Genomic DNA, 106,551 nt, shown 5'->3' on the forward strand with positions numbered 1-106,551 from the left:
ATTGTTGTGATGCATGCGCAAAACAGGTTGGCGAAAAATGTGGTGGCTTATGGAAGTACAAGGATAGATGTGAGCAAGGTCTTATTTGTAAAGGACTCGCTCCCAAATGAAATGCGGAAAATGCATCGCATTAACAATCTCGACGCCTGGATGTTAGGTTTTTATACGTCATTTGTTTACACGTTAGTTATGTGATGGATATATTTATTTACAACTTGTTCTTTATTGTATTATTTTTTGGGGAGAAAATTGAATTAAAGATAATAGTTCTTATAAACATTGATGCACAGATATATATGAGTAAATAACTCAGATATCTGATAGATATTAGATCAAAAAATCTAGGTATTGTTAGGTGAAGACGTGGATAGTAAGTAACAAATTTCGAGTAATTGAAAAAAAATCTTTAATTAAATCTACCGATATTTTGTACAATTCGTATATATATCTCTTAGATCACACAATACAAGAACAAAAAACATAAATAACATTCAAAGGTCGCTCTATAAACTTTGTTGCATTAACAATCTCTACACTAACAAACAAGATGTTTTGACACACGAAAAATATATTAATTAATTTGCGCAAATAAAAATTCTTTTTTATATTATGTTTATTTTAAATTGATTTAATTTTAAGATTATCAGGGAAGTCATAATATCGACTCCACAAAAAAATCCATGCACTAATGAAATATAAAAGAAAAATAACAAAAAAGGCGCGAATTAAATAGTAAGCTAGGCGGATTCATTTTCTTAATGGAAACAGTGCAGGCAGATACAAAGCTAAATTGCGAATTATGACGACATGAAGAAGTCAATGCACACAATATTCCATATATATATATCATAAGGTTAAAAACAATATTGAATAATAATTTTTTTAACTAAAAAACGTCCGGTAGGAATTGAAGCGGATTCATAAAACCCGAAACTGACTTAAAATACTTCTCATAACAGCATGGCTTGATCACAACAAATACCTCTCTCGCATTGCAAAGGCCTGCCTTTACATAATTTGTGAGGATAACCAACGCTTCTTCGAATTTATAAGTCATACATGGAAATTTTTGCCTTTGATGGATTTGAATGGAGTCATTATTCACAAGCTAATTTCCCGTCAAAACTGCTCAAAGCTATCGCGAATGCTTGTAATGCACATAGTGGGTAGTTAAAGTCCATTGTAAAGATGTCATCTGCTACACGCCCAAATTGCATGACAATATAGTCCTCTAAAAAAAGGTACGTAAATGTTTTATGTGACATGGAAAGTGGTTCATGATATTCATGATAAGTCAGAGTGAGGTGTCATCATACTATCATCATTTTGCAATCAATCTTTTCGAGCAACACTAATAGGCTTCAAAAATGATAGGTAAAATCTTTTTTACGTATGCAGAATCTCATCTTAGGTGGGTAGTAGAAGGTGAGTTGTAATTTTACCGCATTCACTGCATTCAGGTAAGGACAAAAAGGCTTTGAAACTTGGTACAGTAACTAAGCAGAATAGAAGTGATTTGACATCAAAAATTAATGCTGACCTTTTCCCAAAAAAAAGGGTTTTTCATCTTTTCAATTTACTTTGCCTAATTTGACTTTAATATGTCAAGGATAAGCACATTTATAAAAAAGACATGTAAATTCTATGTGTAAAAAAAAAAAAAAAAAAAAAAAAATCAAAAATGTTTCAAGCAACTCCGACAAAATGTAACACTTCTGTTGTTTTAGAAAAACAAAAATATTTCACATCTTCTATTACGCAAAAATTTTAGAGCTATAACATTTCCAGCCTAAATAAAGTTATTGAAAGTAAACTGATAGGAGTGGTAAAATTACCAGCGGTCACTACCCACAAATATAGGGTCAATGAACTCCAACCATGCTCGATAACTGCACAAGATAATTATCAATAATTGTAAAAATAACATGACAACTTCACTCACTTCGGACTGCGCAAATAAGGTTTTTTTACATCTGTAGTAAAATTTCAATTCCGTGAGTTTCACTTCGAAGTTATCATGCACACAGTTTAAGCAAAGTGTAACTCTTTGTGTAACTGCTGCCGTAGATTGCATTTACACTTTAAGAAAACACGTGCAAAACGTCAACAATCTACTTACGATCGTTTTCATGAACGACTTGAAAGTTCTTTACTGATGCTTGCGTAACTCTTCCGTGAAAATTCAACACATAAGATTGCGTATCTAACAACAAAAATTTACATCAAAGCAACTTCAGTAACACCGATAACATATAAGAGAACACCAGCGAAGAGTAACTCACCATCATTCCACACAGGTGTTTTATTATGTAAGGTTATTAGGTTATCCATTTGTTTTGTTCTTAATCGTTCTAGTAAATTATCGTTACCCTAAAAGCATAAGTTTATACGTTTTTGAGCATACCGAAACAAAACATTGTTAACCGTCTAGATTTTGCAAGAGGGCAATACGGGTTTTTAGACATTCTGATTGGCTTAGCGCTCTTGACGACGGGCAATACCGTTGCATATCATAAAAATGTTAGCTTAAAACGTAAACAAGCAGGAAAGTTTTAAAGAAGCATTGGAAATGATTAAATATCTTACTCCTGCAATACATCTATCGATAAAAACATTTTCATAGAAAGAAACAGAACAATGTCAAGTTTAACAATTAAAATAACCAGATTCAACAACATTCTGCCTGGATACTTCTTCAACATGGCGAGTTAACTAGCTACATTGCCCATAAAAAACGATGATTATCTCATATCCAGTGCTGGGTATGAGATCATCCAATAAGTCTCCTCTTATTCTCAGACTCGTTCCTTCAGCTTTTTGGTTATTTAGTCAATGTAAATCTCGTTAAAGTCCATGTTATTCTTGGCTATCTAGTTAAAAAATTTACTTCAATATTCGCTGTAATTAAATTTTAGTTGCACATTCAACTTTTCACATTCTTCTGTAAGTGTCAAACTTCGTAATGCTTTGTTTACAAGGATTCATTCTATAGGGACTTTCGAATTCTGCATTTGTTTTTAGACGGGACTGTTTCGTATTTTGACCTCGAGTGTTAACGAAAGTAGTGCTAGTGGATTATATTTTTATAAGAACATTAAACCACAATTCTTATGTTTTATTTTTTTTCTAACTAAGACGGTTAGAAAACACAAAAAAATAACCGATTACCCCAGGGTGTATCGCAAAATATCGACCGAGGTCTAAGTGCCGACTGAGCTTGCGAGGTCGGTGCAATGACTGAGTATTAATATTGCACACTCTCTCAAAAAATTTTAGCCGGAATTTTTTTTCGCAGATTTGCGTTGTTTTCGAAAGTTCACGAGATTAAACTCCGCAAAATGTCAATTGTTTTGTTTTTGCAAACCGCGAGAATAAATTTTGCTATTTCTTCAGTTTTAATTGATTTGATCGTGCCGATAGTAACTAAAAAGTACGTAAAGTAATAGAAAAAATTATTTAAAATTTTAAGGAGAAATTGTAACTTGAAAAAGTTATACAAAAAAGATACTTTTTTCCTTTTCAGCGAAACTTAATTTTGTGATCAACAACAAATATTAACTCTCATAAAATCCACTGGAAAACCGCGAAAATGCAAAAAAAAAACTTCCCGGAAAAATTTCTGACAACGAAATAATAATATCTTCCCCAATAATCAAATTTCTCCACACATTACCCCTTAAAAAGACAAAATCCACGAACTTTCAGGAAAGTTTTAACATTTTCTGGACTGAATTTAGTGAACTTTGGTATCATGCCCTCAAATAAAAGTTTTTTAGACCAATTAGAAAGGCCGTATATCTAATGACCAGAGTCAAAAATAGGAATTAATTCTAAGACTTTCCAGAACCTGTATTATTTTGCTATGCTACGACAGTCGATGACGTGAGCACAAAAACACTTACACTTTGAGGTTGTACAGATACTCTTTGGTGGTCTAATCCCATGCCAGGTATTACAACAGTCATTTTACGTGGACCTTTAAATCCCAACACATTCGTATCCTGAAAATAATAGATTTTAATCAGAAACATTACGTCATAAGTTGGTATTAAAATGAAAGTGGATTTTTTCGATCATCGGGTAGTAAAAGAAAAGTTATGACTCACATAAATAATAGCGCAGAGTTCTTCCCTCAAATTTGAACCATCTGTAAGAACTCCACCCTTTTTAGGATTCTGACCACCGTCGAAACATGTAAATTTGGTACCAACCAGGTTGGATCTAAAACCAAAGTTTTTTATAACTTTATGATATTTTAAAAAGTGCGTAGCATCTCAGAAATTAAATTGCTTTCACACCTTAATTTACCAACAAAATTTTCTCCGGCTCTTGATAAATCAATAGGGTCGGTTGCGATTAAATAATTCGAAGTTTTACTCTTCTTTCTTTTTCGACCAGCAAGTAAAAATATCTAAAAACACTCATCAATTTAGCACCACCTGTACGTAGCAATTTCTTCAGTAGTTATTACAAAGGGAAAACAATTTGCAAAGTTTACCTTTTTACCATCATCTTTCTCAAGATGAAGGAAATACGTAGGAAACATTTGACGATCGACTCCTTTTTTATCACGCGTAATTCGACATTTCATTGTCGTGCCTTGTGGTGCAGGCCTGAAATAGTCGTACAAAAACACACAATATAAAGGCAACTACGTTTTTATAGTTGCTATCAATCGCAACAGCATAAAAAACTTACACCAACACAAATTTATTCAAGTCATCGATTTCAAAGTCCACCCCATTTACAAAAGTGTCTGCTGGACCCTAAAGACAATAAACAAAAATCTAAATAGATGATGATGTGACAGAACAGCCAGCTATAATAGTGATGCTTGTTTAAATAACCAACGATAGTGGTATGCTAAGATCTGATCTTCTGAAGATTCTGAGTTTTGACCAAATCTCCTTTGTTGCAAGGATTTTTATTAAAACAGTATTATACAGATAAAATCAATGTCATAAGTAAATATAAAGCAGTAGAAGAACGCTAGGTAGAAGAAAATGGTGAATGACCACTATGACTACTTAGCTAAAATTTCACACATTGAAGTTGCAAAAGGTATATCTTCCAGAGTATGGGTAGTTGTGGTTAACATTGGTTTAAAAAGTAGTCCCCCACCCCACTTCTTTGAGTAGCCTGGTGACTTTATAGTGAAGTTTATATATCATTACACGGTTGAATGACTAAAATGAAAAGATATAATTACATTGTCAACAGTTGAGTGTCTCATAATATCCACTGGTGGGCCTTGGTTTACAGGGGAAGACATGGAGCGTCTTTCAGCACGGGTATTGGGTTCAACAACAGGTAAAGAAGAAGATTCTATATCATTATCATCATCGTCTTCGTCAGTAGATTCTTTTCTATTTTTGGAGACTCGGTTACTTTTCACACCCCCATCGACAACCTATAATAACAAGATTAATTCGTTTTTTAAGAACGCTTAGTTGACAAAAGCTAAAGTTAAGTTTAAACCTTTATAATACTTCAAAGGTTTTATTTTGCAGATACAAACTTCTACAGGTGTCAAATTTTTGACAAATGAATGCAAATTTTTCATTATTGTGTATAACATTTTGTGTTATAAATTTTCTTATAGCATAATCAGGTAAGTATTACATTGATCGGTACAATCATTCTGAAGAAAAATATCTATTAATTAAAAATATTTGTCAACATTTTCCGTTATTTGCGAAAATTAATACTTGCGAAACGTTTTACAATCATCCAAAAAAACAATACTTGCAAAATGTTACTTTTTCGACTGCACACATTAGTTATTTGTGAATTTGATCAAAAATATCAAAAAAAAATTGGAATTAACCACATTCGATAAGTATGTAGTTCGTCTATAGACAGACATCTCAGCTCACTTATTTCCAATCATCACACAAGTTTTATTTCTTTTCATTTACTTACAAATGTTTGATAAAGAAAGAAATTTAGAGGTGTAAAATATAAAACTTAAGTGCTGAAATAGAAGACAAATTAATAATTCACATAACATAAAAAAGTACCTCTGTTGGTATTCCATCTTCATCATGGTCTTCCACCAATATTGAATTTTTAGCAGATGGTACTGAATCAGATATATATGCTGTATTAACAACACCTGATCCTATCGACTCTGTACAATAGAAAATAAAAAAGCAATGAAAGTGTGTTTCATAAAACGAAAATTTTTATTGTGTTTTATTAACATTTAACAACCTATGATGTTGGTATTTAATAGCGAAGAGATATTAAATGTACAAAACAGTTAAAAATTGATGTTACAAAAAAGAAACTTAAACAACTTAAACAATGCCATCACTATCTTTTACAATTGGTTAGTACGCACAAATACAGAAGATTTCTACCTGTGTTCCGCGATCCTGGTTTTCCAGCTGATTTTGGTCTTGCACCAGCCCGCATTGGATTAGCTTGCATCATTCCTACAAAAAAATATATATATATTGAAAAGTTCTTGCTTGCACAAGCATTTTAAAGTCTTACAATGAATTTTAATACCAATAATACCATGATCTTAATAGACACCCTTCTTAGAAAACATTATAAAGGAAACTAAACAAAATAATTCAAAAAAAAACCAGCACAATCATAATTCCTATATTTTTTGCTTTTTGTTAAAACTGGAATACAAATCCATTGCTTTTGACAATATCAACAACATGCATATTAGCCATTGAAAAAATTAAATCCATCATAAGTAGGTTTTATTGTCATCAGTGACCTACACAGTACAAATTATGGTATACGATTTGAAGTACTAATTTCCTGAATACGGATGAGGATGTGTTAGCACTTGTTGTGACAGCTGCACCAATAAAGAGCAAAAGAAAAAGTGGGAAATGCACAAAGTAGTGGCTAACTTCTTTTAACTAAAACTAAAGGTCTTCATAATCATTAAATCCAGACTTCTTGCTTTCCGATCCCAAATACCCTTTTTGTTCATATCAAAGCTGATGTACTTAGAAAATGTAAAAAGTAGTTTTTCTTGTCTTCTCACTTGCTGCAATTAATTTCTGAGTGCTAATGGGTTATAAGTTTGCACGAATTGTCATAAAATCGAACATATTTAAATGTTTTTTGCCACCTGCGACTTGTCATAGCTGGTACTTTTGTATGATTTCCATGTTTACACGAAACGATTTGCAAAGACCAGAGGCAGACCGAGAAAGACTTGTCAGGAGGTTATAAGGACAGACTTGATACAGATGAAGTTGAGTTTAGATCTCACACAGTCTAGATCAGATTGGAAGAGGGTCATTAATATACCCCGTCCAACCCATGCTGGCATGGAAAACGGACGTTAAGCCAAGAATGCTGATGATGATGATGATTTGTGCCATACTTCAAATTGTATACAACAAATTGACCGTACATCTGGTTCTTTACAACAATTTTTGCTGTTTAGTTTGAAAAAAAAAAGGAAAAGAAACAAATACCCATTTGTATGATATTTTTAGATGTGAGTAAGAGAAAAAGTGTGATGTTTTAAAATAGCTTCTATTAAAATTACATGAAAGTTGTAATATTGTTGTTTAATATTTTCTGTAAGTTTATAAAATTGCCTAAAAAATGATATGAAAATTATTGGAAATGAAATAAAATTGAAGACATTAAAAGACACCAAAAAAAATGACCCTTCTTTACTAATGCATCTCCATTTACAAAACTTTTAGTTTTTCATGATTGATGTTCACTGTTTTGTAATCACCACACATTGATTTAAAAATGATCTGAAAATTATAGTGTAATTATTTTCCGTTTTGAAGATATTTTCCATTAACTTTTTTTATCGAAATTACAAACCATAATTCACTAAAAATACGTCACAACTCAAGATCTGTTCACACTTATGAATTAAATTTAAAATCGTGTTTAGATATAATATGTCTTTAAAAGCTGCTCACCCACCACCTTGTAGCTTTCATAGTTATGAAGATGTAAAGGCTAGCAGTAATAACACAAAAGATGAACATTGTGAAAAAGAGCTTTTTAAAAATATAATCACTTACATATAGTCTAATGGTCGCTACGGGTGTTTTTAACATATTTTGTACAACGCGCGTGTCTGCTCATATTTGCACTTAAAACATATTTACAAGAAGAGAGATGGGCAAAGTAAAATCTTCACTTGGCTGGAGAGTTAAAACACTTTCTTCTAATTTTCTTTCTCTTTTTTGAAGGAGCAGAACCTTTATGACGATAAGTAAACATTTTTTAATATTTTATATAGGTTGATGTTGTTAGTGTTGTAAAAAAAAACTTTATCCCGAAAAAGCATAAAAAATGAAAGTCAAAGTTTTAATTGATCGGATAAAAACAAACAATCATTAAAAGAAAAGTAAAACAAGAAATCCAATGGTATTGTTTTTTACAACGTTGATTGTGATTACCTTATTGTTACAAAATATGCTCATATCATAGCTTATTTCCAAAAGGAGAAACATAAACATTTACACCTATATTTGATCTTTTTAGCACCTTCTTCAGCTGAAAGACAAATGACGAGGATTGTGTTTTTGGAAAAAAGTTGCATTTCTATCCTATTTTATAAAAAAATAATTTTACCATTAAAAAGTTCACTTTTTTATAAAAGAAGTTAAAAAAAAATTTGCAAAAAAACTAATTTTTTTCCTTACTCACACCTTAATAATAAACAAGAAAAAAATGTTTTTAAACAAGTTTTAAAGTTTGGTTTCCGTTAAAGTCATAATCATCATTCAACTTGTTACGAAACTGTTGTAGCATAAAAACATTTGTTGCGCAGCATCTCTTGGGGTGCTTTGTTGTACAACATGTGTTTCAATAAAATTGAGCAGTGACCCTCAACACCTTTTATGCTGGAAACTGACCTTAAATGAATAATGAACAGTGAATTTATACCTGAACCCAATCGTTTTTGTTTTTGCTTCTCTGCCATTCTTTGTCTCTGAGATGTAAAGATAATAAAAGTAAAATATATGTTAATAAATATAATATATTCATATTATTTCAGATCAGTTTTACCTCCTTTTCCAACTTCTGTTGACGTAAATTTGATGGGCTAATAGCACGAGAGTCATCATCATCCATGATACTGAAATCAAATATGAAATGAAATCTTAATGTTGTGAATGAAATCCCCAGCTGTTTTGAAATTCAGCGATTGGTTGGAATAAAAAATAAAATCAGTTATTTCTACCTTTAAAAACAGCCCCACCCTTGGAGTATTTTATTGAATTTTATTGATTTTTTTTTTTTTTTTTTTTTGGGAGAACTATATAGTTATTGTGAAGTCCTATATTTGCATTAAATTTGCTAAAAAGAATTTGATAGCATTTTTTCTAACAATTTATTTTACTTGTCAAGGACCTTTTTAACATACTTCCACAGACTTCTGAAGGAGATAATTCTAATTTTAGATACGTTCCTGCTATTTATATACATATATATGGTGTGATTTATATCACGTTTACTGACATTTCAGAATAATTTCACTTTTAGAAAAAATTCTTTATAAAGGAAAAAACAAAATAGAATTAAATAAAATTAAGTAGCAAAAGAATATCTGAACTTTTCTTTGTATAAACAAGACATGAAAAATTTAAAAATTTAGATATATTAAGGATATGTTTTATCACTGATATACTTACAACACTTACAACATGCAGAAAGTTTAGTGGAGAGATATAAATCGAATTATTAAAATGGGCATTGTTTCCCATCTTTATTTATTATAGTGATGTTCTTTGTTTTTAAAGTTTATTATAATGAATTTATGAATGCGAGACAAAACCATTCTTGCATAGTGCACTTCACCCTTTGCATGTAACGTTATTACAAAACATACCTTCCTGGAACAGCACCAGCATATCTATAAAAAGATAAATATCAACACATTAAACAAAGCTAAAAAATGATAAATGCCAAAAAATATGTATATATATATCTATATATATTTGAGTCGATAATCCAGTGGAAAAATCCACTTTAGCGAAAGGAAAATAACTGATTTTAAATATTTTAGACGTGAGGAATGAGCTATCAATGTATATACAAAAAAATGTTCTACAACTTCATTAGCCATTGCTTCTATTGCTTAGAGCTTGACTGGCCATTATCTGGATTTTTACTTACATTTTCTCACTTAGCCAAAATAATACATCTCAACACTTTTGAAAAAAACATCCTGTAAAATATTGCTATAAGTTTTTTGTCACTTCTGCCAGGCGGGTTCATGTGCAATAATTATTTTTTAACATACTATGTAATTTTCTCTCGTTCGCCAGCATTCGTTCGCAGTAGTTGGAATAAGTTTAACTACCATATTTAATCAGAATAAATAGATTTTTTGTATTCATCTTATTAAAACGACTACAAGACGAATGGCTGTGAACCCACCATGAGATAAAACTAGCTAGCTAGAATTATAATAAGATAACCAGGGAAATACATAAACAAAAATAAGATTATCTGACCCGGATTCGTCTTCATGGTGATACATCTTAAATGTTAGTATTTATAAATCTAAGTCTAAAGGGAAATTGTGTGATGTACACATTATGCAAGTACTTCATCTGAACACTTAAATTATACAATAACGCAAAATGTGTAGCTAGCTATAGCTAGCTTGCTTTGTTTTATGCGAACAAACCGTCTTGTATAACAATCTTCTCCACAATCTTGTTTTCACATTATGCTCAAATAATTGGTCACACATTCTAGACAAAAATTTATTTTGTTTGCCTCGATCAATCATGTGGCCTGGTTAGTATGGGGTAGAAATCATAAAAATTATAGCACTTCATACTAAGAGATATCCAAATATTATTCCTAAATGATTTGGTACATTTTAGACTTTTGTAAAACTTGGAAAAGAAATACATTACTAACTATAGCGAGATTTTAGACAGCTGGGAGATCTTGAGGTTACCTAGCGACGGGTCGTAAACATCGCCGTCTGAATAATACAGACAAAATTGATAACTGCATGGCCACACTGTTTTTGTGTGAATAATCAATCGGTTCTGATTTCTCTCCTCCCTCCTCCGCTTACTTTATTTTCGTCTACTGCAATTTTATGGCTTTTTGGATAAAAAATTTAAAAAAAACATCCATACTTTCATGGTTGCCATTCCTTTATTAAACAGTATTAAAAAAGCTTTGTCAATTATACCAGCTGTGCTAACCTCGTTCCCAGGACTTTTGACTCGCGTCAGGATTCATACAGAGAAAACTGGTCCTAGTATCGATGTAAAGCAGTCAGCTATTTAATAAAGCTGTTAAAACTCCCTTATCATAATAAATTTTCGAAAACTTCTTAGGCCCTTAAAATGAAAAACCTTTCCAGAGGAATGTGGTAGTTCAAGTTCATTTATTATATGTAACAAGACCCTGAATAAGAGAAAACCCACTCTCGTCCCCATAGCTCTTTGAGATGAAATACGTTAAATAACTTCTATTTAACTGTCAGAAACTTGAACGGAATGTTAAAATTTGTTGTAGAACTAAAATAATTGAATTTTAGTCAAACAGTGTTTTTTTACAAGTTTTATAAGCTTTCGATTACGTCACAGGGAATGTGGTGTAGTAGTGTGTATTCTTTTCGTCAAAGAGAGCATAGTCATAAGAATCAGAAATAGTCTGGAGACTCATCGCAAGTCTGATTTGAACCCGTGTCCCTTGCCGCATTAGTACCCAGACTACTTTTGAGGGCATTAAATTTGAAACAACGTGGGAACTTTCTTCAACTAAGACTTCATTCACAAGTAAATTCGTTTGTTTTGGTGAAAATGCCTGGGGCAAATTGCTCGATTTATGGGTGTAATGTTTCCAGAAAGACCACAAATATCATCCATGTGATAACCAAAATGCGTGTTGTAGACCAGAAGTTAAAAGTGCAGATTGAGAAGAGAACATTACACATATGTGAACGTCATTTTGCAGAAGATTGCTTACTTCATCGTAAGTACAAATGCTTTTTCCCCACAACATAATTTTGCAACGTATACAAAACAATTTAGAATTATTATTTAAACACAAATATGCATATTCTACATATTCTATGTTCAACTTTTAGATGATACAAAGTGAACGTGGGAGCCTGGCTCAACCTCAACATTGAACTTGCCACAGAAAAGTGTAGCTTCTTCAACAAGGTAAAAATACATTAACAATCTTTAGATAGACAACTCATTGTGTCAAGTGTGAGACCTATTTTGTTTATTTCATATTGTGCATTTTTTTCATAAGAATTATAGCTAGCTACTTCCTTACTATTTTAACACTGGTCCAAGAGCTTCAGCAGATAGCATTATTGAGAAAAGAAATCAAATTGAACCCCAAGAAAAAGCTTACAAGCCACAGTACACTTTATTTCAGAATTTTGTTTCACGGATCAAATCTTTAAAGCTACCTGATTTTTGGAAAATTGAGAAGAGTAACAGTATCTATGCACTTATTGTGAAACAAAATGATGATTTTATGATACCAAATATTGAAATACATGTTGTTGAAGATCTATCTTTCACTGTCAGAATATTAACATGGTGTTTACACAGAGAGCATGAAATAACAACAAATCAATGAATAATATAACATTGTCCCAGCTTATACACTTGTTATCAGATTTTAACATATGTCCAGGAGTTATGACTATGAAGAGAGTTACAAGTTCGTTTATATATACAAGTTCGTATCGTTTAAAAGTAAATAGAAAATATATACATACATCAGCTTGTAAAATAAAGGTCTTAAACCATACGAAAAAAACTAAAAGACTGACTGGAGCTTGGAGAAGCAATTTTGCCTTATCACCAAGCCCCACCATAAGTTTCGTTAGAGTAGAAAGTTATTTTTCCTTGTTGTTTAAAAGAAAGTAACTTCGTTTTCAAATTTCGCAATAAAATTTTTCACGCACTGCTTAAAAACACAACACCTTTTTAAATCTCTGTCTATAAAGTTATTCCATAGACGTGGTCCTCTTTTAGATATAGCAAAACTAGTTCGCTGCGTAACAATTTTTGGCTGCCTTAGATTTTTTTTACGAAAAGTAGTCGGAAAATTGTGATTTACTAGTCGTTAGCCCGTGGAAATATCCACGGGTTCGCCCGTCCTTTTTATACCGCATTGCGTGCGTCTCGCTACCTGCGCAGCTAAGCTACCATTTTGCGTGACAGACAGACGGACGGACGGACTTTGATCGAGCAATTTTGTAGCTCGTTTCAAATTGTCTAAAGTTTGTTGGTAACGAGTCGTCTCCAGTTTTAAAAATTGGAGACGACTCCGACGATTGGAGACTATTTTTAGTTGCTCGGGAAAAATACCTTCTTTTAGAGATATCGAAAAAATGTGTTTTAGTGGTTCAAATAGTTGATCTTGACTGTTCTTAACTACATTTAAACTGATATCATCATATCCTGGACTTTTGTTAGTTTTAAGAGAGAGGAAAGCATCAGTTATTTCTTTATCAGCCAATGTTTCTTGCTTCATGTTTGAAAATTGCAATTGTTTTGTCATTTATATTTCTTTTATATATTATTTGCGAGTCTGATTTACGATTTACTTGCCGAGATCGCATGATAAAAAAAATTGGAAAATGGTCCGATATATCAGTCTTTATGTTACCTGCACTTGTTTTATTATCTAGATTTAAATTACATAACACGTGGTCAATTAAAGTGGCACTTCTTCTTGTTACTCTAGTTGGCTTGTTAACCAGAGGAAAAAGCCTTTTTCAAAAATAAAATGTATAAATTTTATAACTTTTGCATTTGTTTCATGATCTAAAAAGTTTAGGTTCAAGTCACCTACAATATAGGTTGGTTTATTATTCAAAACAGCAGGTCTGAGTAAATCTTTCAAGTAGTTAAGAAATGGTTTATAACAACCGCCAGCTGGTTTCCTGTATACAGCATTAATAATAATGTTTTTGGTGGCTTTATTGATTATTTCTATAGAAAGTGATTCAAAATGCTCATTATTAATGCGCAACTCAAGACGCACTTTGAACATTAAGGAATTGTGAAAAAAATCACTAACTCCTCCTCCCCAACACTTTTATCTCTAATTTATGTTTTGAGGAGTAATTTGGCAAACTGTAAAGGGAATTTGCCCAATTATCTTCACGACACCATGTCTCTGTTAAACATATTATTTTAAATTCATGTTCTAGATTTTGCAGAAAGTTTTTAAATTTTTCAAAGTTCTTTTTTATACTCCTTATATTTAAATGTAAAATAGAGAAACAAGTTTCATGATGTAGATTTAGTTTTTGCTTCATATACGGTGAAGTACTTTGTATCTGATAAAAAAGTTTTGTTTAGATTTACGGCAGGGTCTGTTGAATTATCTAAGAAGATACTTTGCGAATTAAAAGTTTCAAAAACTAATTTTTCAAATTTTTTAAAGTGAACTTTAATCCATTTCTCCTTTCTGATAAGCCTTGCTGCCGCAGAGAAATCTTCATAAATATAGATACCAGTATTTTTGAGCTTCTTTGCATTCATCAATATTGCTTCCTTGTCTTTCCAGTTTGAAAATTTAGCCACTATAGTTCTGGGACCTTCTTTCTCCGTCATTGGTCGTACTTTGTGCATTCTTTCGATTACTATGTGCTGAAACAAGCAAAAATTTATTCCTGACATTTTGACTTCTTCCAAGACGTACTATATAAGTGCGCCAAGGTCGATTCCATTTGGGAAAAGTCTACAACAAGTTATTAAGGGGCCAAAACCAGTCATCTCTTGGTCCATAAATATGTGCAAAACAGGATGCTGATCATTTATCGAGTAAAGCTATTGGTATTGAACTTAAACAGCTTGGTGCTACGAGAAAACGAATGGTTGAAACGATAATATAAATCATATTGTTTCAGGTTAGACACGGATGCAAGAAACAACAGCTCCTAACCAAGTCGACTTGATTATCAACCAGATGTCTACGTCTAACTAAATCCTGTCGTGTATCATTTGCTAAAATGTTACAGCCATGCAATTACAATGAATCACTAATGACTAAAAGATGTTTATGTGTAACGAAAATCTCCCATCAATAGCGCCAATTAAGTGAGAAAGATTCCATATCTGTTGGAAACTTTGAGATTTCTTTAGCCAATCTTTATTTGTATTTGGAGGGCATAATTAAGACTGCTTCAGTTAAAATTCAGATTAGAAGGAAAGAGTAAATCGTTTATCCAAAAATAACTCCATGATAATAACAGACTAGTTCATACTACTACACTCATAGCAATATTCTTTGGTAACAGTGTATCTGCCATGTTGTCAAAAGTTTTAACAAAGCAAGATTTTCAGAAATTGAGAGACAAGATTGAACAATATCTTTTATTGGAGTGTCCAGCCTCACTTTTCTAAAACTCCAACCGCGTCCACAGGACTTGCTTTTTATATTTGAACAGCTTGAGCAAGGCCCTGGTCCTGGCTGGTGACATGACGACAAAGTCCCAACGTATACTGGATATTTTTAAACTAATTATTTATCGCGCCCTTCCAACGCACACGCTAAAAATATACAGGCAGGCAGTCAAGAACATGATTAATTATTAAAAAACGGTTTTATCTCGGCGAGTTACAATTTTAGTAGTACCACATGCAGAAACGTGATTTTTTTTAGTAACCATATCGGGGGTTTGTTTTCGTTAAAAACGGAACACACCGGCTCGAAATACGTATTGGATTAGATATCACTACGCTCTGCTTTTGAAAGTGATAACATCTAGCGAACAGCTCTCACTACGCTAGTTTTTGTCCGTCTGTTGATGAGAAAAGCAAGATGTGTAAAAAAAAAAAAGAAAACAAGTCAAAAAGAAACGTCTAGTCTACGATATTGGGTGAAACGTGAAATCTGGGTGACATCATTAAATGACGAAACGTTCTCGCGAATAAAGCTTCTTGCAGAGATTCGATCCATTTCTAAAGTTCGCAAACACAGGTATTGCATAGCCTTCTTATCAGATTTACGCATTGCAAACTCATTGTTCAGTGGTTACTTGATCGAACCGTAACTTTAGAATGTCGCAATTATTGCTGTCAACATCGCTAATTTTCATGAACACTTTCTTCCCGTTATTATTTTCAGTTTTTATATTCAAAGGAGTAATGCAAAACCACAATAAAGTGTTACTTTCATTGTTCATTGTTTCATTGTCATTGTTCCGTATTTAACGCAGAAATCTAATTAAGTAAATTTGACTGAGCAATCAATAGAATATTAAGGCGGCGTCGGCCTTTTATTGCCTAGTAGATTAATGTTCCTGGCCCATTTAACTTCTAGACTTTCTTTAACATTTGTAATATAACAAGGGAGAGTAATAATCAGCAGAAATATGACAATTGCATAAATTTCTCATTTTTCTTTCAGAAAATGACGTTTAGGATTCCTAAAAAAAGAAAATAGAAAGTTAAAAAATAAGGCATATATGACTTTTAATTTGCTGCTTTTATTAACCATCAAAACTCAGCTTATAGGCCACCTTTCGAAATGATACTGTTTTCCTGAATACATAGTGACAAAAACATAATAAAAAATAACTTCCAAAAACTTATATTTTGGGTGTGGCAACTCTGTCTTGTAATAACATGTTCCTACGGGAAATTAAATACGACCTTTACGTGTAAAAAAAAAAAATGTATAAAAAATGTATAAAAACTATTTAAAAAACATTTTCAACCATCCTGACGCTAGTGATATGCTATGATGATAGATATTATTATATTATTTTTAACTTTTATTTCATGAGGGAAAACTGTGGGGATAAGCGTGTAAATAATGAACCTGGAAAACCTTTTTAAAATATTTTTTTAAAGAAAACCATTCTACACCAATAAAATTAAAATGTGGCAGATGATAATTTTTGCATACCTTATTCAGCCAACGTAATATCATCACTTTCAAAAATTTGAAAAAAGTGGCAAGAGTAATACCATTGCCCTGTCAGCCGGTGGAAACTACCAACCCCCAGTGTTAACGAAGGCCAGCAAACACTGCATCCAGTCTTCAGCAACATCAGTTGCAATTCAATGAATTAATTCACTGAAGTACAACAACTGGGAGGGATGATTCCATCTACGTTGACCCCTCTGTACGCCGAGGACGTAGGGTTGGATTTTACAGAGGATTTAAACAGGTTTAATGAAAACCACTTACAGGAACTTCAATTTCACCAGAGTTGATTTTATCTATTAAATCGTGAGGTCCTTCACCATCAACAGTACAACCAACTGATTGTGCAGTACCAAGAATTTCTTTTACAGTTCCTTCCAATTTCCTTGCAATTGATCTTGGGCGCATTTCTCTAGCAATGTCATAAATGGTGTCTAATGTAACATTACCATTATGTTGAACATGTTTGACCTTCTTTCTATCACGTGGGGGTTCTTTCAATGCTTTAATGATTAATGAAGCAGCACTTGGAACAACACTGATTTTAGCTTGCCTATTCTGGATTGTCAATTGTACAGTTATTTTTAATCCTTTCCAATCTCCAGTTGCTTTAGCAATATCATCACCAACCTTTTTGGGAGACTACGGAAAAAATTACAATTTTTAAGAGTCTAGCGAAAATATGCAGAAACACTAAATAAATTTCTTAGGCAGAACAAATAACTATATGCAAGACTTTAAAAAAAGCCTGACACATTTCAATAACAGAGGATTTTTAACTACAGGATCAAAACGTTAATTCAATTAACAGTTTTACCCAATATATTTTATCATTGGAATGTAATTCATTGTACTTTCAAATCAATTTTTCCTGCTCTCTGTGAAAGCTTTCGTAAATTACTGAAATTACGAAAAAGTGCAAAAAATAGTCCGCTTTCAACAGATCTGTAATTATTAACAACCACATTTTTTGTAATTTAATTTACATATATTGTTCGTCCCAAAAGCAGCTTGAAAGTTCAATTAATGACTCCCTTTCAGAGTTGTGAACATAGGTAGAACTTGCACTAGGTTTGTTCATGATGTAATAACAGCAGGTCCTGTGGCGTACAGGGGCAAAATTTTATGATTTTTACTTATTACTGAATAATCTTATATAATTTTATGACATGGTCTGATACTCCTAAATTTTGATTTCCCAAGTTAAATTTTGTACTAGTACAAATAGTCTATTTTAATCTTGGATAATACCAGAATTAAATTTCTAAAAGAATAATTATAGAACAAACTATAAAAATTCATGCTAACTCTTGCAAAACATATCTTTAATTTTAAGAAAAATAAAATCAGGCCTCGCAGTCAGCAAAATAATACAGGACAGAAAATGGTTTAAGAAATGGACAATACAGGACAAAAATTTACAAAAATACAGAATTTAGTGTGAATACAAAGGACATTTTTGACAATTCGAGAAATGCGAAAATTTCCTAAAATTTATGTGACAAACCCATCTACAAGTTTTTTACTAGGTTAAAAGAACCAATATCAACAGTTGTAAAGTTAAATGTGAAAATATTACATCTTTAGTTTTTTTCTAAAACTTCTAGTTCTTTGGGCAGTTGAGCTTTTCTCTTCAGAAATACAGGACGTGTGGGAGGCCAGTAAAATAGTCTGGTTGACCATTTATTACAGTATGCAATTCCTATAAATTTTACTTATCTTAAAAATACTCAACATGGTATACAACCTTATTAATTAGCTTAAATCGACAACTTACCAACCCAAGGGGACCAATCTTCGGAGCAAGTGAAGATGTCGCTCCAACTTCTCCACCAACAACACGAAGGTAAACTAAAAATGTAATTAACATATAGCTAAAAATTTTTCGTCACACCATAGCAGCAACCAAATGAAAAGTAGCCATAAAGCCTGTGACTTTACCTTTGCCAGCATTGCACAGATGACAGGGCTGTTAACTAATATATTTATCTTTTGTTAATGGAAGTCCAGACAATATTTTTTTTGGTGGCAATAAGCCTCAGAAAACCAGATCGGACTAAATGAAGGTTAAGGGACAGGTGAAATGATAAATAACCCTTTTTTGCTTGCAGAAATTTCTGTGATACTACTTTTAGGCAAGAAATTTTTTGAGCCATTTTAATTTCTTCTATTTTTTGTAGCAAACTTTTTATTATAATAATTATTCTATGAATTTAAAAAATACGTCATTAAAACTTGCTATTGCTTAAAACCTCGTCATCTTTGTCATCACTACATGAGCAATAGCCATATTTCTGGAGTTGTCACTTGTGATGTACAGTACAGGATCTCTTTCCCCGATCGTGTGAGTGTCCCCCGATTGAGTAAACCACATGATCAAGTGAGTCGGCACTGGCAGCAATTTTTGACGACCACACGATTGAGTGGGTCATAATGGCGGTAAATTTTTAACTAGCTAAATATATAAACAAACTGAAGGTGCTTCGGAGAGAATTGGTTCTTGCCTAGCACCTAGCCAGCTTAAGTTCTAGAGACAGCTAGCTAGCTATGCTAAAGATATCAATATTTCTCTACTATACTTTATGTATATCAATTCTAGATTATCTATATGTTTGAGTCTGTAAATTACATACATGCCGGAAAAATAGCTATTTTTGTTTCTCAATGCCATCAGCTCAACTTTCATGTAAGCCGTTCCGTAGCGCCTTTAAAAATAGTTTTTTGGTCCACTTTAATTTCACGGTTAGCTAAAAAAGTTATGCAATTTCCCAGCGAATTTGACATCAAATACACCTTTACAACAATTCAATTGTACATGCTTTCCTACGGCTCTCCATTGTTTTACAATATCGGAAAAAGGATGTAAAAATCGTGTTTTTATGAGAGTTTGGAGACGAAAGCGTGTTTTCTCCACGTTAATAATAATAAGATACAACTTATGTGTACTTTCATTAAAAACAAAACGTGGCAAGAAAAGTTATCACGAAAAATGGATGGAGTGTTAGTTTTCCCGAATTATCGTAAAGGTGTATTAGCTTCATGAAAATCCCCCTCTCAGGGTCTGCCAGGGTAAAATCAGAAATTAGATAAAAGCCCTTAAAAATCACTGTAATGCACTGGCAAAACAAGTAATCTTGTATTTGTCTGGGATGATTTGTCCACCCTCGTGTGGACACAGTATTTGGTTGTGCATAAATTTTCCTTGATAAAATCTACTTACAATCACCTTAAGATAATCATTTTTGCAATGAGCTCTCAATTGAAAAGAATCAAAAAACTCACCTATCGTAATAGCAGTGGGATCAAACTTTGGGCCCATTTTTGTTGCAGCTTTCGTCTATTCAACTTTATAAAAGGGAAAAAATAAACAACTATTTGCATGAAATGAATTAAAGCATTATTATGACAATATATAATTGATTTTATAAAAAAGAAAATATTGATGCTAATGATTTTAACAGATTCTGCAGCACGTACCTACTCGCACTATGATAACAACGTAAAAAGGAAGAGCGCTGGCACAAGACCCGTACACATTGCCCCGAAAAGTATGCGGGGCAATTTTTACACCATAAAATTTTGCAGTCGCTCAACCCTCGATCCGAATCCGCTTTTGCAGAACACTTTTCCGCCCGTCAACCTTCTTCTTGTGGCGAAAATTTCCCTGTATTTTCTGTTTAACTTATGCTGATAACTTTATTGTCAGAATAGTTGGTAACTTTTTAATACGTTGTCTAAGTAAAGTGAATTTGTAATTTTGTGTCAAAAATTCTAATTTATTTTCGCTAATTCGGCGCAAGCAATAGATAGATATTTTTTCGTAAACAAAGGTATAATATACAGTAGTAAAGTATTACAATGTAATAGGACTACCTAATTAAACACCTTTGTAAACCAGGAAACTTACAGAAGACAAATAACCAGTCTTATCATTGAGAACCTGTTATCATGTTCTTGCGGCGAAGACGCTTTAATATATAAATATGCATGAAAAGAGAATTAAAATAACCTACGTAAAAAATGCTAAATATCATATAACAAATGCCTGCAGAAGATATAAAAGTAAAAAACTTCATTGTTCAATCTGTGTAATATAAATGCTTTTACTTTGTTTTGAAAACATTTAAAGGATCGCTCATTGTCAAGTACAAATCTATCAATTTTGTGTATGCTATTCCAGATAATATAGATCACGATATGAAGTTGAAAACTGACTGGCCTTAGTTTATCTATATGGTGGATAGTACTGACCAGATGATCGATATATATCGATTCAAGTTTAGATTTATTAGTGCTGCCCCATACTATATTTGCGTAATTTATATGACTATGTACGAATGAAAGATGTGAATTTATTAGACAATGTTTATTTAGGAGGTGTCGAGCTTTAGAACGCCAATAGTTTCAATGTATTTCCGCCAGGTAATATTCTTATCTATTATAACTCCCAGGAACTTCGTTTCTGTTTCACGTGAGATTGTGAAATCTCCGATTTTAATTCCGGTAATATTGTTGGTAGTCTGTTTCTTTTATGCGCTCCTTATAATAATGTATATTTTGTCTTTTTAACATTTGCCTTAACCCTATTCCAACTGGGCTTTTAAGAGCTCTCAATCGCTGGGGGAGGGGGGAACCATTTGGCCCTCCTATGTATCTTTTAATTGAGAAAAGCCAATGACTTCAAGTTTGGTAGGGAGATTTGATAAAGTAGATAAATAAAGATAAAGTATTTGATAAATAAAATCTATTTCATCCTAAAAAATCATGATGACGTCATTATTTTTAAGACGTCATCAAAAAACCCCTCGTTAGACTTTTGGACGTAATCAAATGACGAAATTCATTTCATTAGTTACTACTTTATTTTTTATATTTTTGTCATTCATTGTTTAAACGATTCATTTTTTCGGTTATTATGACGTCATCGTCACCGTTCAGAAGGACGGATTTTCCCTTTACAGGAAATCAACATAAGTTGATAAAAAGATAGTTTTTACTGTTATATCAAATCTCTGTAAAATTTGCAATAGATTAGTAAAAATGTACCCAAAATGAGTAAATGTCATATTTGTATATGTTTTTTCTATTCTATATTTAAAAACAATAATGAAAGTATTGAAACAAAGTTACTTCAGCCAAATTAGAATTATTTTTTTTTGGATTTTGACACCTTCAATAAATTGAATAGATGCTGAAGGTGAGCAGATTTTTTTCCAAAAAAAAATTGCAGCAAAATATTGCTAAATAAATTTCAGGAAAAGTCAGAAGTTTCAGGGCCATATCACAATCCTATAAAAAGTAATGCGAAAAACTGGTAGGGGTGGGGGAACATTTGCCCCCCCCCCCCCCCAGTTGGAATAGGGTTAAACCAGTCTTTTAGTTTTATAAGTTCGTTGTTTACAGTTCTGTAGAGTGTTTTGAGATCTTCATGAGAATAGCAATTGTAGCATTTTTTGGTAGAATGGTAGAATCTTTGATCCAGTATATTACATTCTTACGTATCAGCGAAACTCAAAGCTTTAATTTTTACTTTCCACATATTTTACCCAATATTTATTTGTATAAAGACTTTCAACGGTATGCAAACTGCGTGGGTTCGCATTTTGAAGTAGTACAACCATTTGAGAAAACTAAGATAACCCTTCATTAGTAGATTCAACATTGCGTTGTTCCCGTTGCCAGATGAGTGAGTAATGCATCAAACGTTAACGTGGTTTTATACAACCTGGTCCAATACGATCGTTTGGAACATGGTTAAGCTAAATTGTCACCCAACTAAGGCTTCTCTTGTGTAATAATGATAAAAAAGTCGGAAGGAAAGCCGAGGTTGCTGAAACTTGGGTTTCCCTAGGCTGGATGAAAATACAACGTTGTGTTCTAATATCTTCACTAGCACAAACCACACACTTTGTTTTTCAGACAAGAAAAAATAAAAATACAGTTAACCATTTTCTCGAAACACGAATGAAATGATGGTTTCTTAACAAAATATCCATGTGGCGGAACCTTCATAGCAGACAACGTTCTAAAGTGTACGTCATTTCAAGGTCCTGATAATTCCCTTTAGAACTGATCTCTTTGAAGCGGACACGCCTTGCAATGGGCTTGTAAAACAATGTTTGTAAACAGGTTATTTACACTGATATAGATAAAAACTTTTTAGTACCATAAAATGAAAACTCGCAAAGAATATTTTGTTTTATTTGTTAGTGTTTTATGAGTATCTTGTTTTTCCAAAACCAGCCCCTTGACCTACTTTACGGTCGATTTTAGTATATATTATCTCACAAGAGTGAAATTTTGAAGTTAAATTAGCCAATTTGACAAGAACCTCTTATTATAAAGCGGACACCTTTCTTTGCTGTACACCCTTTTGAGGTTCCAATGTTGTCTGCTATAAATAGGTTTCACTGCAGGCGAAAATTATTGTCGACAAAAGCAAGAATTCCTTGTTAACGAAAATTTTGTTTGTTAACAGGTATAGTAGGTTCTACTACTACAAATTAAATATATCATCAATTTTTTCTCTTTCACCTATCTCCAAAAACGAAAAATCCGGAGTTCCATCTATCGCATTATCTATGTCTGAATGATCTTTCTTCTCGTCAAAAACTCCTGCACTGTTGGATGGTTCAGAAATGTATTTTTTCTTTTGTTTATTATGTGAAATACTGACAGTTCCTATTTCTTCTTCTTTTAGCTCATCTTCAGAAGAACTAACTTCAAGTTCATCAAATGTTTGTAACTTTGGCACCACCCTCTCCTTCTTCACTGAAAATAATTCTTGCTTAATCATAGCCCAGGTAAGTGTATTTGCTTTAGGCTGATTCACCCAACTTGGTTGACGAAATTTTGGCTTTTCTAATCTTTCCCTTACTTTATCAATAAACTCCGCTATGATTTGAAGAAGTAATGTTCCTTGCGGACATTGAACTTCAATCCAAGCGAAGGCTTGATCGTCGGCCAAAAAAATTTCCAAATTAATAGATTTCGTCTCTTGAATTTCAGCAAATCTCCGAATCTTTCGCCATGGTATCGACACTTGAATTGAGCCTAAATTAACAATATTATTATTAATATTCTGGTACTTTTATTTTATTTTATTTTATTTCATTGTGCATGCTTAACTTATTACGAGTATATAGGAAACAAATCCAATTCGCATTACTTAAAAATAAACTTACTTGACACAAGAGATAGCCTTTTCAAACTACACACTACATTAACTTTACTTCCCTTCTGAAGAACATTTTTAAGCAGTTTTACTTTTTTTAAGACGGTGACATTTTGAATTGCGAATGAGTCATATCCTTCAATTGTTCTTGCTATGTCAACATACTGTTTGTAGCAAGGAAAATCTTGACCTAAATGAATCTCTAATCTTTCCCGATCTTCAGAACTTAACTTTATTTTTCCATTTTCAACGTCAAACATGAATTGGAAAGCTAGAAGTCTGTATGCTTCTGCATCGGTTTTTATTGATTTAATCTCGTTCGTAAGATCAAAACACCATTTTTGAATTGATATTGCTGCTTTGCAAGGAAGCCGAATGATTTCATCGGATTCGTATTTCTTAGTCGGATAAGTTATACCGCGAAACAAAGCAAAAAACGGTCGGCTTGTAATATTTAAACCTATTGTATCGCATCCTATTTCAAATAAGCTACCACATAATATTTCTCCACATTTCACTTCGACGCGAACAATAGGCTTCGAGTCACGTGGTAGCGTCCATAAACATATATGCCGTTTCCCAAACAGCTCAGATTTTTCGGTACCACTACCTTCCGACATCCTACCTTAACATTTTTTTCTTTAATTCTAGTTTTCAGTAATTTCTGTACATCTTTTTTATTTATGATTACATACAAACACTTGCTGAATAATTCTTTGAGGAGTTTTGAATAATTTATCTTATCCTACAATAAATTTATTTCAAAGTGCTTGATTGTTTAAAATAGATTATTTGTCCTTCAAAAGCTTACTAACAATTTTTTAGTCTTGAACGCTATCATAATTCAAGTTTAATGAGGATCAGCTTCTTGTGATGAAAAATCACCCGAAATAACTGTCTTACACACAATAAGTAAATTTCCGTTGCGGTAATATTCATTGGTAGAACAAAGTATAACTTCAATAAAAAACGGCTAACATAAAAATTTTTGTACAACAAAGCGACTCAGAACCAAATGTCGTAGAGATAAAAATGAAAACCTATTTCTAAAAAGCTTGACAAGTGGAGTGGTTTGAAAACTCTGACAAGTGTTGTAATGATTTTAAGTTGAGCTGCCAGCAATTCTGCGAGGTGATAGACTATGTAATCACCTCGGCTTTTGATATAATGTAGCTATTTTGAATTTTAAGAAATTTACCAATTTGCTCCATATTGGCTACCTTTTGGGAGAAGATATTATGACAGACCTTATTTCTGCGATTTTAGACCCTATCCAAACAAGGAGGTTTCGCACCCTGTTAATGCTAAAAGTAAAAAGTTGATTAATCGCAAAAAATCTTTAAAATTCTGAAAGACGACGACCTTTAAAATAATACACTTTACATTTGCTTTGTTATTATGCTGTGAATGTTTGTGGTTTTTTCCTCTATAACTTTTGATAAGCTTTCCCAAATGAAATCCAGCTTGGCAAAGTTATATGATAAAAGAAAAATAATGACAGCAATATTTTTTGTGACATCATTAGAAGCCTGAAATTATTCCTGCTGATTATCACAAGCATAATAACGTCTTTTCTATACCTTTAGGTCTAATCAGGTTGAAGGGGAGGGGGCAAACATGTTAATACCCCGGTAACTTCTAAATTACTGCCTTATTTAGAAAAAAACTTGGATATAACACCCATCACAAACTAACAGAAATGGCAGCCTCATTTTCATGTTTGATCACGCTGTTAACTACTGACTACAGCAAAATGCAAAAATTGTGACTGTGGCAATGCGCCCTATTTAGGAAGGCATTGAATGTCAAAATTATGTTAAATTACTTCTATAAACAGTGAATAATCACATTTTCGGACTTGTGGCCTTGTTTCCAAGCTTCTTGTAATTATAATGTAATTAATGTAATCTTGTAATTATTAATATCCATTAAATACAACTGTTTTGCATCAAAATTGAGTAAAAAATAAATTTATCTTTCCAAATAAGTATGCCTACACTCTCAAACATCGAAATATGCGCCTTACAGCTGTAATAATACCAAAAAGTAAAGATAAGGCAAAAATAAATAAAAACTAATTATGGTATTTTAGTGCTTGTGCATAAAAGGGCGTAATAAGGGCGCAAACTAAAAGTAATAACATATAAACATCATTTAGTGGTAAAATAACTAGAATCATGCCTATTGTAATCAAGAGAAAGGAAATTTTAGTTATTTTCATCGCCTTACGTGAAGGACGTAATTGGCCACCTGTTTGCAATCTTTATTTTTTTATTAGTCAACGTCATATAACTAAAATTCAGATACGGCAAGTGTAAAGCATGGTCTGCGAGGCAATTAAAGAAGTTACAGACGGAAAACCCCAGGGTGAAGCATTTTGCGCCCTCCAACCTCATCCCCCATGACTTGTTAAACTTTTTTTATTTGGGACGGCCTAACAAGACCCTGACCCTGGTTGGTTCCCGTGGCAACAAAATACCCAGGTATAGTCGGTATTTTAAAATTATTTTTTGTCGTGCCCTTCCAACGCACCCGTTAAATATATACAGAGGCAGTCGAGAACAATAAGCTTATTCATCACACATTTTTTAACCTCGACCCTCGGGCTTAAATATTTTTTCTTGAATATTTTTATCTCTGTTTGCTAACCGTTCCAATTCATGCATGGCATGGCTCAGAAATGCTAAATTAAATTAAGACACAACTACTTACAAAGGAGCTTGCTCTGAAATGTGACGTATTTTGTAGATCCACAAACCAAAAATTTAAAAAGAAAATCTTTAAACGCGTTTCCTTCCCCGCTTAACCCTATTCGGTCCGGGGTTTTTCGAACATACTATGACCGGGGGGAGGGGGCGGATTCTGCCCCCCCCCCCCTCAATAACTTTTTATAGAATTGTTCAAATTGCATCAAACTTGGCACACTTATAGTACGTCATAAAAGGAACAAAATGGCGGCCATAAATTTTTGATTATTGATTTTCTCCATTATAAGGATTTCATAGAGATTTTAGGGGTAGTTTCGAGTAATGGCCAATATCAAAGCCTCTGAAAGGTATGGGACCTAGAAATTTAGCATGCTGGTGTCTAATAGATAAATGTTGAAACTCAGTAAGTATCATAGCCATATAAGAAAGCAATCAGGAGTTATTAAAAAAAAACCGTCAGGGGGGGGGGCAGAATCCTCCCCCCCCCCCGGATTGAATAGGGTTAAGATAGAAAACTACGCAAAATGGACATTTCAAGAACAAAGCACCCATAATGTACAATATCCTCTGTCTTGGCCGGTCTTCTAGTGTTTAAGTGCGGAACCAATTTTTAAATCAGAGCTTTATTCCCGTCGCACAAACTCCGAATTTACTATTAATCCGTTTTGATCCACGCGCTCGTCACAAACACTCTCAGCTAATTGTTTTGGCGTTGAGCATCAAAATTTAATATTTTCCCAAAAAATTGCCTAACAAGGGGTAACGAATGTCTTGCTTAATTCTATCGTCTTGTCGCATGCCATGATATTCTCGTAAAGTAACTTAATAAAAGACTGCTTGGAGTTATAGTTTTTAACTAAATGCCCCTTAAAAAAGGAATTACAGTCGGGAATATTGTTTTCTTCAAAAAATATCTTAATTTTTAGCAAGTTAGGAAGTCCCAATATTTCATAAGAAAATGCGACATTTACAATAATTATGCGGAAACTCATTTTCGTGAATTTAACGAAAACTCGCGAAAATTAATACCATTAGGGTAATTTAACATTAATTCTCATTTTCTTTTCTTGCTGCGTAAGAGATACTTACGAAAAATATATTTCACGCACTTAAAACAGGGAGAAAAATGAGTGTAAAAATGTGGTTAAAAGACACTAGAAAAAGTGTTTAAAATAATGTTACGAACAACTTGAATTAACAGTTGATCCCGTTTCTAGATAATCTAGCACTAAGTTAATTCCCTTAATTTTTCATAATTTTTCAGACGCTCGCAACTCTGTCTTTGTTGAAGTTCGCGAAAATGAATTCCTGCAAAATTTAAATTTACAATGTAGCCAGTTTTCGCAGGATGAGATTATTGGTTTTCATAAAATAGACAAAATTTAACTTCTTCAAAAAAGAAATTGCTGCATAAGATTACTGTACGGAGATATTTCGCTCACTGAAGGCCCCTTCAACCTTAGCTTAAGATAAAGGTCCTGCTTTCTGTTTTCAAGTAGTTTTTACGTTTTATGAGATTTTGTTGCAAACGCACATGTAGACACCAAATAGTGTGTAATTAAGGTTTTGACAGGCCTGGGACAGGTCGTACCACCTTTTTGAAACATATCTAACTGTTAATATTAAACGTATACAGGTAAAAAACAGCTAGAGTTAAACAAAGTAAAATAAGAAACCAAATACAATATGGAGATACGAAGAACATTTCGTTTTTCATCAATCGTTTCTATGACAGTGTTAGTAGGTTTACTGGGTAGTTGATTTTTCAGAATGAGAAATTCGTGAATGCGTTTTGTGAAAATAAACTTTTGCAAATTTTATGCATAAAACCATGCATAAAAAAAGTAAGAAAAAATTTACCTAGACTACCCACCTTGCTACTTTTGGTCAAATTTACAGGAGAATTTAACAAAAGAACTTAAAATTATACCTTCAAGTAAAATCTCCAAGGCAAACATTTCATTTTGTTAATTTGAGTCTTTGGAGTATATTAGAAGGAAAATTATTAGTTTCGTTTTACTAACAAGTAATTATCTACCTTCTAAACATCTACCTTCACAATTAAAATATATCCTCAAAAGTTTGGCAGATAAAAAATTACGGCCAGAATGTTATCTTGTGTGTTAGCATGAAAGGCGTGGCTAAATTTTTTAACAATAATTGGATTTCACTATTGCCTAACAGTTACATTGCCCTTTATCAAAACATTTTTTTATAAAATTTAATCACCCAAACCTATAACTAAGGGCATAACTTTTTGCGATCAGAAAACATTGCGGAACAAATTTGCAGAACTAATTTTTGCGAATTAGTCTTCATAGGAGAAATTTGCAAAACTAATTTTTACAAAATGCAACAAAATTCTTTAGTTTGTTTTGCTGAATTCTCAAGTGTGTTTTGCCGAATTAAATTTGGCGATTTTGGTCCAAAATCGACTTTTTTTTGCAACATTTTGTGATTGCAAAGTTTCATGCCCTTAAGGAAAGTCCCACATAATAGGAGTTGCTTGGCCGTTCTATACGCAGACTGGGTCACAAAAATGCTGTAGCTAATCCTGTCCATAATACGTGAACGTTTAAATTACGCGATTTCTCCAAAACTTGTGTACTTTACAAAATAGGCAGCTGGAGATCGATTGGATAGCTCACCAATGAGAAAATTTGTGCGCATTGTGGGCATGACATTTTAATCGAATGTTATCTTGAATCACTTGTTAAATAGAAAACAAATCTATATAAAACCACACAGGCTGGAAAATATTTTAGGAAAAAAATCTTATTTCTATGTGTGCTCTTCTCCACAAATGCTCTTTGTTAATCCGCTTCACCAAGTTTTTGTAATGCTGTGTTTGCTTTTTTTTGAGCAATTAAAAAGGTATATACATGGTGATGTGTAAAGCAACAAGTAGCTATATATATCTAAGACAAGTCAGCAAGTAATGCAGCCATTTGAATCATAAAATAGGCTTTAGAAATAATTCCAGTGAGTTTCACCTTGGAATGAACACATTGAGATATAAATAAAACTAACACACCTCTTGAAGAGTTTAAATCTTGCTTTCTAAACACCTACATATTTGTAAAGTTGTTTTAAGGGATGGCTTATAGTCAAAACCACAAAGTTATGTAGTAAAGCGAGTTTTCAATTAATCGCCAAAAACTGTTTAGATAGCCACATATTTTAGTACAGTAGTAGCAGTACTAGCTGCATTAGCTAGGTAAATGCTTTTAAAATTACCATTGAACATTTTTCTGCAGAAAGATGCACCTTGGCGACGCTTTCAGCTAACCATATAAGAAATTGAAACAAATAAAAAAATGTTAAAATTAAATGCCCTTCATACTACAGAAGATACTTTTTAAAACAAAACATCTCCAATTGGCTGGGCAGGCAGCCATAATAACCTATACAAGAATCTGCAAAATTATATCAGCTATTATTCATTCTATGCATGTGCTAATTATATATAAAGCTAATGTAATGTGATATCAACACTATAATACCAACGATTCCGGTTCACTGTGCGTTTCATTGCCCAAAATTTCCCGCTGTTGTTCAAGAAATCGTTCTTGTAATTTTGATTCTTCCTCTTGTTTTTTAATCGTTTCTTGCGCTTCTTTTTGCATTTTATCAAGTTTTTCGAGAGTTACTGACTTTAACGGTAAAATCTTTGGTTTACAAAGGACAGGCATTGGCGTTTGTTCAGTATATACTAGTCCTGTTTTTGGCAAAACTTCTCGAATAAAATCTTGACTACCACTTTCGTTAACAGCCATTTTGAATAACAACAAGAATGCTACGACATTTACTTATTTATTTCTTCGTTTCCCGACCCGCGACCCTCCAGCAAGACCGTAAGAGGTCATTTTAGACAATTTTGTATTCGGGCGCCATTGCAACAAAATAAATTGGTATTAAAAGAATTTAAATTATTTTAGTTAGAAGTAGATAGAAGTTATTTAAAGATACTTTGCTTTACAAGCAACAAAATAATAATATTTTAAATAACTTTTATATAAATTGTGCACATTTAAAATTTAGTCGGTCAAAAGCGATTATTTTTTGATCAAGTGCCTACATTATACACTGTATAAAAATTTTACAAATCTTTTTCCAATTTTTTTATTTTTATTTTTTTATTTTATTACTTCTTGCCAAAAATTTAATGAGCCTCACAATACATTCTTTTTTGTGTAAATTAATAAAGAGACTGGCTCGAGATACTGATAGCTGTATCAAATTGCTTTATTTGCTTATCCTATTTGTCGAATAATAACAAGAGAGAGATTTGCTTTAGAAAATTACCGCACAAAAACAATTGATTTGGTGTGCGTACGCGGAAGATGTACTCTACGAGAAGTAAGTTTTAGAAAGTTTATAACACAACGTTGTACGAATGTTCGTGCTTTTTTTCTGTTTTTTCATTTCTTTATATTTATATTCATCTTTGGAGCAATTGAATAACATAAATAAAAACAATGTCATGAGTGCTGCACTTCCACTCATTAAATTTAGCCGCTCCAGCGAAAGGAAACAGTGACGCCATTATACATTATAACTTAGCATTGCTTCGCCGCCGTTCATGAAAAACAAAAATATGGAATTGGGCCCTTCATCAAATTATTCCGAGGAAGAAGTGTCCGCTTTTTAAATTATTTTTATTTTCATGCGAGAAAATGTCATATAATAAAAATTATGTGTTGTTCTCGTCCGTTATTATTTGTCGACGCCGTCTGCGGTGTTTCGACGTACCCTTAGCACAGTATATCTCCGTTTCGCACTTTCAATTCTCTTCAAGCTTGCTAGTACTAAGGTTATTTTGTGTATATTTCTTAATTCACAAAACTATTTGAATAGGCTGTTCATCACTTGACAATTCTTGCCGTCTGAAAAAATCTCAGCGTGGCGGAATTTTATAACTTCAAAATTTTTAAGAGAGAGCATCTGTTACCTTTCTTGCACTGAACAAATTCAGGCCAACTTATGTTGGGTAGATAATTTTTTGATGTAAACAAAAATGATAATAGCGGTTCTCTCAGGAAAACACACTTCAATGACACTTTTTGAGTTTGTTTGGTTTGCTACGAAAATGAAACTTTGATTTTCGTAGCAAACCTATGGAAGCAGCCAACAAAATAAATCTTGCTTCGTTGACATCTAAAGTAACATACAACTTATAAGTAGAACTGAAACTTGTCGACGCATAAAAGTGTGAGTATGCACACAGCGGACACAAAAACAAGGGTGAATGTACTAGTTTAACTCTTTTACTCTGCTGCAGATTTCCGTCTGACAAAAAATCAAATTTTTTTACCTGATTCCAGATTAGATTGGGGACAACTATTAAAGCGGCGAAGGTTTTCTTGTTTACTGACAAAAACTAGCTTATTTACACAAAAGTAATGGTGCAAAAAAAATTAACGCGAATTTCATTAAATTCCCCTTATTAGAGTGTAAAATAAACCAAGACGGTAAAGAAGTTGCTAGTTAATTTAAAACCTACTTACTAAAGTTTATCTTTTTCTAGCAAATGCAACACAAAGCTCACACACGTTCTCCTTGTTTGATTGACGCAGGCAAAAAGAAAATTGTCGTTCATTTAGACAAGCAAATACCTTGCTTATCTCGATTTTGCAAATGCCTGAGATCTTGACATTCAAGTATTTTTACATATATATGGATATAATAAATTTTTAGAACAGTAACTTAAGAAACTGGATTTAAAAAATTTGTAGATGATTTGATAGACGTCGTCAGCATTGTAAGCAGCACTGTTGACGACATAGCAGACGTCGTCAGTATCAATGTTGACGATATAGTAGACATTGTCGGCATTATGTTGACAATATAGCAGACATCGCAACCTCGTTCCCAGCCCCTGTTGTATCTTATTTTACATCGAGGCAGAAATCGCCGTCTCGATGTCAGAAAAGATACAATATGCCCTGGGGACGAGGTTGTAGACATTGTAAACAGTAACTGTTAACAATCTGACAAAGGCTGTAGGCAGCAATGTTTACTATAGCACGAATCGTGCGAAATACCCGTTTCAAATATTGTAACTTGCTGTTACCGCGGAATCAAGATGGTAGGTGTTGATATTTTTAGTACTTGCTAAACTGCCGTGTTAAAATGTTTACAATATCAACCTGAACAACGGTTTCAAGAAAAATTAAAACAAATAAGAACTGTTTTTTTCCAATTTTCACAAAGTGATAACTGTTTTGTGTACAAGGCTTAGAATGTAGTTAAAAATAAACGATAAACAACGATGGAAACATAACAAAGTCGTTGTTGACTGACTGTACGCTTTTTTAAAGGAAAAAAGCCATTCACCCATATTGCCAACAAAGAGACTTTATCATGTTAACATTTGTTTTTTAGATGAAAATTTCGTATCACATTCAATGTAGCTAAATTTTAAATAATTAGTTTATGAAAAGAGACTATTGTACTACAAAACAATTTTTTCGCTTGCAAATTTTCGTAAGGAATAATAGCCAAACGCTGACTTGAACAAACATTAGGCTTGAACCTATGAAACCATTAAAATTGTGGTGAGAGTATGGGTGATAAAATAATAAAAAGCAACTCAGATTTCAGAAACCGATACAAAATCACAAAAATTCATGTTTATCTTCAAGAAAAATTACATATTTAGTAAAGAAATATTCTCCCTCCCCCAGAATTATTAAAATGTTTAGAGCGTTATCCCCTCTTTTTCTCACGAAGATTCTGTCGGGTTATTCAGCATTTGCCCGCGAAAATTTTTTAACATTTCTGTCTGATGCAAATTCAGTTCTCCGCTCTTCTATTTGTAGTAGATAACACGGCAGTGACCTTTATCCTGTACAGCGGTTTTTTGCATTTCGCGCACTGAAATTGATCATATTCGCTCCACGTAAAATTACTATGAAGAGAAAAAAGTGCTACACTTTGATAAAGATGTCCTTTTTAATTTCTAACAAGAAGCCCTGGGGGCTCTAAGAATTTCCGCTCGCTACCAAAATATTTGATGACAACCTGCTAATTTTGTGTCATGCCAAATCATGCCAAACATTCGAAGAGGTTTGGTGCATAAAGCTCTGAAGATAAAGCACACAAGTGACATTATATCTTACAACAAACGCAAACAAAACGAAACGTGTCATTATAAACTCACATTTTAAAAGAATTTGCTAACAAAAAATACAGCCTATCATTTATGGTTGAAAGTCTTTCGATTGAAACGTTAATGGTCTTAAACGGCATTTAGTTGTCAAAAAATCAAAATTTTGATGTGACCATCATTTTCAGCATACTTTTTTATTAACTGTGCCAATTTTTGTCGAAAATAAAGTAGTTTTAATTTTTGGACAACTTTTGGCCTGAAAAGACATTTAGGTGACAAAAAATCACATTTTTCTATAATCATCATTTTCAGCATGCTTTATTTGTTAACTGTGCCAAATTTGGTCGAAAATGAAGTGGTTTTAATTTTTGGACCAATTTTGGCCTATAATGGCATTTAGGTGACAAAACTCCAAATTTTGATGTCACCATTATGTTCAGCATACTTTTTTTGTTAACTGTGCCAAATTTTGTTAAAAATAAAGTAGTTTTATTTTTGGACCAATTTTGGCCTTAAATGACATTTAGTTAACAAGGAATCAAAATTTTGATGTCACCATCATGTTCAGCATACGTTAACTGTGTCACATTTTGTTGAAAATAAAGTAGTTTTAATTTTTGGACCAATTTTGGCCTAAAATGACATTTAGGTGACAAAAAACAAAATTATGATGTCACCATTATGTTCAGCATACTTTTTTTGTTAACTGTGCCAAATTTTGTCAAAAACAAATACCAATTTTGGCCTGAAACGTCATTTAGAGGACTTCTCAGTACTTCGGGAGCTTGGGTACGAAGTTTAAATCTGTAACGTTGTAATTAACCATTTGGGACAGGGTTAGTTAGTTAGTCAGTTATCTATCCTCCTCTCAGAGGAACGTGAAATCCCAGGGTCGATTTTTTCTCAAAAAATGCTCCGAAAGAAAAAAACGACGGTTTTAAAGAATTTCCTACGCCTTCGGGCGCGGAAATTCAACAAGAAATACTTTTAAGATCGTTTACTTTAAATTTTTTTGAACATAACCATCAAAAGAAATATGCAAAAACACAGTTCGCACAGGCAGTCTGATACAGCCCCTTTACCCTCGGAAATAAAAAACCTTCGTTTAAGAGCAACAAAAATACTCCTTAAGGTAAAAATGTTTTTTAATTTTAGTTAAAAATGTAGCAGATTTTACAGCGATAAAACCTTCAGATTTTAACGACTATTTTACATTAAAGATTTTGGAATAAAAACAACAAAAATTCTGATTCATACATTTTACTCGCGCCTCTGATTATTGCACATAAAAAATTACCTTAAAGGGGAATTAAGCCTCAAACTTAAATAGCATTATTTCAGTTAACATTATGTTTGTTTCCCAAATTCTGGTCAAAATTTTGAAAAATAAATATTATTTGGATTGATTTTAATATAAAAGTTACCCCTTCTATGAGCGAACGGTAAGCGCCATTTAAATTTTCTGAGGCCACGGCTGATTCTGGAGACTGTTATATCGTGACGTATATTACGCTGAAGAAGCATAAGCTTGCGCTGAGCGAAAGCAGCCAGATATGGAAAATTCAAGCTCCTGCTCTGACTCTCCTATTTCAGAAGTAGAATATTCAAGTGACTCTAGCGAAACGTCAGTAACAGGATGTTACATGAATGAGCCTGAATACTCCAAAGCAGAACTTGAAAAAGTGACTTATAAATCTAGTGATAGCGAAGAAGAAGACGAATTGAATACAAGCAGACTTGAAAATTTGCATTGGTGTACTTGTACATGTTGCGTTATTTATAATTGCTTCACTCTTGTGGAATGCAAGTGTTGCCAAGAATTTTTCAATTTATTGAACGACAAGTTGAATGATAACAAGTGCATCACGATGCACAAGGATTTTGAAATTTTATGTTTGAACCGCACAGTGTTAGAGACAGCCAGCATACGACATCGACGATATCAGAAAAAAATATAACGAACTCTCCACATATACTAATAAGTAAGTCTTTCTTCAAAAAATATGTTTCTCGTAAATATTTTCACAGACCATATTTCTCATTGTCACACACAAATAAAACGTTCTTCTTATCTTCTCACTTTTCGCTTTATAATCTTCAGGTCCATGCGCTATAAAAATACACACCATCGCAGATTATTTAATTAAATTAAAAATAATGTCATTCCTTGAATATCTAATAAAAAAGGAGGAGAGCCCATGTGCCTCAAATAACAATTTGTTTCAAAGAAGTTTTGATGAATAAATAATTTCTTTCGAATATTTTATCCTGGTTTACACTATAACATAAACTTTGATTCCGTTGTAGGGAAATGAGGTACACCAGTTACCGACAGTACACGGCCTGGGTACATTATTATGAAAGGCTTGGAAAAGGATGTCGCGTGGTGATTCCAGCTTGTGTTGTGCGGAAAATAAGGGAAGAATTTCCTGATTCAGATGGAAAATATACTGGATTCAAAGAATTTGTTGACATATAACGGGACTTAACATTTTTAAACAAACAATAACAACAACAAAAAAGCGGAATAAAGTACAACGGACCAGAGTTATTTTTTGAATAGTTTTGCATAATTCCGTTTCTCTAAAATTTTCGAAGTGTCAGGTCTGGCCGTGTGAGCAATGTTACGTGGTCGACTAAGCTTGTTTACAACTTCTTTACCAGAGATCTTTATCTTTACCCCACTCTCCTTTCTTTCAATTATGTCATTCATTATCGCATCAACAAAACTGAAAGACTTGGGTTCTTCCACAGGTTTCGCGACCCACTCTTTATTCAATTTGCTTGAGACAAACTTCCACTTTTTTTCACCGACCTTCTGACTCCCTTTACGCGCGCATTTTACAACAGCCTGCTTTCGACCAACGTTATTGTTATGGTCCAAGATAGCCAACTTCACTCGGGCGTTCATCACATTCAACTCGAAATGTTGCCGTTTTGGTGCGTACGCTGTTATCAGTGAGTGAAAAACTTCCACGCCCCCTGTGTGGTATGGTTCGCAAAGAAGTTCCATATCCTTCAAGTTTTTTTTATCAAGGACGATTTCTTCCAATGCATTATACGCTGGCGAATGTTTCTCAATCCACTTCTTCTTTCGTGCCTCAGCACTAGAATAGGCTTCGTGTCGGCACCTGGGATACTTGGGATATTGCTTCGCGAAATTATGTTTATTCGTAACATGTTGAACTATCGACTTCCACATTTGCACCAGCAGCTCTGGGTCACCTTGGCAGTTTTCAGCACACCAGAAAAGATGATTTCCTATTGGTTTGATCCAATCCTGTAATATTCGCCTATCTTTTCGTTTTACTAATGGTCTAAGTTTGGCTTTGATGTTCTTAGCAAAATGCCATGGATCATACCGATGCATGATATCTAACCTGTTTTCACGTATCCATTTAGCGATTTGCCTGTTTCGGTCCGTGGCAACTCGTCCTACAGGATAGTTATCGGAACTTAACTGCTCAAGGCAATTTTTGAAGCCTTGTAACTCCAAGGGCGCCGAACCTTTACCGGTTGTTGTTTGGATTGTGGTTGTCGCAACAATTTTGTTAGACGCTGACGATTGTAAACTATATGTGCAATACTTGGCAGATTTACCAGGTGAGTCAAATCTGCCATCGCCAAGACGTGCTTCATTCTCTCCCCGACTATCCTCTCTTGCACTGGCAATATTTTTCACGAAATGGTCGTTTACAGTTGGGATTATCAGTGATCGCTGAACATCATAGTATGTTCGTTGATTGACAAAATTTAAACCAGAAAAATTCGCAACTTTCTTCACCCTTTCATATGTGTTTCCTAAAATGGTAATATATGATTTTAGGTGATCCAGACTGCAGCGTGCTGAATGAGCAGCGAAAATAACAAAAAGTCAACATGTCCGAGAGTTGAGGTTGCTTTCAACCCGTTTGAAAACATGGCATAGCCTGCTGTAAATTTGCATATCATAATGCAGCATGCAAAAGAAGATTTTTTTTACCTGAACAAAATATTGCAGAGGATGGCAACAAATTAAATGCCGGCATTTTTCCAAGCATGGGTTGACTTTTCCAGTCAAAAACCACATGCTCATTGATGCAATACCCTTTGTATAGTACACACGTTCCCTGCTCACGCTTTTCGATACTGGTTGCGGTTCCATCACATGAACGACAGGGCAGTAAGTTAAATATTTCATCTAGCATGCTTTCGAAAACAACAAATTTCTTTTCTTTTAAAATGCTTCGTTCGGTTTCATGAGCATCACTAATATTGATTGACTCTTCTGCACTTTCAGCGATGTAATCAGAGTCTTTTTCATCGTCAGTTGGTAAGGATTGTAATGACGAGTTTATAGGAGAGAGTGAGACGTCCTCACAAACGTGCTTTCTTTTAGAAGGAGTGGAGCAAACAGTTTTTTCTTTGGAATATGCGTGATCGTTTACCACGGCAACGTAATTAGCAGAAATGGAATAATACTCGGGAGCTTGCGCTTCAAAGTCACATGATTCTAACCGATCCGTTTGACAGCTTCTGTTTAAGTCGCTTAGTGATATTTCACATTGAACTCCAACGTTCTTGTGGGTTGGTTCAATAATCTTGAAAGATAAAATAACTAAGTTTTACCGAAAAAAAAGTTGCAACAAATCAAAATCGGTTACAGCGTGACTTACATCCTTCACATTTATGATCATCATGGTTTCTTCTTCAACCAAAGTTGGATTTGTTTGAACATTCACAGTTTCGTTTTGAGAAACTTCGTTTTCCGTTAGCAGATGGCCGATAAGCTGTAAAACACAAAATTAAATACAACTCAGTGTAAACAGGACCTAAACAATATCATTTGAAAACACTCCAGAGGTAGTCTAGATAAAAAATAGAAAGAAAACTGATGTAATTATATGTTAGAAAAAAGTGACCAACTTCAGAACGTGCTAATTCTTCACTTCGTCTAACAGATAATTTTCGTTGCTGTAAATGTTTTGTGCCGTCCATGTTTATTTCATCGTATGTTTTGTGCGAAAATTTTGTTGGCACTGCCCCCGGTACTAACTCTTTCTTTTTTCTTTTCGTAAAATATTCCGGCAATGTTATTTCTTTTTTTAAACAATCTGGGTGAAAATGATCTTCGCATAACACAGCGTCTTTACCAAATTTCAAGGTATTGATGTTCACATCGGCACGACCCATGTTGTTTATCCATCTCAAACAACGCAACTTTTCTTCGTTACTGTTCGATCGAGGAATCATAAAAAAAGACTTCTTCACCTCTCCTTTCCCAGTACTATTTCTACAGCCATAAGCTTTACCAAATAGGCATCGTTTTTGGAAGAAAGATAACATCAACAAATACGCTGTTACGTTTGTTCACATTGTGTAAACAACTCTTTAAAAAAGATGAAGAGATCAAAAAATTGAAATGAGCGTAAAATACGTCATAGATCTCCATCGCAGATTTTTTATGATTTAAATATGGCGATTACTGTTGTCAACTTTTATGCTAGAAAAGGGATGTAAATTCAAAGAATTTCAATTTTTTATATACCATCAAAATAAGTAGGGTTTGTAAAAGATATTTCCGAAGAAAAAAAATTTGGGTTTAATTCCCCTTTAAAAATTCGCCCGGATTCAATTTTACGCGGCTAAGATTTTCACAAATTTAGATTGCACGAATTTCAAGATACAGCAATCGAGTAACAGCGGGATTCATTATCCCAAGCCGGGTGAAAGTACTACCTTAGTTTTCTGCTAATTTTTGCTAATTTATAACAAACTTTTGGTTAGTATGTTCGGTTTTCATAATTGTGGATGAAAAATATCCTGCTGTGTGACCTCACTAGTATCTTATTTGGTCTTTGAATTACTTCATTGGCTTAGTCAAGCACTGCAGTGAAGTTTTTAAAGTTCAGTAGATTATTTAATGTCACTGAAATTTTTAATTCTTTATTTTCTAATTACTTTGTGACATTTGTTGTTTTGAATAATTATTTATGAGATGTGTTATTTAGAAAGGGGAATAAGGGCACCATAAAGAACTTATTACGACAAATAAAAACATATTAAATTCTTGTTACTTCAAAATAACCAAGAAATTGATAAAAACTTAATGAAAGTAACATAGAAGTACACATTGAACACAATGATTATATAAATATTATGTGTTGGAAAACTTCATGATTATGTTACATCAAAAATAGAAATGATTATAGAAGAAAATCGAGTAATATAAAAATAGTATTGCATGGTCGTAACACAAACTATTACCTCTTCGAATATCATAGATGTTGGATAATGATAAATTCAGCCTCGTTTGCAAGGTTCTTCAAAAACTTCTATGTTTTAACAACGAGGTTTCATTACCGGTATTAAAAACACGAAAACGTTTTTAAAAAACTATGATGTTGGTCCTTATGATGACCTTTCATAGCCCCATCGTTATTTGCCTTTTTTTTCATAAGTCACGAGTATGGAGACCATGACGTCATGAAAGGTTAAGATAATAAACATGCAGACGATCACAAAAATGATAAATGCAGCTAGTTTACTGCTACAGTTAAAAAAATGACCGGACAGCTAAACCTATTTAGGAATTTCCGCCCAAAGGCGATATTATTAAATTTGACTCGAAAACAAGGTTAATAAATTTTGAAAAAAAAATTGTCGTCGAAAGAGTGACGTGGATTCTCTTTAGAGTGACAAAAAATTCTTTGTAGACTTCGTCGGAGTGAATTTCTTACGCATTTTCCGCCTATTTTTGTATCACCAGTTTAATGATCATCGACCACATAAAACGATAAGATAATTCAGGTAGCCTAATTTCATTCAAGATGTCACATGTCCTTTTTTATCACCATCAAATGATCTTAATTAAACCAAAAGCGGAAAAGTATATCTTATGAATGAAAGACGTGTTTTTGCAACATTGCAAGCAATAAAGTTTATGTAAAAATTCAGTAAACAACTTTACTTTGACACATGTCAATTTTGTGTCAGTTTAGGTTCAGTAACATGTAATGTTTTTTATTTATTTTTAAACTTTAATGACAGTTTAACAGAGTGATGATGATGCTGTGTCCAGTTTTTACTATGCCATAGAGATTGTATGGCTCGGTTGATGTTCCGTGTTGTCACATAGTATTGGCAATTTTTTGGAGAAAAATCCACACTGTGGTAAATCATACAAACGTTAGTGCATTTCCCCCTGGGTCTTGTTTATTCTCGTAAAGCAATAAACAGCTGGTTAAAAGCTCAAAAATTAAAAATAAAAAAAGTTAAAAATTATGTCGCGGACAGAAATGGAAAAAGAAGTACGGAAACAAGATCAGTAGTTCAGTGCAAAAAATGTAAAATTTAAGAAACAATATCGAACAACTTCAAGCTCTCTTCTTTAAAAAATAAGAATTTTTTTATCACCGCAACAGAGAACTGATGCTGTAGTAAGCGAAAGCAGCTTGTGTTCAGATTTTTTAAAAAATTATCTGTTTTCGTATCACGTGGTTTTGTCTCAGAGAATTACGCGAAACGGTAAGAAATTAGGTAATGCTTGAAGAGAATGGAAAAATGCTGAAAAACAAGAGTTGAATTGTAGGTGGTCACAATTTGAACACATATAGCTGGCAACCTCGTTCACAGGTATTTCGTATTTGTTGAAATCGGGAAGTGAATGACACTGAGAACTGAAAAATTTGCTATTGGGTTGTCCACCCGTCACCCTTATCTTTACCTACCACGGTATATTTTTGACCAAACGTCACTAATTCTTCAGCGCAGTTTATATTTTTGGCAACATCCTTGCACTGATAAGATGTTCGTGAAATATATGATGCATACCATTTTAAAATTAACACGCTTGAAAATAAAGTTCAAAAAAGGTTACACGAATTCTGTATCCCATACAATTTTATTTTATTTTTGGCTTTCAAATTTGATAAACATGTGACAAATTTAACTAAAAATAACAACAAAATAGTACAATAAAAGGATGAATTGGATAACACGGGAGGAGTAGAATTTTAAAGATCAAAGAAGAAACACAGTTGGATATCAATTTGAATGAATATTTGATATTTTTGACTTCAAATTCATTTTAATAATTCATCCGCTGAATCGTCGTACCTTAATGTACCGAAGTATCACGTGAGTTAAATACTGTATACTTTCGACTAAACAAGTTTACAATTTTTGTTGTGTTTTTTAACAAGTATTATAAAATATCGTTCACGTTGAGTTCCAATAAAACCACCTGTTTTGAGGTTTTCTCATTTCTCAAACGATTGAAAAAAAGGCTAAAATGAGAAATTATATTGGTTATGTTCAAACTTTTTTTTCAATTTGCGGGTTTTCTTCAGGGTGACCATTAATAAAATGAGAACAAAAGTAAGGATATTAAGGAGAATTAAGGAGACAAATTGACATTTTTTAAGGATATTTTGCTGCGAACGAGAATAAAAAATAAAATAAAAATAAGTATAATTAAGGAGAAAACCAATTTTAGTTCTCTATCTTCAATGTTACATACTATGTTCTATGATAAGAAAATTATACATATTATACAATTATACATATAAATTATGCCCTGAAAGAGAGAAAATATAGGATTTCAGGTACAGAGAAATATGTCTTATTTCACTGGTGATAAACAATCCATGAACACATTTCCAAAAAGGTTACAATCAGAAATAATAAGAAATAAGGAGAAATTAAGGAGAATAGCTAAAATTTCAATTTTTTTAAGTATATTAAGTACATTTAAGGAGATTTTTTTTACTAAGGTTATTTAAGGAATTTAAGGAGTAGTGGTCACCCTGTTCTTGTTCCCAGCACTTTGATTTGGAGGCTTGTCTCAAAAAGGTCTAACGCGATAGTCAAAACACAAAGTCTATACGCTTCTCTAAAATTTTTTGTGTTTAAAAGAAAAAATAGTTATTTTTGGTTGCTAATGAATCTCCATAATTGGGTTTACGGGCTAACAAGCAAGAAAAAAAATACGCCCACAAGCTAGTGTTAACTTGAAAGAGCTAACTAGAGAATTACATCCTGGATGGTTGTTATTTTCTGGCAACAGATTTAGGTTGTTCTGAGCCTGGTTGTTTTGAAACTAATAATTTGAGCCTGAATTTGTTCTTATTTTTTCGCAAAATTTGAAGCTCGTGTTCTTATAAAATTCTTCTTATCAAAAAATGTGACACGGCGCCATCGTGTGCAGCTTCACGATATAGTAGACAGCACGATCTTCAAAGCTGGATGTATAAATCACACTATCTTTGTTATTACATTTTAATCTATTGATAACCATTAATAGCAAAACAAATCGCACTTTTAAGGCTAGCAGTTTTCCTTACGCAAGCTTGACGATGTGACGTAATTCTTTTCAAACTGTTTTCTAAGCAAAAAAAGGAGTAGAAATTTTTGCAACTTTAAAACTGCGATAATGACGTCAATAGCTTGCATGCAGGTGGAATTTACAAGACGAGGTTAGGTGCAGGTGAAATAAAAAAATGTAAAATTTAAAGTATATAACAAACCATGAAATATATTGAATAAATTTCTAAGTAACATTAATAATGTATTGTATAAAAAACAAAAAATTAAAAATTTACAAGCAGGAAATTCTATGATGTTCGGTCGGATAATAATGCTTTTTTCCCCAAATTTAAAATCGACTCGGCTATCACTGCAGCAGTTCGGCGCTAAAAAACAAAAATATAAAATTTCAGTACTGTGGACAATAACTATACGATGATTTTTCACGGCTTCTCTAACTACACTTCACACAAACATTGAACACTGCAAAACTAAGATTCGATTTTTTTCGTCTCCTTACACGTCAAGGAACTTTGTGAAATAGAAACCCGATTTTTGAATTCTGATTTTAGGGTACATACCACCTGCACCGTTCTTATTTAAAACAACAAACAAGAATTCAGAACGAGTTAAAAGCGATTTAAAGATAAAATGGAATTGTAACAAAGAACTGGGCAATAATATAAAAAGAGAAAAAAGAAGCTCTGGACACGAAGTTCGTCTGAACTTACGGAGCTATTCTACGACGGGACAATATGGCTCGGCCTGAATTAACTTGATAGAAGTAAAGACCTCGTAAAGCCATCGTTTACTAGAATTTATCATCATTAATAATTAATATTATTATGTATACATTTTGCATTCAATTTTAAATTTCAAACAATGTTTAACTTAAAAAATTTATATTTGTGGCAATAACACTTCGCCACTCTGGTCAACGGAGGGAAACAGCAATCAAATACTTTTCTACAAAAGGTAATTTGTAATAATTAGTCTTTGATATAAAGCTTTTAGGAATACCATATTTGTAGCTAATTTGCTTCATTTAAATTATAAATAGCAACCACTGATTATATAGATTTGAACTTTTTTATTACTTTTCCGCACCGCCCAAAATAAAACAGGCTTTGTTTTGAAATTTATATACAAAATAGATAAAATACCAGATGCAATTAGTAATACGTTATCTGGAGGACATTTTAAAAGTGTGGCTATTATTAGACATGACGCAATGTAAACATACTTGGTAGCCTCCAGATGTAACCATGGTTATTGGTATGTCTCTCCTCCGAAGAGCTTCGAACACTATTTCATCGCGCTTGATAATACCCTATAAGGAAGAAAACTTCTTAAGCAAATATGAACTTAAAGACAAACCAACCACACTGGTGAAGAGTATAAAATATTGAACAATACGCAGACAAAAATGTCAACAAATCTCTTTTTTTTCGTACATGAAAAAATAATGAAATATTTTACGTCATTCTAAACTATATATTCCTCATAAAATTTGTCGGTGGCAACTCTCTTCCCACGTAAAGTTTTAGGAATAAGCTGCGAGTTAATTAAACAAGACTTATATCCTGAGATTTCAACTTAACTACTCTTTCAATGACACAACGGCGCTAACATTCTTAGTAATTACCCTGTTTTTTTCCACGTGATTTTCACCATGTGACTGATGTACAATATAATAAAGCCCGCCAAAACTTTTGCCTGCTATTTTGTTCTTAAAAAAATAGAACTCGAATTAAACATCTATATTTCTTTTAATTAACATAACGTATTAAATTTGCTTTTGGGTCTGTTTGTTTACGATACAATATTTAGTGACGTCAAAAATAAATTAAAACAAGAATAAAAATAATTTCAGTTTGAAAAAAATCATAAGCGGAAAAATTAAGTCTTGCAGGTTCAATAACAAACTATTCTTGGTATGAAATCTGCTAATTAAAAAGACAATGAAGATTATTCCAGAAATGAGCACGTGATCATGAGTAATTTGTAAGCCGCATAACAATAATTTCTTAATAGCAAGTTGATTAAAGAATATTTGCATTTAGATGTGGTGGAAAAACAATCCAATCGAAAACTAGTGAAATCATAATGAGCCGCAGAAATGGTAGTTATCACATGAACACGACACTCGATCGAGTTGGATTTTTAAGTGATATATCAGAGGGGGAAATGGACAGCGGTCTCGACAGTGGGGGAGAGGAAAATTTTAAAAGGTAGCAATATTTTTATTAATTTTAGTTGCTGATTGATTATCACATTTATTTATTTATTTATTTATTGTTATGCATAGAATAAAGTTTTGATTAAACAGTTTGTAAGAAATAATCGTATCATTTTTTATTCAAGAAAATTAAAAATTTGGTAACCATAGAAACAAAAAAAGTTAATTTGTCGATTTTTAATAAAAAAAACAAGTGTATAAATTGCATCCAGTGATCTTTGTTATTGCACAAAACATCGCTAGTAAAACCGTTATCGGAATAACACTAGTGAGACTCGGCACGAGTTTTTACGCATGGTTAAATAAAATATTTATAGCAATTATAGCCAATCCTATTCATGGTTCATAACGAGGCCACAGTTTTACATTAAGTAGAGAATGTATGTCGTTGTATAAATACAACATTTACGAAGTGAACGTAAGTTTTGGAAGTTGCAAAAAAGATAGAGATGTGTAGATTTAGGTAAGCGTTTGAGAAATTTATTTGTCAAGTTTATTTACTAAAAATAACTTAAGGCTGAAATTTTATTTGAAAGTACTTTTTCATAGAATAAACAAAATTTTTCAAAAATTTTTTTTCTTATTTTAGCGACAGAGTATCGGCACGCATACCAAAGAGTTTAATACACGACGGAAATATGAGAGCTTTTTGTGAACTCGACGGAAACATCGAAACTCTGGAAGCAGAAATAATCAATGGATGCGATCGCTTGATGAAAGCTGTGGAACGACGTCGAGATGCATTACTTCGAAGTGTACAACAGATTAGAGAAGAGAAATTAAAATCTCTTCAAAGAAGCGATGATTTAATCTCAAGCAAAGATAACCATCTTCTCAACTGCATTAAAAACGGCTCTCATTTGGGAAGTTGTTTACGCTTTGTTACAGATGATTCAATTTTTAGTTTGATTGACGAGTATGGAACGATCGACGAAGGCCGTGCATCAGCTGAAAAATGTGAAGCTACAGGTGTTGGACTCAAATATGGAATTGCAGACGAACCCACTCAATTTGAATTAAAAACATTTGACAGGAGTGGAGAATTAAGTTGGGTTGAGCAAGACAAAGTTGATGTTTTTATCACAAAAGATAATCAAGTCTTCCCCTGTGTTGTTCAAAACAAATGCACCGGTGTTTATGACATACTGTACGAACTTCAACAACCCGGTAGATATGAAATAAATGTACAGGTGAATGGCCACCACATAAACCAATCGCCCTACAAATGCAATATTTTCGAGAAATGCGACTTAAAGTTTTTTGACACTGAAGACAAACCAGAGTGGACATTTCAAAGTGGAGATAAATCTGCACTGGTAGAAAAAACAGAAATTCGAAGAACTTCAAAACTTTATTCAAATATTACTCCACCAGCCAAAGCATGGAAAGTGCGTGTGACCACAGCATGTACAAAAATTAAACTTAAGTTCGGTTACTCGAACGTGTCGACTTATATTCCTGACTTTTACGACGAGTACTTTTGCAAGTTCAATCTGAGTGAGTTGATCTCAAACGAGCAACAAACGCCGCATCATCACACGTACATGTCGCAGCGTCGACACCGACACAGCAGAAACGAAAGGAAACAATCCACTTTTCTTCGCAGTTCCCTGACCTTCCTTATCTTTCTGGACAGCGAATCAAAAATTATTCACGCCGCAGTGGAAGGGACTCAACATGAGAAAAAATCAAGTTTCAAAGATGATGGACAACCACTGGTACCATTTATTGGTATCAAACACTTTTGTAAAAATGCTTCTTGCCCAAGACCCATGCTAGTTTTCGCTTAAATCACTGACAGTTACTGCGCAAGTCGGTAGGAGTAAAATATTACTAGTAAAAGTGAATGACATATAGACGTTAAAACCAATAATAACAGATAATAATCCCGCGTACCATCACCACTGTAAAGGGGATGTGTGATAAGGAACACACGAGTTGAACTTTAAACCAAGAAATCCAGCCAAGTTTGAATATGGAAGATATATAAATATATAAAATAACGAATATATACAAATATATAAAATATGTATACTAGAAATTGTAAATGCTAAAAAATGCATATGTAAATTAATTTTTTAATTTATTAAGTTTGGCTTAAGTTTTTTTTGTTGTCTTTTGTATGTCATATGTAAATACAACATTGTGTATAATAAAAATAGCAGCAAACATTTCGTATCTTTTTACCACAAAAAACACATTAGGTTAAAGATCAATGCATCATTAGTCCTTTTCTTTTTTAATTCAATTGTTATGCCATTTTTTGTTATCTCGCATGATGAATTTTTTTTTTTTGGCATTTTTTTCAATATTTTTGATTTTGTATTTCATTATTTTTGGATTTTAAATAAGCAGGTGAAGATCATGATACGGCAGATGCAAAGAATGTTTTTCTTTAAAGTAAAAATAATTTTATGATAACAACAAAATAACCAACTCTATTATCACATAAAAGCAGATGCTAAGTACTTTCACAACCGCTCACCACCGCTGTGTAATAAAAACAAAACGTTAGTTTTTCCGATAATCAAATTTTGACACGTCTAACACACGCTCAATAAAATATTCCATGTATGGAAATTGTCTTCTTACAACGCCGGTCATTATGCACATGGAGGAATATCCTGTGGGAATTGCATGTAAACATTTAAAATTAGTTTCTTTCATTTTTCTGATAAACTTCACACATTAAAATTTCTTGTATCTTAAAAACAAAATAATTTGTTGACAATTACAAAAAAACGTCCGCTAGATGGCATTTCATTTTATTGAATAATTAATTTTCGAATATTTACGCCTGCTAGTTGAACTATAACATGATTTTAACATGATTTATAAGAATATCAGGCTGGGATTTTAGGTTGAAACAACAGATCTATTCTTTAGAACAATAGAAAAATAAAAATATTGACCAGCACTGGTTATTATTTTAAAATTCTTGTTAAAAAATTGTGTACAAGAGTTTTGGAATTTTTATGTTTTACATTTTGCATTTAATGCAATGTATCACGAAATGAGAATTTTACATTTGCGTTGAGCACATGTTTATGTAATTCAACGTTAATCAGTTTTGTGTAGCATCTTAATGACTCCACAAAATTAATCTTTTACATCTTCGTGCACAGACTCTACACGGTCGTTACAGTCCACAAAATCTCACTTTTAGTTATTGTGCGTTCTCATAAGAAATGACAACGTGAAGTGATTACCACAAAGGTATTTCAAAATAATCATCTCAATGAGGCTGAAAATCACAAGTGATTACATGTGGTTTTCTTATCAAACACAATAAGTTGATATTTACCTCGCCTGTCACACTGAGAGCACCGAGTGGATCACCTTCCAATATGTCGGTACCTTGAAGTAGAAAAGAAAGTTTTTAACCTACAATCTTAAGGTACAGCTTATTACATGGAGGCGTTAAAAGCTTTGAAAAAATTAAAAATGCTTTTTAGTAACAAATTATTTTCAGTGAGACTATAAAACATCCGAAAGAAAAAGAAAAAATTCGTGAGAGGCTGTAAAAATCTTAAATCTCAGAATAGTAATTAGAATTAAAAAGTTTAATGTATAACATGGTTGTGTCGTGCGTATCCTGATTTCGTGTCAAAGATTTTTTTACACCCACCTACCATACAGTACCCCTTCCCACACACGACCGGCCATCACGAAAATTCATGTTACCACAATTTGTCATCACGTGAAAAACATGCCAAGTTCTCAGTAACTGTTACCTGGGCGTTTTCCAAAGGGCGGAGTTTATTGGAGGAGTGCTAAATAAGGGCTCCGCTTACAAAAAATAACTTTTCCGCAGTAACATTTTTGTTGTTGCGAATTTTGTCTTTAGGCCTTCATTTAAAAGGGCGTTTATTTAGTAGGCGTTTACTTACGTGGGCGTTTATTTAAGAGGGCGTTTATTTTACCATCGGTGCGTACTAATAAGTGCAAAGGAAGCAACAAAACAATATTTTTTTTCAGTATATTTAAAACATTTATTGTAAAGGATTAAAACTGACGTCAGTAGCTTACAACTCTTTCGTAACAGCAGAATATAACCACCATGGGGGATTGTATTTCTCAATATATTCACTAAAAATTCTCTTATACTTTTAATAATTCAAGTAATTAATGTTTTGCAATTCAAAACATCAGGCGGAATGGCTTTAGAAAATAGAGTTTGTTGTTAACTTTTAGAAAGTGGGTTTAAAGAAGAATTCAGTTCCCGAAATGAGATTCCAGTGAAACTCGATGTGCGTTAGAAAAATGTTTTTGAAATCAATTTCTATGCACAACGCATTTTTCTCAGACAAAGCTCACAACGGTAATTGATGCAACGTGCAGGAAAGCAGTCCTTTTTAAACCAATCAATTATTCTGTGGGACATCAAATCACATCTGCCAGAACATATCATTGTTTATCAACAAAAATTTTCAACAAATAAAAAATAAAAAGAATGACCTTAACTTCCGGGGTTTTAGAAGCAAAAAAATCGAAATCCACAAGTACAATTGAAAGGCATGACAGCACGTTTCCGAATTACATGTTCTTTGAAATTTTAGAATTTTGATTTTTTTAAGATCTTAATTAACTTAATTATCTTAATTATTAAATCGTTGTGTATAAATTTTCAACTTCGACATTTTGAAATGCTGTTTCGGTGGTATTATTGTTTCGGTCGAAGTCTTCAGTCATTTTGTTTGAAAAAGGTAAAAAATAGCAGCAGTACATGAAAGACAACTAATTCAGAAAAGGTGTATTAATAACATATTAAAAATGTTTTAGCTTCTAAAAAAAAATTTTTTCAAACATTTTTAAAATACAGTTATAAATTTAGAAACATTTATTTCAAATTTGCAAATATTATCGCTTTCGGTGAAGTCTATAAATGAAGGGAAACAAGAGGTTTGCATATCGTGCTGTGGGAAATTTGTTTACAAAGAAACATAGCAGACAACAGTTTCACAGCTGTCAATATGACAAAATCTGTTACCCATATTCATTTTTTTCGTAGCAAATGGCAGGAAAAATGTTGTTCATATTTTTTATTAGAATGAACAACTAGATTTTTATTTTTAAAGCACTAAAAACATACTCTACTAGAACAATTTACTTGCAACTGACAGAAACATAATGTAAGAGCAAGAGATCTGGGGACCGCGGAACGAACCCCACTCACTGCTTGGCAGTGTGTTAGTGATGAACAAAGTAGTTCTTCTTCAATATAATGTAAGAATATTCCATCGTAATAAATTCTTGATTAGCCTGTAGAGGTTCTCCTTCAAACTTATGTGTGCTCTCGTTAGTTTTAAAACCTTCTAAACTTTTTAAAAGTAACTACAATCAGGCTTTAGTAATCGATGGGGATAATGTTGTCACGCCTTTTTTTTTCTAAAGTCTCTTGCCAAATTTCTAGAATGTCGAGGAAATTTGAAAAAGATATTACAAAAAAAAATATTAAATAACTCGTTTTACAAATTTGATAACTGAAATGATTACTTTTCACGACAATTGAAGGACATCTATAATTTTTTTTTTTTTTTTCAAGACTAAAATGACATTCCAAGGCATTTTCTGCACAACGCGTGGAAGAGTACACATCTTTTTTTACAACTGGGTTCATAAATAACCTCTCATGTGTATAATAGTCGCAAAATTAAGTACACAGTAATCTTTTAAGAGTCAAGTTTGTGAGAACCTTCAACATATTCATCCTGATTTTTTTGGACATGTTATCTTCGGACGATTTTTAACCTAATTTTCGGATGAATTCTGGACGTTTAGATCACAAAAATTTTCAAACAAGAAAAAATCGAACTAGATAATATAATTTTATGGCATATATAGTTTCTTTCTTCTTTTAAAATTTTACAATTACTAAAACAGTTATTTTAGGTATCACGCGTGAAGGTTATAGAAACCGAAGAGGAACATGGTAACCGAAAAATAAAAATACAAATTAAAGGACGTCCCAGGACTTTTTAGATCATCGGACAAAATTTTGTAAGATCAGAACAACCTTAGGATGAGTTAACCAAGCTAAAATTGCAGAAAATTCTAGGAATGAAGAGAAGGAATTTTATGATGGTTCCTACTAATTTTCGCGAGTTTTTAAAACATCTATATCGCGCGCGTAGCTACTAATTTTAGTTTCTCGTTGACATTGGTATACTGTGTTAATTTTCCATCAATAACAAGGCAAAAATTCAAAGTTTCAGACAAACTATAGATACGTTTGAAAGAATTTTGCGCCATCAGTTTTGTTTTGTGCAAAACAGTTAATTGTACAAAAAATGACGCACAAACAAACGCTTTTTTGCATGAATAAACGAAAATATGTTCGATTTATTTTTATGCCGTGACAACACAGAAGCTTGAGAAACCTGAAGAAAGAATAATACAAAATAAATCTTTATCTCCATAAATAAATTCTCTCCCGACATTCTTAGGTCTTTGTCCCAAACGATGTGAAAATGGTTAAGTATTGTCGCCTTTTAAAAGACATATTACAAACTCAGAAACATATTGTAATAAAAATTTCAAGTTTTCAAAAAATGTTGAAACTTTTTTTTTGCTTTTTTAAATTATCCATGTTAAATTTAACACAAAGGCAGTCTTTGAATTTTATTTTATGTTTTTCTAAAGCGATAAAAAAATCTTTTACACAATATCGCCGTAAAAAAATCTTCTACACAATATTGCCATAACAAAGCTACTTGTTTTTAGACACGCTAAGAAAATCATGTATGTATGCATGTATACGGACAATGGTTTATATACACATAAAGCCATGCCCTACCTGCATTGTACAACACAAAATCTGGTTGAAATTCATCGAGGGCGTCATTCATATTCCTAAGAGACCAAACAAATACTAAGTTTAAAATCTGAGTTGTTGTTTTTAAAAGGAGCCTAAAGAATTTTTCTTCGCTGCCTAAATCCTTGCCAAAAAAGGTTTAATTTTAAATCCCGTATAATATAGCTCAACATTTTTATTCAAACTACGATCTGAAATTTCACCCTACTACGGCACGTCTTATGTTTCACAATAGAAGGTCAAAACATAATTCATCACAATAAAAATGGTAGCAAACCTTGTAACTAAATCTAAATAATCCTTATCATCTGTAAAACTTCTTAATTCTACTTTTTTGTTTATCGCATCTAAATAAATAAAAGAATGGAAAAAAAACAAAGAAAAATAAATGAACGAATGAATGAATGGTCAAATGGATTAATTGAAGAATAAATGGATTGAATCACAGACAAAAACAAAACGACGAAAAATGTTATTCCATATGATGCTTTTCATGCATACCTTTTGCAAATGTATCCATGGGATATATATTACAGTTATACACGTCCATAATATATACATTATCATCTGTCATAAAATCGCGCTCGTGTCCATTTCCCTAAAATGATACCAATTAAACACCCTAAAAATAGTCTCATACAAGAAAGCGGCATACGTCCTGGTAATTTCACCATACTATAAAAACATTATATTTTACCTGGTGAGCATCCAGGTCGATAATCATCACTTTCTTTATTGATTTATTATTTTCAAGCAGAAGCTGAGAAATATATAAAGGCTTTAAATAAATTTTAAGCAATGCATACAATACTTATAATTCTGCAACTCTGCATTTAGTAATCATTTTTTCATCATCCAATAGTGTGGATGTGAACTCTTTTACCATAATTATACATTTAAAAAATAGTTTCAAAATTTAAAAATTAATTGGGACTGCAATTTATCTGTGATAGTTGTATTTACAAATCCACGTAATCATAACGACACTATAAAAGTCTTCTTTCTAATGACACACTTTCAAAGTTAAAAAAATAAGGGAATGATGGTGTGTCAGAAATACTTTTTACCTTGATAGCTAAGGTGATGTCAGCATATGCACAGAAGCCACCACCATTGTCACTCGAGCAATGATGGAATCCCCCTCCAATGTTTATCGACCAGCCTCTTTCTATTGCTACTTTGGCAGCCTGTGAAAACAAATGCAGCAAAATTTGCATTGCAATTAGCTTTCAACCATAATGCGTCTTTATCAGTTTTAAAGAAGGATGAAACGATCAAAGAAAATGCACTGAATGGTTTCTTTTTGAAAGTATTTGCTTAAAGAAAACGTTTTTTTGTTCTCGTTTTTTTTTAAGATCTGAAAGGATCCAATTTTCCAAGATACTAAATATATCATTCGAGGAAATTAAGGAGGCACAAAATTAAAGCAAATTTGCGTTAATTTAAGTGTACCATATACTGGACGTTACTTTAACCTGTAATTACAGTTTAAAAATAGTTTTCTAGCTGTTACAATAAAAGCTTATGCACAGGCATACTTCTTTCCCACTTTATCATCCTATAAACGGTCTTGATATAGCTAATTTGATTAAGGCAGGCTATTGAGTTATTTTTATATGTTGTTACAGGCATTCGTGTAATTTCTTTTGTGTTAAATTGTGATCAATAATTTTGTGCCTTGTTATTTCCTAAAATAAGGTACAACTTTGTTTCTCCACACCTTCGATTTGATATACTAACACACTCAACACACCTACCAAAACTGTGCCACCAGTTTGATATCTCAATCGCTTTAAAAGCACTCTTTGCACTATAAAGTTTGGAACCAATGAAACAGGTGGTATCTCAGTTATCATGGCAACATTGAAGCTGTACTAAACATAAACATAGATTGTAGGAAGTTTTAACTACTAATTTTTCGGTAATACTAATAAAAGTAAAGTAAATATTTAAAATAACAGGGTTCCTACAAGAAGAAAATTAAGGGTTTAATAGGGGCAGGGTCCATAATTTTTAAGAAAATAATCTTTTACGAAATAGTATTTGTAAATGACTTGATAATGGCCGTATCTGGCTGAAACGTTGTCAATATATTTAATTAATGAAACTGGTGATATTTTCTTTTACACTCGATTATATCTGCACACACCAACATCTACAACATTAATTATTCCTTCTGAAATATCCTCATTCTTATGTAATAATTTGATTTGGCATCTAATTGGGAAAGAGGTTTATTTGAATTCAGCCAAATTTATAGTTTTGTAATATATTTTTACAAAAAATCCTATCCTTATGTAAATTATGTTTCATGTAGCGAAAAAAATCCACATACCTTCAAACTATTGATGTATCTTTTTGTATGCACAAATAGTAAATCTTCCTCTGCTGCCTCTTCTGGTTTGATGATATGCTTACGTTGCATAAAACCTTTGTCTATAAAAAACATGTAAACTGAAATATACTAAACTTTATCTTTCCCGGATAGTTTATTCATGCAAATCACAAGCTATACTATCTAAATATCAAAATTAGCAAATATTACAGAAATACGCATATCGAATCAGACGACAGAGTATTTAAAGATGCATCACGTTAACAGCTATAGTGGTTTTTCTTCATATCGAAATTGCAATGGACATACCGATTAAGATTGTCACAATTTTTCCCCATTTTCCAGAATCAAATGGATGAAGTTTTTCCAAACCACAAAATGATATGTTGTAAATATCATCATATATGATTGGCTTTTGATCTATTTTTACCTCAGTATACAGCTTGCTTTTATACTTTTCAGTGCTAGAAATAATAAAGGATGTGTAAAAATGAAAAAATGTACATTTGTATCTCTTGAAACTTTTGAAGTCTGAACCTACATCAACCATATTGAAATTCTGATTAAATGTACTGGCTTTAAAAGAGACCTAACAATGAGTCAGTAAGTTGTTAATTTTAGCTGTGTAAAGGTTATTAACAGCCCTAGCTTCTGATTTTCAAGCTTAAAAAAGAAATCCTACAGGTGATGTTGTATCAAATTATAGAAAGTAATTTAAAATTATTTTTTTAATTCCAATTTAAATTTGGGTAATCTTTTATTAGACATAACTATATTGTTATGAACAAAAACAAACCTAGTACATGCACCAGCAATATAGTGTAAGGATTTTCTATTAACTTCTTTTGTCATTATGTGATGTATATAAATTAAGAAACGATAAACAATTTGCCTCTATGGTTTAAGCCGTTCTTCTTAACAACGGTTTTTGTTTAAGATTCAGGAAAACTGTTATCTAGACTTTCTAAACATAGCAGTAGAAAGAAATTCAATGCTGTAGATTATTTATGCTTTAACACTGTTCAAGTTGATACACTAATTTGCCTATATATTAACTTAATGTTATGGTGTTTTCTTTGCTTCAGGGATATAGTTGTTGATAGAGATAAGAACATAAAGAAATTGATAAGAATAATAGTGGTTGGATCAGTTTATTTCTAAATTATTGCCTAAAAAAGTTGATTGATGTTGCCTGTGTAGCTTTTCATTGCTAACATCCTCAACGCTATTTTTGTTACTGGTTTAAACAAAATCAACTAGGTTAAGACCATCATTAACTGGATAGATTTTCATGCCGTTATGAAAAATTACCTGGTATAGTGTGAACAGAATTGTTACATTTCGACATGTTCACGGGTGTTCACATTACACTTCTTGGACTGAATCATCCCTTGCAGCACAATTTTAATTCAGAAAATCTATATAAATAACAACGGGGAAGTGTATTTTCTGTATTGTGGGCATATTTTGCTTATTGTTCTTTTACAAAGTGCCTTTTTATCATATGAAATCATATGAAGCATTGATTGTAAAGAGAAAACTGGTTTATGTGAAGAAATAATACGAAGATGGCTCCTAAGAAGGCCCAAGAAAAAGAAAAAAAGAAAAACAAATTTGCATGGACAGACAACGAGTTGCAACTTTTGTTGCAATCAGCCTTAGACTTTAAATCCAGGGGTGATTTTTAGAGTGAAAATTGGGAGTCGAGAAGATCCAAGAATGAGAATATATTGGAAGTAATGCAGGAGCAATATCCAGAAGACAATGAGAAGTCTCCAAATAAGGAAACAGTTAATAAAGATCGTGTCGCTGCGAAATTGAAACCGGTTTGTGCGAATTTTAAAAAGGCAGCAGATCTTGGCAAAAAAACTGGTTGTGGAAGAATTATTTTTAAAAAGAAAGTACTTCAGTATAGAAATCATACCGTATAATAATAAAACATTGCGTCATGATAACTATCCGGTATAAAACCATGCTGCAAAACAGACTCGATAATGTAAACTATTCGATATTGCTTTTATAACGACATGAAAGCTATCTGGTATAATGTGAACATGGTCAAATTTTGCATCTTGTTAATGGTATAACATGCTGCTAGTAACAAAAATGTTACTGGCAACAAAATAAGACTTTTCAAGTCACCACTCTCAGCAACAAATCAAAGTCAATGTCTTTGCATGCAGTTAAACGAAATTAATTTAATCATTCCAAATATTTTCCTTGCTGTGATAGATTGCACATACGTGGAGAACACAATAATATTTTAGGAATCATAACAAAATAATATCTGCTACTACTACCACCTGAAAAATTGTTCTGTGGTGCTGGGGCTTAAAATATTTATGTTCTTTTCTGATTAAAAAAGAACACATCTTATTAAAACATTTTTTTGTCATCCGCCAACATTTCCTCCTTTTACAGCAATATATTTTAAATTTACCTTGTACAAGAAGAAACGCTCTTCATTGACATATTTTCATTTCTTTTTTTGATAAAAAACGTCTAAAAGAAAAATATATAAATTTTTAAAGAACGAAATCAAATAAAAAAATTATCATGTTTGAAAACAGACAGACATTAAAATTTTAATTTAGACAAAGTTAAATCTTTGGACAAATTGCTTTATTCTGTATTTACGTTCATCCTGGAACAGATATCAAATCTTTTAATTCATAGTGTTTTATATGTGTGCAAAAATAAAAAGAAATGCACAAAAAAGAACATTTAGTGCATTCGTTCTGATTCGTGGCGCCGTAGATTAGTGGATGTAGCTCTCGTACTCTGTGTGGGAGACCGAAGTTCGATTCCTCTTGAAGGTGATTCAACATGGGCGAATGAATGTTACCATAGCCCCGGGTTAACCCAAGCCATGTGAGAGAAAATGGGGAGATGGCACATTGTGTGGTCCGTTAGATGTTGCCGGGAATAGTCTAGTAGAGCGCGGGCCCTAATTGGGTCTGCGTAGCTCAAAAAGACCATTAAATACTCCAGGACACTCCATCTAAGCCTTGGTCCCCGCCAAAAATAATAGACAGGGTATATCCCTCGATATTTGTGAGGCTAGCCATAGGCACATCTACAGTACAGTCCAGATGTAAGCGTACGCGTACGCTCAAGTTTCACACCTTTTTCTCAAAGGCGGTAGTTGTTTGTCTTTTATTCTTATTAATTATCTTGGAGTCTTGTAAGTCATTAACTTGCGCGTAATAAAAAAAAGATTCTTGAAGAAAAAATAGCTCACAAACTGCACGTAACTATTGTTAAATAGTGTTAACATATTTATTCCCAATAGCATAATTGCAAATTTTATCAACTCTATCAATGTGACACGAAGAGCCATTGTTTAATTAGTTTTATTAAATAAAAGTTTTGCGTGGAAACTAAATAAACTAGCGAGAAGGCATTGTTGGTTGTGCGGGTTAAATAAAGCTTTTAGGCGATAGAAATAATATTTTAACAAAGATGAAAACTTTAATTTTGATAGAAAAGCATTTTCAGATCGCATTTTAAAAGTTTAAAAACGAAAAACGGCGATAAAAATGTTTTTAATCCGTGGCCTAAAAGGGCATTCAATTTTCATTTCAAAATAAAAACAAATTTCAATTTTTTTATCAATTTTTCTTTTTTAATTCAATACAAAAAGAAAATTTCAACTCAATTTTCGTTTTCAAATCAAAAAACAAAAAAGGAACTTCATATTTTGGCAAAAAAGTGCGCTCTCCTTCGCAAACGTTTTTCTTCTACGAACCCAAGGATTACTTTCGGTCATTTGGTGCTAAAAATCACACAATGAAATATCAATTTCCAAATTTTTGATTTCTTATAGAATTTCAAATGTGAAAATTAAATCAATTCCGTTTAAATCAAAAATTGATTTTCAAGTTCAATTTTTAATTTTTGATTTGAATCAAAAATCAAAAATTGAAGTTAAAATTCAGTTTTTGATTTAAACGAAATTTGATTTAATTTTCAAATTTAAAATTCTCTTAAAAATCAGAAATTTAGAAATTGATAATACATTTTAGGATTTTTAGCACCAAATGACACAAAGTAATCCTTGGGTTCGTAGAAGAACAATGTCTGCGAAGGAGAGCGCACTTTTTGCCAAATATGAAGTTCTTTTTTTGTTTTTTGATTTGGAAACAAAAAACGAAAATTGAGTTGAAATTTTCTTTTTGTATTGAATTAAAAAAGAAAAATTGATAAAAAAATTGAAATTTGTTTTCATTTTAAAATGAAAATTGAATGTCCCTTTAGGTCATGGATTGTTTTTTTAGATCGCATTTTAAAAGTTTAAAAACGAAGAGTGGCGATAGAAATGATTTTTTAGAAAGTTTAAGAATGAAGAACGGCGATAGGAAAGCTTCGTTAGATAGTGTTTTAAGTATTTAAAATGTTATCGACTCTAACCAATGTGACACGGCGAGCCATTGTTTGACAGTTTTATTAAATTAAAGATTTGCACGAAAACTAAATAGACAGCGAGAAGCATTGTTTGTTGGAAGCATTGTTTAAATCTTTTAAGAGATAGAAATAATTATGTTATAAAATTCAAATAATGTTAAAACATTGATTTGTACTAACTCTTGTTCCAAGACTTATTTTTTAGAAAAAACACTTGTTTTTTAACTTTGTATATTTTTATTCACACCAAAACAAAATGTTTCCACAACGAGCGTGTTCACCTTTTATGTGTGTTGAAAGTTATATTTTAGACTCTTTCTACGGTATTAAAATCTACATAAAATGTTCTCACAATGAGTGTTTTGTTCTTTCCAGAACGTCAAAAGTTAGATTTTTAGATTTTTTCATTCCTCGGTGTTAAAATTTAATTTGTTTTCAAAATCTTATCCCGAACGTAGGGTTTTTCCGTTTGGGTTATTAAAAGTTGCTTTTTATAAAAAGAACTTTTAAAAGTTTCGCATGTTGAGAAATATGTTTCGACGATAAAGAAATATTATTAAAAGTTATAAAAGTAGCATTAGTTTTTTTAAAAATATTTAGATCATTGGATTTGTTGTTTTTTAAAGGAGCTTGTGTTTTTTGAATATATCGAGATTAAAATCGCGTTACTATAATTAGTTTCGTTGTTAAAAAAAAAAATTCAATGGCCTTTGCGTTAAATATTTTCTTGCGCAGAGTATTGTTTATATCAATGTTTCTTGCTATGCTTTTGTTTTTAACACGAAGCAATTATTTTCGTGAATTTGAAAGGAACTCGCTATCCTATTGTTTTTTTGAATGAAAACAATTATTTTTGCAAGTTGAGCGTACACGTACGCTTACATCTGGACTGTACTGTATCTATCTATCTCTGATCTATAGAACATGCCATTGTCATCAAGATAGATATTGCATAAATATTAAGCACAATTTTCGGAGAACAAAAAATAAATATTATTTTTTTTGCAATTTTAAGAAATTTAAGAATAAGAAATAAGTAAAAACTAAGCCATGTATAAATCTAAAGTATTAAAAGTCAGCATTATAATAGTATGGACATTAAACAGGGTTCGAAATAGCAGTTCGCAACTCGCAATTTGTAAATCGAAATGCTACTTTTGTGAATCACTTTGCTAAGAAAATGATAAAATTGCGAGAATATTTTTAAGCGGCAATAGAAATGCTTTTTTAGATTGCAATTTAAAAGTTTAAGAACGCAGAACAGCAATAGAAAAAATGGTAATTGATCTATAAGGTGTTCCCAGGCCACATCTAGATAATGGTTTACTTCGTTGAGTGCCAAAATTTTTGCGAACTGACTTTACTTTTCTAATTCGAACCCTGTTAAATTTGAAAATAGGGTGCAGGTCAGCAGATAAACTTAAAAATGCAATAACAATTTCGTTTTTAATTGCAGTTTTTGCACACTGTTTTTCATTATTTTTCAGGATTCTTTAATAGGATTGCATTTTAAACAGGGGTTCTACAAATGCTTGCCCTCAGACTTTTTTAAAAAAGTGCCCTAGCCCCTTCCAAAATGCATTTTTTGTGTGTGATGTGGCATGAAAGTATACAAATTCTTTAAAAGTACACTGTATTAAAAACAGTTCTTTAACACCTTCACTATCACTACTAGAAAGAAAAAGTTTATCACAATTTTTTTAGCTTTTAAATTATCTGTGCTCAATTCTTGAATTGTTTTTGTATATACTATCTCCTAGTTAGCTATAGCAAACTATAAGTTGAATAAATCTTAGCTAGGTGCCTATAATTTATGTTATGAAGAGAAGATAATAACAATAGATTTTATCCATTGCAAGTTAAGCTAGAATTAGCTATATTTTCCTTCACATTTTTATATTGTATCTTATATTGTATGGTTTTTCAACTTATAGGTGGATATGTAAGGTTTAAATTCTTCAAGAACTTTTTGATCCAAACGAGATATATTTGGAAAAAAAATCGTGAGAACTAATTTTCCCAAAGTTGACAAAAACAGGCAAATAATTAGCTACACAGATTTTGTGTTTTCCAGCAATTCACGTTTGTGGTACCATCTTGTTTGTTTTGAAGTTTGATTTGAACTAATTAAAAGTTTTGATGTAGACCATGACCCCTTGCCCCATCCCAGTGTCATGAAACCAACTTTTTGCGCTCAGCCTCAACCGGTTTTCCACGATGCAGATTATTCCATGCAAAAGCGGGTCAGCTTTGCTTTAGATTTTGTCCGGATATTTTCGAGATCCACACGCGATACAAGTAGGGAACACTGTGCTACTGGAAATGTGGTGTTGTAAACACGTATTTCATACAGTTTATATAGGAGGGTTAATGCCAATACTAACAAAAATTTCAGTCATGCTCTCACTGCTTGATTTTTTTGTGCTTACTTCAACTTGATATGTTTACGGGAAGTGAAGGTATAACCTTAACGCGGCGAATTTTTAAGGTGATGTATTTGTTTGTTAAGATAATGTATTTGTTTTCATTAAAAGAAATGATATTTGTACGAAAGAATTCATTATAGATCTCTTATACTTTAAGATGATAACAAAACAAAATAATAGTGCGCAGGTGTGCAGGGGATTTGAAAGTCGAGAATATTTTAGTGTTCAAAAGAAATTGATAAAAAGGACGGAGTCTAATGAAATATTTTTTATTAGATTAAAATCTAAAAACATGTATTTCACTTTTGTTAAGATCTTAAAATCGCATGTAAAGTAAGAAAGACGATCAAGAGAACATGACAAACAGTTGTATTTCAGATATTTGGAATCGGGAGAGTCGACTGCCCACAGTTGCAATAGTTGTCGCCTTTAATACTGTTTCTTGTGTCATTGGAGTGTGTGGAAATGCAATGATAGTTTTTCCACTGATGGCAAGCAAACGCCGCATAATATTTGTATCGATGTGCTTGTCCAATATAGTTGTTTCTTTGATAGAAATTCCTTTAATTATGAAGATACTGACTACAAGAAGTGCGTGTAACGTAAAAGTATTAGCGCAAATGTTTTTACTTTTTGACATTTTAAAAACGATGCTGGAGACTCTATTGTGTGGTTTGCGAGAATGCATAAAAATGAAGAATAAACAACTCTACAATAGATTCACTTCAAGTCATGCTCCTTATGTTATTATACTGCTAAGTTGGATGGTTCCAATTATACTCTCCTTAGCATTGTTTCACATGCAGTCGACAAAGTTTTACTTTATTTTTGCATCTGTGTACCTTCTTTATGTTGCACTAATGATAGCTGTTACATTAAAGGCCTTCAAATTATTCAAAATTCAAGCATCAAAACAAGACAAAACTTTAAACAGCGCTAGAAACAGTTATTATCGCTCAAGCAAAACATTTAAAATTACTGCAATAAACAGTACACTGATTGGACTGTACCTTTTAACAGCTCTTTTGTGGTCAAACTTGCAAAGGAACATAAACGGAGCGCTGGGGGAACTATATATTTGGACATTAACATTGTTGAACTTTCATGTGACTATATTACCTTTATTGTCAAATCCTCAATTTATTAAAACTTTTTACTTAGAGCATGTTTTACACCCAAATGTCGTCCACCCACAAAACGTTAGAAAGAATCTCGAGTTCGATCACCATGCAGTTGACACAACACTATTCAGGAATGTTAGTCACCAAAGGGAAGCGCGGATTAAACGTTGGAACAACAATCCCGATATCAAGACAGAAGTAGTTGATTCTCGATATTCAGTATAAAAAATCTTAATGTATTTTCCAATTATTATTTCCTTCTTTAAATAAGTTTAACTTAGTATGTCCAAAATCTTTAGGCTCGTGTAAAGGTCGAAGATCTTCGCAATTCATATATATCAAACTGCCACACTAAATGCATGATACTTGGATAGATTGTAAAAGAACAAGCAGTATGCGATGAAAATTGCAATATCTAATCCTGTAAATGCAAACAGCTGCTTTTTTATGCCGCATTGGTCAGGATGGGAAAAGACATTATTATGAACTAAGAACTGCCCATTACTTCTTGTCAGACAAAATAAAAATAATTATGGTATTGTACAACCCAAGCCAGGTCCTACAGCACGTTTCTCCGTTTCTCCAAATACTTTCTCACACTTCCAAATACAAACAACCTGTGTGTTTGTATTTGGAGAGGGAGGGGGGAGGGGGGCTCCCATCCCGAGGGTTTTTTTTTAATTTTTTTTGTTAATTATTATTGCGTTTTCTAGAAATGCAGATTTCTGAAAATGTGTATTTTACAGATGACCGACTTTTTAAAAACATTCTACCTATTTCTTGTGAAATAGTGACTTTGAGCCAATTACACAAAGTATTGGTACTATTCTTTTCACGAAATCTTTGTCGAACTTAGTTAAGACATAAATTTTTAGGACGTACAAATGTGATAAAAATGCCTCCATACTTGTGTAGTTGCACATTTGTAAGGTTGATGTTCACTATCAAAATACGCCTGGGATCTAAAAATATTCTATTTTGTTAAATTGTGGAATTATCCGAAAGACAAAAAAATCCTGGCGGTGAGGTTGATCGTGGGAGTGTTGAAACTCATATCTGCGGAACGCCTAAATGGTTTGGCAAAAGTTGTACTTAGTAATTTTTTGTGCCAACAATTATTAAAAAGACACATGATGCATTTCTGTTTGTTGTTATTCACACAGCTCAGGCTACAATTTTTGTAAACAAATACCAATGTAGTGTGTGTTTTTTACCGCTATATCTAAGGGGTCGCCCGTCCTTTATATATCGTATTCCGTGTTTCCGTAACAAAAAGACAGACAGACGAACAGACAGACGAAATACGGCTATTATTAAACAGATAGTCGCTAACCCGTGGATTTTTTCCCGGGGTCGGCCGTGTTTGATTTACACGCTATTTCGTGTGACCTTCGCACGTCGCTATTCTCACGGACAGACAGACAAAATACGGCTATTATTGAAGAGACTAGCCGTTAACCCGTGAAAAAATCCACGGGGTCGCCCGTCCTTTATATATCGCATTTCGTGTTTCTGTAACAGGACGCGGTTTTCGCGGACAGACAGACAAAATGCGGCTATTATTAAAGAGACTAGTCGTTAGCCCGTGGAAAAATTCAGGGGTTCGCCCGTCCTTTAAATTTACCCGTGGCAATAAAGTGGATAAAAATATATCGCATTTGATATTTGTGTTTCCGTAGCACGATTTTCTAACTCAGTGGGGGGGGGGGGGGGAGGGGGCGCAGAGACAGACAAAATACGGTTATTATTAAAGAGACTGGTCGTTAACCCGTGGAAAAATCCACGGGGTCGCCCGTCCTTTAAATTTACCCGTCGCAACAAAGTAGACAAAAATATATCGCATTTGGTATTGGTGCGCATCTTAAAAAAATTCGTGTTTCCGTTACGCTTACGGGACGCAACTTTCGCGGACACACAGACAGAATACAGATTTTATTAAAGAGATAGAAGCAAATGTCATGTTCTTTTGAAAAAATCATACAGATTGCAATAAAGAAACAGAGATGTTGCTTTTTGTGTGCGTAGCTGACTTCAACCATCAAAACAAAGAGTATAGCTAGACAACGATGTATTCACCTTGACCCATTGCTGGTTAGAGCAGCATTTTTATCAAAGCGTACACTCATGAAACACATTGTGGTGGGTATTTCCATCATTCTTGTGCGGTCATAAGACGTGTAATCAGACGTTTGCTGTAGACTCAACAAATTAAATAGCGTTCGTAACGGTACTTAAAATTCCAATAAAACTACACCTTTAGCACATTGAAAACCAACGATATGCAAGGTAGAAATTATTCAGTCACGTGGCTTAAAGGATGATGACACATATCATGCTAAACTCACGAGACATCTTCTCATTACCATGGAGCTTTTTGTTTCTCACTCGTGTTACCGACAAACTTAAGCGTCAGTAAGAGATAAAAAGCCTTAGGAATGAAGTTGACGTATCATATTAAAAAACGAGGAAGTTAGAACCGAAAAGAAATCAGTTTAATAATGAATAGAAAGTTTGAATAATATTTTTCTCTTATTCTACCATATTGTATAACGGTGAAATCATATGCTAACAACATTAGCGCGGTATTAGTTATGTGGTCTAAGAATCAAACTTTATTTTATTTTTAATCTTTCAGCTATTCTGTTTGAGGTGACAAGGATTTTGACCAGTGAGAAATTATGGTTGACGAAACGAAGGTCTTCATATGCATAACATTCAAAAGCATGCCAGGGCTGGTAAGCCTATAAAATTATATAGCTTAGTTGAAATATAATTTAAGCCTGACTTTTCATTTTGGCATGCAAAAAGTAGCCTTTTAATAAAGTTTGGAAGATGTTGTAGAGGGTGTTAGATAATTTAATTCTGTTGATTGTTATTCAGGGACAATCAGAGAGAGAGAGAGGGGCTCAGAATTATCATGTCAAGAAAATTACCAAGAAAGGACACCTAACACGTGATTATAATAAGCAAGGCAGAAAAGTCACTACTCCTGTGACGTGATTTTAGATGACGCCAATTAATATTGCGTGGATTATTGGAACCTTTTTGTAATACATTGTATAAATAATTGCCATTTTTGACAGATTACTCCATAAAGAAAAAGGACTTATGAGCTCATTAATAAGAAGATCTTACTTTTAGAATCAAGCTTATTAACACTAACAATTATCCATTCATTTTAATCATATGACGAGGGGTGCAGTTATGACTAACTGTACAAATATTTTAACTACAAAATGTGACTTTTATAATTCTCAAATTGTGTCGGACATAAGCAAAATTAACCCCATATATCACGGGCAGTCAGTAGTTAGTAGACGGCGGATTAGCAAAACATTTAAATTTCTATCATAATGAAGCAGTAGACTCGTCAAAAATTCATTTATTTTTATGACAATTCGGATTAAGTTTAATTAGCCGACAAAGGAAAAAGGTACAACTGACTAGTAGATTGTTACACGAAGCATCAATTAAAACCTACCTTTCGCAACTCAAACACAGAAATATAAATAATGCTTAAGGAACAATAAAACTCAATTTGGGTGTTCGATATTACATTTACACGTATGATGATACCGAACCATGTTTGAAATAACCATGTGACAGACAAGCAATAACAACCAAATCAAATAAATGCCTTAAGAAAATGCACTGCATAACTTTGCGCAGATTTTGCGGATTTTAATAAGAATATGAAGGTTTGAATTAAGCAATCCGCGTAAATATGTTCTTGCAAAAAATTGGAAAAACAAAACAAAAATATTCTGGAATTTGTGGGATGTGGCATTGAGAAGAAAGCACGTACCATTTAATTTTTATCGTAAGAAAAACAAAAAAGCGCAATAAGCTTTTTGGATGCAGAAAGTAACGTTCTAACAAGAAAAAGAGGATGTTCTTTCATTCCCTTTTTTGTTTCCCTTACACGGAAAATTTGTCATTCGACATCCACAAAATTACAACTGTTAGATGAGTAAATGTGTTTGAAGATTTTAAATTTATTTCAAGTACCTTAATTTTCAAGGTAGCTATTTCTTTCATCGTTGGGATAAATTATGTAGGGCCAAAGTATTATTTACTTGAATTTCGAGACATAGACAGATAAATTACTTCTAAATTTGACTCGTTCCCATGTTTATTCTTGTTGTTTGCAATTTAAATGTACTTCCCAATCCTTTACATTGCCCTATCTAATGCAATTTTTTGGAGGATATCTGTTAGTAATCTTCTTGTTAAACAAAATGCTATTTTCTTCCGCTCTTGTCATATTTGTTTTCAAAAAGGTTTTTAAGTTAGGACGTAACAAATTTAACGAGCCGTTTAATCAATCTTACAAAATTATCGATATTGACCTTATTAAAGATATAAAATATGTAATTGCAACGAGGATGTGCGCTTATAACATCAGCGCCAACATCATCCGTGCATTTCCGTTGAGATAAAACCACTATACAGGAATGATAGAGAAACGAGGCACTTAGATATGTGGCACAACCTCATTATGTCTGAGGATAATTAGCGTATTTCCTCTTTTAAATGTCGCGGTGTTTGTATACATTTGACATTTAGGGGCGGCATTCTTTGATCAAGCTGTATTTACTTTGAAAATAAAAAGAAAAGCAAATTAAAAACGAGTCAATTAAAAACAATTTTTTCTACATCAAACAAATCATTTTTAAAAATTAAAGTAAATTTGTAAACGATTCATTAACCTCTAAAACGCTGATTTTTTTAATCTTGCTGAGCCAATATCTTGCAATGTATTTGCAAATATTAGATATCATTGGAAATAATCGACGCTAAAATAGCCATAGCTGTCCAAATAGAAATCGCATTTCTAAAACGTCTTACCTTAGAAATTAGCTTTAACACAAAAGCAAAGTTTGTTTGAGTCTACGGCAAGTAAGAAACCTCATTCAACAAATCACGGCCTTTTCTTTAAAGTTCTTTAATTTATCCTGCATTTAAAGGTGTCTTATTACAGAGGGGCACTCATCGAAACTTAGAAGTTGCGTTGCAAACGAAATATCGTGAAATTTTTGTACTTTTAAAAAGGTGTAATTTTTACGTTTATTTAAGTTTTGCTTCATTCACCACTTCACCAGCAGCTTGTTTTTTCTCACACTAGAAATAATGTGTTACCTTATGCATACACGAAAGGAGAGAGGGTAATAGCGAAGGTTTTGGAAGCGTTTAGACGCGAAATGGAGATTGTCTGGGTATTTTTACCCGCAGTTTTTTTGAAAAAATCCTAGCTGGGCGTAAGAAGCGTCCAAATTACGGCAATAAATTATTGATGTGACCTTTGATAAATACTGATTACTCAAATGGTTGGTTTTACAAGTTCCACATGTGTACATGTGTTCAACACTTTGTTATTTTGATTTCACTAACCACAAACTCAAGAAAAACGTTCTTTTTACCGCAGACAATTTCATTGAGGTGTTGCGTTCATCTTGTTGATAGGTGTGTATCGTTAGCTACGAGACATATGTAGACGGTATCTATTTACAATAACTAGCCCAAACTAGATTCCACGTGCGAAATAAATTAGTCGCCATGAGAAGATTTTTTATCCCATAATAACTAATTGGCTTCTATTAACGACACGGTCTATAGCGAAGATACACATATACTTCTTTGTCAAAACTTAAGAAATGATTATGTTTAATACATACGCTTGTCCATATTGATCAATCAAATGAATAAGTGTGCTTCACCAATTTTACCAAAAGAAGAAATCCAATGCCGTCTAGAAAGCCCCCCTTCCTCCTTCAACAATATTTCCAAAGCAATATTTTTTGGAGTGAAAACATAAGTAATAAGAATAACGTTGCTTTCCGACAATGTAGATGTCCAGAGGTTTGCCCCCTAAATTTGAGTCCCCCCCCCCTTCCTTAAAAAAATGTTTTTACGGTACTAAAATCTGAAAATTCTTCTAAAAAAATACTTAAACTACTATGAGGGACAAGCAGAAGAAAAAAAAGCATGGTTACAATATTTATACATAAGCCGACTTTAAATAATGTTATGTGTTTACAAGATTTTCACTAACCAAAATAAAATATAATTTACAATAATATAATATTTAAATGTTACATAAATGAAACCATAGTTTAAATTGTCGACTGGAACTTTTGAATATTATCTGCACATTTTAAGCGACACATAATTTTCACTTTTAAACACATATACTGCTCTTCTGTAAATTTGATCACCGACAAACATACGTCGTAATTTCCGTGGCAAATACTCCGACATGTAAATCCTACAATCGGCGCTGCTTTTTTCGGTTCTGAGTGTTTGATTGATGGTCTGGCCGCCGCAAAGGCGCACAGTATTACCACAAGGAGCATCATGTAATGACCTGAAAAGAAAGTCATAACATTATAATTAAGTTCAGGTCAGACACATTCATAAACACGAGGACAGCTGTTGATTCAGGAAAACATTTATAAATTTCTAAAAAAGGGGTCAGATATTATCTTAAGACCGTCCAATAACGTTGGCTCTCATAATCAACTGCATGAATATGCGTTGTGTATTTTATTGCAAAGTTATGCAATCAAAAACTTTAATCCCCAAATATAACAGACCACAAGGTTTTTTTAGATCTTTATAGGAAAAAAAAGGACATCGATATTTTAGTAAAATTTCCAAATTTGCGCTCACTAATTGTTTTCATATTGAGGTCAACTAAATGATATAGGCTAATGAAATTAGACGCCTATTTTATGAAGATAAATTAAATAATCTTATTTGATAACGTTACGAACCGCTGTTTTAATTTTCGTAATTAATTTAAAACCTCAACCAACTAAAAAAAAGTCTGTTTAATTTTCCTGTTGTGTATTTTTTTCAACTCATGTCACAAAAAATGTTTTTTTTATCTAATCGTTCAATCATTCTGGGAATCCTTGTCAGCTATCCCTGACAGGCTATCCGAAAAGGATTTGGTCGGTAACATTTTAAAAATCATGTTGAGTCTGACAACAGCACCAAATGCTTTTTTTTTAATCAGATATAAGCATTACGTGAATTTCATAGAGCGAGTTGCGCTTCAACTTAGAGGCACTGTATTAGAATGTTTTTTATAGAACGTCAAAACACGTGAAATAAAATTTCTGACTTCTGACTTATTTTTTGTGAAGATTTTTTTGTTAAAAAAAATTGTAAATTTAAAATTTATGAAGACGAAAATTGCTTAAAATTAAAACATTTGGCATCTCCATGGTTAGTGATTCTTAATTTAGTCCTGCTTTCGCACCCTTTGGAAACTCACAAATTTTCATTTCTCACACATGTCTTTCTTCGCATATTATTACCATAATTATGAACAAATAAAAAAGCTGCCAAAATTTTCTACTGTTGTTGAAAAGAAATGCCGAAGTGTTATAACACAGTATTTACAAACAAATATAATTCTTGCTATGTTTTAAATTTGGCAGATAGCCAAACGTGTTACATATGAAGTAATTGTATAAACATTTTTTTCTCCTGATTTAAGTTGTGTTTGATTATGTTTAAAAAATGTTTGTTTGTTTAGGTTTGATAAGAAAAAGATGATTCGTGGTGGTATTTTTTTGACCTCTCTGTTGTAGAAACACCGAACCGCGAATAAATGCTAATCTTTCCGACCGTCAATTTAATAGCTAAAACGTAGCGTCAAGCAAACCATGCAACTTTACAGTGCTAGCAACAACTAATGCAGCAAAAAGAAGGCAAAAATAATAATAAGCAGAAAAATAATGTGTAAAACAAGCAAATAATCATTTTCCAAAACTGCTCGTAAGCAAGAAACTCCAATTCATTATTTCAAAAATCGTTATATAGTCAACACCTAAAGGTCGGATTCTAAGGCTAATATTTTAGTCGATAAAATCCTTCTAGAAAAAAATTAAGCTAGAAAATAATTCAAATGATAAATTCCACAAAAAACGCGTTTTTTTTCACAAGTTGCTAAGAACAAAAACATACGTCTAAAACAAATGCAACAAACGAATCAAAGATACTATAAATGCACGTGCCTACTGTTGTCTATTTTCTTCGCGCTCTTTAAATGAAATTAACAAATTGATTTTTTAACGTTACCGCATACTTTTTAACAAAAATGACAATGATTTTTTCGGTTCAATTTCTTTCTTTCTTTTTCATTCTCTTCAGCTAAAAGTTTCAATTATTTTGTTTTACTATTATTTTATTTATTTTACTTTCCTATTCCTTGGAGAACAAAAATAAACCCTAAATGTTCATCACTCATCATATGATGATGGTTTTTAATAGACGTAAAATTTTGATAAGAATTTACTTTTTCTCAAACTCCATTCCTTACGAGCTTTAAAAAAATATTTCATAACGCATTGCAATATTTGCCCCTTTTAGTTATGTTCTCCAAACCATTCTTACCTTCATCTTTTTTACATTGCTATTATGTAGTAAAAAATTTTATTCTGCATTTTACCGAACTAATAATGTAGTCGCGTGAAAAAATACCTGCTAACTATCTGAATTGGATTTGATTTTAAAATAGTGTAAAAAGAGTGTTAAAACACGCAAAATACAGCAACAACAAAAATTTGTAAATAAGTATAAAATGTACTAATTAATTAAGAAATATTTAAAAAGTAACCTGCTCTTTTCTCCATTGCAGTAGCCACGCAATTTTAGTGGGACTGTGCTGTCCTGAATAAGTGATTGTATTCAATCATCAATGAAGGGAACATTGATTATATAATGTCACAAGACCCACTCTACCAATTACCATTGTTCCGTTTATTGCTTAATAGTTTTGTGCAAGGTCCAACTCGGTAAAACTTAATGAGGTGATTACAATTTGAAGCTTATTAAACTTTGAAGCATTTGTGGTAAATATATAATTTCGCAAAGAAAATCATACCGCGGATAGGTTCGTGAAGTCAGAGCCATAGTTAATAACCCAAATGTTCTATTTTTAGAAGTTGCATAATGCCATTCTCTCACGCGTTTGTTAATAGATTTGTTTTAAAAATATTTTTAATAGACTTTGTTTATTTTCAACCGTGTCAAAAAACAAACAAACACAGCAATAGTGTAAGGCATATTGACTGTTTGAATCTGTTTTACTTTTTTGTATTTCATGTCTCCTAAAAGTATTCCGAACTTGCTGTTCTTTTCACAGGGGTTCCTTTGAGTGCTAAATGATGATTGATATCAAGTTCCATGCAAGTGGAATGATACGACACTGATGTAAACTGACATTGGATATTGCATCAATAAAAATGCGTTGCGCGAGCACAGTAGTAGAAACTCTATGAAGTGTATAATAAGAAGAAAGAGTAAAACATAATTAGAAATGATGCTTGTAATTTGGAAATACTCTAAAAATTCATAAAAAAATCAAATTTTAATGTTTATAAAACTTAAATTGCATACAAGTAAATACAATTTTAGGAATTTGCAGAAGTACGCATTTTTTTATTTAAGACTGGATGTGCTTAGATTCGTGAAGAATTAGGCTAAACTTGGTCCTATTGGACTTTATACTGCAAAAAAATATTTCTTACCTATTTCAAAATTTTTAAAGTTACTAATTAAAAAACTGTACATGTTTTGAAAATAATTAATGCCTTTTTTACCAATAAAATATTTTGTTCCACTTTTTTTTCACTTTAATCTTGCATTTTGTTTTCTAGGCATTTATTTTATGCTGTTAGCAATTTCAAATTCAAAACATTTATGAATCCTATGTATATTTAAATCATTGAAAAGCATCTGAGATGCTTTTTTTAAAGTTGAAATCGATCCTAACCGACCGCTCTAGTTTGAGCGAAGATCCAAATTAAAAAAGTCGTGGATATATATTGCTTGATAGGAATATAGTTTAAAAAAGTATAGTTTATAAAATATAAGATATTAAGTAACAAGTAACAACAAAAATATAAACTATAATGTCTAAAAAATCCTGAAGAAACATTAAAGGGAAACAATAACAATAACAACAACAACAACAACAGAAAAAACAACAACAAAAACATAAACAGCAGAAGATGGTGGCAGTAAAATTATCAAAAACACTTTAATATCATAAAAATAACAACAACAACAACAAAAATAGTAACAATAAGAAACAAAAACAACTACAGAAGGCGCTGCATGAACAAAAATATTATTAAAAACAGAAAAACGCCAGTAACAATAACGAAATTTCTACAATACAACAAAAACAGCAACAAAAAACACAGTGAAACTAGTAATAATAAAGAACAACAACAACAAAATAACAACACAAAGCAACAACAAAGCAACAACGACAACAAAACAACAACAAAGCAAGACATGAAGAACTCCTAGGTTTAAGTAATAACATTACATTTATAATTTTTGTCACATTGTAAATAATGTCGCAAATAGACCAGGAAACACATTTTCACTAACTAAAAAACTACTATGAGATTCTAGGTGTTAATGTGAACAATTTTTACTTGTTTTTAAACTACATAGTAAGTAGAAGATTTTCTGATACACCTTTTTCTTTATTTTTATCAAAGTTTGCAAGGTTATACATAGCAACTATATTGCTACCAAAGCTTTACTTCTCGAGTTAAGATTTAACTTAAAGAGCGATGAACATTGAAATTCGAGAAAGGAACTTTCAAATTTTGAAAATATTTTGCTAGCTTCACATTTGAGCGAAAAAAATTTATTTTATAGCGAATGGAAATAAAACTTACTGGTATACATTGCTTGTATCTGCAACTAAAATCACAAAGTCACCAATTACTACGATCTCTGTGCCAACCCTTGAACTTAGTTATATATCTTTTTGTTTGCTCATGCAGCTGAGAATATTTATAGCATTAACATGAAACTGAGGCTAGACCGCTTGTTAATTAACCATGTGAGAAAATTCTTGAGCTGTAGGTAGCAAGCAAATAACCGTGTAAAATGTTCACTGAAATTGGAAACCAATTCACATTCGTATGTTGCAAAAGTTTGTTTGCTGATGAAAATAGTAGTTGGAAATATAAGTCTACTTGAAAGAAACGGCGGGAATGTAACCATGACAACACGGTAATAGAAATGGTTACGAGGCATTTAAAAGATAATATAGTTGTTTTTCTTGGCAGAATTTACGGTTGACAGGAGTGTTTTTTATGTAATATTGCTTCCTACAGATTTTGGGACACAATGGTGGTACAAAAAGGGTTGTTAGTTTTGTTCATATTAAAGTAGCCATGTTACAAAATGAAAAACGTTGGTGACGTTGTTGCGTGCCTACCATCTTGATTTGACCTCATATTTTGAAGCAAATAAATTCTTGTGTCAACAAATTTGGTAGCATTTTAGCTTTTGGATTAATTACGTTTACTGTACGTAAGATTTGATGATAACAAGACAATGCATGCAATATCTGATTGTTTTCGGTTTGTTAAGCAAAACAAATTTCCTCAACCAAACTTTCCGCAAGAAAACCATAAGATGGATGTTTTTGGTTGAGAAGTCATATGCCAGCGTGTCACAAAGTGTGGAAGTTGTGAGAAATTCAAAATAAACCATTGTTTAAGTTGATATAAACATAAAAAGTATTCTTATATATATATGAAATGCTGTGCATCTTTTGACTAAGAAAGCTAGTAGATCACATATTTTTATTTACGAATCAGGGAACAAAACTTCATTTTTTCATATGTTCAACCTTAAATTGTTTTCATTTTATTTTTATATTTCGAGTATTTTTATTGATTTTTTAGTAAGTTACACATTTTGACGACCAATGTTCTTATTGAAAAATTAGGTGTATAGGCGCAAGTCAACTTTTTAAGTATACAACGTGTGTTAATAGACGAATGGCAGACAAAAATATAAAGAGAATTGTGCTTCATTGCCTGATAAAAGTTTTTTGAAAACTACGAGGGTTAATTTGCAGCTCCAAATTCCCCTTGTAAATAAAAAAAGTGCCCTTAACGCGCTTGATCGTTATGCCGCATATCTGTTCGAGTTCAAAGAAGAGTTTAAGTTGACCTGTAAAATGTAACAGATGCACGAAATACATTTGTCGGTTTTTATTTTTTTATCACAGACCGTCCTCTCCATAAACTGTTGTCACCAAAAATCTACCCCCACTTCATCATATAGAATCAGAGGATTTTGGCGCAGTAACATGACGCAGCAGATATTCTCACTTACTCACACTTTTAAACTGGCCACGTGTCTAAAATATGTTAAAGACCCGGGTATTGATTAATCGAATCTAATTAATAAACATAGTAATATAATTATGTAGGAAATTATTAAGGAAATACCTGCTCAACAAAAGAGTTGGGTTGTAAAGTGATTTCAATAGAAATTTGTCATTAGAACTACATTGAATGCTGATGGCAACATTTTACTAAATATGGTGTTGTGATAACCCACTCTACATGTACACCTCAGTAAGCAGAAATAAAATTGTTGTTCAAGGACTTTACTAGAAGAAAGACTGTACTTCAGAATTTTTCCATCGACTTTCTTACTGTTCTTATGCCTACATACAATAAATGTTAAAATCATTAAAAATATCTCATGCATGTCTGTTTAAAAATTTTGCTAGTCGCAAAAAAGTGGAGTTTTTGCACCCTAATATTGACCAATTGATGTCATTTGTCAAAAACAAAAGGCCCTCATGAATATTCTACAGGGGTTTTATATGAGCTAAAAAAAATTTAACAGGAAAGCATGAAGTTGAGCAGCTAACGAATCTGAATTGGAAATATCTTTAATTCTTAATAATTCTTAACTGCAATCGACACAGTTGCAATCCAGAAAACATAAATTATCAATCAAGACTTAATGTAATTTCGTAGAAATGACATTTGTTTCAATTCAACGATACACTAATTAACGTACATTTTTTACTTTAAAAGCATTTAATCTTTCCTTGACTTCAAGGTAAGCTGTTAACATTTCTGGTTCAGGTAATTGAATTCCATTAAAATTGTATTTCTGAGATATTGTTTTAACATTTCGGCTCTATTATTTAAGCCACTGTGCGATAAAAACTTGTCTTCCCAAAATGTGTTTTGTGTGTTTAAAGCTTCACGGAAAATGTGCGCTAAATATAGCATCATATAAAAAAATGCACAAAAGTACTAAAATTGTCTCCTTTGGGGATATTGTATGCCATACTAAGCAATCCTATTCTTTTGTCAAACATTAAGTGTAGATAAAATTATCTTTGTTATAGTGTGCAAAAATAGGATCTGCGCAAAATTGTATTTACAAAGAAGCGGGAAAATCAGATCCGCAAAATTTACATGTATGTGCAACATGTACCCGTGGCATTTTCAAAATCTCACAACTGTTTTAATTAATGGATGAAATTCCTTTGAAATTTTGTGACTTTTCCTAACTTTTATTGGATGGAAATAAAAAAATTATTTTCCAAAAATTGTACTGTCAATGTCACTTTGTCCTTTATTGACAGGTGGTCATATCAACTTTTGCTGTAGTGCTAAAAATAATTGTTTTCTAAACTAACCAGTTGTATAAATATGTGATTATGCATGTGATAGTGACAAAAAGTCATCATACAATGTTGACTTCCGTACTATGTAATTCACAGATCGAAATATCGGCAATTTACAGACCAGAATATTTGTATTGTTCTAATTTTTCATTACTATTGCCATAAGATAACGTCATAGGTCATTTTGTCACATTTCAATCCAATTTTTCTTGATTGAGTAATTACTGACATAAATGCGCATAGATAAAGCAAGTTTTATTAAATGACAGTTGCTGACACCGAGGTACTCAAACATCGATTATCCAAAAAAAAGATTTTTTTTTCCAATAGGGTTAAAACGAATTCTACGCATTATTCAAAGGTAAAAGGCAATCATACAAATCTTAAAAAGCATGGCTATTATTATAGTGACTAGTCGTTAGCCCTTCAAGAATCCATAATTCATCCGTCCTATTTATTTCGGTCCTTCAAATATCACCTGTTGTGCATATCGCAAACATCGCTATCCGGTGTATCCTTAGCAAAGAGTATCACCTGTTGTGCATATTCCAGACATCGTTATCCGGTGCATCCTTAGCACAGAGTATCACCTGCTGTGCATATCGCAGACATCCCTATCCGGTGCATCCTTTGCACAGAGTATCACCTGTTGTGTATATCGCAAACATCGCTATCCGGTCCATCCTTAGCACAGAGTATCACCTGTTGTGCATATCGCAGACATTGCTTGTACAAAGTAGCCGGCAATTCGGCTACCATTTTAAACAGAATATGGCTTTTATTCAGGAGAACCAGGTGAACCCGGCGTCGCAGAACCATGTTAAGCCACAAGTAACTGTGTGATCCAGCGTTGAACGTCCATTGTAGTGCAATGAAATTGTCCCGCACGTGCAGGTAGATCTTTTTGTACGGGTATGCAATATGTTGTAAATTGAACGAAGTGCACACAACATTAGTGTTTCGGGTGTAATATATATTTCGAAAAATAACTTTCCCGCAACCGAATAATCGGTCAATAATATTTAATTTCGCGGAATAAGTTTCGCGGCAAAGGTTGAAATTTCCTCAATTATAGCACGGGTAGAACAGTAATCATGCAACAAAAATCTTTTAACATTCACGTTTTATTTTCCCTATTATACAAAAAAACATTTTACATTTTCACAAAACAAATGGATTTTCATCAACGTCAATTCATTTTCTTCTATTAAAGATTGGTATTCATCATGCATTTTTCAAAAAAGTTCTGCTTTTGACTTTTACGGGATATACATGCATCAAACAAACGCATCACCTCATCTCTTTATCCGCCGTTATTAACCTTTTTCTTTTTGAAACACGGAGTTACTTTGACAGGTAAAATTAGGGGGCAAAGAAGATAAAACTTACGATCTGCCTAACGGAGGCATGGAAATCCCGGCATAATTCATTTATAGAACACAAAAAAGGGAGCTCAGTGACCGAATGAGAAAGAGAATATCGGAGGAGATAAAAAAGTTTAAAGAAAGAAGAAAAATAGGGATAGAGAATAGTTTGAAAAAAAGGAAAGAAAAAATAGCGAAAAACTTTTTGTATTTTTTCCCTCTAATTTAGTGCGGATTGGCTGAAATATCATGTAATCGCGGAAAAAAAGGAAGTGTTTTTGCTTTCCAATTTTTGACAAAAAAGTGTATGTAGCCATATGTATATAGCTGCTGAATTCACATCTACTATTTGTTCAAGAAGTTTGTTAAAAGAAGTTGTGACACATATTTTTTAACGTTTAATGATGTGTTAGATGATGAAAACTATCTTTTCTCCTAACTTTTATTTTGTTTAGTTAAAACTTAACTTATATTTCATTTTTTAAAAAGATGTTTCAGCCCGGTAGAGTTGAAAACATTTTAGCCCGGGAAACTAGTCCAAAGAAAAATACACGGTTTCGCCCGACTTTTAAACATCACGGGAATTAGCCCATTGCAACCAAGTCGATAAAATAAATTGCATTTACTATTCCGTGTGTTAGAAGTACGGTTTTTTTTCTTGCGTACAGACCGACAAAATTCGGGTTCGTTTGTCCTACACATTCCTGTTATTGAACCTGAAGCTAACTTACGAATCTTCTTAGTTCTGCACAGTTTATCACCATGGTGTGTTTTCTGTTGGTTGATTTCAACTCAACAAACAGGAACTCAATGCTTTGGGGAAAAATCACGACATTTTGTAGCATACTGTGGTATCCGCATAAAAATTGTTGTTTTGATTGATGATTGTGTAAAAAGTTGATGCGTTGGTACTTTCCCTTCATTGTAGAAATCGTTCAAGTTCTGGTAAGGATCAAGTATTTCGCGTATACGTATTGTATTGGATAAGACAAAAATAATCACGTTATTTGCGCTTATTGAAATCATTTTTTGTTTCTGCTGCGATTTTTCGCCACATCTTAGGCTTTGCAACCAGAAATTTCTACCTAGCGCTCAGTGTTGTAGCAATATTTGTTGCATTCGTGCAGAATAAACAAAATTCACTTTTCGTGTGGCGAAAACGTGCCTGCAAGGACTGTGAAACCATCTCATTAAGAGAAACGAAGGTGTTTGTACGATGTTTATTAAGTACAGTGAAACAGGTTTTAAATGTCACTAACATTTGAAAGTTGGTTAACTAAAAACAGGAAACCAGAAATAACATATTGGAAAAGCGTTGCAGCTACAAGCTCTATGGAGAGGGTTTATATCGCCTATATCACTTTATATTACCTTCTATGGCAAAATTTGGTAATGTTGACAAAAAACGTTGGTGAACATGATAGCGACATTAAAATGGTTATTTTTGGTCAACTTAATGGTAAATTGGCTCAAAAGATAAACGTCCTTTGGAGTTCCATTTCAACGGATGGCTTTTCCTCCCTCCGACTGTAAGTATGTTGCCTTGATATGATGTTACCTGCCAAAAAGGTCGGTTTGCAGTAAGTAGATTGCTTTAAATAGGCTAACAACACTGCGTTTAAACTGCGCCAAAGTAAAAAAATATTAATTAAAAGCCGAATGCGCTTTCACTGTGACATCTCCGCTGACCGTTTACATGCATATCTGTTATCAATATATTGATTCTTTATCTCTTAATATGCACTTATGTCAGAATATGTCCCAAATCTAAAACTGTTTCGTTGTTAAATAAATTTCACAGTCAAAAAATTTTTGATTTTCGCATTCAGTTATTTTTCTTTACCCTATTCGGTCAGGGGTGTGGGGGGATTCTGGCCCATGTAACGGTGTTTTTTTTAATAACTCCTTAACGCTATCCTGCATGGCTATGATACTTACTGAGTTTCAATACACCTTCATGACAAATATTTAGGCTCCATGCCTTTTAGGGGCATTGATATTGGCTATTACTCGAAACTACCCCTAAAAATCTCTATGAAACCCTTCTTATAACGGGGAAAATATAATAACTCTTGTTAGGATAATCCTTAGAACTTGAAACTTACAACACAACTTTTTTTCATAACGTAAAATCATTTTCCATTTTGTGGACACGTGATTAATCCAATTTCCCGATTTTTTTTTAATTTACCCGAGAATCGAAAGAAAACGGATTTCCGGGCAATTTTAGGCAACTTTTTATGCGATCCATGTAAAAACCGGAAAATATGTTAAATAACCTTTATGTAGCTGTCAGAAACTTCAAACAGAATGTGAAAATTCGATCTAGAACTAAAATAATTGAGTTTTAAGCAGATGGTGCAATTTTGAACAAATTTCAAGCTTTTGATGACTTCACAGAAAATGTGCTGACGCAAGCAAAACTTTATTGCTCCCATTCTGTTTCTTTTATGACGTACCATAAGTGTGACAAGTTTGATTTAATTTGAAAAGCCTATGAAAATTTATTGAGGGGGGGGGGGAGGCGAAATCCCCCCAGGTCATAATATGTTCGAAAAACCCCGGATCGAATAAGGTTAATCTAAGCAAGAAATTAAAATTAATTATTGTCCATTCATAATAGCTTTTGTTAGGTTTTCGACTTTATTTTCGCAATTATTTCTCTCTACGCATCACATTCTCGTTTGTTTAAAGTTAAAAATCAAAGGTGTAATTTGTCAACACTTATCGGTTGAGAACGATAAAGAAACATTTCAGGCTAAGATTCTGCCAAAAAAGAATGTACTTTAATAGATTATAAAAACAACGTCGTCTGCAGAAAGACATATTGTTAGGAATAAATGGGTAACTTGATTTTGATACCAATTTTTTTGGTTCGAGGAGTACTATGCTTACGTTTGTTTTTGTTGTTAATTTTGTTTCCTAGTTACAATTTTTTCCATGCATGAGTCCATCCTCGTAGGAGCCCACCATGAACAACTTATATAACTTGCATAGGCGTATGTTAGGGGAGTATTGATATACCAACATCGGTTTAACAGCAACCTGAAATATATTTGTTATAGATGTTTATTAATCAGTACATTTTGTCGCTTTTGTTTTATAAACAGGACAGGCCAATAAACGAGTGGTAGATTTTAAGATTTTAGTGAGAATCAACGAACAATGCGAGTTGACAAAACGGCCGGGTTTCAGATGCGAAGGCCCTGGAAGCAAACGCATTTTTAGAGTCCTAAAAGACGTAAATCGCATTATTTTAGTGGGATAGCGTGCAGATTTATATATCCACCTGTAAAATGCCGAATTCAGTAATGTTTTTTATGAGACATATTCACCATTGAAATAATGATTTTAGTATTCTTTTATATGAGTTAGCACTTGCGCTTTCAAATCTGCTTTTTATTTATTTTGTTTCGAGTAAAATGCCCAATTCAAAATGTACTTTAAGAGGAAGCAATTCTGCATTTTAAATTAGAAACAACTTTTTACCCCCTTTACTTCTTTTAGAGGCTGTTTACACGTACCCGACATGAAACTCATTTTCGTTAATCGGTTGTGATAGAGGATAGTATGAATATATATTTGTTCAAGTTTTCGGGTAAATATTTTGTAAAAGATGAAAAAGACAAGTGTACCAAATGAACTGGCTTTTGTTGCTTTATTTGTTATGACCCAAAGTTTTTGTTTGTGTTGTTGTTCTGTTGTTGTTGTTGTTGTTGTTGTTATTTACCTTTTGTGTCTATCTTTTAGGTGAGGAAGGTACCGTATGCATTATATATGTTGAAAGCAGTTTTTGGAAAAATAGGTTTTGAACGTTGACAACTGAGTTTTCATATAATTTATGCAAACAAACAAAGAGGAGGGATGGCATTGATTTCAATTTGACTGTTTGTGTAAGATTTTATGTATATACAAAGACAAGGTGCAATATAAGGGAACTTTATTGTTGAATAAGGATTTACTCATCATCAATCATTGACAGCTCATTCTTTAGATGCGATGTGTTTCGTGAACAACTGGAGAGATTAATTTGATTTTTTGTGGCAATAAAAATCTTAATCAAAAATACTCTTTCCTATCGTGTTCCCTGATAAATTTTATGCCAGATGAGACATAAGAAACGTTTCTTTAAATTTGTGATTTTTTAAGAGGGGGGTCCTTATTGCAGATTCCTAGATGTGTATTAAAAGCAATGACTAAACAAACAGCTGTAGACACTTTCTTGACTTAACAACCAACTGAATTTATAGATATTGCAAAGTGCTTGTCATTTTAATAATACTGTATTTTAATACAGCGGCCTCTACTAAGCTACCGTTTTAGAGTAAGAAAAATTACTGTAAAAAACTAAACTAACACGTTGTAAAAACTCTGCTAGGAGGGAAGAAAAACATGTACTCTTATTGCCTTTAATTATTTTCTATTTCTTTAAAAATGATTTTGTCTAAAAATAGATTATATTATAAATTTATAACACGTTATAAATAACTATATTATGTGAATATACAATTTTTTTAATTTTTGTTTATCGAAAGATTGTCTTGCAAACCATTTGTCATTCATAGAATTAAACATCTTTACAATGCTCCATACAATACATTCGGTAATGTAAACAATTAAATTGTTCCATCATATTAACGGCTCTGTTACTGCACATATCATATCGTCCTGTGCACAAACTGCGGCAAGTGAAACCTTGTTCGTGAGGAGCTCTTATAAAAGTTGCTAACGGTAAAGATTGAACCGTTGTCATCAGAAGAAGAACATGAACCAGCATGCGGTATTGTAAAGCAATCATATTATTTCAGTATCTGGATGCTTTCTCAACTTAAAATTATCTCTCTTTAAAATGAAGTTTTCTGATGAAGATATGTATGATTTGATTGTCGAGTTTGAAATGAAAACTTTGAAAGTCTTTACGCATTTATACCGTGTAGCAACAACATGTGTCATTATTAATTTAACGTATCCGCAGGTTATTAGTATGTCATTTCATGGTAACCACTTCTTCTCGGTACGTAGGAAGTATTTCCATTCTCAAGGCATGGCATAAATTTTGTGAAACAGGAAAACTTCTTTTTTAATGCCATTTAGATAAGCAGTTTGTTTGCAACGGAAAATAAGTATTACACAACTTTAATATTTGGAGGTTAAGGTTAATTAACGAACACCTGTAACAATTCATCGCATCATATGTATCCAATCTTCCAAGGACGCGTCATGTTACGCACATAACTTGAATGCATTCTAATTAGTGTAGTTTTAAATATGCCCGAGTTTTTTCATAAGAATATCAATAATCTAACCAGACTGGCTTTAGTCCTATTTCTACTCTATGACTTCTGAAATCCCAGCCTGAAATCCTTATAAGCCATTATCTAATTTAAAAAAAAAATATGTAGTGAAGTACCAGTTTTGATTAACTGCGACTGTATGTATCTACTTTATTCTATTTAAAATATGTGAATTTACTGAGGGTTGTTTACTGGCAGCCGTGTGAAGAAGCATTTGTTTCTAGGATTGAAAGCTGCTTGATATTTTGCCTTCAAATTTTCTGAAGATGTTTTTTAAAGATATTACCGTCATTTAAATCCAAAACTAAAAATTAATTTTTTTGGTTTATCATTATTTTTTGGTATAAGACCACCTTATTTAATTAATAACACCTGTAAATACGTTATGAAACTTAATTCAAACACTTCCACATTTGTCTATCCGTTAAAGTATTTGGAAGTTCTTCCACTTAATTCGGACTCTACTGAAAATATAACGTGCATACCGAGTCGAGCGTTGTGCACTGAACGCAAATTCATTTTTAAATATAAAAAGGAAATATCTTAAGCATTTTATATTTTTTAACAAGTCCCTATCTGACTTGATAACAGGTTTAATTATAACACTTACTGTGCTGACAAAAACTTACAAAATTGGATTAACTTTCTATAATTCAAAATCTCTATCGTTCAGACAAAATTTTTAGTCCTCCAAGCGTTCGAATTACAGTCTACTTTATAAGTGTTATTTTTTTACTTCGATCACGTTAACACACACAGAACAGGTCAACTTTGCTTTAATACTCAAGCTTATCAATGTAAAGTCTCACTAGCATTTTTTTTAACAATAGTGTTATAAAATAGCTGGTGAAGGGATAACGGAGAAAAAAAGGGAGGAAATAAAGTGTATCTTGGACACTTTGAACAAACAAGGCTTGAGATCTATGTAGAATTAAAACGAAAACTGCGTAACTTAGAATTTTGCCTTTTATTGTACATTCACCAAGTGTGCAGAAATGTAAAGAACAAGTGACAACATCACGGAATCGTGTAAATTTCGCTATGATTACATTATGGACATTACCAATATCGATTTGAAGTAATGATTTGTTTACTACCGGAAAGAAATATTTTGTAATTACAAATTAATCTAGAGGTAACGCAATTTTAGTAGTAAATATATGCCACGACATATCGCATCAATCACGCACAATTGTCAGCGTTAGTTTTCATTCTTTATGTGAAGTACTTTGTATTAAGTTATATTGAAATGTTTGCAGTTATTTCATGACTCGAGTACAAATTATAATGAGTACTACTGCCACATTCACCCTGATGTAATCTAAAATGGTACATATATACATTCATGCCTCCACTGTCAAGCTACAAACTACTAATACTTTCTTTGAAAAACTATTAATCACTGATTTTCAGTCCTGTGGAATGTAAAAACTGAAAAATAATCATTATTGAAAGTATATAAAGTCATGCACTCGTTATAATTAGCTAATCAAGGGAATCATTAACAATAGTTTCACCATGTCCATTTGTCTATTTTACGATAATGAAATTGTATTTTAAAATAAACCAATCAAAATGTAAACAAATGCTATAAGACATAACAGCTAGCTAAATATTGGTCAACATTTTTTAAAAAACGGTTTAAAGTGTTTTAAACCAACTTGTTGACACAGCACGGTGAGAAGGGTAAGGACCCAAACTTTTTCAGGCGTTAGAAAAATGAATTAGGAAAAAGTTTTAATAAGTTAAAACAAGTTGAAAAAGACGTAATTGTTTACTATTAAATGTTAGAACATGCGTGACCTAATTTATTCTGCGCAATACATAAAGTATTACGCACCCACATAAACATCTCATCGTATACCTAACACAAAGCAAATCAGCCTCTGTGACATTTAATTAATGAGAACGTTTACTGGGAATGATCAATTTAGCGCCGACTACAGATTAATTTTCTGTGCTGTCGGAAACTAAACTTGGCTACTAGTAAATTACAATAACCCCTGGCAACTCTCAAAAGGGCTCAAAAGATATCAAAATCGCAATCTGGTAGGGGAAGTTACCAAATATACACCTGCAGTAAACATTACCATAGCTGAATCTGCGCACAAGACTCTATGTGTAAAGCCTTCTATCCATCAAAACGTTAATGGTTGCAAGTCTCAGCTTTAAAGATAATATGTATATGGCCCAGGCAAGAAATGACTGAACTGTTTTTCGGGGAATGTTTACAACCTTTTGTATTAAACAATGCTCGTTACTTACGACAACAACAATACCCATCAAGCAAACTCAAAATTCTTACTAATTTCAACATTTCAAGAAATAATTTGTATAAATTATACGGAATGAATCAAATACTCGACATGGGAAGAAAAATTTTATTTTCTTAAATATTGTAATTACATAATATATTACATAATAAACATATAACATCTGATAAATAAATCATTATACTATGCAAATATACAATTTAACATATAACAATATATAACAATTCCTAAATAACTATACTATTTAAGTATACAATTCTTCTATTCACGTTTATTATAAGTTTGTCCTGCAAACCATTTGTTTTCAATTTAATTAGACATCTTTACAATGCGCCATGCAATACATTCGGTGATCAAAACAATTAAATTGTTCCATTGTATTAACGGCTCTGTTACTGCACATATCATATCGTCCTGTGCACAAACTGCGGCAAGTGAAACTATGTTCGTGAGAAGCTTTTTTAAAAGTTGCGACCGGTAAAGATTGAACCGTTGTCATCAGAAGAAGAACATGAAACAGCATGCGGTATTGTAGAGCGATCATTTTGTTCTTTTGTCTCCTCGGTATCTATATGTCAGCTTTAAAGTATTTTTATAAAGATGTTTATCGTTTTATTTTCTCAAATAAACGCTTTAAGATTTTCACTTTTATATCATGCTATTGCAACATAAGTCATTCTCGGTACCGAGCGTGATAGAAAAATAACATTAATTGTGGGTCATAAAGTCGTAACGACTTTCCAAATAAGTGGTCAGGTAAACAAAGCGTCGTATCTTATCGGACACAAACACAAGCTTCCGTTTGCCTACAACTAAACAGGTAACAATGGTTGTTTTAGATAATGATTTGTTTACTACAGGAAACAAAAGTCATTTGACAGCAAGTTCATGGAAGAGCAACGCAAGGTTTATTTGTAAAACCGTGTGATCAAGTATCGGATCTAATCACGCATAGTTGTCATTGTTTGTCACATTACAAACTTTGTGTTTTGCGTGTATGTTGACATTGACAACTGAGAGAGTCGTACAAATACAACTGCTAGAATTAAAGGATGGCAACAACCATTGTTATATATGTAGAAACGTTAGACCAGTGTTCTTCAGTACATACATATTCAATACACCTCACAAACAGACGGAGAATTTATCTCTAATTATAATAGAAAGAGAGAATCCTAGTTTTGGTATAGGCCAAAACTTCTGTCACTTCGAAAAAAATTTTTCCCTTTTGTCCGACAATTTCAATTATTTATATTTTCAAATACATGTTTCTATATTAGAGTGACGTACCTTCTTGTTATTCATTTTTAGTTTCTGTTTTCAAACATGACTGTGCATTGACTACAAGTAACACACAATTCATTGATAAAAACCTAAAGTTTCATTGATTTAAACAGAAACATGTCTTTCATTATCTGAAGTTAATCTTAACGTGTAATTTATTGCAACGTCTTCTAAACTTTGGACGATATATTCCCGAGTAACTATGTAATATATTGGAAATAATTGTTTAAAATCTAACTCGGACATTTTTTCCCAGACACCTAAAAGTTATGTAAAATCATGCATTTGATACACATATGTATAGAAACTGCTGAAAATTAATAGTCCGATAATATATAAGCTAATCATTGAAAATAAGTATTTTAAAAAATTAACTTCTGGCAAAAACTCGTACGGTAATTAAATTAACAACTTCAAGAGTTAACGCCCTTAACATAGTATAGAGTCGATGAAATTCTTCGTGAAGTAGCCCAAAATTGACCATGACAAGAGTTTTACTAGACTAGAGATTTCTTCTGGCATATTTTAAGGCTTGTACGAAGAATAATCTGCAATTTCAAGGAGGAAGGACAATACATGGTTGCAGTAGCCCTTTAAGCCAGTAGAGAATAACATTGTGCATTGCTAACTTGACCACTTATTACTACAATTTATATCTCCTAATAATAGTTTGAACAAATATTTTTTGCTCGCATCACTGCTACTTCTACGAAGCCATTTTAATTATCTGTTATTATTACAAGCCTCGTTTCTAATGTGACTTGAAAACAAGTATGTGGTATTTTTGTAGCAAGTACATTTAACCTAAATTCTAGACTCTACGAAACAAAGAAAATAAAAATTGAGAGGAATTTTATTTGAAATTAGTAAAAAAGCATAAGTTGTTGTTGTTGTTGTCGTCATAAATTGGAGTATCAGGAAACGGGTAAGTGACGTTGCAATTATTTATCGTAAATGATCGATTTATTTAGCGCCCACTACGAATAAAGTACCCCTGCTGATTAATTGCCACAGGGTAAGGGTAGCACAACAAGGGATAAGTAAGGTATACGTAAGTAATTCAGAGCTACATCACTACTTCGGTGTTTAGAATGTATTTGCAAGAACAATCTAAGTATTTTTATTTCGAAAGTTTTATATAAGAAATTAATCATCCTTTTTCACTTAATATCCAAACTAATTACAAATAAACAAAGCTAACAAACTTATCTTTCCGCATAACAAAGTATTCAATGCCTTCAAAAAACTCACTAATTTCTGCTTATGGAGGACCTCAAAACAACATAAGTATACATGCAGAATAATACTGTAAGCATTTAACATATTTGGTATTATCCAAAAAGATTTATATCGCATAAAATCAACGCTTCATTTGCGTATAACAAAATGTTACTGCAGTAAACTCTAACTGAACGCGACCGAAAAAACTATTATAATTGTTGCGCCAGTATTAATATGGAGTCGTTCTTAATGTGATACCGCGTTAAAACGTAGAAAAAATATTGATGCGCTACGCACTACATTAAAGAAAAATATGACCTCACTAGTTTTAATTTAGTAGCTGTGCTAAGTTAGGAAAATGAAATTCTCGAAGAAAGTCTCGTTAATAATTATGGACGGTAAATTATCTTTTGGCGTTAAATAGAAAACGCGTTAATCATACAAATTACGTTAACTTATGTTAAGGGACTGACACTCTTGTACAACATTGCAGAACTCACAAAAATTCAACAGGAAATCATGTCCTTATTAATAATATGAAAGATATCTTCGAGAAATCAAAAACGATACGAACTTACATATGTTAATTAGGAGGAAAGTAAAAAGAAAATGACACGTACTTTGAAGATCATACGCCTAACATGTCATATATCGTCACAAATATGTCCTAATTAACCTTACCCTTTGAAATATTGAAGTTATGCAATCTTTGTTTCCCTTTTTAATTTAAGAGCGGATATTAAACATGTAATTTAATGTTTACGTTACAAGATGGAGCAAGCCAAAAAGAAACAAAAAAAATCTTTTGAAAAAATTTATGTAATGCTGTGATATCTAAATCCCACATGCCCAGCGCAAAAGGGCCTATCGCCAATGACCTTCCTATAATCTATTGCATTCTGTGGTTACGTAAAAATGCAAGAATGATTTTTGTTGCAATAACATGGTATAAATGCGCTAGTAGTTAGACGTATTTAATCAAAAGATTACATTGAAGCTGCACACATCAACAACATATATTTCCTTTTTTAGAAGGACATTAAAGCCAGAAAAGTATTTATATATCGAAAATATAAAAGAACAAGATGATCGCTTTGACATACTGTATGCTGTTTCTTGTTTCTTTTCTGATGACAAGTGTTGAATCTTTGCCGGTCGCAACTTTTACAAGAGCTCCTCACGAACAAGGTTTTACCTGTCGCAGCTTGTGCACAGGACGATATGATTTGTGCAGTAACAGAGCCGTCAATATGATGGAACAATTTAATTGTTTACATTACCGAACGTATTGTATGGAGCATTGTAAAGATGTTTAGTTCCATAAAGGACAAATATTTTGCAAGACAAACTTCCGATAAACTTTCATATAGTATAGTTATTTACTTACGAAATGTTATATATGCATAATTTATACAGAAACATTATTTAATAAAATAACTATTATTGATATGGAATTAGAATGAGTAATCTAATAGTAGACGGCGTCTTAAAAGTCGCCGCTCCTTAAAAATTGATATTACTAACATGACTTAAAAAGGGTGTTTGCCAATTTGTTTAGTGCTACGTTTAGTCATCACTTTTATCTTTTCGTAAATTAAACAGCATTAAATTTAATCGGACTAAAAGAATTATTTTTTGTATATTTATTTTAGTATTTTACTATTATATCTATTTAGGTTAGTCGTCTTATTTCAATCAATTTTAATACTACACTTTCCCCTAAGCTTACTTCAATTTAACAAAATAAAAACAAAATATATACGTTTCGTGCTATCTTTTTGACTTCAAAAGGACACCTTTGATTGCTAACCTTCAGCAGTTATACTCCTTTCTTATCTGCATAATATTTATCTTTTCCATGGTATTGTTGTATGCAAGAATAGCTTAGGCGCAACAGTTAGCAAAGATTACCTACTTTATAATAATACGTTGCAAAAATTAAAAGCATGCGCGAAAACTCCTAATAAGACTATCCCATGCATAAGTAAATATGGAATGCTAACTCAGAATCATACGATATATTCCCTGCATTTATAGTTTTTTAATGAAGGCTGTAGTAATAGTAGAAGTTGTTTTCGCTGTTGATTTGTTTTATACTTGTGGAAAAATGCTCGAAAGTCACTTATATCTTAGCAAACATGGTAAACACAATTTGGTCACAAAAAAAGGACGGTAAAAAGTTCTTAAGAAAAGCATCCTTTTTAATGGAAGCTGACATAGAAAATTTCTAAAGTGATTTATGACAATCATGATAGCAACAACAGAACTTAATCTTGCTTTTAAATTCGTCTCCTTAACACATCCGTCGCCTTTATATGGTAATCATAATGGAAAATCTATTATGATCAATCCACTATGTCATGGGAAAAAAATTCCGACAATTTTGACAATCTTTTAAATCTTTATTTTCTATTCTATGACAGCACTGGACAGGGTTTGCAATGTATTTATATCGATGTTCTGTAGCTATATTTGAACAAATTGAAGAGCCTTCTCTTTTATCATATTCCCATCAAAAAAACATTTGGCTCTGTTGTAAAGAGAACCATTTAAAAACCGTTTTTTCTAAATTTCTGGCTACATTACATACCAGTATTCATTTTTCGAACATTTATTTTCTACCTAGACACTAAAAAGTTCGAGTTATCCGAAGAAATTAACTTAAGGGGGACCACAAATGCTTCGAGAAAACGAATGTTTGAGTTATCCGGGGCTCGAGTTAACGAGTAGTTTTTATAAAAAAGTTTTAAGAAATGTCCAAAGGACTGTAGAAAACAGTTCGAGCTAATAAAAGTTCGAGTTAACCCGTGTTTGAGTTACGAGGAGTCTACTGTAGTGCTGTTAAACCTGCACATAACCGGGCTGTTTCGCGGGCCTTGTATGCATTTGAAGAGCATTTTTACTATGTACATGCTTAAATCCATCATAATCCAGACATAAAAACTGATTTATATCACAGATTTCTCTTAAAAAATAAACTATAACACTGTCTCGACTGCTGAAACGTTTTCAGTATTAAGAATTACATGTAGTGTTGCTGCTTCATAAACCTATTTTTGTTCGTTGGATCGTTTTCAATTTGACAGCTGTTTCAAATGCCCACAAAATTAGCTGCAAATAACTAGAAAAGTGTTGTATTAAAATTGATAGAAGTATGCCAACTAACCAAAAAAATACAGTTGCTACCGCATTAGCTAAAACAGATTGCTGTCGTATTATGCGAATAAGTTGCAAATTTTACCTGTCATCAATTAATTCTAAAGCGCTCTATGTAATATTTAACATGGTGTGATAAAAAACACATTTCTACTGTACATAAATTTTTTAACTTTTACAGCATATGTTTCTATTTCTGATCTGCTTTAATAAACAGCAAGTAAAACGATCTAAATTTCTGGTGTTAAATAGGCGTACTATAGCTAACTTTGAGAATAAACGTGAAATATCGAGGTGTTATCAAAATTGGTGATGTTTCTGGCATATATCCTGTGTCTGCACAGTGTAAGTGTACCTTACTTTACAAATAAGATCTGCAAAATAACATTAACTAGGCATACTGACAGCGCTTTTAATAGTTGACCTTATTGTAAGGTCTTACACCGTTTGTTTTTGCCCAATGAGACGAAAACGTTAGTTTAAGCAGTATTTAAAGTCACATTTCACACACTTGTAATTTCAAAACTAGGGTACTAACTTGACTTTCTTTTTTTGGTTAGCAAGTTGGATTTTAAACCCCTTGCTGTTGCATTAAATATTCGCACTATGAAATAATTCCATGAGGATTTTTTTCTTTGCATAAACAATTTGAAAAATTCTGCAAGATTTTATATACATAAAAAGAAAAAATGATCTTTGAGGCTAAGGTTTTGCCTAAAATCCAGCACCGTTGCAGCTAAAATCAGACGTTTTTATAAGAACAAGATGTACAAGATGAACAGTAAGACAAGTTATCCATTTATTCTTTTCCTTTTTACTTTATTTATTCTAAACATGGAATTCATATTACTTACAAACTGCAAGTATTAAGGCAAACTATAAAAATGTTTGATAAAAATGTATGATTATTGACACTATGGCGTTATTCCTGATAATGAAATTTGGTGTTACTGTAAATAATAGTTTTGGTATGAGGGAGGAGACAAACATTATGTACTTTCCTCATCAGTAATTTCTATTCTTTCTAAATGTTATTATACATACATATATATTGTACATTAAATACATAACATCTCATAAATAACTACATACTAAAAATTTTTTCTGTTTGTGCTTATTGAAAGTTTGTCTTACAAAGCATACTTAACTAAGTATCTTTGCAATACATTCGGTAATGTAAACAATTAAATTGTTTCACCAAATTAACGGGTTTGTTACGGCACAAATCATATCGTCCTATGTACAAACTGCGGCAAGCAAAACCTTGTTCTTGAGGAGCTTTTGTAAAACTTGGGACTGGTAAAGATTGAACCGTTGACATCAGAAGAAAAACATGAAACAGCACACGATATTGTAAAGCGATGATTTTAATCTTTTGTATCCTCGGTATCTCTATGTCAGCCTAATGTTACAAAATCTTTTTATAAAGATGTTTATTTTTCAACTGTCTCAAATAAACACTTCAAGATCTTGACACTTTTGTATCATGCTATTGCAACATGAGTCATCCTCGGTACCGAGCATGACCGAAAAGTAACATTTACTACGGGTCATTTAGTCGTAACTATTTTCCAAGCAAGTAGCCAGGTAAACACAGCGTCGTATCTTTTCATAGAAATGCACAAATTTCCCTTTGCCTACAACTTAAGAGGTAACACAATCCGTTTTAGATAATGATTTGTTTACTGCACGAAACACAAAGTCATTTGACACCAAAGTCATGCAAGGGCAACGCAAGGTCAATTAGTAAATCTGTGGGGTCGAGTATCGCATCTAACCACGCATATTTGTCATCGTTTTTCACATCACTAACTTTGTGTTTTGCGTGTGTTAACATTGCCAACTGAGGGAGTCATAAAAATATATTAAAGGATGGCAACAACCATTGTTATATATGTAGAAACGTTGGACCAGTGCTCTTCAGTACATATATATCCATTGCACCTCAAAAACAGAAAGAAAGTTTTTCTCTAATCTTAATAGAAACAGAGAATCTTAATTTTTGTATGGAACATAACTTCTGTCAGTTCGACAAAAAATTTCCTACAATTTCAATGTTCTAGATTGACATAACATGTACTTTCTATTTATTCATCTTTAGTTTCTGTTTTTTAACATGACACAGTCATATAACGACTAGGTGATACAACTCATTGGTTTAAACAGAAACATCTCTTTCATTATTTGAAGTTAACTCTAACGTATATTTTATTTAAACTTTGGAGGATATAAATTTGATTAGCTATGAGACATATTGGAAATGATTGTTTAAAATCGGACATATATTTTCCAAAACACCTAAAAGTTATGTAATATCGTGCATTTACTATATATATATGCATAAAAACTGATTAAAATTGATAATCCGATGTTATAAAAGATTAGTTGTTACCCCGTGGAAAAATCCACGGGTTCGCCCGTCCTTTAAATTTAACCGTGGAAACAAAGTGGATAAAAATATATCGCATTTGATATTCGTGTTTTTGTAGCGGAATTTTCTAACTCAGCGGGGGGTCTGTGCAGAGACAGACAAAATACGGGTATTATTAAAGAGACAACTATAAAAATTAAAAATTAATTAAACAAACTAATTTTTTGCAAAAAGTTGTGTAATACACTTAGATTAAAAACTTTAATCGCTATCAACATAGTATAAAGTCGATGATACTCCTCGTGAAGTTGCCTGACTTTGAAAATTATCCATGACAAGAGCTTTGCTAGACTAAAATTTGTTCTGGCATATTTTAAAGCTGGTTTAAAGAATAGTCCGTAATTTCAAGTAGGAATGTCAATGCGTGGTTGCAGAAGTCACTTACCATTGCCAGTAGGGCAATAATATGTGCATTGTTAAGTTAAGTATTTTCAACAACTATTTTTTACTCTTTATTTTAACACTGCTACAAGCTTTGCGTCTAATGTGACTTGAAAACAAGCCTGTGAATACCAGAAACTTTTTTTAGCCGCGTGCTGCGGTTTACCTTCCATTACGATTTTAGTGTCATCACATCGGCTCCCAATAATTTTCTTTTAGAGATTAAGGAGATTTTGATGATCTATAGGGAGTGACCTGTACTTAACAAGAACATCTTGTCATCTCCATTATATCTTTCTGATTAACTGTTCGTCTTGGAAAATTTATTACCATATTTGGTTATTTTATTATTAACGTGTTGTATATTTTCTGACGATGGCCGCGAAAATGGCCGAAAGCTCTAATAAAGAATGATTCAAAACGACTTTTATACATTACCTAGTTACTAAGAAAATTTCTTCAGATGGTACAATTTCTTCAAGATGGTACAAATTCAATTTTTATTTTAAAACATGTTGCATCACCGTGTAGGTACGATTTTAGCTACCGGTTTTATTATTTTTTTGCTTCAAGAAAAATATCTAGAAATGACATCTTGAACTTTTCAAGAATGGTTGGAAAATAAAAAAGTGCATATGTGTGCGGTTAAAAAGGGCTCGCAAACCTACAAAGGAAACTCGTCATAAATTACAGTCACAGGAAACGTTCAAGTGACGTTGCAATGATTTATCGCAAAGTACCCCTGCTGATCAAATACAACGGGGACAAGGTAGCGCAAGTTAGGATGACTAAGGTATACGTAAGTAATTCAAGAGCTACACTCACCAGGGTGTTTAGAATGTATTTGCGAGAACAATTTCGGTATTGATACTTTGACAGTTGTGTATAAAAAGTTGATCATCACATTTAACTTAGTATCCAAATTATTTACAAGTAAGCAAATCTCAAAAACTTGTCTTCTCGATCAATTCCCCCCAAAAAACTGCAATTTCTGGTCTTAAAGGAGTTCAAAACAACATAAGTATACATACAGATTAATACTGTAAGCATTTAACATTTTCACATTATCCAAGAAGATTTATGTCATACGGAGTCAGCGCCTCTTATGCGTATAAATTAACGTTACTACAGTTAATTTATATTGGTTTCTCTAACTGAACGCGACTCGTTCTCAATATTATGCCGTGTTAAAAAGTAGAGGACATATTGATAGAATACGCACTAAATTACAGAAAATTATGACCTCCCTAGTTTGACTTACTAGCTGTGCTAAAAATGGAAAATTGAAATTCCTAAAGCGAAATCCTGCTAATAATTACGGGCTGTAAAATAGTTTTTTTTCTGGTAACTAGACAAATCACGTAAAATTTTGTTGAGGGACTGCCATTCCTGTACAACACTGCCGTGCTCACAAAAATTCCACAAAAAATTCTGTCCTTATTAATGATAAAAAAGATATCTTTAACAAATCAAAAACGATGCAAGATTATATATGTTAATTAGGACGAAAATACAAATAAAATGACGCGTACTTTAATGATCATACACGTAACATGCGATATATCGTCACAAATATCCGCCAATTAACCTTACCCTTTCAAAATATGCTTTGTTTCTCGTTGTAAACAAACTACCATTTAAGAGAGGATGTTAAAAATGCAATTTAATGTTTACGTTGCAATAAGGAGCAAACCAAAAAGAAACTTCTTATTTGACAAAGTTTATGTAATGCTGTGAGTATTTATTTAGATCCCACATACTCGGCGCAGTATGTGGGATCATACTGCGCCGAAAGGGCTTATCGCCAATGACCTTGTTATAATCTATTGCATTCTGTGGTGACGTAAAAATGAAAGAATGATTTATATTGCAACAACATGGTATAAATACGCTAGTAGTTAGACGTATTTAATCAAAAGATTTTCGTCAAGCTGTACACATCTCCACTGAAATATTTCTTATTAAAGAAGGATATTAAATTAAGCCAGAAAAGAATCTATACACGAAAAATATAAAAGAACAAGATGATCGCTTTGACATACCGCATGTTGTTTTATGTTCTTCTTCTGATGACAACAATTGAATCTCTACCGGTTGCAACTTTTACAAGAGCTCCTCACGAACAAGGTTTCACTTGCCGCAGTTTGTGCACAGGACGATATGATTTGTGCAGAAACAGAGCCGTCAATATGATGGAACAATTTAACTGTTTTGATCACCGAATGTATTGTATGGCGCATTGTAAAGATGTTTAATTGAATAGAAGAGAGATGGTTAATTCCATGAATGACAAATGGTTTGCAAGACAATCTTTCGATAGACAAGATTAAAGAAATTGTATATTAATATAGTATAGTTATTTATGGGTTATTTATGAGTTATTATTTATTTATAACATTATACAGACATTATTTAAAGATATAGAAATTATTGATAGGAAAGTACACAATCTTTACTTCATCTTCCGTCCTGAAATCATTATTTTAAATGTTAGAATGAGTAATCTAATTGTAGACGGCGTCCTAACAGCCGTTTCTCCTTAAAAGTTAATATCACCATTACGTAACAGGGCGTTGAGCAATTTTTACGTGACAGGGCGTTGAGCAATTTTTACGTAACAGGGCGTTGAGCAATTTGTACGTAACAGGGCGTTGAGCAATTTTTACGTAACAGGGCGTTGGCCAATTTTAAATTAGGTCAGTATCTGCCACTAAAACATTGTTTGCTTTATACATAGCATGTTGTCTAAGCCATATCCAGGATGATCGCACCATGTAAATATTGCACTATATTGTACTATTCTGTTAATTCTTAAAGGTAATGTAAAAAATTTCAGCAGGCGAGGCAATGTTATAGTTAGTTTATCTATTCAAGAGCAATCTGCTACATAGATGTTCGCTTTAAAATGGCGTGTTGCAATAATTAAAGTAATGTGCAAAAAAACTGAAAAGAGTATTTTGAGCATAAGTAAAAATGAAGACTAACTCAGAATCATACAATATATTTCCTGCATTTATAGTGATAAAGCTATAAATGCAGGAAAGCTTGTAGCAAAAGTAGAAGGTAGTTTATTTGTTGATGTGTTTTGAACTAGTAGATAAATGCTAGAAAATACTTATATTTTGAAAACATAATAAACGGATTTAGTCACAAAAAGAATGGTGACAAGTTTTTAAGAAAAGCTTTCAAAAGAACCAGTCATAGAAAACTTCTTTAGCGATTTATGACAATCATAATAGAAACAACGGATCTTAATTTTGTTATTAAATAAGATTTTCGTCTCCTTAACAAAATCCTATCGCCGTTATGTGATAATCATAATAGAAAATCCGTTATAAAAAATCCACTATTTTATGGGACAAAAATTTCGATGCATTGTATCCAACAATCTTCCAATGATTTGTAATCTCTGCAATGTATTTACAACGATATTCCGCAGCTATCCTTAAACATTTAACATTTTAGCAGAGTCATTATCTCGGAAGCACTAACAGTGCTTGGAAAACAATAGCTGTCCTATTGTACGAAGGGTTTACTTTAAGTGAGACAAAAACGAAAATGTTTTAGAACTGGAGCAAGTTAAATTTTACACCTGTTGTTGTTAGTATTAAAGTGCTAAAATGTAAGGACTCTTTCAAGCGATTCACAGGATTCCTTGGGATCTTTTTCCCTACTTTATCCTATTTCACACCTTTGTAAAATAAATCATTTAATATATTAAAATACGCCAAATATGCATATTATGTAATTTGTATTAAAAAACAAAGGGGATGATGATATTCTAATTCTGATATTTTGTATTGAGAGACTTACCGTTTAGTTTAAATGAAATATCTAGTGACTTTTATTAGTCAAAATAAAATTTTTTTAAGCATTCTTGCTTTCATTCATTCGATTTGAAAATTGCTCCTTCTGAATTATTGCTTAGAAAGAAAACTATTTTGCAACTAAATTTTCGTCAACAAAATGTTTGTAGTGTCAAACTTTAATCGGAAAACAATGTGAAAATTTCTTGTGAGGTTAAAACGAAATTCCTGGTTTTATATTTTCACAAATTAACACTATGGAATGATCCCATAAAAATTATTTTTTTGTACATAAACAATTCAAACAAATTTTGCAAGATTTTCAAGATTTTATGTACACAAAAAGGAGAAAACGAAATACAGTGACAAGACGGAGTGTGAAAGTTACATAATCACAATAACAAATAGTCTGAAAATAATAATTTTAAAAATCATTGCAGTCAACAAATGTTAAAAATACATTGCTGATCACTCATGCAACTAAGCTATAGCTACAACCCTGAAAAGATATTTCAAAAGATCTGATAAGAAGATCGGAACTGTTGCGTTAACTATATATTCTTAATAATGAAATCTCGTGTTACTGTCTAGTTGGTCTCGTTGGTTATCAATTTATTAACAAACAGTAAAATAAAAATGTGTTTGCATCATTCTGAAAATGTGCTTAGGTTACTCTTAGCTAGATAACGTACTAAGAGATACGCAGTTAAAGTCTACATTATTGTAACATTTTTGTCACGATTCCTTATAACCTTCTTTATAATTTTGTTAACTACGATTGTGTAAAACTGCTAAAAGATGCCAAAGTGAAACTTTTGTTGATACATTCTTAAACTTGCATGTAAACAACCAGCTTCCCGAAGTTGACTTATAAATAATCTTTTCTACATGTCATTCTGCATTTTTACATGCATATTACGCGGAACGAAAACAGATATCAAAATAGATCTACTGCAAAAGCTGTTTATTAGTTTTGTCATATTTTAAAGAAACGATGACTTTTGGCTTGTGGAAGGAGGCAAAAATTATGTACTTTCCTCGCCGGCAATTTCTATTTTTTTTAAATAATGTTTCACATAGTATATTATTTTACTATAAATATATAACATCTCATAAATAACTATATACTATATAAATATACAATTTTTCAATTCTTTTTCATTGCAAGTTTGTCCTGCAAGGCATCTCTCTTTTACTCAGTTAAACATCTTTACAATGCGCCATACAATACATTCGGTAATGTAAACAATTAAATTGTTCCATCATATTGACGGCTCTGTTACTGCACAAATCATATCGTCCTGTGCACAAACTTCGACAAGTGAAACCTTGTTCGTAAAGAGCTCTTGTAAAAGTTGCGACCGGCAGAGAATATACCGGTGTCAGCAGAAGTAAAACATAAAACAACATGCGGTATGTTAAAGCGACCATCTTGTTTTTTTATATTCTCGATATATAGATGCTTTCCTGGCTTAACTTAATCCGCTTATAAAAGAAGAAATATTTCATGGACATGTGTACAGCTTGAATGTACTCTTTTGATTGAATATGTCTAACTACTAGCGTATTTATACCATGTTATTGCAAAACGAGTCATTCTTGCTTTCTAACGTAACCGGAAAATGCAACAGGTCATTGACGGTAAGCGCTTTTTGGTACATGGAAGCTAGATTCATTCTCACAGAAGTACAGAAAAGTTGTCAAATGAAGAGTTTTTTTTATCATTTTTTGATTTGGGATCATAAACATCCTATTGTATTTTAGTATTCGCTCTTAACTGATAGTTTATTTACAACGGAAACGAAGATTTCATTATTGCAATATTTTGAAAGGGTAAGGTTAATTATTCGATACTTGTGTCAAAATATCACATGTTACGTATACAAACTTCAATGATTCTATCATATTGCATCATATTGGGATTTATTCATGGTATAAAACGTTTGCCACTCCGAGAAAATTTCGATACTTTATCAGACAATTTTGATACCCCTTCAATGAGTTGAGTTCTTTTTTAATTTTTATATTAGCCGGATTAAATGTGTTTTCTTGTTCTTTATCTTTAGTTTCTATTCCAGGAATGTACATGAACAAGGTATGTAATACACTTATAACAATTGTTTTGGCACACATCAAATAGAAATGATCGTTTCCTTGCCCTTAGCGGTAATATTTTTATCTGTACTTTTATTAAGTTTTCTTTGCTCAAATGAAAATCCTAAACAGGACTTTAAGAAAAGAAGTATGAATGTCCGTTTATACGGAGTTTTTAATAAGTAAATATACAACTTGCGAGTAGAAGAATTAGTAATAAGCAAAGATTAGAGATTTTCAATCACATGCTTAACTAAGTTATAATGTAGCTATACCTTTCGCTGTAGTATAAACTTACCAAGACTATAGTTTATTGATTGTGATACAATAAACATTGTAACGACATGCTGTAGGATGTGTGTTATTTTAACCTGTCAATGAATATTACAAAATTCGGGAAACATTATTCTGCAATATAAAGTTATTTCCTGTGTTTACATTTTAAGGGTATTGTAAGGGTACTAGTGACCCGTGGATAAATCCACAGTTTTGCCCGTTATCTATCTACCGCATTTCGTGTGTCTCACTACCGCGGTTACTATTTTGCGTGACAGACAGACATGTACGGGAAATATAATACATATTATTTATAAAAAGGGCGTCCTGATGTAAGCACTATACACATATATGCGACATGGTTTACCTCCACTAGGAACTTATGGCGTTGTTTCTCACGATTAATTTTGAAGCTTATTCAGATAAATTTTCTGTAAGTTAAAAATTTCTGATCGCCTGTTTTTTTTAAAAAAAAATATACACCCAAAACGTTTTATCGCTGTGGTTTACTGAATTTGCGACATACCGTATGCCTGTACTAAAGTATTAAAATGCTTCAATATCTAAGGGTAAAGAAAACGAATTACCATTTGGCAATCCTTGAAAAACCTTTTTAAGATTATCGCACTTTTCTCGAAACAAGTGTTAAAGCCTTAGACATTCTCCTGTTTATTGTGGTCAACGCAACGCACGAAGAAAAAAGTTATTAAAAACGGCCTTTTGTTGTAACGGGTTAATTGCGTGTTATTTTTAACGCGGCAGGTAAAGTTATAAAAGTACAATTTAATCCAGAGCAGCACAACGCCCTTATTAAAAATGGCAGCGTCTCCTGATTTTAAATTGATTATAAAAAGTTTCCTATCTGCAGTTGTTCAATTGAGGAAATAAAAGTAAAACGTTTAAGTGAAAAATCAAATTCTTCAGCGATTTCTTTTTTCATTATTTAATGCTTTACCATGATGAATTTCGTGAAACAATTACAAATAAAGAAGTAAGAAATTTACTGACTAGTTTATCTCGATAATCATCATCACATCCACCCTTATGTAATCTAACACTGTATAGACATTCATACTTCCCATGTGAAGTCGAAAACTAGTAATACTTCCGTTGCGGAAATATTAATCATGACAGAAATTGCTAGAATGACTAATACTTAGTACACCTGATACTGTAGCAAGAGTAATCATTTCCTGGCATACATTTGATGAGGTTAACAAATACAGGAAACTTGGGTTAAACTTGTGAGTTGTAAGATCGATTTTGAATTGAAATTTTCTAGCCACAATAATTTAACGTCGAGTTAACATCATCTGTGAAATTGCAGAGGCTGCAGGGCGCGTTAAACTTCCCGTAACAGTGGATTTGTGAGTTTAAACTTTTACTTTCTGGGCAACAATGTTCATACATGTTTACAATGCTCCATGCAATACATTTGGTGGTATAAAAAATTAAATTTTTCTATCACATTGACGGCCATGTTGATGCACAAATCATATCGTCTTGTGCACAAACTGCGACAAGTAAAACCTTGTTCGTGAGGAGCTCTTGTAAAAGTTGCGACCGGCAAGGAATTTACTGCTGTCAGAAAAAGTAGAAAATGAAGCAGAATGCGGTATTGCAAAGCAAGCATATTTGTTCTTTAATATTTCCAGTATATAGATACTTTTTCGACTTTAGTTTATATTCTCCTGAAACTATTCTAGAGAGATGTGCACTTTTTGAACGTAATATTCTGATTGACTACTGCCAACTTCTTGGCACATTTATACCATGTAATTGCAACACGAGTCATTCTTGCTTTTAAACATAACCGGAGAATGCAACAGGTCATTGACGGCAAGCACATTTTCTGACTACATAAGAGCTAGATTCATTCTCACATGATTGCAAAATTGTTGTACAATAGAAAGTTTCTTTCTATCTTTATTTGATCTGGAATCATAAACATCATATTGTATTTTAATATTTGGTCTCAATTGGTAGTTTATTTACAAAGATTTGCCTAAATACAACACATTGTAAGGGTAAGGTTAACTAGTCAATACCTGTGTCAAAGTATCACATGTTACGTATGCAACCTTTAAAAATCGCATCGTATCATATTTGAATTTTTTTATGGGACAAAACTTGACAATTATTTCAGACGATTTTAATAAACTAAATTACTTCATATTTTTTATTAGTCGGAAATAACATGGGTTTTTTTGTTCTTTATCTTTAGTTTTTATTCCATCACTGTGCATAGACAAGGTATGTAATGTACTTATAACAAATTGTTTTGAAATACATCGAATGGGAACCAAAAATTTCAATCCTTCATTTAACGCTCAATTACTATGACTTAACCCGTCGTTTAGACGCGAGGTCTGCTAATGAACTGATAGAAAATTCGGCTCTTAGAATTTAAGTTGCCGACATTTTTGGAGCTGGTAAAATGTTGACACGTTTTGTAAATACATAAACCGTAATTAATTGAAATATTGATTTTTGGCAGCAGCTCTCAGCGTTTAGTATCTGGCATGAGAGTTAGAATACTTCCTGGACGCAACGCCAGTATTTGGGCATCTTTGGCAACCAATAAAAGTTATAATAGGCTATATCTATAATATATTGAAAATTAGCATATCGACCGTCGACGTTTAAACGCTTGTGTTGCCGCCACAAAAGATTTAATGGGAAGCATCCTTAACTGTCATGTATGAAAGTGACGTGTAATGTGTCAATAGAAAACTACAGGAACTTGAAGACTAAGAGCTGATCAAATACTCATGAGGAATATAATATTATTTATTGGGACAATTTAATGAGTAATAGCCATTTGTCGCTTTTTCTTATAATGAGTCAATTCATTTTCATTCTTGCGTGTTGCGACTTTCGTAATATAAAATTTAGAAAGACATGCAATGTCATGTGCAGAATGTAATCAGCCAAGGCAACATAATTGATGCATTCTATTTGAGACACTGATAGATTTGAGCCAAAAATAAAAAGGTTTTTCCATGCTTTACATGTGAGAAACTTTCTAAACAAATGGCAATAAAAGTATTAGGAAATTTACCAACTGGTTTATCTCGATAGCCATCACATCCACCTTGATGTAATCTAACGTTGCATAGACATTCATACTTCCCATGTCAAGCCGCAAACTACTAACACTTCCGTTGAGGAAATATTAATCATGACAGAAAATTATAAAAATGACTAAAACTTAGTATGCCTGGTACTGTATATTATATAGGAAGAGCTTTTATTTTCTGGTATACTACATTTGATGTTTCTGACCAATATAGGAGGTTTGGAGATTTGGAAGATCAATTGTTATTTGAAATAATTGAAAGAGAATTTGAAACTTGAAATTGATGTAATCCAACTACAATTACGTCACATTAACGTCATTTGCAAAACTGCAGAAGCTGATGAACTTTCTGTAATGGTAACACAATCTGTGATGCAAAATAATCGTTTTATATTTCATATTTTCTTTAGCTATACACTAAAGAAATAATTGCCAGATAATGCAAATTACCTTGATACACAGGGCAAAATTTTATTATAAAACATTCTTCGCCAACTTCTTTGCACACAGATTTAAGCACTTCATGAAAACGTATTTAAGAATAAGTTTTGAAAATGCTAAATTTTTCTAGAAGAGTCGGACACACTCAAATTTAGGAACAAGCCCGAAAACAAAAGACTCTCATGCTCACAAACGAAGCTCGTCACAAATTTTATTTAAGGAAATGGACCATGTGACGTAGAAAATAAATTACACTGCTTTACCGTAGGTGACCGATTAAGCGCCCACTACGAATTATGCACCCTTGTTGATTTTGCGCAATAAAACAAGCATAACATAACTAGGGATGAGTAAGATATTTTTAAATGCCTCGATAGCTACACCCACCACTTACGGTGTTTAAAATGCATTTTCAAGAGCAATCGGAGTATTATTTTTTCGACAGTTTTATAAGAAATTGATCACCGCTTTTAACTTGATATTCAAACCATTTAAAAGCAAATGAAGCTAACAAACTTGTTTTTTTGTATAACAACGTTTACAATGCCTCCAAAACATCCGAATATAAATGTTTAATATTTTCTATAGTTGTGTGACGTACTTCATGAAATTTGTAGTTATCTTTGAACCTTTAACATTTTGACATAGTCTTAACGACTAAGAAGATTTTTATCTTACGAAATCTTGTATGTGTATAACTAAATATTACTACAGTTAACTTACACGTAACTTACGGAGCTGTACGCGTAAGTACTCTTTACATCTATTACCACAGCATATGTGTACAGGCCTATATTAAGAAGCCAAGTGTGTCCGTGTCTGTGACAAGCAAAGTCAACAAAAATTTTAAACCCTTTTATCTCCTTAGGTGTTTGTCGAAAACATATTATACTAAATATTATTTTCATACTATTCATACTATATATCATTTTCTAATGTGTAGAACGATAAAGCTCTATATATTAGAGGTCCCGGGTAAAAAATTTTGTCAAATAAAATTTTGTCTATGCACTGCTGACGTCATCAAAGCTCCTAAAACAACCTATATATCTCCATTGCTCTTCTACCTAAGTGGATTCTTCCACGGACTTATCAATTAGTCGCCTTATAATAATAGGCTACCTCCATCTTTCCCTCTGTCTTTTTGTAGCAAGCAAAGCAAATGTATTTATTTTGCATTGAAGTCGCCGTAAAAACTCTTACGTCGCGACGTCAATAACATCAATTTAACTTGAATTAATGTAACCATCAAAATGCACTTATAATTTTGAGTCCAAATAACTTGGAAACGAAGTGGTGACAACCTTTGGACAAATTGGGTAAGTTTCCTGAATCTGGGTCGCTAAATCTGTTTTGGAATGCACGGGTTGATGGCGTCATCAAAAACCTTTAAACTCCAATATCTTTTGAACCGTTCATTGAAAGAACACGGTCCTTTCAATATTCTTGATTAGTTTTAAGTTCTACGCAATAAAGGCAACGGTAAAATAAAAAAAATTGTATCGACGGGTCATTGCTGACGTTATCAAAGTTCAAATCACTGATTTTTTTTGTTCCTTTTTTGACGAACTGAATTTTTTTCACGGGCCTTAGTTGTATAATAATCCGGGCATAAAAACCGCAGTATGTTGCAGATTGCCCTTGAAAAGATAATTAATTATAACACTGTCTTATCTGCTGAAACATCAGTATTACGTAATTGCATTGTTGAGTATGACTTCCATTTGACAACTTTTAGCAACAATGTCTTGGGAAAGATAAACATTAGACAGTTAGAAAGGAGTAGCTACATCTCTTGGATGTTACAAAAACAAAGATTTCCTTTATAAAATCGAAAAGATAACAGTTAGAAAAGATTAATAGAACTGCTACCACATTAGTTATATCAGATTGTTGTTATAATTATGCAATGAAATCAAAAAAAAAATTATTATCGATTTTATTCAATTAATTATAAAGTTTCCATATAATATTTAAAATGATGTGGTGAAAAACACATTTCTACTCTACATATACTTCTTGACTTTTACAACAAAATGTTCCTATTTCTCATTTGCTTCAATTCACAATAAGTAAAGTGCAATACATGAGCTAAACTATGTTTTAATGCTGATTGAATTTACTTATGCTTAATTCCCTGCAATATAAAAGTGATGACTAAACATGGTCTAGACAAATTAGCGAAAGCAGTAATTAAATCATGCCAATATTATTCATGTTAAACAAAGGCGACTGTTAAGCCGTTGTCTGCCATAGATTACTCATTTTTAAAAAAAATAATTTCAGTATGGGCAGGAGGCAAAGATTTTGTACTTCTTTTCTTCTGGTTATGTTGAAGCTAGATGCACTCTCACGGCATTACATAAATGTTTTCAAATGAATAGTTTCATTTTATATTTATTCAATCTGAAATCATCAATATCCTATTGTACTTTAATATCCGCCCTTAATTTGTAGTTTATTTACAACGGAAACAAAGATTGCATTACTGCAATATTTTGAAAAGGTAAGGTTAATTAGTCAAAACCTATGACAAAATATCACATGTTACGTACGCTATCTTCAAAGAAGCCGTCATTTTACATCCTCTGACGCTAAAATTGAAATATATTATCTCCTCTAATTACTAGCGCAAGAAGTAACTAACATTTAAAATTCTCCTGATTTGGCGGGCTATTAAAGTAAATTTAATAATGTAAATTTTTCTTGAATTTAGTGAATTTAAAACAACACTAATGGGCAGGTAATAATTAGACGATATACCTCATATATGATACATATCCTTTTATTATTGAACCCAAGTTATGATTTTTTTTCGGTCGCATTCAATTAGAGAGACAACAGTAAAACAGCAATTCTATTTATTACAAAGTTCTACGAATAAATAAACAATTCGTACTGTTAATACTACTAAATTATCTTTCATTAAATCTTAACTATTAGTATACGCAGAAAGAAGTCTTATTTAACTACAAATATGATTATTTCGTCTTATAATTAATTTCTTTTTTCTCAAGTTAATTTCAAGACAGATGTCATTTGAAAGTTATCATTTTCATATGAAACTAAATAATCCGACTTTGAGTAAAGCTGTATATAAAAAGAAATGACTTGTTCATAATCAGCGTTCTTCTTTTGCTAACTAAACGGATTTGGATCTAAGACGATGCCAGATAATATCAATATAGATCTTATTGGCGCGTTATTGTTAAATGAGTAACAAACTGTAATACTAAAACAAAGATTATCTTTAAAATTTCTGGTTGTGAGGATTAAATCTATCAATATATGTACATCTTGTAGAAGTGAATATTGAATACTAAATCAGAATCATATGATTGTTAACTACATGTTTAGTTTTGCAATGGAAATTTTAGGAAAGTTAACATTTGCTATTAATCATCGCTGCTAATATTTTCTATCAAGGAATAAAACTGTATATTTGTAGAAAGTAGTTTTTCTGT

The 106,551-nt window shown here is 32.4% G+C and overlaps 9 protein-coding genes and 1 long non-coding RNA gene across 12 annotated transcripts; 4 read left to right on the forward strand and 6 right to left on the reverse strand.

The window, feature by feature from the left end:
- Positions 1–389: 389 nt before the first annotated feature.
- LOC130655293 (tubby protein-like) lies at positions 390–10,662 on the reverse strand. The gene is made up of 15 exons (XM_057458027.1): positions 10,470–10,662; positions 9,842–9,865; positions 9,019–9,088; positions 8,896–8,941; positions 6,363–6,437; positions 6,021–6,130; positions 5,210–5,410; positions 4,699–4,766; positions 4,499–4,613; positions 4,299–4,411; positions 4,107–4,221; positions 3,903–4,001; positions 2,283–2,370; positions 2,120–2,203; positions 390–1,231 (listed from the first exon to the last, which is right to left on the reverse strand). The coding sequence occupies exons 1-15, from the start codon at positions 10,493–10,495 to the stop codon at positions 1,098–1,100; spliced, it is 1,368 nt and encodes a 455-aa protein (XP_057314010.1). The 5' UTR covers positions 10,496–10,662; the 3' UTR covers positions 390–1,097.
- Positions 10,663–11,668: 1,006 nt separating this feature from the next.
- Positions 11,669–31,826, forward strand: LOC130655301 (uncharacterized). The gene is made up of 4 exons (XR_008984622.1): positions 11,669–12,149; positions 23,591–23,693; positions 31,070–31,131; positions 31,288–31,826. It is a non-coding gene; the product is annotated as an uncharacterized LOC130655301 (long non-coding RNA).
- LOC130655299 (60S ribosomal protein L12-like) lies at positions 16,346–20,461 on the reverse strand. Its single transcript, XM_057458034.1, has 5 exons — positions 20,368–20,461; positions 20,173–20,235; positions 18,668–18,741; positions 17,155–17,532; positions 16,346–16,387 (listed from the first exon to the last, which is right to left on the reverse strand). Exons 2-5 carry the CDS (start codon positions 20,207–20,209, stop codon positions 16,379–16,381), a joined length of 498 nt encoding a protein of 165 aa, XP_057314017.1. The 5' UTR covers positions 20,210–20,235; positions 20,368–20,461; the 3' UTR covers positions 16,346–16,378.
- LOC130655295 (uncharacterized) lies at positions 22,881–25,074 on the reverse strand. The gene is made up of 2 exons (XM_057458031.1): positions 24,075–25,074; positions 22,881–23,943 (listed from the first exon to the last, which is right to left on the reverse strand). The coding sequence occupies exons 1-2, from the start codon at positions 24,682–24,684 to the stop codon at positions 23,387–23,389; spliced, it is 1,167 nt and encodes a 388-aa protein (XP_057314014.1). The 5' UTR covers positions 24,685–25,074; the 3' UTR covers positions 22,881–23,386.
- Positions 29,894–30,593, reverse strand: LOC130655300 (BBSome-interacting protein 1-like). The gene has a single exon (XM_057458035.1). The coding sequence runs from the start codon at positions 30,546–30,548 to the stop codon at positions 30,267–30,269; it is 282 nt and encodes a 93-aa protein (XP_057314018.1). The 5' UTR covers positions 30,549–30,593; the 3' UTR covers positions 29,894–30,266.
- Positions 31,827–35,436: 3,610 nt separating the features above from the next.
- Positions 35,437–36,362, forward strand: LOC130653893 (P2X purinoceptor 7-like). The gene is made up of 2 exons (XM_057456390.1): positions 35,437–35,792; positions 36,191–36,362. The coding sequence occupies exons 1-2, from the start codon at positions 35,437–35,439 to the stop codon at positions 36,360–36,362; spliced, it is 528 nt and encodes a 175-aa protein (XP_057312373.1).
- On the reverse strand, positions 35,849–39,223 carry LOC130655292 (uncharacterized). The gene is made up of 4 exons (XM_057458026.1): positions 38,789–39,223; positions 38,539–38,652; positions 37,866–38,463; positions 35,849–37,684 (listed from the first exon to the last, which is right to left on the reverse strand). Exons 1-4 carry the CDS (start codon positions 39,206–39,208, stop codon positions 36,432–36,434), a joined length of 2,385 nt encoding a protein of 794 aa, XP_057314009.1. The 5' UTR covers positions 39,209–39,223; the 3' UTR covers positions 35,849–36,431.
- Positions 39,224–43,370: 4,147 nt separating this feature from the next.
- On the reverse strand, positions 43,371–57,109 carry LOC130655298 (histone deacetylase 11-like). Its single transcript, XM_057458033.1, has 12 exons — positions 56,997–57,109; positions 54,866–55,020; positions 54,557–54,657; positions 53,979–54,095; positions 53,289–53,408; positions 52,919–52,981; positions 52,723–52,819; positions 52,499–52,568; positions 52,204–52,259; positions 48,712–48,764; positions 44,412–44,498; positions 43,371–43,554 (listed from the first exon to the last, which is right to left on the reverse strand). Exons 1-12 carry the CDS (start codon positions 57,026–57,028, stop codon positions 43,477–43,479), a joined length of 1,029 nt encoding a protein of 342 aa, XP_057314016.1. The 5' UTR covers positions 57,029–57,109; the 3' UTR covers positions 43,371–43,476.
- On the forward strand, positions 43,627–47,576 carry LOC130655294 (tripartite motif-containing protein 2-like). 3 transcript variants are annotated; one of them, XM_057458028.1, is made up of 3 exons: positions 43,627–44,143; positions 45,232–45,399; positions 45,997–47,576. In XM_057458028.1, the coding sequence occupies exons 2-3, from the start codon at positions 45,275–45,277 to the stop codon at positions 47,195–47,197; spliced, it is 1,326 nt and encodes a 441-aa protein (XP_057314011.1). In that variant the 5' UTR covers positions 43,627–44,143; positions 45,232–45,274; the 3' UTR covers positions 47,198–47,576. The 3 variants fall into 3 exon arrangements, with proteins under 3 accessions (XP_057314011.1, XP_057314012.1, XP_057314013.1); XM_057458029.1 differs by lacking the exon at positions 43,627–44,143 and having other exon boundaries at positions 45,083–45,399; XM_057458030.1 differs by lacking the exons at positions 43,627–44,143; positions 45,232–45,399 and adding an exon at positions 45,709–45,870.
- Positions 57,110–60,662: 3,553 nt separating the features above from the next.
- Positions 60,663–63,748, forward strand: LOC130655296 (uncharacterized). The gene is made up of 2 exons (XM_057458032.1): positions 60,663–62,726; positions 62,807–63,748. Exons 1-2 carry the CDS (start codon positions 61,743–61,745, stop codon positions 62,879–62,881), a joined length of 1,059 nt encoding a protein of 352 aa, XP_057314015.1. The 5' UTR covers positions 60,663–61,742; the 3' UTR covers positions 62,882–63,748.
- The last annotated feature ends 42,803 nt before the right edge of the window (positions 63,749–106,551 follow it).

The sequence above is a fragment of the Hydractinia symbiolongicarpus genome, chromosome 8 (genome assembly GCF_029227915.1).
Source record: "Hydractinia symbiolongicarpus strain clone_291-10 chromosome 8, HSymV2.1, whole genome shotgun sequence".
Classification (NCBI taxonomy): Eukaryota; Metazoa; Cnidaria; class Hydrozoa; order Anthoathecata; family Hydractiniidae; genus Hydractinia; species Hydractinia symbiolongicarpus.

Coding starts and splice junctions, on each gene's coding strand:
- LOC130655299 (XM_057458034.1), bottom strand. CDS start 20,209: ATGGGCCCAAAGTTTGATCCCACTGCTATTACGATAG. Junction 18,742..20,172: donor TCCCACTGCTATTACGATAG/GTGAGTTTTTTG, acceptor TTACATTTTTAG/TTTACCTTCGTGTTGTTGGT. Junction 17,533..18,667: donor AGATTGGTCCCCTTGGGTTG/GTAAGTTGTCGA, acceptor TTTTTTCCGTAG/TCTCCCAAAAAGGTTGGTGA.
- LOC130655295 (XM_057458031.1), bottom strand. CDS start 24,684: ATGTCGGAAGGTAGTGGTACCGAAAAATCTGAGCTGTTTGGGAAACGG. Junction 23,944..24,074: donor AAGGCTATCTCTTGTGTCAA/GTAAGTTTATTT, acceptor TTGTTAATTTAG/GCTCAATTCAAGTGTCGATA.
- LOC130655293 (XM_057458027.1), bottom strand. CDS start 10,495: ATGTATCACCATGAAGACGAATCCGG. Junction 6,438..8,895: donor ACAAAAACGATTGGGTTCAG/GTATAAATTCAC, acceptor ATTTTTTTGTAG/GAATGATGCAAGCTAATCCA. Junction 1,232..2,119: donor AGTCGTTCATGAAAACGATC/GTAAGTAGATTG, acceptor ACCTTTTTTTAG/AGGACTATATTGTCATGCAA.
- LOC130653893 (XM_057456390.1), top strand. CDS start 35,437: ATGGAAAATTCAAGCTCCTGCTCTGACTCTCCTATTTCAGAAGTAGAA. Junction 35,793..36,190: donor TTATGTTTGAACCGCACAGT/GTTAGAGACAGC, acceptor ATTCCGTTGTAG/GGAAATGAGGTACACCAGTT.
- LOC130655294 (XM_057458028.1), top strand. CDS start 45,275: ATGAGCCGCAGAAATGGTAGTTATCACATGAACACGACACTCGATCGA. Junction 45,400..45,996: donor GGAGAGGAAAATTTTAAAAG/GTAGCAATATTT, acceptor TTCTTATTTTAG/CGACAGAGTATCGGCACGCA.
- LOC130655292 (XM_057458026.1), bottom strand. CDS start 39,208: ATGTTATCTTTCTTCCAAAAACGATGCCTATTTGGTAAAGCTTATGGC. Junction 38,464..38,538: donor TGATCATAAATGTGAAGGAT/GTAAGTCACGCT, acceptor TTATCTTTCAAG/ATTATTGAACCAACCCACAA. Junction 37,685..37,865: donor CTCTGCAATATTTTGTTCAG/GTAAAAAAAATC, acceptor TTACCATTTTAG/GAAACACATATGAAAGGGTG.
- LOC130655300 (XM_057458035.1), bottom strand. CDS start 30,548: ATGGCTGTTAACGAAAGTGGTAGTCAAGATTTTATTCGAGAAGTTTTG.
- LOC130655296 (XM_057458032.1), top strand. CDS start 61,743: ATGACAAACAGTTGTATTTCAGATATTTGGAATCGGGAGAGTCGACTG. Junction 62,727..62,806: donor TAGTTGATTCTCGATATTCA/GTATAAAAAATC, acceptor CAAAATCTTTAG/GCTCGTGTAAAGGTCGAAGA.
- LOC130655298 (XM_057458033.1), bottom strand. CDS start 57,028: ATGTCAATGAAGAGCGTTTCTTCTTGTACAAG. Junction 54,658..54,865: donor AATTGTGACAATCTTAATCG/GTATGTCCATTG, acceptor TGTTTTTTATAG/ACAAAGGTTTTATGCAACGT. Junction 52,569..52,722: donor CATGGATACATTTGCAAAAG/GTATGCATGAAA, acceptor TTATTTATTTAG/ATGCGATAAACAAAAAAGTA.